Source organism: Amblyraja radiata, chromosome 1, assembly GCF_010909765.2.
Source record: "Amblyraja radiata isolate CabotCenter1 chromosome 1, sAmbRad1.1.pri, whole genome shotgun sequence".
NCBI classification, from domain to species: Eukaryota; Metazoa; Chordata; class Chondrichthyes; order Rajiformes; family Rajidae; genus Amblyraja; species Amblyraja radiata.
The window spans coordinates 35,554,422-35,698,600 of NC_045956.1; the positions used below are offsets into that span (position 1 = coordinate 35,554,422).

Sequence of the window (144,179 nt, forward strand, 5' to 3'; positions counted from 1 at the left end):
ATCTTGCTTCAGGTCGCACCGTGAGAACTGGCCATTAGACGGAGCTCTTGAGGCTAGTGGAATCAAGGGATATGTGGAGAAGGCGGGCACGGGTTATTGATTGGGGACAATCACAATGAATGGCGGTGCTGGCTCGATGGGCTGAATGGCCTCCTCCTGCACCTATTTTCTATGTTTCTATGAATGGAATGAATGGCCTTGATTGTCTACTGAGGGTAGACAATTCCAAAGGCTTGCCACCCCATTGAGTTAAAAAAAACCTCTAATTTCAGAACTAAGCAACCTAGCTCTTATTCGGAGACGATGACCCGTGTTCTGGGGGATTTGTGCTCATATGTGCCCTGTTGTGCACCAACTCTCATTCTTCTAAACTCTAAAGCTGGTGTCATAGTGTGCTCCATCTCTCATTATCCATGCCAGACCTGACACTCAGAGCCTGGTCTTGTGAATCGTTACACCACTGTCTACCAGAGTTGGTCGTTGGGCAATTTGTGTGTTTGACTTGCACCCTCAATTGCGCCTCCCACTGAGTTTCGTGAGCAAGTTGGTTTATTCAGGCCTTGTTACCATAGAAACTGAGTAGCACAGAATGAGAATGTCCCAAAATGTTCCAGTACTTTGTAGTAATTATGAACATTGCTTCAGCGGAGATTCTACAGTTTCGCAAAATATCAACACGATCAGTTAATCGGGGATTGTGATCATCAGTTATTGATAATGCGAACTAGCCTGACAGAGGTGCCTCATCCTCTGTAGATGAGGACTCCTGTGACTATCTGTGTATGCAGAAAGATTTATGGCTTATTCATAATCATAATCGTAATTTCAGTCACAGTGGGGCTTTCTCCACTCTTACCAGCTGCCACTTACAAGGTGGAGTACGTCAGCAACTTCAGGCAGGCAGCAGCTCTGAGGGGTGGGGGAGGAGGCCGAGCGACGGTAAGTGGCGGCAGCGGGGAGCGAGTGGTGACAAAGCCACCATCGGCTTCAAGAAAGGAGGGAGCTCCACGGTGACTGAGCGCGTCTGTCATTGATAGTGGCCCACAGTAAGCACTGTCCCCAGGGGCTACAACGTGAGCTGTAACAATAGCCGTGTCAGCAGACCGTGCGGTGGACAAAGGGCACGCTGGTGTACCTTGCGAGTCGAGGATGGGGTTGATGCTCGGGCTCTAAACAACCAGGCAGCCGGCAACTGGTCAACAAGTCTGTCCACTATATCCAAAATCAGTTATATAGGGGTCTGTTAAAACAAGGGTTTACTGTATATACTTGTTGAGGAAACCGTGGATAAGCTCTATACTTTGCACAAAACTGAGAGGTGTTCTCGGGGGAATATAAATTCATAGCAGGCTTCGAATAGATACACTGACTTTTGCCCTTATTGCCCCTATAGGGGCACTTTCAGAATTTCCCCCTTCAACCCTCCACTCCAAGAAGCATGTCATTGAGTTTACTTGCTCCTTGAAATGTGTGAGGAAATTAGAGGACATATTTGATCATGGAAGCAGCACAGATGAAAAATATCAGCCATGATCGAACTGAACAATCTGGCACACCCTCTGGTGATTTTATTCTTTATGTATCAGGCAAAATTCACTAAAGAATGAGAATTCAAAATATTTACTATATTATCCCTAAAATCCTAGCTTCCATGTTAGAATAAAACCTTGCAATAAAACCATTTAACTGGCTCTTCCACAATTATCAAATAGAATTTCAAACTGTGACCAATTTGCAAGGGTTTAACAACCTAGCATTCCATGAAATTGACATTTCCAACTTTAAAGAAATTAAAATTTTAAATTAAGATACAAGATGTCATACAATCTCCTGTCCCCCTACAAATAATGTTCAAGCATTCATAGGCAGGCAGGTAGACTTGGGGTCAATGTACTGATCATACTGAACCCATCCTTGCATGTCATCCCCGATCCCCGGCCTGTGGCTCTGAGATTCTAACTCCCATACTTTGGCATCTTTGTTCTAATTAACTCTAAGGCAGCCTAAGTAAGCACTTACTCTATTTCCTCCACTGGACTTTTCTAACCTGACCTTCAAGTTACCTTTACTAAGATGGCTAATTTCCCCATCATCCTTTCCCAGTAAGGCACTTAGGTTGTCCATAGCACAAACTTTACTCACTTTCTTATGAGTCCGGCATATTGCTTCCTCAGTCTCGCCAAGCCTACACAATATATGTGTGATCCTATTAATTTCTACAAATCTGGCCACTTTACTGATGAAAAATCTCAGTAATCATAAATTCTTGTTCTGATGTGATACCATCTGGAGCCAATTACCTGGCCTCACCCTATCGGAAGTATTCCCATTTTCCTGTTCAACCCTCTGCCATCTCCTCTGGAACTTAAAACTAATTTACTTTCTTCCTTTCCCAGTTCCCAATGAAGGGCCTTTGACCTGAGATGTTCACTGTTTCTCTTTCCACTGACCTGCTGAGTGTGTCCAACACTTTCTGTTTTTAGTATTATTCTCATAAAACTAATTTTGTCTTTGCAGTTACTGTAATGGCACTAACCCATCTAAAATGTGTCACATAGACATGTCTACAATAGACCATCATACATGCATTGTCCTTTTCCACAGTCTGGCTACATTGGATCATATTATGATGTTCTGTCATTAGAGCATATAACCTTGTACTGTAATGTATTATTTTGTATTAATTTAACTCTGACCTTTCCTCAGCAGAATCTTTGGTCAGTGCTTACTGAGCTGCACTGGTTATATTGTACCTTGATGTGACACAACCTGCTTGTCTTCCCTTGCCCAGGTGTTTCACGCCACTGCTCAATCATTGAGATCTATCCCGGCCTCATCACATGACTATACTGCAGTGCTCCGCGTCAGAGCAGCGCAGGTGAGCACCTCGAAGCCAAACTCTGATTTCAGTTCCCGCGCAATCCGATGTCATGACACATTCTTGCAGCTAGAGTCTCCTTGCTTTGGTTCTGTGACATTGTTGAGCCCGTGTCCGGAGTACTCTCTCTTAATTCTTCACAATAATGATCCCAGGAATGAGTAAGTTAACATATGATGAATGTTTGTCGGCACTGGGCCTGTATTCGCTGGAGTTTAGAAGAATGAAGGGGGGGACCTCATTGAAACCTACAGAATAGTGAAAGGCTTGGATAGAGTGGATGTGGAGAGGGTTACCGCTAGTGGGAGAGTATAGGACTAGAGGTCATAGCCTCAGAATTAAAGGACATTATTTTAGGAAGGAAATGAGGAGAAATTCATTTAGTCAGAGGGCGGTGAATCTGTGGAATTATTTGCCATAGAAGGCTGTGGAGGCAAAGTCAGTGGATATATTTAACCATATAACCATATAACAATTACAGCACGGAAACAGGCCATCTCGACCCTTCTAGTCCCATATACCTGCGCTCAGACCATAACCCTCCATTCCTTTCCCGTCCATATAACTATCCAATTTATTTTTCAATGATAAAAACAGAGATAGATAGATTTTTGATTAGTACGGGTGCCAGGGGTTTTGGGGAGAAGGCAGGTGAATGGGGTTAGGAGGAAGAGATAGGTCAGCCATGATTGAATGGCAGCGTAGACTTGATGGACCAAAAAGCCTAATACTACTCCTAACACTTATGATCTTATGAATTTAAGGAAAGATGTTAAGGCGTGGAAGCAATTCAGAGAGTTTTGTCTTGTGAGTACAGATTGGATAGAATGGTGTTGAATCTGCAGGTGTATAGAAGAGTGGTACACATGGCCAAAGCACAGAAGATCCTGAGGAGTTCGGATAGGATGGATGTATCAAAGAGGTTTCCTTTTTTGTGAAAATACAAAATCAGGAGTGTCTACTGTTCCTAATCAATGTAACACCACTTTCATTTGAAAAACTTTTGTTTTTTCCAGGGTTCAAAGATGCTGACTAGGAAGATAAAGCTTTGGGACATTAATGCTCACATCACGTGTCGACTTTGCAATGGATATTTGATTGATGCCACCACAGTCACAGAGTGCCTACATACCTGTATGTACCTGAATATCTGTTCAAGGTTTAACAAATTATCTAATAATGCTTACTTCAGGAATTGCAAGAAAAATAGTGAACCTTTCTCAGTACAATTCCTGATTCATTGTTAAACTTTTTGCCAATGTTTAAATTGGCATTAACTTGGTATTACCCGATCAGTAGAACAAGATGCTTCAGGCGTTTGAGTTTGCTTTCATTTCTGAGTGAAGCCAGCAGGTGGAGCTGTTGAGCTCCCTTTGTTCACCCCAGTTGTGGTGAACATGTAAGTAAGTAATTTAGTAAATCACAACCTCCTCTCTAACTGACCCCCCTCTGTGATCCCCCCTGCCCTCCAACACTCCTCCTCTCTCCGGAGACAGTTTCACAACCTCCTCTCTAACTGCCCTCCTCTCTCTGTGATCCCCTCTGCCCTCCAACACCACCCCCCATCAGTCTGAAGAAGGGTTTCGGCCCGAAATGTTGCCTATTTCCTTCGCTCCATAGATGCTGTTGCACCCGCTGAGTTTCTCCAGCATTTTTATGTCAGTAAGTAAGTTTATTGGCCAAGTATTCACATACAAGTGATTTGCCTTGGTGCTCCGCCCACAAGTAACAACATGACATACAGTGACAGTTACGAATGACTCAGAAAACATTAATAATAATAAAACATTAATGATAAAACACCATTGATCAAGTATGTGAACCACCAAAATACCAGATCAAAGGGAGGCTACAGATTTTTGGCTGTTGAGTAGAGCAACTACTCGTGGATAAAAACTATTTTTATATCTGGCTATGGCAGCTTTGACAATCCGGAGTCGCCATCCAGAGGGAAGTGATTCAAAGAGTTTGTGGCCAGGGTGAGAGGGGTCAGAGATGATCTTGCCCGCTCGCTTCCTGGCCCTTGCAGTGTACAGTACATCAATGGAGGGAAGGTTGTAGCCAATAACCTTCTCAGCTGATCGGACGATTCAATGCAGCCTCCAGGTGTCGTGCTTGGTGGCTGAGCCAAACCAGACCATGATGGAGAAGGTGAGAACAGACTCTACGATGGCCGTGTAGAATTGGACCGTCATTGCCTGTGGCAGATTGTGCTTCCTCAGCTGGCATAGGAAATACATCCTCTGTTGTGCCTTTTTGACTTGTGACTTGTGGAGTTGACACAAGGAACTGCAGATGCTGGTTAATACGCAAGAGTGCTGGAGTAACTCAGCAGGTCAGGCAGCTGGTGTCTGCTTTGGTTTTCTGCCCTTAGTTACATGACAGTGTGGAGAATGTAGATGCAAATTGCTGGAGTAACTCAGCAGGTGGGGCAGCGTCGCTGGAGAAAAAGGATGGGTGATTTTTCGGGTCGGGACCCTTCTTCAGACTCCAGTAACCAGGCTGTGTTGAGAATGTGATGCTTTTGTGTTTCAGTTGTCCTTGTTTTGGACGATTATGTCCTAGTATGTAAGCGGCTTGAAAGGGTTCAGAAATGATTTACCAGGATGTTGCCAGGACTAGAGGGTGTGAGCTAAAGAGAGACGTTGAGTAGGCTGGGTCTCTATTCCATGGAGCGTAGGAGGATGAGGGGAGATCTTATAGAGGTGTACAAAATCATGAGAGGAATAGATTGGGTAGATGCACAGAGTCTTTTACGCAGAGTAGGGGAATCGAGGACCAGAGGACGGGTTCAAGGTGAAGGGGAAAAGATTTAATAGGAATCCGAGGGGTAACTTTTTCACACTTAGGGTTGTGGGTGTATGGAACAAGCTGCCAGATGAGGTAGTTGAGGCTGGGACTATCCCATCGCTTAAGAAACTGTTGGACAGGTACATGGATAGAACAGGTTTGGAGGGCTATGGACCAAGAGAAGGCAAGTGGGACTAGGGTAGATGGGACGTTGTTGGCCGGTGTGGGCGAGTTGGGCCCTAGGGCCTGTTTCCATTACTCTATTGGTTATGGTATAAATTGAGTACAATGTCAGAGATTGTGAGGAGAATGCAGGAAGAGTGTCAGAGGTTGTTGGGGAGAAGGCAAGATAATTAGGTTAGGAGGGAGAGATGGATCAGATTGAATGGCGGAGTAGACTTGCTGGGCCGAATGGCCTGATTCTGCTCCTATCACAAATACTTATGATCTTATGATTTTGCAAAGCTGAAATTTTTGCTTTTGTTTAATTGACAAGAATCACTGCTTCTACATTGAATGCTCACTGCCATCTTATTTTTTTCCAAAATAGAATCTAGGAGAGATTCTATACATTAGACTGCCCAGCTGGGCATGATCCTTGTCAACACTAGTCTTGTAAACTAGTCTGTCAAGGGTTGTGACCCAAAGCGTGGTTTGGCAGACGGGCAAGTTGAGGCCGGGGTAAACAATAAAGCAGCCAAGTTCAATATGCAGGAGAGGCAGAGGCAGAGGCAGGTCAGGGAACGAGGAGTCTGATAGACGAAACTGCACTTATTATAATGCAAGAGGCCTGACAGGTACGGCAGATGAACTCAGTGAATGGGTGGGTACATGGGACCAGGGCGTTATAGTCGTAACAGAAACATGGTCAAGTGAGGGGCAGAACTGGTAGCTCAATGTTCCCGGGTATAGATGCTACAGACACAATAGAGGTGGAGGCAAGAGAGGAGGGGGAGTTGCGTTTTTGATTAGGGAGAACATCATGACACTACTTAGAGAGGATGTTCTTGAAGATCGTTCAGTTAAGTTGTACAGGCGGAACTTAGAAATAGGAAAGAGATGATCTTAATGGGATTATAGATCCCCCAGAATTCAACGGCACTTAAATGAACAAGTGTACACAAAATGCTGGAGTAACTCAGTGGGACAGACAGCATCTCTGGAGAGAAGGAATGGGTGACATTTCGGATCGAGACCCTTCTTCAGACTCATGTCAGGGTAGTGGACGGGACAGAGATAGAATGTAGTCGGATGACATCGCAGATAGTTATGTATAATAGGGATGATAATATGAGCTTATTTCAATTTCCCTCGTATGGGCTGGAACTGCACAGGGTACGTCCAGGTACGTTTATCCAACAATATGCACACGGTTCTATGAGAGAGGGAGCAACGCTGGATCTCCAGTAGGCATCGAGGCAGGACAAGGGGCTGAGTTTGCTGTAGGGGAGCACAGTGGGGCCAGTGACTATATTCTATCAGAATTATGGTCCACCAGTTAAATTGGGGCAAGGGAAGGTTTGAAGGGATTAGAGAGGAACTTGCAAAGGGTGGTTGGGAGAGGCTGTTTGCAGGTAAAGGGACGTTTGTCAAGTTGGAGGCTTTCAAACATGAGATTGGGGGAGTTCAGGGATAACATAATCCTGTTGGAGTGAAGGGCAAAGCTGGCAGGTTTAGGGAACCCTGGTTGACAAGGGCTATTGAGGTCCAGGTCAGCAAAGCAAAGGGGATGTATGTCACGTATAGGCAGCTGTCATCAAGTGAATCCCTTGAGAATAATGGAGGAGTACATTTATGAGGGAGATCAAGGGGGCAAAAAGAGGACGAGATGGGTAAATGAGAGTGCAACATCTACACTGGTCCCACTGGACTGCATTTGGTCCATTTCCCTCCAAATCCTTCCTATTTATGTACCTGTCCAAATATCTTTTAGACCCAAGAGATTCTACAAGTGTGTTAAGAACAAAAGGGTAACTAGAGGATGAATAGCCCCGGTTAAGGCTCAATGCCGTTGACTTTGTGTTGGTCCACAGGAAATGGGTGAGGTATTATGTGAATATTTCTTAACTGTATTTGCCGTGGAGAAGGTCATGGAAGCTAGGGAATTAAGGGAACTGAATAATTTACACATATATAACATGTCCATCTTACAGAGGAGGTGCTGGAGGTCTTGGAGCATCCCCACAAGGATCCGAGGATATTATGGGAACCTAGGAAGAATTTCTAGTGGTCCCGGCAAAGATATTGACATCATCTTTAGCCATGGGTAGTAAAATATCATTAGATAAGTGGCAAGATAGTAAAAGCTCGGTGTTAGGATTTAAAGATGGTAAAGGAAGGGAACCTTGGTTAACACAGGATATTGAGGCTTTGATATAAGAAGGAAGATATGTCAGATATATTAGAAACAAGACGATAGCTGGGGACAGAGTAGGTTTCCTCAGGGACCAAAAGGGAAATGTATGTGTGGAACGAGGGGGAGTGGGATGTGTTCACCAGTGAGGATGGAGAATGAGGGAGGTGTACGCTGATATTCTGGAACAGCGCTGTGTCAGGACGGAGGAAGTGGTGCAGATATTGCTCCACGGTAAGGCCGATAAATCCCCAGGGCCAGACGGGATCTATCCCAGGATACAATGGGAATAAAGGGAGGAGATCACTTTGGTTCTAACAGAGATTTTTATATTGTTGTTAGCAACGAGTGAGGTACCAGAAGTCTGGAGGATAACTAATGTCCACTTATTCAAAGAGAGAAGCAGGGATAAAACAGGAAACTAGAGCCTGGTGATGCTTACTTCGATGTTGTTGTCGAAGATTCTGAGGAACAGGACGTATTGTCACTTGGAAAGTGGGTAGCAAGAGCTATCGACGCTTTGTCCGCTGACCCATACATTTACTCCAGCTCTCTGCGGGCCACCACCCGTGACTGCCGACCCTCGCCTCTCCACCGCCCACCAGCGGGCCACAGTTGTCGCCTTACCTGAGTCCCAGGCTTAGCACCAGGCCCACAGACCCTGCAGACTTCCACACCACGTGGTCTGCCTCTACTGGGGCCTACTGCTCCCCCTTCACCTACAGGGAACCTCAGTAGTGATGGTTCTTCCATTCCCCCTCTTTTAACCAGGTGGCCCCTCCTACTCCACACCCATACAATAGTCCTCACGTCCCCCTCCTCTCTGAACACCCACCATCCCCCCACCAGCCCTCGCCTCGGTCTCCGTCTACTCCCCAGCCCCCCTCTGACACCAACCCCCCCCCTTGCCATGTCTTCACCATCCCCCCTGACCTCCCCCTTTCCGATATGGAATGGTCTGTCCACAACAGAGGCCTCACCTTCGTTCCCCTCCGCTCCCACTTCAATGAGTTCCGGGTCTGCCACGACGTCGAGCTTTTCTTCTGGTGCCTCCACCTCCATGCCTTTTTCTGTGGGAAGGAGTCCTAACCACCCAGTGATGACCCCTTCTCCCGTTTCCAGCGGTCCCCCTCCTCTTGGACTCCCCAGAATGGCCCTCTACCCTCTTTAGACCTTTTTATTTCCAACTGTTGGCGTGACATCAACCATCTCAACTTTTCCACTCCCCTTATCTACTCCAACCTCACCCCCTCTGAATGTACAGCCCTCTGCTCACTCAGCAGCAATCCTGACATTATAAACTAACCTGCTGACAAGGGAGGTGTCGTAGTAGTCTAGCTCGCTGACCTCTACCGGACTGAGGCCAGGCGACAACTCTCAGACACCCCCTCCTACTTATCCTTGGACCATGACCCCACAGATGAGCACCAGGCTTTAATATCACACACTATTTCAGATTTTATCACTTCCGGCTCTCTGCCCCCCACAGCCTCCAACCTTATCGTGTCCTAGCCCCGCCGCCTCGGTTTTACCTTCTCCCACAAATCCACAAACACAACTGCCCTGGCAGACCCATTGTTTCTGCCTGCTCCTGTCCCACTGAATTAATTTCTACATACCTCGATTTTCTCCTATCCTCCCCTGGTCCAATCCCTCCATAACTATGTCCAAGACACCTCACATACCCCTCATCACTTCAATGACTTCTGTTTTCCAGGCCCCCACTCCCTCATCTTTACCATGGATGTTCAGTCCCTCTACAGCTCCATCCCCCACCAGAAAAGTCTTAAAGACCTCCGTTTCTTCCTCGACAGCAGAACCACCCAATTTCCCCCTACCAACACTCTCCTCCGCCTAGCAGAGCTGGTCCTTACTCTTAACAACTTCTCCTGCAACTCCTCCCACTTCCTCCAAATCCAAGGCGTGGCTATGGGCACTCACATGGGCCCCAGCTATGCCTGGCTCTTTGTAGAGTACGTTGAACAATCACTGTTCCAGGCACACACTGGCCTTATCCCCGAACTCTACCCCCTCTACATTGACGACTGCATCGGTGCTACCTCCTGCACTCATGCAGAACTCACTGACTTCATTAAATTCACTACAAATTTCCATCCTGCACTCAAATTCACTTAGACCATCTCCGACATCTCTACCGTTTCTTGATCTCACCGTCTCCATCACAGAAGACAGACTATCGACTGACATCTATTATAAATCCACTGACTCTCACAGCTACCTAGACTGCACTTCTTTCCACCCTGCCTCCTGTAAAGACTCTATCCCCTACTCCCAATTCCTCCGTCTGCTTGGACCATCTCCGCCCAAGATCCATACGAGGATATCGGGCATTGGAGATGTCCTCATTCTTTAGGGAACGGGGGTTCCCCTGTTTCATCATAGATGAGGCCTTCACAAGGGTCTCCTTGGTACCGCGCAGCTCCACTCTTGCTCCCCTCCCACCAGTCGCAACAGAGACAGAGTCCCCCTAGTCCTCACCTTCCACCCCATCAGTCGTCGCATACAACACATAATCCTCCGACATTTTTGTCACCTCCAAAGGGATCCCACCACTAGCCACATCTTCTCATTTCTTTTCCTCCACAAAAGCTTCCACAAAGACCATCCCTCCACAACTCTCTAGTTAACTCATCCCTTCCCGCTCAAACCACCCCCTCCCCAGGTACTTGCCCCTGCAACCGCAGGAGATCCAACTTATCCCTATACCTCCCCCTCGACTCTGTCCAAGAACCCCGACAGTCCTTTCAGGTGAGGCAGAGGTTCACTTGCACCTCCAACCTCATCTACTGTTTCTGCTGTTCCAGGTTTGGACTCCTGTATATCGGCAAGATCAAGCGCAGGCTTGGCGATCGTTTCACTGAACACCTCCGCTAAGCCCGCCTGAACCTACCTGATCTCCCGGTTGCTGGACACTTCAACTCCCCCTCCCGTTCCCACACGGGCCTTTCTGTCCTGGACCTCCTCCATTGTCAGAGTGAGGCCCAGAGCAAATTGGAGGAACAGCACCTCATATTTCGCTTGGGTAGTTTACACCCCAGCAGTATGAACATTGACTTCTCTAACCTCAAGTAACCCTAGCTTTCCCTCTCTCTCCATCTCTCCCTCTCTCTCCATCTCTCCCCATTCCCAGTTCTCCCACCAGTCTTACTGTCTCCGACTACATTTTATCTCTGTTTGCTTTGTTGTTACCTTCTCCCAGCTAACAATGATCTATTCTACATTTTCCTTGATCGCCATTCTCTGCCCTGTTTTCACACCTTCATACTTCCTTATCTAGCTCCCTCCCTCCCCCCTGAAGTCAGTCTGAAGAATGGCCTCAACCCGAAATGTCACATTCCTTCTCCAGAGATGCTGAGTTACTCCAGCATTTTGTGTCTGTCACTTGGAAAGGGAGGGACTGAATAGGAGGAATCAGCGTTGTTTTATGTAGGGAGATCATGTCTTAAATCTGAAGCAGGTTCACTGATAGGCTGATTGTTGGCTAGGGATATCTCCGTGCGAATTGTGGAACTGGTTAACCAGGTTTCAGTGGAGGAAGGGGGGTGGGGTGAAGTGGGAGGGAAGGGGATAAGGGGGGGTGTTTGTAGAACTTACCTAAAATTAGAGAATTCAACATACATATTGTTTGATTGCAAGCTACCCAAGCAAAACATGAGGTGCTGTCTCTCCAGTTTGCATGTGGCATCACTCAGGCAATGGAGGAGGCCCAGGACAGAAAGGTCAGTGTGGGATTGGGAGGGTTCGTTTAAATGGATAGCAACCGGAGGATCCTGTAGGCCTTGGCGGACCGAGTATGTGTTGAGCGAAAAGGTCACCAAGTCTCGAAAATGACCATTGCCTGTGTCGCCATATTGTGCCTCGTAGTTTTCAACTCAGTTTCCAGACCTCCCAGTTAAAACCTAACATGGATTTCAGATACCAACAGTCAATTCAGTGCTTCTCGCAACAGTTCTCTTAATAAACCACCATCTGCAGTTCCTGTTTTCTACATTTGGACAGGTACTTGGATAGGAAAGGAATGGGGAGATTACAGGCCTAATGCAAGCAAATGTGATTTGCATAGATAGGCATCTTGGAGAGTCAGCATGGAGTGTTGAGCCGAGTCAGCATGGAGTGTTGTATCTGTGCCATACACCTCTATGAAACTGTGATCATTGTTGATGGCTGTTTCATCAATGGTGCACTTGGTCGAAGAGCCCATTTACAAATTGTACACTATGATTTTATTGATTGGCAGTATGACCCACTGCTATGACATAGTTTCTCATGTTCCTGGGAGCAATAAGGGATGGAAGCATGGAAGATAGGGAATCGTGCTGTGTTGTAAGCTGTGAGATCTGATTTCCTGAACTGCCTATGTTGTGAGACAGTTTTCACTATCAGTGAAGTCGGAATGCTTTGTAGTAAAATTACCAAGCGCTGACTGAAATCACAGCATTGGCTGCAGTTCAGATTTTATGTGGCCCCTTTGTTTTCGAGTGTAATTTTTGTTGATACTATATCGAATTAATTTCTTGCAGCATTCTGTCCTTTGTAGATATAATGGTTTATTTCAGCTTTCAACTGCACAGACTTTTGATTTTCCACAAAGAGACAGAGCACTGCTGATTACTTTGATTGTTTCCTGTTCGACTGTTTGAAATGCTGGCAAGCACATGACAGCAAATGGCTCCACCACGGGCGCTGGGTTTGGACAAAGGGTCTGCCCATTTATTGATATTAAACCCTGCCATTTTGTCCATTTGCTTGGCGCATGGCAAGAAGAGTGAAATATTTGTAACAACTTGAGGGCCATTGGTAATTGGAGGAAGAATAAACTATTGTATGGTGTTGTGGTTAAATGTATTCCTGCAGGTGGGCATTGTATCGTGACTGCCTTTCTGTTTTTGCTGTAATCGTGGCTGGATTTAGCTTACAGGGTGATCTGGGTAAAGGCTTGTAACTTAGTGAAGTAAGCAGCCCATAGACATATGCATTAAGATGTTGACAGGATGCAGGCTTGGACTGGTAACTGTGGCACCCAACTGTTATAGAGTTATGATCATCTGCATCTAGATAGGGTCAACAGTCGGAATCTTTTTTCCCAGGATGGGCATGTCACACAAGGGGACATAGCTATAAGTGGAGAGGGGGAATGTCTAATGGAGATATGTGGGGCAAGTTTTTTACACAGAGTGGTGGGACCTGGAACACAATGCTCGCTGTGGCAGTGGTGCAGCGGATAGAGTTGCTGCCTCACAGAGCCACAAACAGTATTGTATTGTATTGTATTTTAATGACCACACAGCCAGGCTGGTAGAATTTTGGGTTGTCAGCAGCGATACAATAATAAAGAACACACAAAATGTAACACAAACATCCACCACAGCATCCAACACAGACCAGAGTCCAGAGTCAGTCCAGGATCGGCTCTTCCTCACCGGAGACCGCAGCTTTAGATTTTTGTAGGCCGCAGGCCGGCGGTCGAGATTTAAAGTCTCTGCCGCAGCCAGAAGCACCGTAGACTGCAGGGCCGGCGGTCGAAGATCCCCTCCAGGGGTGATGGTAAGTCCATGCCGGCCCCGCGGTAGAAGTTGGCCGCGGGCCGGCAGTGATGGCTTCTTCTTCCCCCGGGTCCCCCACGAGGGATCCCGGGCTGTAGACGCCGCACGAGCTGGAGCTCTGCAGACCGCGGCTTCAGGCTGCGACTTCAGGCTGCCGGCAGCCCCGGGCCAGCGAAACGGAGCGCTCCCCTCCAGCGAGGGCTCACCCGCTCCACGCCGAGAGTCCACGCTGCGCCCGCCGCTGAAGCCCCGGGCGCGTCTCCGGGAAAGGCCGCGCCGATACTTGATGTTAGGCCACGGGGGAGGCGACCTGGAAAAAGTCGCCTCTCCATGGAGGAGGCGACCGAAGCGGTTTCCCCCTCACCCCCCCACACCAACCCCCACACAAAACACACAAAGATACATTAAATACACACTTTAAAACACTAAAAAATAAAAAAAAGTTGAAAAAACTGACGCACTGCTGACATGGCTGCTGCCAGAGCAGCGCCCTCTACATTTTTGTTCTGGGTTCGATCCTGACTATATTTGTACGGAGTATGTATGTTCCCCTTGAGACCGCGTGGGTTTTCTCAGGGTGCTCCGGTTTCTGACCAAACTCCAAAGTCTCCACTTTGAGTGTGAGAGGAGAGGAGGTGAACATTGAATTAAAGATGTTGTATTTGAATGCCCAAAGTATAAGAAACAAAGTGGATGAGCTTGTAACACAGTTAAAATAGAAGAAGATCACATGTGGTTAAAGTGCCCATTGTCAGATTTTAATAAAGGCCATTTTTACACATTTTGGTTTCACCATGTAGAAATTACAGCAGTGTTTACATAGTCCCCCCATTTCAGGGCACCATAATGTTTGGGACACAGCAATATCATGTAAATGAAAGTAGTCATGTTTAGTATTTTGTTGCATATCCTTTACATGCAATGACTGCTTGAAGTCTGCGATTCATGGACATCACCAGTTGCTGGGTGTCTTCTATGATGATGCTCTGCCAGGACTGTATTGCAGCTATCTTTAGCTTATGCTTGTTTTGGGGGCTAGTCCCCTTCAGTTTTCTCTTCAGCACAGTGCATTCAGAAAGTATTCACTTTTTTCACATTTTGTTATGTTACAGCCTTATTCTTAAATGGATTAAATTCATTTTTTTTTATCATCAATCTATACACAATACCCCATAATAACCCATACCCCATAATAAAAAAGCAAAAACAGGTATTTAGAAATTTTTGCGAAGTAATTAAAAAAAAAAAACTGAAATATCACATTTACATGTCAACAAAATAGAGAGAGTACAGAGGAGATTTACTAGAATGTTGCCTGGGTTTCAGCAACTAAGTTACAGAGAAAGGTTGAACAAGTTAGGGCTTTATTCTTTGGAGCGCAGAAGGTTAAGGGGGGACTTGATAGAGGTTTTTAAAATGATGAGAGGGATAGACAGAGTTGACGTGGAAAAGCTTTTCCCACTGAGAGTAGGGAAGATTCAAACAAGGGGACATGACTTGAGAATTAAGGGACTGATGTTTAGGGGTAACATGAGGGGGAACTTCTTTACTCAGAGAATGGTAGCTGTGTGGAATGAGCTTCCAGTGAAGGTGGTGGAGGCAGGTTCGTTTTTATCATTTAAAAATAAATTGGATAGTTATATGGATGGGAAAGGAATGGAGGGTTATGGTCTGAGCGCAGGTATATGGGACTAGGGGAGATTATGTGTTCGGCACGGACTAGAAGGGTCGAGATGGCCTGTTTCCGTGCTGTAATTGTTTTATGGTTATATGGTTATACATAAGTATTCAGACCCTTTACTCAGAACTTTGTTGAGGCACCCTTGGCAGCGATTACAGCCTCAAGTCTTCTTGGGTATGATGCTACAAGCTTGGCAAACTTGTATTTGGGTAATTTCTCCCATTTTTCTCTGCAGATCCTCTCAAGCTCTGTCAGGTTGGTGGGGAGCGTTGGTGCACAGCTATTTTCAGGTTCCTCCATAGATGTTCGATGGGATTCAAGTCCGGGCTCTGGCACGGCCACTCAAGGACATTCACAGACTTGTCACAAACCCACTCCTGCGTTGTCTTGGCTGTGTGCTTAGGGTCGTTGTCCTGTTGGAAGGTGAACCTCCGCCCCAGTCTGATGTCCAGAACGCTCTGGAGCAGGTTTTCATCAAGGATCTCTCTGTACTTTGTTCCGTTCATCTTTCCCTCGATCCTGACTAGTCTCCCAGTTCCTGCCGCTGAAAAATATCCCCACAGCATGATGCTGCCACCATCATGCTTCACCGTCGGTATGGTATTGGCCAGGTGATGAGCGGTGCCTGGTTTCCTCTTTGGCCTGGCATTCAGGCCAAAGAGTTCAATCTTGGTTTCATCGAACCAGAGAATCTTGTTTCTCATGCCTTTTGGCAAACTGGCAGGCTGTCATGTGCCTTTTACTGAGGAGTGGCTTCTGTCTGGCTACTCTACCATAAAGACCTGATTGGTGGAGTGCTGCAGATGTAGTTGTCCTTCTGGAAGGTTTCTCCCATCTCCACAGAGGAACTCTAGAGCTCTGTCAGAGTGACCATCAGGTTCTTGGTCACCTCCCTGACCAAGGCCCTTCTCCCCTGATTGCTCAGTTTGGCCGGGCGGCCAGCTCTATGAAGATTCCTGGTGGTTTCAAAGTTCTTCCATTTAAGAATGACGGAGGCTACTGTGCTCTTCGGGACCTGCAATGCTGCAGAAATTGTTTTATACCCTTCCCCAGATCTGTGTCTCGATACAATCCTGTCTCGGAGGTCTACGGACAATTCCTTCGTCTTCATGGCTTGGTTTTTGCTCTGAGGGTGATCAGACCTGGGTGTGTGTCTTATGGTTAGCCTCTAGATGGTCACGTGGCAGCCCAGACAGCATCTTTTCTCTTCAGCCACAGCCAGTAACTGCTCCATTCGGCAGCATTGGCAAGTTCTTTTATTGCCCTCCTTTGTGCCTGCCCTTTGACTCCTGCCTCCCTCAGGAGCCTTGCGATGGAACTGGCTACAAAGCCCCTGCACCCCACCTTCACTGGACACACCCTTACAATCCAACCTCTCTCCTCTGCCTCTGCTGCAAGGTTTGAATATCGAAGCTTTTTCCTTTCATAAGCCTCGTCCACAGCCTCCTCCCATGGGACCGTCAGCTCAATGATGAAAACACGCCGACAGGAGTTGGACCAGAGAACGATGTCCGGTCGCAGGTTGGTAACTGCGATTTCAACTGGGAACGAAAGCCTCTGGCCTAGGTCAACACGCATTTCCCAGTCCCTGGCTCCGTTCAGTGGGCATGAGTTGAGAGGCGAGGGGTTACATGTGCGCCCTGATTGGAGGAAAACGCAGCCCATTCTTCAAGCGTTCCCCTCCGACCACCCATCGTGATGCTCGAATAATGAGCTCCATTGCCATGGTGAAAACCAGAGGAGAAATGGTACAGCCTGCCATTATGCCTACTTCTAGGTGCTGCCAGGCGGTGGTGTTGTCCTGTGCTGTGACGCAGAACTGGAGGTCCTGGAAGTAAGCTTTTACCAGCTTTGTGATGACCTCTGGGACCTGGAAGAAGTTAAAAGCTGCCCAAAGAGTCTCATGGGGCACCGAACCAAAGGCATAAACACAGCTGTAATTTCTACATGGTGAAACCAAAATGTATAAAAATGGCCATTATTGAAATCTGACAATGTGCACTTTAACCACTTGTGATTTTCGATTACAAATTTCAAATTGTGGAATACAGAGGTAAATAAATAAATGATGGGTCTTTGTCCCAAACATTATGGAGGGCACTGTGAATAGTAGGACAGTCAAACTAGAGTCAGTGGATGTTGTTTACCTAGATTTTCAGAAAGCCTTTGATAAGGTGCCATACGTCAGGCTGCTTAGGAAAATGAGAGCCCTTGGTATCAAAGGGCAGATACTAGCATGGATAGCAGGTTGGTTGGATGGCAGAAGACAAATAATGGCAATAAAGGGGTTCACTTGCACCTCCTCCAACCTCATCTACAGTATCCGCAGTTCCAGGTGTCAATTTCTCTACATCGGCGAGACCAAACGCAGGCTCGGCGATCGCTTCGCTGAACACCTCTGCTCAATGCGTCTTAGAAACATAGAAACATAGAAATTAGGTGCAGGAGTAGGCCATTCGGCCCTTCGAGCCTGCACCGCCATTCAATATGATCATGGCTGATCATCCAACTCAGTATCCCGTACCTGCCTTCTCTCCATACCCTCTGATCCCCTTAGCCACAAGGGCCACATCTAACTCCCTCTTAAATATAGCCAATGAACTGGCCTCGACTACCCTCTGTGGCAGGGAGTTCCAGAGATTCACCACTCTCTGTGTGAAAAAAGTTCTTCTCATCTCGGTTTTAAAGGATTTCCCCCTTATCCTTAAGCTGTGACCCCTTGTCCTGGACTTCCCCAACATCGGGAGCAATCTTCCTGCATCTAGCCTGTCCAACCCGTTAAGAATTTTGTAAGTTTCTATAAGATCCCCTCTCAATCTCCTAAATTCTAGAGAGTATAAACCAAGTCTATCCAGTCTTTCTTTATAAGACAGTCCTGACATCCCAGGAATCAGTCTGGTGAACCTTCTCTGCACTCCTTAACCTACTTGGTCTCCCGGTGGCTCAGCACTTCAACTCCCCCTCCCTTTCCCAATCTGACCTTTTTGTCCTGGGCCTCCTCCATTGTCAGAGTGAGGGCCCAGCGCAAATTGGAGGAACAGCACCTCGTATTCTGCTTGGGCAGTTTTCACCCCATCGGTATGAACTCTAACTTCAAATAGCCCTTGCTTTCCCTCTCTCTCCATCCCCTCCTCCTTCCCAGTTCTCCTACCAGTCTTACTGTCTCCAACTACATTCTATCTTTGTCCCGCCCCCTCCCCTACATCAGTCTGAAGAAGGGTCTCAACCCGAAATTTCACCCATTCCTTCTTACCAGAGATGCTGCCTGACCCGCTGAGTTACTCCAGCATTTTGTGTCCACCTGTACTCCTAAATCCCTCTGCTCTACAACACTACCCAGAGGCCTACCATTTACTGTGTCGGATCTTGCCCTTGTTCGATGTCCCAAAGTGCAACACCTCACACTTCTCTGTATTAAATTCCATCAACCATTCCTCCGCCCACCTGACCAATCAATGCAGATCCTGCTGCAATCGTTCACAACGATCTTCACTATCTGCAAAACCACTCACTTTTGCATCATCAGCAAAGTTGCTAATCTTGCCCTGTATGTTCTCATCCAAATCATTGATGTAGATGACAAACAGTAATGGGCCCAACACCGAACCCTGATGCATTCCACGAGTCACAAGCCTCCAGTCCGTGAAGCAACCTTCCACCATTACCCATTCAGCTATCTCTCCTTGGATCCCATGCGATCTAACCTACCAGAGCAGTTGAGATATTGGACCGTGAGTCACATGCTGCAGACTGCTGGGCTTATGACCTAGGCCTAACGGAGCCTGCACCGCCAATGAGCACAGTTGAGCAGGTTCATGATGAGCAGTTTTGACAGCAATGTCTATCAATCTTCCATTACCCTGTTGATTTGACTGAAGACTGATGAAGTGGTAAATGACTAGCGAAACTGCTTGCTGATCATTGTCAATCGTATATATCAGAAAGACTGATCCAGAGTAGAACATGACGACAGATGGCACAATGGGCTAAGTGTTCGGCTGGCGACCGGAAGGTGGCCGGTTCGAATCCCGCTTGAAGTGCATACTGTCGTTGTGTCCTTGGGCAAGACACTTCACCCACCTTTGCCTGTGTGTGAATGTGTGTGTGTGATTGGTGGTGGTCGGAGGGGCCGTAGGCGCAGAATGGCAGCCACGCTTCCGTCAGTCTGCCCCAGGGCAGCTGTGGCTACAGAAGTAGCTTACCACCACCGAGTGTGACTGAGGAGTGAATAAATAATGCGATGTAAAGCGCCTTGAGTATTAGAAAGGCGCTATATAAATCCCATCCATCATTATTATTAACATAGTAGACCAAATATAGCCCATAGTCTGCATACATTAGGACTGATCCAACCTAGCCAAATCTCCATTCTCCTGCTTTTAATCATCTGCAAATTGTTGGTGCCTGAGCTCTCGGTGGCTTGGGTGCCGGTAACCTGATGGCTGCATCACCCATGGCTGTGGAAGGTGTATTCACCTCTGAGATGATCATTGGTCTTGTTCGGCGGAGAAGAGTGCTCACAATTGACTCCTTGGATGGATCATTCCTTTCACTCACCCCACTGCAGCTCCCAAAAGAGCTTTATCTCAAAATATATTGTAAGTATTGTTCAGAATTGAGAGTTAATATGGCATCTGTAGTGAAGCTTTCGAATCTCTTCCTTCTGACCTTGACTGGGGCTGAGGATTGGCTGCTTTGGTATTGGAATTGGTCGATTTGTACCAAGATACAGTGAAAACATTGTATGCTTACTAGCTAGACAAATCATACCATACACGAGTACAATCAAGACATACATGAGTACAACAGGTAGTGCGAAGAAACAAATAAGAGAAAAGGTCTCTGCTGATGCTGGCTGCGACTCATATACATCCCCTCGATGTGAACATCAGAACCCGCGATGGACTGGGCCGTGTTCACAGTCTTCTTTGCTCCTGGGTGTTCGAGTTGCAAACCAGCCTGTGTTGCAACAGGTCGATATGTTCTCTACTGTACACCTGTAGAAGATCAAGAGAGTCCTCTCTGACATACCGAATCCCCGCAATCTTTCAAGGAAGTCGAGGTGTTAATGGGCTTTCTTTAGGATTGCATCAATGTGCTGGGTCTAGGACAGATCCACAGAGATGTGCACACCCAGGAACGTGAAGTTGTTGACTCTCACCACCACTGATCCATCGATGAAGACAGGATTGTGGATCCTCGACCTTCCTATTCTAAAATGAACAATCAATTCCTTGGTTTTACTGATATTGAGAGCAAGGTTGTTGTTCTAGCACCATTCTACCAGACAATCGATCTCCCTCAGCATTACCCGTAACTTATACAATAACGGTGGGGTCTTGGCGAATTTAAAGATGGAGTTGGAACTGTGTCCGGTTACACAATCATGGATATAGAGTGAGTAGAGCAGGGAGATCACCGCAGCACCAATCCTTTAAACGGACGGGCAGCTTGTCAGTGACAGCTCTGATCTGTGCTGTTTCTTTATCCAAGTGGTTGAGGACTGCTACATATGATCCGTCGCTGTCATGCAGCTGGCAAATTGTCACCACAATGGGGCACCATTTTTTAATGTTAGAGCATTATAGCGTCAGTAATAGAACAGATCCTAGAACATTACAGCCCCGGAACAGGCCTTTTGGTTCACAATGTCTGTATTAAACATAATATCAAGACCAACTAGATCATAAGACATAGCAGCAGAATTGGACCATTCGGCCCAACAAGTCTGCACTGACATGCGATCATAGCTGATCTATCTTTCCCTCTCAACCCCATTCTCCTGCCTTCTCCCTGTAACCTTTGACACTCTTACTCAGCCATGATCACATTGAATGGCGGTGCTGGCTCGAAGGGCCGAATGGCCTACCCCTGCACCTATTGTCTAATCAAGACCATATCAATCTCGACTTTAAAAACATGCAATGACTTGACCTTCAAAGCCATCCGTGGCACCGAATTCCACACATTCACCACCCTCTGGCTAAATAAATTATTCTTTATGCCCATTATAAAGGTACGTCCTTTTATTCTGAGGCTGTACCCTCGTGTCCTAGACTCTCTCACTAGTGGAAACATCTTCTCCACATCCACTCCCTTTCATTGTTCGGTTTCAATGAGATCCTCCCCCCCTCATCCTTCTAAACTCCAGTGAGGACAAGCCCAGCACCGTCAGTCGCTCCTCATACATTAACCCAATCATCCACGGGATCATTCTCATTAACCTCCTCTGGACCCTCTCCAACACCAGGACATACTTAGATGTTTCTTTGCTTCTTTGCCCACTCTTGACTCTTTTTTATCTTTATATATCTGGAAAAACATTTGGTACCATTTTTTATATTATTTGCTAGCATACCTGTATATTTCATATTTTCTCCCCACATTGTTTTCTTATGGGCCTGTCCCACTCAGGCTATTTTTAGACCACAGCTGCGCATGTCATAGTCGTAGCAGGTTGCCGAAAAATCGGCGACTGGACCCCCCTTCGTCATAAAATTTGAAATAGAATCATTACTTTAACAACGACAAATAAACCGAAGTCAGCACTGGCGACAACCTATGTCACCTGGCGACAACCTACGTATCTGCTCCATAGATGCTGCTGCACCCGCTGAGTTTCTCCAGCATTTTTGTGTACCGACAACCTACGTTAACCTGGTGACAACTACGATAGCACCTACGTCAGGAGAAGTCAAGCTACGCTCATTGGCGTCAAACCCACTGTCGCCGACCATCTCCGAAAAGTTTTCAACATGTTGAAAATCCAGCGGCAACCAGAAAGACGCTATGACTCTTTGGGCGACTGAGGAGACTACTCACGACCATATAGGCGACACCCCGGCGACACCATGTGGCGACAGCCTAGTCACCTGTAGTCGCCTAAAAAATAGTCTAAGTGGGACAGGCCCTTTAGTTTAAAAGCTTCCCAATCCTCTAGCTTCCCACTCATCTTTGCCATATTATATGCCTTCTCATTTGCTTTTATGTTGTCTTTGACTTCCTTTGTCAGCCGCTGTCTCCTCATTCTCCTTTTAGTATGTTTTTTCCACTTTGGGATGAAAAGATCCTGCGTCATAGAACATAGCACTACAGGATCGGGCCCTTCGACCAACAATGTTTGTGCTGAACATAACACCAAGTCAAACTGATGTCATCTGCCTATACATGATCCTTATCCTCAATTCTGAGCACTGCCATATGCCTATCTAAACGCCTTGTAAATGCAACTATCGTATCTGCCCATATATGTGTGTATATCTCGCACTGATCGGTTTGGATTGTTTATTAGCAAACATCTCCCCGATTACTGATTGAGAAGAAAAAAGACACTTTTAAACGGGAACTCTGTCGCATTCGACTATGTGTGCCAAAGTAGAACCTGGAAGTGAATGTAGACAATGTGTTGATGTATTGTCGATCTGCATTCAGTTTGTAGGAGCTGCCTTGTGAAATACCTGGAGGAGAACAACACATGTCCAACCTGCAGGATCGTCATTCACCAGAGTCACCCACTGCAGTACATAGGGTGAGTATTACACACACGCACACACACACGTAACCTGCAGGGTTATCCACTGTAGTACATGGGGTGAATATTACACATGCACACATGTAACAGGGTTACCCACTGTGTAGGAAGGAACTGCAGATGCTGGTTTACCAAAGATAGGCACAAAAAGCTGGAGTAACTCAGCAGGTCAGACAGCATCTCTGGAGAAAGGGAATAGGTGGCGTTTTGGGTCGAGACCCTTCTTCAGACTGAGAGTCAGGGGAAAGGAGAGATATAAACGGCGATGCAGAGGGATATAGAAGAAATGAATGAAAGAAATGCAAAAAAGTCATCTTGTTGAGCCTCATTGCATGTACTCGTTCTCACATTGGCCACATTTAACAATGACCTTTTTCTTTTATCATCATTACTTTTTTGCAAAACTGAGCTTGAGGCTCGGTTAGAAACTGGCAAGTATGCTGTTGTGGGAATTACTGAGACATGGCTGCAAGAGGGCCAGGGTTGGGAACTGAATATTCAAGGGTATACCTCCTATCGAAAAGACAGACAGGTGGGCAGAGGGGGTGGGGTTGCCCTGTTGGTGAGGAATGAAATTCAGTCCTTTGCAAGGGGTGACATTGAAACAGGAGATGTGGAGTCAGTATGGATAGAACTAAGGAATTGTAAGGGTAAAAAGATCCTAATGGGACTAATCTACAGGCCCCCTAACAGTAGCCTGGACATAGGGCACAGGTTGAATCACAAGTTAAAATTGGCATGTACTAAAAGTAATGCTATGGTTGTTATGGGAGATTTCAACCTGCAGGTAGACTGGGAAAATCAGATTGGTACTGGACCCCAAGAAAGGGACTTTGTAGAGTGCCTTCGTGATGGATTCTTAGAACAGCTTATATTGGAGCCTACCAGGGAGAAGGCTATTCTGGATTTAATGGTATGTAATGAACCGGATTTGATAAAGGACCTCGAGGTTAATGAGCCATTAGGAGGCAGTGACCATTACATGGTCAGGTTTAATCTACAATTGGAGAGGGAGAAGAGTAGATCGGAGGTGTCAGTGTTGCAGTTGAATAAAGGGGACAATCGTGCCATGAAGTAGGAGCTGGCCAAAGTTGACTGGAAAGATACACTAGCGGGGATGACAGTAGAACAAAAATAGCAGGTGTTTCTAGGAATAATACAGAAGGTGCAGGATCAGTTCATTCCAAGGAGGAAGAAAGATTCAAAGGGGAGAAAGGGACGACCATGGCTGACAAGGGACGTCGGGGACAGTATAAAAATTAAAGCGAAGAAGTACAACGTAGCAAAGATGAGCGGGAAGCAAGAGGATTGGGTAATGTTTAAAGAACAACAGAAGATAACTAAAAGACAATACGGGGAGAAAAGATGAGGCACGAAGGTAAGCTAGCCAAGAATATAAAGCAGGATAGTAAAAGCTTCTTTAGGTATGTGAAGAGGAAAAAATTAGTTAAGACCAAAGTTGGACCCTTGAAGACCAAAAAAGGTGAATTTATTATGGGGAACAAGGAAATGGCAGATGAGTTGAACAGGTAATTTGGATCTGTCTTCACAAAGGAGGGCACAAACAATCTTCCTGATGTAGTAGTGACCAGAGGATCTGGGGTGACAGAGGAACTGAAGGAAATCCACATTAGGCAGGAAATGGTGTTGGATAGATGGATGGGCCTGAAGGCTGATAAATCCCCAGGGCCTGATGGTCTGCATCCCAGGGTATTTAAGGAAGTGGCTCTCGAAATCGTGGATGCATTGGTGATAATTTTCCAATGTTCTATAGAGTCAGGATCTGTTCCTGTGGATTGGAGGGTAGCTAATGTTATCCCACTTTTTAAGAAAGGCGGGAGAGAGAAAACAGGGAATTATAGACCAGTTAGCCTGACATCGGTGGTGGGGAAGATGCTGGAGTCAATTATAAAAGATGAGATAGCCGAACATTTGGATAGCAGTAACAGGATCGGTCCGAGTCAGCATGGATTTATGAAGGGGAAATCATGCTTGACTAATCTTCTGGATTTTTTTGAAGATGTAACTAGGAAAATGGACAAGGGAGAGCTAGTGGATGTAGTGTACCTGGACTTTCAGAGAGCATTTGATAAGGTCCCACATAAGAGATTAGTGGGTAATATTAGGGCACATGGTATTGGGGGTAGAGTGCTGACATGGATAGAGAAGTGGTTGGCAGACAGGATACAAAGTGTAGGGATTAACGGGTCCCTTTCAGAATGGCAGGCAGTGACTAGTGGGGTACCGCAAGGCTCAGTGCTGGGACCGCAGCTATTTACAATATACATCAATGATTTGGATGAAGGGATTCAAAGTAACATTAGCAAATTTGCAGATGACACAAAGCTGGGTGGCCGTGTGAACTGTGAGGAGGATGCTATGAGAATGCAGGGTGACTTGGACAGGTTGGGGGAGTGGGCAGATGCATGGCAGATGAAGTTTAATGCGGATAAATGTGAGGTTATCCATTTTGGTAGCAAAAACAGGAAGGCTGATTACTATCTAAATGGCGTCAAGTTGGGAAAAGGGGAAGTACAACGGGATCTGGGGGTTCTTGTACATCAGTCTATGAAAGTAAGCATGCGGGTACAGCAGGCAATGAAGAAAGCGAATGGCATGTTGGCCTTTAAGAGGGAGTTAGATGTGGCCCTTGTGGCTAAAGGGATCAGCGGGTATGGAGAGAAGGCAGGTACAGGATACTGAGTTGGATGATCAGCCATGATCATATTGAATGGCGGTGCTGGCTCGAAGGGCCGAATGGCCTACTCCTGCACCTATTGTCTATTGTCTATTGTCGACAGTAGGTTAGGATTATCAATCAGTTAAAGCAGTGTATAGAATTGCTGCTGTGAATCTCTGAATCTATATCATTAATACAAGCAGAAATATCTGCACTTAGCAAACCCACTCCCTCCTTCATGTTCCAGAACTCCGAAATGGACAGAGCTGCCACAGATTGAATGAATGTCGGTGCTTCCAAACAATTAGATTTATATAATAACCCTGTGTTAACTCACTCCCAAAACCAAGTCAGAAAGCATAGGTGAATGCTTTCAGCTTTTAAATACTTCTCATTTATTAATTACCCTTATTCTGACCCTCTGATGTCTACTTCTATGACTTTTGATTAATTTTGTATCATTGGCTCTTTTCTAATTGAATAATTGGGCTACGTTTTTAATTCCTGGGGATGTCCCTGGTTTAAGCGAACAAATCTTTTAAGATCTGGTTCAGTCCAAATGATGGTTTAATGAGTCGTTTCCCCTTGTGGAAAGCTGCTGTTTCATTGTCTAATTTCAGGAGCTGTGTGTGACCTGTGGCCAGCAGAGAGTGCTGCTTTGATCCCCTCGACATTCAGCATCATGAGCTAGGCTGGAGGTCAACGACAACGTTCATTCCACAATGTCACATCTATGAAGGGAGCTTTGGCCTCAAGGCTGATGTGGAAAGTGTGTCAAGCTGAGGTCCTGTGTGTTCAAGTGGACATTAATGCTCACACAGCATCATTCAAAGAAGGCCTGGGGAGTCCCCATTTAATCCACCACCTCCATCACTCACATCTAATCCAGGGCCAGTTACCACTGCTATTGATGGTTGGCTACACTGCAAACAGAATTTATGTACCTGCGAACAGGTACATGGATAGGAAAGGTTCAGAGGAATATGGGCCAAATGCAGCAGGTGGGACTGGTGGAGATGAGGCATCTTAGTCGGCATGGGCGAGTTGGGCTGAAGGGCCTGTTTCTGTTCTGTATGAATCTATAACTGCAAGTATTTTATTGGCCACGAGTCCTTTCTAAAAGTTTTGAAAAGCAAGATGTAAATGTATTCTTTGGTCTTTAATGATATAAATGGCAGTTAAGGTTTTGCACAGTGTGTCATATTGTGGTGCAGCCCAGTTGCAGTGACCTGCTCCTTACATCAGCGTACCAGGGGGGAAAGTTTCACTCAGCCACCTGCTCAACCCTGCCTAATTAATGTGAAGAGTCCAAAGTCTACAGGCCAAGCTAGGCGGAGATTCAACACTGGCGGCCCTCGGCAAAGGGATCCCAGGACTCCGCGATGTTAATGTCAGCGCCGCACGCGGCTAGAAGCTCCGCAACCACACCTCCACGATGTTGAAGCAGCAGGCCCAACACTCCGGAGCTTCAACATGGCGATCCCCAGTAAGGCATCGCCCGTTCCGCGATTGAAAATCAGTGCTGCGCAGCTGCTGAAGCTCTGGTCGGTCTACGTCAGAAAAGGCCATGCCAATCCAGATGGTAGGCCGCGAGGGAGGGGAGAGGAAGATGCGACTCGGAGAATAGACGCATCCTCGAGCAGGAAGTGACTGAGAAACAGTTTCCCCCTTTCCTGCTTGACAACATCTGCACCCTTTCCAGCTTTCTCTGCACCCTTTCCAGCTTGACAACATCTTTCTTATAACATTGGGACATGGCACGAGTATTGTGGAAGGAAGAAGCTGTTCCGAAGCAACTGCCCTCTGAGGCAGAGAATTCCACAAACTCACAACTCTCTGTGAGAAAAAGTGTTTCCTCGTCTCCGTTCTAAATGGCTTACCCCTTATTATTAAACTGTGGACCCTGGTTCTGGACTCCCCCAACATTGGGAACATGTTTCCTGCCTCTAGCATGTCCAAACGCTATACAATCTTATATGTTTCAATAAGATTGCCTCTCATCCTTCTAAACTCCAGAGTGTACAAGCCCAGCTGCTCCATTCTCTCAGCATATGACAGTCCCGCCATCCCGAGAATTAACCTTGTAAACCTATGCTGCACTCCCTCAATAGCAAGAATGTCCTTCCTCAAATTAGGGGACCAAAACTGCACACAATGCTCCAGGTGAACATCTTCTCCCAAGACCTCCCAACTTCTATGCTCAATACTCTGACTGATGAAGGCCAACGTACCAAAAGCCTTTTTGACCATCCTATCTACCTGTGACGCACCTTTCAAGGAACTATGTGCCTGCACTCCTAAATCCCTCTGCTCTACAACACTCCCCAGAGGCCTACCATTCACTGTGTAGGTCCTGCTCATGTTAGACTTCCATTAATGCAACAGGTCACATTTCTCTGTATTAAATTCCATCAACCATTCCTCAGCCCACCTGGCCAATCGATCAAGATCCTGTTGCAATTTTTCACAACCATCTTCACTATCTAAAATACCACCCACTTTTGTATCACCTGCAAACTTTCTAATCATGCCTTCTACATTCTCATCCAAATCATTGATGTAGATGACAAACAGTAATGGGCTCAGCACTGAACCCTGAGGCACACCACTAGTGCCAGGACTTCAGTCTGAGAAGCAACCTTCCACCATCACCCTCTGCTTCCTTCCATGGAGCCAATTTTCTAGCCATTCACTATCTCTCCTGGATCCCATGTACAAGAAACATAGAAAATAGGTGCAGGAGAAGGCCATTCGGCCCTTCGAGCCAATATTCATTGTGATCATGGCTGATCGTCCCCAATCAATAACCCGTGCCTGCCTTCTCCCCATATCCCTTGATTCCACCAGCCCCTAGAGCTCTATCTAACTGTCTCTTAAATCCATCCAGTGATTTGGCCTCCACTGCCCTCTGTGGCATGGAATTCCACAAATTCACAACTCTCTGGGTGAAAAAGTTTTTTCTCACCGCAGTCCTATATGGCCTCCCCTTTATTCTAAGACTGTGGCCCCTGGTTCTGGACTCGCCCAACACTGGGAACATTTTTCCTGCATCTAGCCTGTCCAGTCCTTTTATAAGTTTCTATAAGATCGTAAAGCTTCTATAAGATCCTATAAGATACTCAACGGATCAACTGCTCCCTACAGGAGGGTGTTCCGATCCTCACTCCTCTCTGGTTTCTTCCATGTTCTCTGTATGATCACCTTGCAACCACATGACATTGATTGTTGATAGTTTTCCCCTTCCACCTATGCAAACACGCTTGCTGCTCAAAAACCTTCCCTGAATTTGTTTCTCCATAAGGTTACCCTCTAGTATGAGGCCTGATGCGTGCATCTTTTCCTGGCAAGCACGTTCATCCTTTTAAATGCCTCACTGACCCTATCCACTGCTTCTATATCCTATGAATACTATGCATTGTGGAGCATCGAACATAGTTTGCATGGGCCAACCAATGTATGGTACATTTAGCGTATCTTCGCTACTTTTAATTCTACGCCTTCAAAAAAAGAAACCGGGAGTTTGGTTTGCATTTTGCCAAAACCTGTGGCACTGTATTTCGAATGCAAGCCAAACTTATCAATTTACTTCATTTCGACATATTTTCCAAGCAATACATATCCTCCTGTAAGCATTATTAATGCTTTCTTCTCGTTCATTGTGGAGGTCCTCCATAATAGGTGCCGCCACTCCCTGAATTCAACTAAGTTCCCAAATTCAGAAGCTGCACATCTGCTGCTGGTCAGAATCATCAATAACAATCAAAACGTATTTTTGCACATTATCAATGCACCTCGTTTTGATATTTTCTACCATTCTGAACTGCCATTCTTTAACCTCATACAATTTTCTATCCAGTCTCCCATAATATCACTTGCTCCAAAACTATGGAAGTTCTGGTCTTATTCATTAATTTTGTTATTATACCATTTCAAAAAACCTTTTAAAAATCGAGATATATTACACCATCACCAATGTCTACCTATCTATATGTTGCCTCTTCAAAGAATTCCACCCCCCCACCCCAAAATCCACCCTGCTTATTCATTATATCGTATGTTTTGTTACTTTCTCCTGTAATTGGAGGGACCGGTTACTCAGGTCTAAGCTGGAGTGGCAGTGGGGGTGAGAACCAGAGCAGAGGTCAGCAGATGGAAGGAATGATTGGAAGTTAGAGGTTAGGACAAGTTTGTCTGAAAGAATGGACAGACAGGAAGAGGTGAAGGAATATGGTGAACCTAATGGGCTGAAGTGTGTACATTTCACTGCAAAGAATATCATGGATGATTCAGATGAGTTTAGAGCCTGGATCAATGTTTGGAACTACGATACAGTGGCCATCATAGAGACCTGGTTGTGAGAGGGACAGGACTGGCAGCTCAACATTCCTGGGTTTCGATATTTCAGATGTTTAGTTTAGTGATATAGCACGGAAACAGGCCATTCAGCCCACCCAGTCCACACCAACCAGCGATCCCTGCACCTTAACACTATCCCACACACACTAGAGGCAATTTTTCATTTATACAATTATACCAAGCCAATTAATCTACAAATCTGTACATCTTTAGAGTGTGTGAGGAAACCGAAGATCACGGAGAAAACCCACGCAGATCAAGGGGAGAACGTACAAATTCCATACAGACAAGCACCTGTAGCCAGGATGGAACCGGGGTCTTTGGTACTGTAAGGCAGCAACTCTACCGCTGCGCCACCATGCTGCCCTAGAGAGAGATAGAGAGGGATGGAGAAGTTGCACTAGTGATCAGGGAGACTGTCACAGCGGCACTCCTGGAGGGTTCGTCCACTGAGGCGATGTAGGTAGAGCTCGAAAATAAAAAAGATGGCATCAATCACTCTGTTGTGATTGTACTATAGCAAACGGGAGATCAAGGAACAGATATGTAGGTGGATTATCGAAAGTTGTAAAAGCAACAGGGTTACCATTGTGGGTAACTTTAACTTCCCCAATGTCCATACAAATGAGGACAATATTGGTCACTTTGTGGACTGACAGAGCATTTATTTCCTGGAGGTGGATATTCAGACGCCACAGCTCAAAATAAATTAAAGTTTAAAAAAGATTGCAGATGCTGGAAACCTGAAATAAAAGCAGGGAATGCTGGGACCAGTGACCAAGTCAGCAGCTTCTGGGTGGAACGAAACAGCGGTAACATTTCAGGTCAAGCATCGGCTCTCTGTTAGCCGTTGTCTTTCCACAGATGCTGCCTGACATGCTGAGTGTTTTCAGCATTTTCTGTTTTTATTTTAGAAATTCTCCATGTTATTGTGCACTGCATGGATGCACTGTAACAGGGTGTTCCTGTACTGTTCTGTGAAGATATTGAGAACATTTGTGGTGACCATCCCCTGGAACGAGGCAGAGATGGCATGGAACAGGCCCTTCCACCCACCTCATCCAGCTTTCATTTTTTACACATATTCAACCCAAACCACCTTATTCTCCACACATTCCAATCAGCTCCCCTCCCCTCGCACCCATCCCAAATTCTAGTATTAATTTACAAACTAGTGGAACTTACACTAACCACCCTGTTAAACTACCGACTCACACCGGCCTGTTAACCTACTGACTTACACCATCCCATTAACCTACCGCCACCGAACTTCAGGATGTGCTTGGAAACCAGAGCACTCAGAAGAAACCTCCAAGGTCACAGTAGAATGTGCAAATCCACACAGGAATCACAGGATTGAAGCCGGTTCGCTGGAGCTGTGAGGCAGCAGCACCACTAGCTGCGCCACTGTGCCACACACCCAAGTTATTCAAAATGCCAGTACATAAAACTTTACATTCCATAACTACAGCAAGATTAAATGACTGAAAGTAGAGCTTCAGACTGCAATCACAGTAGCATATCACAGCAATATATGGATCATAGTCTCATTAATCATTGAATCTTTGGCACAAACTTAAACTGTTACTTTTGGTCATACAATCATCGGGTCATAGTCATACAGTCACAACAGGCCCTTCGGCCTAACTTGCCCACACCGACGAGCATGCCCCATCGACACTAGTCCCATCTGCCTACGTTTGGCCCATATCCCTCTAAACCTTTCCTATCCATGTATCTGTCTAAATGATTTTTTAAACATTTTGATAGTACCTGCCTCAACTACCTCTGACATATCACTCCACATACCTACCACACTTTGTGTAAAAATCAGTTTCCTATTAAATATTTCTCCCCTCACCTTGAATCTATGCCCTCTGGTTCCTAGTTGTACCCCACCGGTAAGAGACTGTTTACCCGATCCCCCTGATGATTTTATCCACCATAATAAGATCACCCCTGATCCTCCTGTGCTCCAAGGAACTAGCCTTGCTCAAAATCTTAGCCTGCCCAAAACTGGGTGGTTTTGCAGATAGTGAAGAGGGTTGTGAAAAATTGCAGTAGAATCTTGATCAATTGGCCAAGTGGGCTGAGGAATGGTTGATGGAATTTAATACAGAGAAATGTGAGGTGCTAGTGTATGGTGTGATCACTGGTCGATATGGACTCGGTGGGCCGAAGGGCCTGTTTCCACGCTGTATCTCTAAAGTCTAAAGTTTCCAATCTTCATCTCTGACACTTCCTTCACATGCCAAGAGTGAAGAGTGTTTGATTGTCAAAAGTACCGGAACAATGAAATTCATACCTGCAGCATTTTAACGGGCACATAAAAACAATAACACACAGATAAATATATAGTAATCAGTAATACAATAAATGGATAAACGTAATCAACACATTGTGAGCTGTTTCTGTGCTGTAATACTAAATCACCTATATCAATGATTTGGATGAGAACATACAGGACAAGATTAGCAAGTTTGCTTGTGATACAAAAGTGGGCGGTTTTACAGATAGTGAAGATGGTTGTGAACATTTGCAAAAGGATCTTGATCGATTGGCCAGGTGGGCTGAGGAATGGTTGATGGGATTTAATACAGAGAAATGTGAGGTGTTGCATTTTGGGAAGTCTAACATGGGCAGGACCTACACAATGAATTCTAGGCCTCTGGGGAGAATGATCCTGGAGTGCAGGTGGATAAGGTGGTCAAAAACGCTTTTGCCACATTGACCTTCATCAGCCAGAGTATTGGTATAGAAGTTGGTGAGGCCATACTTAGAGTATTGTGTTCAGTTCTGGGCACCGTGTTATAGAAAAGATGCAAGGGGTACAGAGACGATTTTCGAGGATGTTGCCAGGACTAGAGGGTCTGAGCTACAGGGAAAGGTTGAATAGGCTGGGTCTCTATTCCTTGGAGCACAGGAGGGTGAGGGGTGATCTTATAGAGGTGTATAAGATCATGAGAGGAATAGATTGGGTATTTGCACAGTCTTGCCCAGAATAGGTGAATCGAGAACCAGAGGATATAGGTTCAAGGTTTCAGCACCTAAGTTACAGAGAAAGGTTGAACAAAGTTAGGTCTTTATTCTTTGGAGCGCAGAAGGTTAAGGGGGGACTTGATAGAGGTCTTTAGAATTATGAGAGGGATAGACAGAGTTGACGTGGATAAGCTTTTTCCATTGAGAGTAGGGAAGATTCAAACAAGAGGACATGATTTGAGAATTAAGGGACAAAAGTTTAGGGGTAACATGAGGAGGAACTTCTTTACTTAAAGAGTGGTAGCTGTGTGGAATGAGCTTCCAGTGGAAGTGGTGGAGGCAGGTTCGATTTTATCATTTAAAAATAAATTGGATAGGTATATGGATGGGAAAGGAATGGAGGGTTATGGTCTGAGTGCAGGTAGATGGGACTAGGTGAGAGTAAGTGTTCGGCACGGACTAGAAGGGCCAAGATGGCCTGTTTCCGTGCTGTAATTGTTATATGGTTATAAGGTTATAAAGATTGAATAGGAATCTGAGGGGTAAGTTTTTCACACAAAGGGTGGTGGGTGTATGGAACAAGCTGCCAGAGGAGGTAGTTGAGGCTGGGACTATCCCAATATTTAAGAAGTGGTTAGACAGGTACATGGATAGGACAGGTTTGGAGGGATATGGACTAAATGCTGGCAGGTGGGACTAGTGTAGCTGGGACATGTTGGCCAGTGTGGGCACATGTTTCCATGCTGTATCACTCTATGACTCCATGCCTATAGACCTAACCTCTCCCTATAGCTGATGTTCTTGTGTCCTGGCAACATCTTAAATCTTCAACTCGTAGATCTTCTCGGCACTCTCTCCAGTTTAATGATAGCCTTCCTATAGCAGAATGACCAAAACTGAACACAGCCTTACCAACATCTTGTACAACTATAACATAATGTTGCAACTTCAATACTTAATACCCTGACTGATGAAGGCCAATATACCAAATGCCTTGACCACCCTATCTACCTGTGACATCACTGTCATTGAACCATTTACCTGCACTCCAAGATCCCTTTGCTATGCAACACTCCCCAAGGCCCTGCCATTCAATGTGAAGGTTCTACCTCATACTTATCTGCATTAAACTCCATTAACTCAGCCTACTTGCCCAACTGATCCTGTTGTAATTTTTGATAACCATCTTCACTGAGTACGATATCACCTTTTGTTCTTTCATTCTTATTTACTACAATTAACTACAACGTGGACTGCGGATGCCCGTCTTGCTCTTTATCTGTAGCTGTACAGTTTTGTCACCTTTAATATTTTAGTCACCATTGTATCTGTTTCCATCACAGCATAAAAACAGTCCTCTAGATATCCCCCCTGGGTCTACCACCAATGTTCTCAAGTCTACATAGAGCAGCTTGTACTGGAACCTACCAGAGAGAAGGCAATTCTGGATTTAGTGTTGTCTAATGAACCAAGGGAACTCAAAGTAAATGAACCGCTAGGAGGTAGTGATCATAATATGATAAGTTTTAATCTGCAATTTGAGAGGGAGAAGATTAAATCAGTATTGTAAGTGTTGCAGTTGAACAAGGGAGACTGAAGGCATGAGAGAGGAGCTGGCCAAGGTCGATTGGAAAAGGATCCTAGCAGGACTGACGGTGGAACAGCAATGGCAGGAATTTCTGGGCATAATCCAGAAGATGCAGGATCATTTATCCCATAGAGGAAGAAAGATTCTAAGGGAGTAAGAGGCAACCGTGGCTGTCAAGAGTAGTTAGGGATGGAATAAAACTAAAAGAAAATGTGTATAACATAGCAAAGAATAGTGGGAAGCCAGAGGATTTGGAAACTTTCAAACAGAAGGTAACAAAAAGGGCAATACGGGGTGAAAAGATGAAGTACTAGGGTAAGCTGGCCAAGAATATAAAGGCGGATAGTAAAAGCTTCTTTAGATATGTTAAGAGAAAAAGATTAGTAAAGACAAATGTGGGTCCCTTGAAAGCAGAAACAGGTGCAATTATTATGGGGAACAAGGAAATGGCAGAAGAGTTGAACAGGTACTTTGGTTCTGTCTTCACTAAGGAAAACACAAACAATCTCCCAGATGTAGTACAGAGGTCCCGCCATCTGGGAATTAACCTCGTGAACCTACACTGCACTCCCTCAATAGCAAGAATGTCCTTCCTCAAATTAGGAGACTAAAACTGCACACAGTACTCCAGGTGTGGTCTCACCAAGGCCGTGTGCCCTCTTTGCTCCTATACTCAACTCCTCTCGTTATGAAGACCAACATGCCATTAGCTTTCTTCACTGCCTGTTGTACCTGTATGCTTACTTTCAGTGACTGATGAACAAGAACATCCAGGTCTCGTTGTACTTCCCTTTTTCCTAACCTGACACCATTCAGATAATAATCTGCCTTCAAAGTGGATAACCTCACATTTATCCACATTATACTGCATCTGCCATGCATCTGCCCACTCACGCAACCTACCCAAGTCACCCTGCATTCTCATAGCATCCTCTTCACAGTTCACACTGCCACCGAGCTTTGTGTCATCTGCAAATTTGCTAATGTTACTTTTAATCCTTCATCTAAATCATTAATGTATATTGTAAATAGCTGCGGTCGCAGCACCGAGCCTTGCAGCACCCCACGAGTCACTGCCTGCCATTCTGAAAGGGACCTGTTAATCCCTACTCTTTGTTTCCTGTCTGCCAACCAATTTTCTATCCATGTCAATACCCTACCCCCAATATCATGTGCTCTAATTTTGCCCACTAAACTCCTGTGTAGTCCAGGTACACTACATCCACTGGCTCTCCATTGTCAATTTTACTTGTTACATCCTCAAAATATTCCGGAAGATTTGTCAGGCATGATTTCCCCTTCGTAAATCCATGCTGACTCGGACCGATCCTGTTACTGCTATCCAAATGTGCCGCTATTACATCTTTAATAATCAACTCCAGCAGCTTCCCCACCACCGATGCTAACTGATCTATAATTCCCTGCTTTCTCTCTCCCTTCTTTCTTGATGTTTCAAGTTGGGGCCCTTTTTCAGACTGATTATAGGGAGAGGGAAGAAAGCTGGAAGAGAGAAAGGGTAGGATTAAGCCAGGCAGGTAATAGGTTGGTACAGGTGAGAGTGGGAGCATTTGATAGGCAGATGGTTAGACAAAGGGACAAAGGCCAGAGAAGGTGTGAGCAAAAGGATTGGTGTTGCGCATTGTGAAGCTTAGAATAGAATAGAATATGTTTATTGTCATTGCACAACTGAGCAACTAAATTCCATTTGCTTCTCCTCCGTTAAAAGAAATACAACACAACAACCAATACACATATGTATAGTTAATAGTAAAATAATAGATACATTTTAAAAAAAGTTTAAAAGAATTTAGCGGTATTCCTCGAAGTTACTTCTTGCTTCCCAGTGTTCACTATTGGAGTTAAGCTCTTTTACTGCACATGGGTAGAAACTATTTTTTAGTCTACAGAGACCTGAGTCGCCTCCCCGAGGGTAGCAGAGTAAAAAGGTGGTTGGCAGGGTGGGATGTGTCCTTCTTGATATTTATGGCCCTGCGCAAGCATCGGGCCTTGTATAAGTCATCCAAGGAGGGCAGGTTAGCGTTTGTAATGCGCTGCGCAGTTTTTATAATTCCCTGCAGCGCCCTCCTCTCAGCCACAGTACAGCTGGCAAACCACACCAGGATTCCGTAGGTGAGGATACTTTCCATGGCGCATCGATAGAAGGACAACAGCAGCGGCTGTGAGACGTTAGCTCTCCCTAGAGACCTCAGGAAATACAGCCGCTGATGAGACTTCTTCAAGAGAGTGACGGTGTTCATTTGCCATTTGAGGTCTTGGGAGATGTTTATTCCCAGGAACCTAAAGTCGTTGACTCTATCCACCATGTCTCCTTTGATGTATAAGGGAGCAGGTTCCTCTCTCCTCTTCCTCCTGAAGTCAACGACAAGTTCTTTTGTCTTTGATGGGTTTAGTACCAGGTTGTTTTTGGTACACCAGACGGTCAGTTTTTGGACTTCATCCCTGTAGGCAGACTCGTCGTTGTTGTTTATCAGTCCCACCACAGTCGTGTCGTCCGCAAACGTGATGATCCTGTTTGTACTGTGTGTTGGTATACAGTCGTAAGTGTATATTGTATACAATATTGGACTCAGCACACATCCTTGTGGCGCACCTGTGCTAAGCTTGAGGAAGGAATATAGATGGAGGGGGAAGGAATAGGTGCCAGTCCAGGTGGGGCATAGGGTATGGGAGGAGCTTTGTGAGGAAAGAAAGGAGAGTGGGATTTGTAGTTGTCTAAAATTGGATAATTCAGTTTTCATACAATTGGGTTGTAAGCTACCCATGCGGGTATGAGGTGCTGTTCCTCCAGTTGGTGTATGGTCTCACTACTCTGGCAATGGAGGAGGCACAGCAAAGAATGGTCAGTGTTGGAATGGGAAGGGGAGATAAAAAGGTTAGCAACCGGGGGATCCAGCAGGCCTTGTTAGAGTGAGTGCGTTTTCAGTGAAATAGTCGGCGAGTCCATGCATGGTCTCGCCCATGTAAAGGAGGCCTCATCCGGAAAACCGAATGCAGTAGACGAGGTTAGAGGAGGTGTACGTGAACCTCTGTCTCACCTGGAAGGACTGCTGGGGTCCCAGGGAGGAGGTAAGCGGTTGCAGGGCAAAGTACCTGTGATGGAGATGGTTTGGGTGGGAAGGGATAAGTGAACCAAGGAGTTGCAGAGGGAACCGTCTCTGCGGAAGGTGGAAAGAGGTGGAGATGGGAATATGTGACTGGTTGATCACGTTAGAGGTGATGGAAATGCCAGAGGGTGATGTGGAGGCTGGTTAGGTGAAAGGTGAGGACCAGGGGAATTCTATCTGAAGAAGGGTCTCAACCAGATACGTCATCTATTCCTTTTCTCCAGAGATGCTGTCTGATCCGCTGAGTTACTCCAGCATTATGTGTCTATCCAGAACTCTTAACTTTGTTCTTTCTGTGGGCAGGGGAAACAAGAGCAGAACTACGGGGCAGAGAGGAGGTGCAGGTGAGGGATCTATCTATGACAGCAGAGGGGGGGAGAAACCGTGTTTACTAAAGCAAGAGGACATCTTGGATGTCCTTGAATGGAAATGTTATCTTGGCAGCTGATGCGGAAGAAATGGAGAAATTGGGAGGAGGGGATAGTACCTCCCCTTGCAAGTGTCTTTGCAAGAGATGGCATGAAATGAGGTGTAGTTCAGATAACTGCGGGAGTCTGTAGGTTTGTAGCAGGGTTACAGTAAGGTGCTGAGTTACTCCAGTACTTTGTGCCTTTTTTTGTAAACCGATATCTGCAGTTCCTTGATTTTTTACATTCCCCCCTTAACTTTCTCTGTCTAGGACATCAATGAATTGTTGTAATTGTCAACCTCTAACATCACCTTGTTACTTGGAGTGCAGTTTGGAAATGTTAGCACTTTATGTGAAGACAATAATTATATGATACTCTTTCATGGATTTCATAGACACGACCGTACAATGCAAGATATTGTCTACAAACTGGTGCCTGGGCTCCAAGAAGGTAAGTGATGACTTTTGAATTCTCTCACAGATGAGGTTTTACCTATTTTGCAAGGAAAAAAGGACATAAATGGTGGAGGGTGGGAGGGGGTGGGGGGGGGACGAGGGAGTCAGGACGGGAGGGAGAGTTAGGTGGGGGATTGTGGTTGGGAGGTCAGGGTGGGGGGTTGTGGTGGGGTGGTTGGGGGGTCAGGGTGGGGGGGTTGGTTAGGTGGAGGTTGGAGGGTCAGGGTGGGGGGGTTGGTTGGGTGGAGGTTGGGAGGTCAGGGTGGGGGGTTGTGGTGGGGTGGTTGGGGGGTCAGGGTGGGGGGTTGGTTGGGTGGAGGTTGGGGGGTCAGGGTGGGGGGGTTGGTTGGGTGGAGGTTGGGGGGTCAGGGTAGCGGGGCTGTGGTGGGGTGGTTGGGGAGTCAGGGTGAGGGGGGTGGGCAGTGGGTAGGGTGGTGATGGGGTCGGAGTGGGCAGGGGTCAGGACGCTCGGGGCGGGCAGGGGTTGGATGGGTGGTCGGCTGATGATAGGGGTCGGGGTGGGGAGTCAAGGGGGGTCATGGTGGAAGGAAGGTGGTTGGTCGGACGGTGCGGACAGGGGTCAGGGGGTGTTGGGGTGGGAAAGGGGGTCGCGGTGGGGGCTTGGGGCAGTGGTTGGGGTCGGGGGGCAGGTCGGGCAATGGTGGGGGCAGGAAAGAGGGTCGAGGTCGGTGATTAGGGGGGTCAGGGCGGGCAGGGTCAGGGAGAATGGGAAGTGTGGGGCGGGGAGGGGCAGAAGGCGCGGTTAGGATTGATTCTCAGAATCATGTGCTCACCTTTGTTCCTCCTTGTCTCTCTCCCACTTCTCTAACCCCCCCAGTTCCACACCACTCCTTCTAGTTCTCTTCACTCCTCATTTTACACATCTCTCCCAACATCTGTCCCCAGCAACAACCCCTACCTGCACCCTCTCCAGATGTGGAAGCAGGTGCATCCTCCCTGTGCTTGGTGCATTGAGGAGGCAGAATGGAGAGGCGAAGGTTCGGGTCGGGACCTTTCTTCAGACTGATGGAGTAGGGGGGAGAAAGCTGGAAGAGAGGTGGGATAGGATAAAACCTGGCAAGTGATAGGTACATACAGGTGAGGGGCTGATTGGTAGATGGGTGGAGTAAGTAACAAAGGCTGGAGGTGAAAAGGAGACAAATAGGTGTGAGATACGGAGGAGTGAAATGTAAAGCCGGAGGGAGGGATAGGGGCAGTAATGGACAGGGGGGAGGGGACAGATAGGGGATGAAAGGGAAACCATGGACTTGCGAATAGGTCTTACACCTGTTCTCAATCTCTGTCTCCAAACCAGGACAGACTATCGACTGACGACCATTGCAAACCTACTTACTCACACGACTACACCTCCTCCCACTCTGCCTCCTGCAACCTTTACTTTCAATTGTGTGAACTGTAGGGAGAGGTTGAGTAGGCTGGATCTCTATTCCATGGAGCGTAGGAGGATGAGGGGAGATCTTATAGAGGTATACAAAATCATGAGAGGAATAGATCGGGTAGATGCACAGAGTCTCTTGCCCAGAGTACAGGAATCGAGGGCCAGAGGACATAGGTTCAAGGTGAAGGGGAAAATATTTAATAGGAATCCGAGGGGTAACTTTCCACACAATGTGGTGGGTGTATGGAACAAGCTGCCAGAGGAGGTAGTTGAGGCTGGGACTATCCCATCGTTTAAGAAACAGTTAGACAGGTACATGGATAGGACAGGTTCGGAGGTATATGGACCAAGCGCTGGCAAGTGGGACTAGTGTAGCTGGGACATTGTTGGCTGGTGCGGGCGAGTTGGGCCGAAGGGCCTGTTTCCACACTGTATCATTCTATGACTCTAATTTCTCCATCTCCGCAGCATCTGCTCCCAAGATGAGGCTTCCCAATCCAGGACACCAGGGGTGTCCTCTTTCTTTAGTAATGATGGATTCTCTCCTGCTGTTGTATATGATCCCTCTCCTGTGTCTCCTCTGTGTTTTGCAATTCTGCTCTCACTGCTCTCCCTGGACAGGCAAGGATAGAATTCCCCTGGTCCTTACGTTACGCCCACCGGCCTCCACATCCAACACATCATTCTTCGATATTTCCACCTTTGACGTGTTGGATCTCCTGGTTGCTAACCATTCCCATTCCCACACTGACTTTTCTGTCTAAGGCCTACACCATGGTCAGAGTGAGGCCACATGCAAACATATTCCACTTGGTTAGCTTAAGACCTAATGGAACGAACATTGAATCCCCCAATTTATAGTAATACCCCCTTCCCTTTCTTGTGCTTCTCCCACCTCAGTGCGCATACATTTCTCTTACCACCCCTCCCAGCCACCCTGCCTACTCCTTTCCCCTCCACCATATGCCTATCTCAAATCTTCAGCTCCCTGATTTCCCTTTTATCCTCCCTAGTTTCACTCTCCCGGTCCCGTACTACCCATACCCCTCCCTCCAGCTTTACATTTAATTTCTCCTTGCCTTATCTGAAGTGTCCTGACCCAAAATGTCTCCATGCCTACCACAGATGCTGCCTGACCTGTTGAGTTCCTCCAGCACTTTGTGTTTTGCTCATAGCTCCACCGATCAAGTTCAGTCCTGACCCGTGGTGCTGTCTGTGTGGAGTTTACATGTTCACCCTTGTGACCTCAGAGTGCTCCAGATTCCACCACATCCCAGAAAATATATGGGTCAGCTGCTTAATTGGACACTAAATTGTCACTAGAGTGCAGATGAGTCATGGAATCTGAAGGCAGCTTTGTAGGAATGTGGGGTTATGGGCCTGTCCCACTTAGTCGACTTTTTAGGCAACTACAGGCGACTAGTTTGTCGCCACATGTTCGCCAGTGGTCACCGGCAGTAGTCTCCTCAGTCACACAAAAAGTTGTAGCGTCTTTCTGGTCGCCGCTAAATTTTCAACATGTTGAAACATTTTCGGCGACAGTGGATTTGACCTCTCGTGAAGTAGGTGCTGTCGTAGGTTGTCGCCAGGTTGACTCCACTAGCCCCTAGAGCTCTATCTGCAAAGAGTAGGAGTAAACGGGTCCTTTTCACAATGGCAGTGACTAGTGGGGTACCGCAAGGCTCAGTGCTGGGACCCCAGCTATTTACAATATATATTAATGATCTGGATGAGGGAATTGAAGGCAATATCTCCAAGTTTGTGGATGACACTAAGCTGGGGGGCAGTGTTAGCTGTGAGGAGGATGCTAGGAGACTGCAAGGTGACTTGGATAGGCTGGGTGAGTGGGCAAATGTTTGGCAGATGCAGTATAATGTGGATAAATGTGAGGTTATCCATTTTGGTGGCAAAAACGGGAAAGCAGACTATTATCTAAATGGTGGCTGATTAGGAAAAGGGGAGATGCAGCGAGACCTGGGTGTCATGGTACACCAGTCATTGAAAGTAGGCATGTAGGTGCAGCAGGCAGTGAAGAAAGCGAATGGTATGTTAGCTTTCATAGCAAAAGGATTTGAGTATAGGAGCAGGGAGGTTCTACTGCAGTTGTACAGGGTCTTGGTGAGACCACACCTGGAGTATTGTGTACAGTTTTGGTCTCCAAATCTGAGGAAGGACATTATTGCCATAGAGGGAGTGCAGAGAAGGTTCACCAGACTGATTCCTGGGATGTCAGGACTGTCTTATGAAGAAAGACTGGATAGACTTGGTTTATACTCTCTAGAATTTAGGAGATTGAGAGGGGATCTTATAGAAACTTACAAAATTCTTAAGGGGTTGGACAGCCTAGATGCAGGAAGATTGTTCCCGATGTTGGGGAAGTCCAGGACAAGGGGTCACAGCTTAAGGATAAGGGGGAAATCCTTTAAAACCGAGATGAGAAAAACTTTTTTCACACAGAGAGTGGTGAATCTCTGGAACTCTCTGCCACAGAGGGTAGTTGAGGCCAGTTCATTGGCTATATTTAAGAGGGAGTTAGATGTGGCCCTTGTGGCTAAGGGGATCAGAGGTTATGGAGAGAAGGCAGGTACGGGATACTGAGTTGGATGATCAGCCATGATCATATTGAATGGCGGTGCAGGCTCGAAGGGCCGAATGGCCTACTCCTGCACCTAATTTCTATGTTTCTATGTTTCTATCTAACTCTCTCTTAACTCCATCCAGTGACAGGGAATTCCATAAATTCACAACTCTCTGGGTGAAAACGTTTTTTCTCACCTCAGTCTTAAATGACCTCCCCTTTATTTCCTAATGCAACCTATAAGCAACTGCACCTGGACACAATTGCCACAATTTAACTCACTCCCTTTTGTACATATTTACAGATTTCATGATTTGCTTCCAGCTGCTTTCTGTGGTCAAGAATTCCTCAGCTTCTCCACTCTGGTGAAGAAATTCCTCTTCAGCTCAGACCTATGTGACCGACTGCTTTAGATGGTCACCTACCTCCTGGAACTCAGAGCAGTACAGCACAGGAACAGGCCCTTCTGCCCACAATGTCTGTGCCCAACATGATGCTAAGACCTACTCAGAGGGCTGTTCTGCTTGAATCAGAGTAGGTAGAACAGTACAGCACGGCACGGGAACAGACCCTTCAGCCCACAAAGACTGCACTGAACATGATGCCATCATCACTTCTGCCTGCACGTGATCCATATCCCTCCATCCCCTGCATTTCCATGTACCTAACTTAAAGGCTCTTTAACACCACTATTGTATCTGCCTCCACCACCACCCCCAGCTGTGCAATCCAGGCACTCACCACCCTCTGTATAAAAAAACTTGCTCTACATATCTTTAAATTTTGCTCCTCTCACCTTGAGCTATGCCCTCCAGTACTTGATTTTTCCATCTGACTATCTGCCTGATATTATCCTTCCCCACTGTCTCAGAGCCATGCTCAGTGCCACAGACTTGACTGCGACTGCTGCTCACCCCTGGCAACTCACCCTCCCCACAACAGTGTACAGAAGGGTATACCCGTTTAAGGGGATTAACCACAGGGGTCACTGTGGCTCTCTGCCTTCTCCCATTTCTTGTGGTTCGGGTGTCAAGGGTTATGATTATGGGGAGAAGGCAGGAAAATGGGATTAGGAGGCAGAGATCAGCCATGATTGAATGGCAGAGGAGACTCAATGGGCCGAATGGTCTAATTCTACTCCTTTAACTTGTGAACTTGTCACCCACTTGCTCTCTTCCTGACCTTGGGCTTGACCTCCTCACTTTTACTCCCATCTATGAAGCGCATTCATCCAGATGTTTGATCCCAAGGTCATCTAACTGCAGCTCTAGTTTCCTAATGCAACCTATACCCCAAATATTGCAGGAGGAACATTGGACCATTCTACATGCCACCACTACTGCACTACAACCACGAGGAAAAAAACCCACAACAATCACACACAAGAAACACAAGAATATACTTTTACCTTCTCACAGAAGCCTCTTGCGTCAAAAAGCCACTCTCCCAACACATCTACACCCAACGGGCCACTCTGCTGCACCTTGCCTTCCTTGCTGCTCAATTAGCCAAATTTGTTGACTCAACCAATCCAACTGCTGCCTTTTGTAATACCCTGATCCGACACTGCAATAGACTGAGACATAGACAGGGTAAACAGTCAGAGCCTTTTCCCCAGGATGGAAATATCAAATCCCAGAGGGCATAGCTTTCTGAGGGGGCAAAGTTTAAAGGAGATGTGCGGGGTAAGTTTATTTTACAGCGTGTGGTGAACATGCTGCCAGGGGTGGTGGAGGCACATACAATGGGGGTGTTTAAGAGGCTTTTAGATAGGGACATGGGTATGCAGGGAATAGAGGGATGTGGATTATGAGTTTTTCTTGGCATCGCGTTTGGCACAGACATTGTGGTGCCAAGGGCCTGTTCCGTTGCTGTACTGTTCTATGTTTGAAGCCAGCATTTGTCATTAAATTAAACCATGAACATAAACCTGAAGTGTTCCATGGCACTTGGTGATATGAAAAAACACAAGGGCATGGGTGGAAGGTAAGAGGAAGGAATTTTAGAGGGGATTTGTGGCGAAAGTTTTTTTTACAGGGAGAGTGGTTGATATCTGAAGCATGCTGCTGAGGGGCACACGGTCATGTAAGGAAAGTTCAGATAAATGGGATTAGTGCAGCTGGGTAAAACAATCAGCATGTGGTGGGCCAAAGAGCCCATTTCTGAGCTGTACAGTCGATGACTTACAATTTGCATTCGGCTGGCTTGTCTTCAGCTCCTAGTTTCCCCTAGGAGGTAACACTGTAAAGCAGTACTGCATTGCAGTCAGCCATGAGAACTTGGAATGAAATAACAATGGGATCATCTGAGGAACTATTTGTTTTGACAGATGTAGAGTATGTTCCTTCCGGCAAATTGGAGTTCTTTTCCAGAAATGTGGCTTGTGTAATTCCTGATCTAGTTTTCACGAGACATTTTTCCTTTCCTTTTCCAGGTGCATCACTATATAGATATAAAACCTTGTGTTTTTATTCATCATACATTCAGGAATCCAACTTTTTGTATTAAACTGAAAACACTAGAGATAAGGAAAAAAACTATAAGAATACATATTTCACTACAATGCAAATCTTGTGCTTACTGGGGTCGTTTCAAAGTTATTTTGAGAAAGAAAAATAAATCATGTGATTGAGTCACCACTCCCATTTCACCTCCAATTCATCCCTACCTACTTGGTAACCATGCCCTAGTTATCATTCATTACTTAGGGAATTGAGAATTAAACTCTCAGAAATGAATTGCAGTGGTGAATTTGCAGTTGTCCGTGTGAAACGCTGACTACGTCTTCTCAATGTGATGTACTTATGACAGTCGGGAATACATAGAACAGTATAGGACGGCAACAGGCTTTCCACCCACAATGTCTGTACAAAATTATACTCATCCCTCCTGCCTGTATGTGCACCATATCCCTCCATTCCCTGCAGATGCATGTGCTAATCTAAAGACTCCTAAATGCCACGATTGTATCTGCCTCCACCACCTCCCCGAGCACTGCCTTCCAGGCACTCATCACTCTCTGTGTAGACAAATGTGCCCCACACATCCTCTTTAAACTTCCCCCCTCTGACATAGTCAAACAGCGTGGAAACAGGCCCTTCGGCCCAACTTGCCCATGCTCCATCTACACTAGTCCACCTGCCTGCGTTTGGTCCATATCCTCCTAAACATAGAAACATAGAAAATAGGTGCAGGAGGAGGCCATTCAGCCCTTCGAGCCAGCACCGCCATTCATTGTGATCATGGCTGATCATCTCCTATCAATAACCCGTGCCTGCCTTCTCCCCATATCCCTTGACTCCACTAGCTCCTAGAGCTCTATTTAACTCTCTCTTAAATCCATCCAGTGACTTGGCCTCCACTGCCCCCATGGCAGGGAATTCCATAAATTCACAACTCTCTGGGTGAAAAATGTTTTTCTCTCCTCAGTCTTAAATGATCTCCCCTTTATTCTAAGACTGTGGCCCCTGGTTCTGGACTCACTGTCCAGTCCTTTTATAATTTTATGTTTCTATAAGATCCCCCTCATCCTTCTAAACTCCAGTGAATACAAGCTTAGTCATTTCAATCTTTCCTCATATGACAGTCCCGCCATCCCAGGGATCAATCTCGTGAACCTACGTTGCACTGCTTCAATCACAAAGATGTCCTTCCTCAAATTAGGAGACCAAAACTGTACACAATATTCCAGATGTGGTCTCACCAGAGCCCTATACAACATAGCCCTATACATCATTCTGGTAAACCTATCCTTTCAATGTACCTGTCCAAATGTTTTTAACCTGCCTCACCTACCTCCTCTTACAATAATACAATTCAATTTATTGTCATTTGGACCCCTTGAGGTCCAAACGAAATGTCGTTTCTGCAGCCATACATTACAAAACAAAAAGACCCGAGACACAACATAGTTTACACAAACATCCATCACATCGTTGTGATGGAAGGCAAAAAAAAACTTATCTGGACTTCTAAACATAGAAACATAGAAAATAGGTGCCTTTCATTGTTCCATATACCTACCACTCTTCGTGTAAAAACAAAGTTGCCCCTCAGGTTCCCATTAAATCTTTCTCCCCTCACCTTAAACCTATGTCCTCTGGTTCTTTAGACTGTGTCCATTTACCCTATATATTCCTCTCGTGATCTCATCCTCCTGTGCTTCATGGAATAAAGTCCTAGCCTGCACAACCTCTCTCTATAGCTCTGGCAACATCTTCGTAAATCTCTGCACCCTTTGCATCTTAACAACGTCTTTCCTGAACAAAATTGAACACAATACTCTAAATGTGGTCTCACCAATGTCTTGTACCTAAATGCCTTGACCTTAAAGTATGTCCTCTAATGTTGGATATTTCCAACCTAGGGAAAATGCTCGGACTTTCTACCTATCTATGCCTCTCATCATTTTATTTCCTTCTATCAGGTCTCCCCTCAGCCTCTGACATTCTAGAGAAAATAACCCAAGCCTGTCCAAACTCTCTCTATAGCTAATACCCTCCAATCCAAGAATCAATCTGGTAAACCTCCTCTGCACCCTCTCCAAAGCCTCCACATCCTTCCTGTAATGGGGTGATCAGAACAGCACGCAATAGTCCAAATGCGGCCCGACCAAAGTCCTATAAACCTGCAATGTGACTTGTACTCTTACACTCAAGGGTTAAGGATCCTGCCATTAACTGTACACCTTATGTAGAAACAAGAAACTGCAAATGATAATCCACACTAAAGGACACAGAGCACACAATGTACTGGACTAATTCAGCGGGTCAGGCAACCCCTCTGAAGAACATGGATAGGTGACATTTCAGGTTGGGACCCTTATTCAGACTGCTTGTAGGGATGGGGAGGGGAAGCTGGGAGAGAGGAGAGAGGCAGGACAAAGCCCGGACACGTGAGAAGGGGGGGATTTGATAAGCAGATGATTAGAACAACAGCCAGAGTTAAAAGCAGGTGTGAGTGCAGAAAAGAACTGAATGCTGAAATTTCAAGGATGTAATTTTCTTGAATCTCCCACTCCTGTGGTGTGTGTCCTACATGCAGAAGAACCGTACCTGCAGTCAGTCACAGGCAGGGATCAGTCTTTCACCTGATGAAACTGACATCCAACTGATGGCAGTGTGATGAAGTTGTCTCCACCTCAAACATCACCTCTTCCTCTCTTCCTTTTCTCCAGAGATGCTGCCTGACCCGCTGAGTTCCTCCAACCATTTGTGCCTATCTTCAGTCTTTCACCTGCTACCAGACCACTGATGTTTTGGAAGTCTTTTGTATGATCAGCTGCAATTTTTTTAATCACTCCAAATTGTTTTTGTGTCATGGAATAGGTTCTGTGGACATTATAAACTCGGGAATTATATGTTTCATTAGTCCAGTTCCAGGAATCCGGACATCTTAGAGATAAAGCAAAATGTTGATCTTGTAATATTGTGTAACCACAATTGGTTAAATCGAGACCATTTGTTATTTACAGCGGAGTTAAAGAAACAAAAAGACTTTTATCAGAAACTTGGCCTTGAAATGCCCGGAGAGGTGAAAGGTGAGACGTGCACAGCTAAACAACTGTTCGATTCACTCCATGATGGTTAGTCCCTTTCCTTTTTTGGACTCATGGAAGTTCTTGCTCAAACATACTATCTTGCTTTTAAACTTAATTTAGCCTGTGCTGATTGTGTGTCAGGGCAGCATGTTGTTCTGGACTGAACTTTAATGCATGCCTGTTAGGTATGGAGGACTAATGAGACTGTGAGAGAACCTTCTCGCCAGAGGTAATAGATGGCCAAATGTCTCGATCGGATGAGTTCAATAAGTGTTGGAATTATTGTGGAGCCTCAAAAAATATTTTGAGTCAGCTCAATAGTTAAACTTTTTGTCTTGTAAACTGCAATGGGAGATTCTGAGGGTAAGTCGTGGAGTTAGTTTCTGATAGGCCAGCTTTCAAATCGCTAGTTTATATTTTTAAATAAAACTAGCATTTTCTGTTTTACATCAATAGTTTTTGATGTAAAACAGAAAATGCTGGAACATTCTGTTCCATTTCAGTTTCCCACGGCTAGAGAATGGCCTCCCTCTAATTACTGTCAGAATTCAAGCCTGAAGTGATGGACTGGGCATCTTTATATGTGGGCTGAAAGTTGTGTGAACGAGTTTACGCTATTTAGCCACTGGTTTATAGCCCAAACTGCCCAGGTTTAATACAAATTGGTCAATAGATAATAGACAATAGGTGCAGGAGTAGGCCATTCGGCCCTTCGAGCCAGCACCGCCATTCATTGTGATCATGGCTGATCATCCCTTATCAATAACCAGTGCCTGCCTTCTCACAATATCCCTTCACTCCTCTGTCTTTAAGAGCTCTATCTAACTTTCTCTTGAAAGCCTCCAGAGAATTGGCCTCCACTGCCTTCTGAGGCAGAGAATTCCACAGATTCACAACTCTCTGTGTGAAAAAGCTTTTCCTCATCTCCGTTCTAAATGGTTCACCCCTTATTCTTAAACTGTGGCCCCTGGTTCTGGACTCTCCCAACATCGGAAACATGTTTCCTGCCTCTAGGGTGTCCAAACCCATATAATCCTATATGTTACAATAAGATCCTCTCTCATCCTTCTAAATTCCAGAGTAAACAAGCCCAGCTGCTCCATTCTGTCAACATATGACAGTCCGCCATACTGGGAATTAACCTGGTGAACCTACGCTGCACTCCCTCAATAGCAAGATGTCCTTCCTCAAATTTGGGACATCTTGTCCTTCCTCAAATAACCTCACATTTATCCACATGAAACTGCATCTGCCATGCATCTGCCCACTCACCCAACCTGTTCAAGTCACCCTGCATCCTCATGGCATCCTCCTCACAGTTCACACTGCCACCTGCACTTTGCCACTTTGTCACACTGCCACATTGTGTCATCTGCAAATTTGCTAATGTTACTTTTAATCCCTTCATCTAAATCATTAATATATATTGTAAATAGCCCCACTCAGAGTATGTTGCCAGTCTGAAGAAGGGTCTCGACCCAAAACATCACCCATTCCTTCTCTCCAGAGATGCTGCCTGTCCCGCTGAGTTTGTGTGTCTATCTTTGGACAAAGCATGATCAGTGTGTGACACAGGTAATCTATCAAAGTGCTGGTGGAACTCAGTGGCTCAGGCAGCATCTGTGAAGGGAAATGGGCAGAAGATGTTTGAAGTCAGGACCCTTTTTCAGACAGATTCAAGCCGAGGTGAGATTGCTGGTAGAACGAGGTGAGGGGAAGGAGTGGAGCTAGTGCTAGGTGCATCCAGGTGAGGAGAAATTGATTGCCATGTGGGTTAAGAAGGGTGGAGATGATAATCTGGCCTGGTAGGGATAAGGGGAGATGTGAAATCTGATAAGGAAGGTGGGAAGTGCAATGTCGAGTCAGGGGGAGGGGTGGAAGGGAACAGGAGGGGGCATGTGGATCACGGAGGGATGGGAGTTAAGCGCATGGAGCAGGTGAAGGATGGGAATGACGGGGTGGCGGGTTGGAAAGAAAGGTTGTGTGGAGGGGGAAGGGAGGAAGCTGGGTAGATGAGGGGGAATCCCTGCAATTGGAGAATTCAGTGTTCACACTGTTGGTTTGTAAGCTAGCCAAGAGGAATATGAGGTGCTGTTCCTCCATGTGGCCTCAGATAGGATGGGAAAGTGAAGGGGAGTTTAAATGACTGGCGAGGCAAACAATTGGACTGCAGACACCCGACAACCAAAATTCATTTTGTGAACACAAACTTTTTAAAAAGGGCTGCAGCCACTTTGCAGCCGCATCGAGGGGACTCACCGTGGAGTAGACGTGCATTCAGTGTTATTCGCAACTCAGAGAGCAGTGAGCCTCTCGCTTCCTGGTCTGGCAGAGACTGAGTGAGGTACGTCACTTCCTGGTTTTATAGTCCCTCGCCCTGCCGCCAGTGGGGGCAGCAGAGAGAATGGGGAATTTTGTAAAAACATTAATATCTCTCTCATTTTTCATCGACGGAAAAAATCCTCCGCACTCATACGGCGGAGGGGGGCTCTGAGCGAGGTGGCCAAAAATGACGGCCGTAGGTGGCGGCGTACTCTCGGAAATCGCAGCACAGTCGGCCAAAAGCGGTCAAGATCAGAGATTTAGTAATATAGATAATGCAATATCAGCCGTGCAATTACCTTCTCTGAATGAAAAATGTATTTTAGTAAGAGCGAGCTTTCAAGCAGTAACGATTCCAATTCCCTTCGCAACAAAATTATAATTTGCTTCAAAAGAAGTGATTTTAAATGTTGGATGTAAATTTATTGAACATGCTAATATGTAGAACATAATACAGTAGAGCACAGGAGCAGGTCCTTTGGCCCACAATGTTTGTGCTGTACATGATCCCAAGTTCAACTAATCTCCTCTGTCTGCATGGGATCCATATCTCTCCATTCCCTGCATATCCATGCATCTAAAAGCCTCCTAATGGCCACTAAAATTGTATTAAATGTTGCAACATCAGCTTCAGTGGAACAAGTAAGGTGATTTATTCAGTCTCCAGTCCTCTGACTACATAAGATCATGAGTAGAGCTGGAGGTGCCCTTGTTCCCACTCTGCCATTGATCAAGATCCTGACATCTTATTCAATGCCACGATCCTGTACTCTACCCCTTGATTACCTGAATGAACAAAAATCTATCAAGCTCTTTCTTGAATGAACTCTATACCTGAACCTCTGCAGCAGAGCTTTCCAGAAGTTTCCCACCAACTGCATGGCATGATGGTCGGCACAAATATTGTGGGTCGAAGAGCCCGCTCCTGTTATATTCTATGTATATGTTTAAGAAATGTTTCCTCATCTAGAGCAAGCCAGCCCATGTTCTGAGATTGTCACCAATGGTTCTTACTGACTCATTCTCCCTGTGACCATCCTGCCAGCTTTTGTAGCAGATTTGCTTTGTGATAAAATCTCTCACTCCTCTGAATTCCAGAGAATAATCCCAGCCTACTCACAATGTAAACCCACAATCCAGTTTAGCGAATCTTCACCACATGCCCTCTATGACAAGTATAGAGTCGTCCTTTTATTCTGAGGCTGTGCCCTCTGGCCCTAGACTCTCCCACTAGTGGAAACATCCTCTCCACATCCACCCTATCCAGGCCTTTCACTATTTTCAATGAGATTCTCCCCTCATCTTTCTAAACTCCGGCACACCATCAAACACTCATCATATGTTAACCCACTCAGTACTGGGATAATTCTTGTAAACCTCCTTTGGACACTCTCCGACACCAGCACATCCCTCCTCAGATATGGGACCCAAAACTGCTCTCAATATTACAAATGTGGTCTGACCAGTGGATTATATCCCTGTTTTACTTTCTAGTCCTTCAGAAAAATGCTAACATTGTATTTGCTTGCTTACTGCCCACTCATCCAGCAAATGAACCCTTTGGGAATCCTGCACCAATACTCCAAATCCCTTTATGGGATCTCTCCATCATGGGAATTAGATCAAAACTGTGAACTTCCATTGTGCCAATAATTAGTCGCAATTGCCGTGAGCATCTTAATTTTGCCGTTTGAACATTAGTCCATTGTTTGACATAAATGTATGTATCTCAATTGCTGAAGCAGCTTCCCAGTTACGATAATGTATAGATAAAGTCACTGTCCTAACTCTATCAACCAGGGAAGAGGATGGAAGAGTCCGAAGTAGGCAACTTGCAGTGTCTGAACATTAACGGCATTGACATTTAACTACCCAATCTGAGCTTGTTTGTGGGTGCTGAGTGCATGTGTGATCCAGTTGATGAAGCTCAAGTTGACTGTTTAATTTTGGTAATTGTGACATTGCCAGAGGGTAGCAGAAACTGTCGGGAATCTCTCCGCACTCGTGCTTTGTGGTGTGTTGAATCGGCACGGTTGACCGTGTACACTTTACTTTTGTAAGGTGAAACAAAGCCGGAAGATGATTCAAATAAACAGAAGATGGAGGACAAACCAGAGGAAGAACACGACTACCACAGAAACGATGAACAGGTAGTTTTAATCAGTTTTTATCAGCCATCTTGAAAATATGCAGGGCTTTGATGTATATTGTCGAATTTGTGGTCGTTGACCATGCAGTTTAGAAGAGCAATGGCATGAACTTTCATCCCTCCTACAGTCCCTCATAATAAACCAGGCACGTAGCAACGTGAGAAAGAGGACTAGAATACAGCCACATAGATCCGCATGGCGGCTGCGCCCCTCGATGTGATCATCGCTGCTCTGATCTCGGCCTCACCCCCACTGCTCTATCGGTCAAAGTCAGCATGGATTTATGATGGGGAAATCATGCTTGACTAATCTTCTGGAATTTTTTGAGGATGTAACAAGTGGAATGGATAAGGAAGAGCCAGTGGATGTGGTGTATCTGGACTGTCAAAAAGCCTTTGACAAGGTTCCACACAAGAGATTAGTGTGCAAAATTAGAGCATGGTATTGGGGATAGATATTGACATGGATTGAGAACTGGTTGGCAGACAGCAGGCAAAGAGTAGGAATTAACGGGTCCTTTTCAGAATGGCAGGCAGTGACCAGTGGGGTGCCGCAAGGCTCAGTGCTGGGACCCCTGTTATTTACAATATATATTAATGATTTAGACGAGGGAATTAAATGTAACATCTCCAAATTTGCGGATGACAAAGCTGGGTGGCAGTGTGAGCTGCGATGAGGATGTTATGAGGCTGCAGGGTGATTTGGACAGGTTGGGTGAGTGGGCAGATGCATGGCAGATGCAGTATAATGTGGATAAATGTGAGGTTATCCACTTTGGTGGCAAGAACAGGAAGGCAGATTATTATCTGAATGGTGTCAGATTAGGAGAAGGGGAGGTGTAACGAGACCTGGGTGTCCTTGTTCATCAGTCACTGAAAGTAAGCATGCAGGTACAGCAGGCAGTGAAGAAAGCTAATGGCATGTTGGCCTTCATTGCGCGAGGATTTTAATTTAGGAGCTAGGAGGGCCCTGGTGAGACCGCACCTGGATTATTGTGTGCGGTTTTGGTCTCCTAATTTGTGGAAGGACATTATTGCTATTGAGGGAGTGCAGCGTAGGTTCACCACATTAATTCCCGGGATGGCAGGATTGACATATGCTGAAAGAATGGGTCGACTGGGCTTGTATTCACTGGAATTTAGAAGGATGAGAGGGTATCTTATAGGATTCTTAAAGGATTGGATAGGCTAGATTCAGGAAAAATGTTCCTGATGGGGGGAGTCCTAAACCAGGGGTCACGGTTCAGGAACAAGGGGTAAGCCATTTAGGACTGAGATGAGGAAAAACGTTCTCACCCAGAGAGTGGTAAATCTGTGGAATTTGCTGCCACAGAAGGCAGTGGAGGCTAATTCACTGGATGTTTTCAAGAGAGAGTTAGATATAGCTCTTTGGGCTAAAGGAATCAAGGGATATGGGGGAAAAGCAGGAATGGGGTACTGATTTTGAATGATCAGCCATGATCATATTGAATGGTGGTGCTGGCTCGAAGGGCCAAATGGCCTCCTCCTGCACCTATGTTTCTATGTTTCTCTCGGCGAGACAACTTTTCCTCTCTGCTAACAATAGAATTATACCAAAGACACAAAGTGCTGGAGTAACTCAGTGGGTCAGACGGCTTCTCTGGAGAAAAAGAACGGGTGACATTTTGGGTCGGGACCCTTCTTCAGAATAAAATTATACCCAAGATAGACACAAAAAGCTGGAGTAAGTGAGTGGGACAGGCAGCTTCTCTGGAGAGAAGTTATGGATGACGTTTCGGGTCAAGACCCTTCCTATTATACCCATTGGTTATCGATTCCCCACCCTGCACGGTGCTCGCAGCAGCTCCCCTCACCACCCCTCACTATGTTCCTATTAGGCCATCTATCTAATACACGCCCAACATCTTCATCCTTTCCTCCTGAGACAACTGTCTCACAAACAAGAGTCATGGTCATGAGTGTTTAATGTCATATGCAATGAAATTCTTGCTGCAGCTTTACAGGAACATTAACTCAACAATACAACATATAAAAACCCGTGGACCATTTCCGACATCTCCTTACCGTTTCTAGATCTCACCATCTCCATCGCTGGTAACAGACTACTGACCGACATCTACTACAAGCCCACTGACTCCCATGACTATCTGGACTACACTTCTTCCCACCCTGCTTCCTGTCCATCCCCTACTCCCAATTCCTCCATCTACGCCACATCTGCACCCAGGATGAGGTGTTCCACACCAGGGCTTCAGAGATGTCCTCATACTTTAGGGAACAGGGGTTCCCCTCTTCTATTATAGATGAGGCTCTCGCCAGGGTCTCCTCTATATCCCGCAGTTCTGCTCTCACTCCCCATTCCCCTACTCGTAACAAGGACAGAGTCCCCCTTGTCCTCACTTTCCACACCACCAGCCGTCGCATACAACATATAATCCTCCGACATTTTCGCAGTCTTTCCAGGTGCGGCAGAGGTTCAGCTGCACCTCCTCCAATCTCATCTATTGCATCCGCTGTTCCAGGTGTCAACTTCTCTACATCGGTGACACCAAGTGCAGGCTTGGCGATCGCTTCGCCCAACACCTCTGCTCAGTTCGTAATAACCAACCTGATCTCCCTGTTGCTGAGCACTTCAACTCCCCCTCCCATTCCGAATCCGACCTTTCCGTCCTGGGCCTCCGCCATTGCCAGAGTGAGGCCCAGCGCAAATTGGAGGAACAGCACCTCATAGTTCGCTCGGGTAGTTTACACCCCAGCGGTATGAACATTGATTTCTCCAATTTCAGGTAGTCCTTGCTTTCCCCCTCCTTCCGCTCCCCCTCCACAGCCTACTGTCTCCGCCTCTTCCTTTCTTTTTCCCTCCCCCCGACATCAGTCTGAAGAAGGGTCTCGACCCGAAACATCGCCTATTCCTTCTATCCATAGATGCTGCCTCACCCGCTGAGTTTCTCCAGCATTTTTGTCTGCCTTCGATTTTTCCAGAATCTGCAGTTCTTTCTTAAAAAAGTATCAGTTACACTGGATAAGCAGACTATGATAATGCAACCGAAGTACGTTGTGTAAATCTTAAACTAAGTCCACTGTATTTCAGTGCTGAGGCAGGGCTGTGGTTTAGGTAATGTAAGACGGGCCAAGGGTCTGATGGTTGTTGGGTAGAAGCTGTTCCTGAACCTGCTGGTCACGGTTTCAAGGCATCTGTTACCTTCCTCCCAATGGTAGTAGCAAGATGAGAGGGTGGCCAGGGGTCAATAGTTCAATGGTATTTTATTGTCCCGTGTACCGAGCTACAGTGAAATTCATTTTTGCATACAGTTCAGTACAAGTATCACTATACATAAGCACATCTTAAACTCAGTACATGTGTTTAGAAATAGTACACTGAGTCAGTATACATAGTTACCAGGTTGGGCGCCATTTTCAAGTCCCAGTTGTCAGAGCGGAGTTTCTTAACCTGACTGTGAAGGCCCGTTGTCCTAGCAGCATTGCAGGGTCGGCCTGGTCAAGCATAGCTGTTGGTGTCCTCCACTGTTGCTCCACTGCTCCTTGCAGCTGCAGGTTGAGTCCTGTCCATGCGGTTGGCTTCTAGTAGTGGCTCCCGGTCCAACCGAGCCCCAGGCTGTTGCAGGGTCTCCAGCGGCCCACTCCCCCGTCGAGGCACTGCACTCCCTCCCGCAGCTGGCCTGCCCACCGGCCCTCTGTTCCAACTCTGACTCCCTCCTCTCTGGTCCACGGGTGAGCAGGGGCCGAGCATAGCGACTTCCCGGTTCCACGGTGGGCGAGCCAGGCCAGCTGTCGGGCATGGGCCTGGCCACAGCTCGTCTGTGTGTTGTGGGTGTTCCTTGTGGGTCTGTGATGATATTAGCTGCCTTTTTGTGGTGCTACTTCCTATAGTTTAGTTTAATGTCACCTGTTCCGAGGTACAGTGAAAAGCTTTTGTTGCATGCTATCTAGTCAACGGAAAGACTACATATGATTACAATCAAGCCGTCCACAGTGTACAGATACAGGCTAAAGGGAATAACGTTTAGTTATGGATCCCTTCAACGGTGGGGAGGTCAGCCACTGAGATGAACACACAAGATCTAGCACTCTCTGTTGACTCTCTGTTCCTGGCTATGCAAGTTACTGAACCATGCGGTGGTGCAACCAGTCAGTACACTCTACCACACAGGTGTGGACCTTTGATAGTCAAATGTATCAAATCACCTCAAACATCTGAGGAATCAATCTCATGAACCTCTGTGAGCTGCTTCCACTGCAAGTTTGGCCTTCCTGGAATCTGGAGACTACGTGGTCACGCTGATGTCCTGAAAGATTATGGAGTCACAGAGTTGTACCGCACAGCAACAGGCCCTTCAGCCCAACTCGGCCATGCCTAAACTGGTCCTATTCGCCTGTGTTTGACTCATACCTCTCAAATCTTTCTTGTCCATGAATCTGTCCAAGTGTCTTTTAAATGTTGTTATAGTATGTGCCTCATCTTAGACTACCGTGCTGTTAAAGGTCTTGCCACCAACTGCATATATACCCCCTTGCACTTGTACCCACACTTGCAAATGCAACGCCTCATATTTACCCACATTAAACTCCATCTGACATTGTTTGCCCTTATTGGTACATGATCTATATCCCACTGTATCCTTTCACAGTCTTCCTCACCCTCTGCAACCTCACAAATGTTTGTGTCACCTGCAAACATACTAACTAACCCACCTGCTGTTTTGTCCATGTCATTTATATACAGTACATATATCACAGAGAACCGAACCTTAATGTTTGTGTGTTAGTGATCTTATCAACCTGAGAGTGCTGGCTGATGACCACAATAATCTTGGAGAAATTCCTGCTGAACTGCGAATGCCTTGTGTTTGTGAAGATGACTAATAAATTTGCTTTGCTATGATTCTTCAATTAGCTGAGGTATTTATTTTGACATACATCCAATTGTTGACTGAAAGATGTGCATCTAATTGCTAATTATGCAGTCTTGGGATGATACCTATTTAAGCATCACGATCACTCAATGTAATCAAAGCTGCATTGCAGCAGGAGAGAATCTCCACTAGCATCATTTAGAAAATGATTTCCCAGCCCTCGGTTTCAAATATCATCAACGTTGTGTTCTGCTTTTGTAATTTTTAATTGTGTTGCCATCATTTTTATCCATTGAGTGGCTTTCAATACGTTCCCTTTGTAAGTTAATGCTCGGTAACAGATGCACTCATTCCGTAAATTGGAGATTAGATGAGGCACGACTACATGCTAATGTTGTCTCTAAAGTACTGCCCTAAAGATGAATCTCAGTACCAAGAGCAGACAAATACATCAGCCTCTTGCTGTTGTAATTCCTACTTACTATTTTTGGGTTGAGAGTAATTTCTCCTGGGGAACTGGATTAATCCTGTCCAGTCTTGATATTGTAAAGACCTTGTCGTCACTCCGCTTCCCATCATCAGATCTGCAGTCCTCTCTGCTGCACTGCTGCCTTTGCAAGTATGATTAACGTTTGAAGGCGCTGGGGCTTGTATTCTCTGGAGTTTAGAAGGATGAGGGGTGAATCCTCATTGAAACTTACTGACTAGTGAAAGGTCTGGATAAAGTGAATGAGGAGAGGATGTTTCCACAAGTGGGAGAATCTAGGACCAGAGGGCACAGCCTCAGAATAAAAGAACGTACCTTTAGAAAGGAGATAAGGAGGAATTTCTTTAGTCAGAGGGTGGTGAATCTGAAGAATTCATTGCCACAGGAGGTTGTGGAGGCCAAGTCATTGGGTATTGACAGGAACTTAAGCAGAGATTGACAGGTACTTAAAGATGTCAAAAGTTATGGGGAGAAGGCAGGAGAATGGGGTTGAGAGGGAAAGATAGATCAGCCACGATCGAATGGCGGAGTAGATCGATGGACCTAATTCTGCTCCTATGAACTTATGGAAATGGTCTTCATTGTTCTATTTTGGTCCACCTGAAGTACTTCTGAGCTTCAGTGACATGTCTAACACCATCTCCTAAAGATTGTATCTCATTTTGGTAGCTTCCCTTTGCATCTTGCTCCTGATATTGTCTACATGTCTACATATTGTCTACAACTACATTTCTTCCTTTCACCTATATCCCTTCCTCTGGATTCACATTGCACTTCCCTTGTCGCCATATTTTAAACCCTTTTGTCTCCTTTTCATCTCAGCATGTGTGTGCTCATCTGCCAACCAACCCTCCTCACCTGTATTTACCTGTCGTTTACAAGCTTTATTGTGGCCCTCCTCCCTTCCAGCTCCTCCCTCCCCCCCGCCCCCCCTCCCCCACTACAATCAGTTTGAAGCAGGGTCCTGATCCAAAACATTGCCTATCCATATTCCCCAGAAATGCTGCCTGACCCACTCATCCCTGGGATCATTCTCATAAACCTCCTGTGGACTCTCTGTTGTAGGCCGAAGTGACAGAGGGTGATGCATGGGTGATGTGGCCGGTGGGTGAAAGGTGGGGGATCTGGGGATTGACCGGTTCTGTCTGGGGAAAGGTGGAATGAGAATAGAGGCGCGAGAAACCGAGGGAGGCGAGAGAAGGCTCCGTCAAGGTGCAGAAGTGTGAACACGCACAGCTCCAGATTCAGGGGAAGTTTCTTCCCAGCTTTTATCAGCCAACTGAACCGTCCTCTCATATAACCATATAATATAACCATATAACAATTACAGCACGGAAACAGGCCATCTCGACCCTTCTAGTCCGTGCCGAACACATAATCTCCCCTAGTCCCATATACCTGCGCTCAGACCATAACCCTCCATTCCTTTCCCATCCATATAACTATCCAATTTATTTTTAAATGATAAAAACGAACCTGCCTCCACCACCTTCACTGGAAGCTCATTCCACACAGCTACCACTCTCTGAGTAAAGAAGTTCCCCCTCATGTTACCCCTAAACTTCAGTCCCTTAATTCTCAAGTCATGTCCCCTTGTTTGAATCTTCCCTACTCTCAGTGGGAAAAGCTTTTCTACGTCAACTCTGTCTATCCCTCTCATCATTTAAAAAACCTCTATCAAGTCCCCCCTTAACCTTCTGCGCTCCAAAGAATAAAGCCCTAACTTGTTCAACCTTTCTCTGTAACTTAGTTGCTGAAACCCAGGCAACATTCTAGTAAATCTCCTCTGTACTCTCTCTATTTTGTTGACATCCTTCCTATAATTAGGCGACCAAAATTGTACACCATACTCCAGAATTGGCCTCACCAATGCCTTGTACAATTTTAACATTACATCCCAACTTCTATACTCAATGCTCTGATTTATAAAGGCCAGCACACCAAAAGCTTTCTTTACCACCCTATCTACATGAGATTCCACTTTCAGGGAACTGTGCACAGTTATTCCCAGATCCCTCTGTTCACCTACATTCTTCAATTCCCTACCATTTACCATGTACGTCCTATTTTGATTTGTCCTGCCAAGATGTAGCACCTCACACTTATCAGCATTAAACTCCATCTGCCATCTTTCAGCCCACTCTTCCAACTGGCATAAATCTCTCTGTAGACTTTGAAACTCTACTTCATTACCCGCAACCCCACCTATCTTAGTATCATCTGCATACTTACTAATCCAATTTACCACACCATCGTCCAGATCATTGATGTACATGACAAACAACAGTGGACCCAACACAGATCCCTGTGGCACCCCACTCGTCACTGGCCTCCAACCTGACAAACAACCATCCACCATTACTCTCTGGCATCTCCCATTCAGCCACTGTTGAATCCATCTTGCTACTCCACCATTAATACCCAACCATTGAACCTTCTTAACCAACCTTCCATGAGGAACCTTGTCAAAGGCCTTACTGAAGTCCATATACACAACATCCACTGCTTTACCCTCATCAATTTCCCGAGTAACATCTTCAAAAAATTCAAGAAGATTAGTTAAACATGACCTTCCAGGCACAAATCCATGTTGACTGTTCCTAATCAGACCCTGTTTATCCAGATGCTTATATATATTATCTCTGTATTCTTTCCATTAATTTGCCCACCACTGACGTCAAATTAACAGGTCTATAATTGCTAGGTTTACTCTTAGACCCCTTTTTAAACAATGGAACAACATGCGCAGTACGCCAATCCTCCGGCACTATTCCCGTTTCTAATGACATTTGAAATATTTCTGCCATAGCCCCTGCCATAGCCCCTGCTATTTCTACACTAACTTCCCCCAATGTCCTAGGGAATATCCTGTCCGGACCTGTCATCAGCTCAAGTGCAGTCCTGACTTCTCATCTACCTCATTGGAGACCTTTGAATTATCTTTAATCGGACTTTATCTGACTTAAATGTTATAGCTTGGCACTAAATGTTGTACCCATTATCTGTGCACTGTGGACGGCTTGATTGTAATCATAGAAACATAGAAAATAGGTGCAGGAGTAGGCCATTCGGCCCTTCGAGCCTGCACCGCCATTCAATATGATCATGGCTGATCATCCAACTCAGTATCCTGTACCTGCTTTCTCTCCATACCCCCTGATCCCTTTAGCCACAAGGGCCACATCTAACTCCCTCTTAAATATAGCCAATGAACTGGCCTCAACTACATTCTGTGGCAGAGAATTCCAGAGATTCACCATTGTGTAAAAAATGTTTTTCTCATCTCAGTCCTAAAAGATTTCCCCTTTATCCTTAAACTGTGGCCCCTTGTTCAGGACTTCCCCAACATCGGGAACAATCTTCCTGCATCTAGCCTGTCCAACCCCTTAAGAATTTTGTAAGTTTCTATAAGATCCCCCCTCAATCTTCTAAATTCTAGTGAGTACAAGCCGAGTCTATCCAGTCTTTCTTCATATGAAAGTCCTGACATCCCAGGAATCAGTCTGGTGAACCTTCTCTGCACTCCCTCTATGGCAAGAATGTCCTTCCTCAGATTAGGAGACCAAAACTGTACGCAATACTCCAGGTGTGGTCTCACCAAGACCCTGTGCAACTGCAGTAGAACCTCCCTGCTCCTATACCCAACAGTATGTTGCTATGAATGCTAACATACCATTTGCTTTCTTCACTGCCTGCTGCACCTGCATGCCTACTTTCAATGACTGGTGTACCATGACACCCAGGTCTCGTTGCATCTCCCCTTTTCCTAATTGGCCACCATTCAGGTAATAGTCTACTTTCCTGTTTTTGCCACCAAAGTGGATAACCTCACATTTATCCACATTATAAGATGGGTTATCAGACATTCGAATGCCCTGCTAGTTAGCCTGATGAACAGGAGATAAGTGTTGAGACAGCCAAGAGTGAAGTGTTGAACCTCGCACATAACACAGGCTTGTACAGGAATGCCATCCCATGTATAAATCAACGTGTTTGCCCATCCCAAACTTTTAATTCTTATAAACACTCCACCGCATTTATGTTGTGCTCCACCTTGTAGTTAGTATTAGTCTTTGAGTGATTTTTAAAAAGTTTACTTTAGAGATACAGCGCGGAAACAGGCCCTTTGGCCCACTGAGTCCTAGCCGACCATCGATCCCCGCACATTAACACTATCCTTCACACACCAGGGACAATTTGGTACATTTATATTTGAATGTGGGCGGAAACTGAAGATCTCAGAGACAACCCACGCGGGTCACGGGGAGTACGCACAAACTCCTTACAGACCGCACCCGTAGTCAGGATCGAACCCGGGTTTCCGGCGCTGTAAAGCAGCAACTCTACCGCTGTGCCACCGTGCCGCCCTTATGTAGTCTTTTCATGTAGTCTTTTCTTTGGCTGGAAAGCAAGCAACTAAAGCTTTTCACTGTACCCCATAACATGTAACAATATAAACTAAACTAAACCACAAAAACAGACGCCATGTACAGAGTACGTTTTATTTTGTATCGAAGGGAAGCAGTGCACCAGTGGGCAGTGCTGTTAAAATGACCACTGTTCCCTCTGTGCCCTCCCTCAAGGTAAGCATCTGTCTGGAGTGCAACAGCAGTAAGTTACGAGGCTTGAAGAGGAAGTGGATCCGCTGTTCCGCTCAGGCCACCGTTCTGCACCTGAAGAAATTTATTGCCAAAAAACTCAACTTAACATCATTTAATGAGGTAATTTTTGAAAATAAATAATTTATTGTAAACTCTATTTGAAATAAAATGAAATGTTATTGCTATTTTAAATAAATGTTTTGGACCATTGTGTATTTAAATTGCAAGAGCTGGTGAGTTGCATTGTATTCACGATGATGTTCCAGCACAGGTCACACATTTTGTGCCCTTCCCTCCACTGTAATGTTTGAGTCCGCAATGCTAGAGAGACCGCCCCACTGTCAGAGCAGCTTAGCTTATTAACTTTAGTCAGCCTTAATCCCAACTAATGCCCAGGCCAGCAGGGAGACTGTTACTGAACAGCAAGAAACCCTGTTCTTTTCTTTTACTAGCATTTTGTTTATCTTCCTGAATAGCATAGCCACTGATATAATCAGCTAAATTCCATCCACCCTTTTAGTTAGCATTTATCCTTGCCTCTTTTATTAAAATTTCAAAATGTCCAGTACTTGTGTTTGTCCAAGTTATATTTGCAATCTATGCTGTTTCCATAAACCTACTCGGCACCAGAATATATTTGTTTCTGTTCTCACCCTCCCTCTTTCCATTCCTTTCCATTTGCTGCCTTCTTTCTTGTTACCATGTGTTTCATCTTATATTCTTCCTCTCCACTTCCCCCCTCTCACAGAGTATTATATTCAGTTTTAGTCACCCTGGTATAGGAAGGATACTATTAGGCTGGAAAGGGTGCAGAGAAGATGTTGCCAGGACTCAAGGGCCTGAGCTATGGGGAGAGATTGAGCAGGCTAGGACTTTATTCCTGGAGCACAGGAGGATGAAGGGTATCTTATAGAGGTCAAGAGTCAAGAGTATTTTATTGTCATATGTCCCACATAGAACAATGAAATTCTTACTTGCTGCAGCACAACAGAATATGTAAACATAATAAATAATATAACAAAAACTCAGAAAAAAAGAACAAAAAATAACAGTGCAATAATAATAATAACAGTCTATTGTAGTTCAGAGCTTATTCGTTGTTGTGTTTAATAGCCTGATGGCTGCAGGGAAGAAGCTGTTCCTGAACCTGAACGCTACAGTTCTCAGGCTCCTGTACCTTCTTCCCGATGGCAGTGGTGAGATGAGTGGGTCTTTGATGGTGTTGACGACCTTTTTGAGGCAGCGACTACGATAGATCCCTTCGATGGTGGGGAGGTCAGAGCCGGTGATGGCCTGGGCAGTATTAAAACATTTTTGCAGTCTTTTCTGCTCCTGGAAGTTCAAGTTGCCGAACCAGGCCACGATGCAACCAGTCCGTATGCTCTCTACTGTGCAATTTAGGCAGGTACAAAATCAGCATTGAAAAGACACTTGGATTGGTACATGGATAGGAAAGGTTTAGAGAGATATTGACCAAACGTGGGCAAATGGGGCATCTTGGTCAGGGGCTGAAGGGGCTGTTTCCGTGTCGTGTGACTCAATGCTGGAGCAACTCAGCAGGCTGAGCGGCCTCTGTGGGGTAAAGACCTGGTGATGTTTTGGATCGAGTCCTGCACTGGGACTAGGTCCCGACCTGAAACGTCAGCGTCCTCTCCCCCACAATGCTGCCTACCTACATGCTGCATTCCGACAGCACTTGTTTTTTTTGCCCCAGATTCCAGCATCTGCAGTCTCTTCTGTCTCTAAGTAATCAAGGCAATGTGACAATGTGATAAGCATGAACAATATTCAAAGTACTGTAAAGGGTATTTTCCCACATAGAACATTGGAATTATTCTGAATGGGATTTTATCAGTCCCACGTCTAGTGAGCGTCTGTTAAGACCAGAGACCAGTCATTTACCGCAGTCTGAAGAAGGGTCTCGATCTGAAACGTCCCCCATTCCTTCTCTCCAGAGATGCTGCTTGTTCCAGCATTGTGTGTCCACCAGTAATTTATCTCAGTTGTGTTATCTTCCGCCTACCAATTCTCTCATTGATTTCTGACTCTGTTACGCCATCAATTCTTATTCCCAGAATCATCCAAGGATGATGACTCATAGCAATCATACTCTGTATAGATTGTATTCACTTTCTTGTGTAAGAAACCACTTTGTGGACTAGTAATTATACATTTCAAATCCTGCGACGGTATTAACAATGGTCATAAAGTTAGGCAGTGAAGAAACAGGCCCTTCAGCTCATCGCGTCCATGCCTATATGCTAATTCCATTTGCCTGTGTTTGTCCCACCCATTTATTTTTGTATCAAACATAATTTATTTACTTACGATCACGATACAAAAACCAAACCATGGTAACACACCCACCACCATAATACAAAATCACCAAATTATTAAAATTTTCAAACAACTCTGTAATGCCCCTGTCCCATTTAGGAAACCTGAACGGAAACCTCTGGAGACTTTGCGCCCCACCCAAGGTTTCCGTGCGGTTCCCGGAAGTTTTTGTCAGTCTCCCTACCTGCTTCCACTACCTGCAACCTCCGGCAACCACCTGCAACCTCCGGGAACCGCACGGGACAGGACAGGACAATCCTTACAAATATACTAAATAACTACTACAACTATGTCTCTCTCTAACACCACCCGGGCGCGAACATAACCCCGTTAAAGGGCAAGCATCTGGCTCGGGCAAAGCCCTCTTCAGCCTGGCGCCGTGACTCCCACGCCGTGATGGCCAGCTCCCACTCCCCTTTTCTTTCCTATCCAAGTACCTGTCCGTTTAATACCTTTTAATGGTATTAAGGGATATGGGGAAAGGCAGGAATATGGTTTAATGGTATTATTGTCACATGCACCTAGTACAGTGAAATTCCTTCTTTTGCATACAGTTCATAAAAATCTTACTAAACCTAGGCATAATCATACTTATGACAAGACTGTAATAATAATAGACTACACTGAGAGTACACAAGAGTCGCCACGTTTTTGGTCTCATGTTAACGTGGCTGTAAGTGTTTCTTGTCCTGGTGGCGACACTGGGTCAGAGTTACAGGGGTCACCCTGTCCTGCCCTGCCCTTGCTGTCCAAGTCCTCTACCGCTGCTTCATGCCGCTGCAGGTCGCATCTGATCCGCATGCTCAGCCTCGTGGAGCGGCACTTGTTCCACTCCAGCCCCAGGCTGCTGCAGGGCCTCCAGCGGCCCACTCCACCGACACCTTGACATATCATCCCATCGCCTCCCGTGTGGAATGAAGGAAGCATTGCACCAGCACAGATCTCTGGTTACATTGATTACTAGGAATCAAAGCATTGCCATGTTTAGGGTGAGTGGTTGTAGTTGTTGGAGGAGGTGAATTATCTCTGGCCTGAGAGGCACTGTGAGCACTGCAGCGGTTCACAGGCTGTGGGCAGCTTTACTTCAAGAAATACACAGTAAACACCAGCCAAAATGTAAAATGTTTCCTTCCCGAATCTTCTACCACAGACAAGTACTGGAAGTGCAAATCTTCCGTCTGCTGCCACTGCGGCCCACATTAGTGCACTTCTCTTAAGCCACTTCACCTCAGCACACCTCTGGGGTTCCTCACACCGGGCAGGGTGTCACTGACACAGAGAAGTCTTCCGTGGCGTCATGTGTCGCCTCACGTGTTCTGTGTAACCTGATGTCTCGCATCTCATCACGTGTCACGTGATGTTCAGGGTCACATGATATCACACGTCACGGGTAGCTTCACGTCACATATATAAGTGTTGCGTCTTATCATGTGTCATGTCAAGTGGCACGTGTTTAGTGTCACGTGTTGCGTCACATGTCATCACATAACGTGTAGCTTCACATCATGTGTCTTGCGTCATGTCATGTGTTGCTTTTTGGATGTCTCGAGCTGGCGTGACCCTTGCTTTCCTGATTCTCCACAGCTGGATATTCTATGCAATGAAGAAATACTTGGAAAGGATCACACTTTGAAGTTTGTTGTTGTCACTCGATGGAGATTTAAGGTAAACAGTTACTGCGTTATCTTTGTATAACAGTCAATCAACTCTGTATTGTAAATTGCAGAAAGTTTCCAGTCAGTGGTGCACGATTCCTTGTGACTCATGGGTGTGATACACTGACTAGAACTGTTCTCCCATTGTTGTAGAATCCCCTACCCTGGGGAAGCTCCCACGCCTTGTCCCTTCAACTGAGCATTGCACGCCACGCTGCTCCGACATTATTAGATTAACCACTCTTAGATCAACCACTCTTGGCTCAAGGAGTGTCAATTGAGGAGGCATTGAGAAGAGAAGCAAAATGGACTGCAGTTGCCTTGTTGGTGGGGGTGCGAGGTTAGTCAGGACGGAAATCAGACCTTGATGGTGTCTTCCAACCACGATGGAACTTCAGGGGCACAGTTCAGTGGAGTGGGGTCACCATGGAGCAGGTTATGGACAGAGCTCAGTGGAGTGGGGTCACCATGGAGCAGGTACGTGACACTGCTTGCCTCACACTTGAAGGATGTCCACACCGCTCTTTTCTTAGTGCCTAAAGAAAGGCAGCAGGAAGTAAAATGGGAGAACAGAAAACCCAAACAACCATTGTGGTCTCTCCTTAAAGTCACATGATGCTTGAAAGGTACTCCTTGCAAGCCTACTTCCCAAGATATGAAAGTGTTTAAACTGCTCCATGGGTAAAAGACATGTGCAATACTGTGTATTCTCCAAATTGTAATTGAGACAGTCACTGAAACTAATCGTTTTTAATCATTTGAAATGAGGGAAGCAAAGAGGAGTGCAGAAATAAAGAGGATTAGCAGGTAAAATTCCATTTGCCAATCCTTGACATACCTTCCCAACTGATCTCAATTGTGTTGTAAACATAGATGCAGCACAGGCTTCTTCTCACCCTGTGGATGATATTGCTCTCTCCTTTCTTCCTACCAATGTGAGGTCAGCATTTCGGGCAGCACCTATACAGTGAATGGTAGAGTGGCTCTGGGGACTGTTGTAGAGCAGAGGGATCTAGCAGTACATAGTTCCTTGAAAGTGGCGTCACATAGGGTGGCACATTGCCCTTCATCAGTCACAGTTTTAAATATAAAAGTTGGGAGGTCATATTGCAGTTATATAAGACGTCGGTGAGGCCGCATTTAGAGTATTGTGTTCAGTTCTAGCACCATGTTACGGGAAAGATGTTGTTAAGTTGGAAAGAAGATTTACGGGGAAGTTGCCAGGACTAGAGGGTCTACAACTGCAGTAGAACCTCCCTGCTCCTATACTCAAATCCTTTTGCTATGAATGCTAACATACCATTCGCTTTATTCACTGCCTGCTGCACCTGCATGTCTACTTTCAATGACTAGTGTACCATGACACCCAGGTCTCGTTGCATCTCCCCTTTTCCTAATCGGCCACCATTCAGATAATAGTCTACCTTCCTGTTTTTGCTACCTAACATTTATCCACATTATACTGCATCTGCCATGCATTTGCCCACTCACCCAACCTATCCAAGTCACCTTGCAGCCTCCTAGCATCCTCCTCACAGCTAACACTGCCCCCAGCTTCGTGTCATCCGCAAACCTGGAGATGTTGCATTCAATTCCCTCGTCCAAATCATTAATATATATTGTAAATAGCTGGGGTTCCAGCACCGAATATTGCGGTACCCCACTAGTCACTGCCTGCCATTCTGAAAAGGACCCGTTTACTCCTACTCTTTGCTTCCTGTCTGCCAGCCAGTTCTCCATCCACATCAATACTGAACCCCCAATACCGTGTGCTTTAAGTTTGCAAACTAATCTCTTATGTGAGACCTTGTCGAAAGCCTTCTGAAAGTCCAGATATAACACTTCCACTGGTTCTCCCTTATCCACTCTACTAGTTACATCCTCGTAAAATTCTATAAGATTCGTCAGACATGATTTACCTTTCATAAATCCATGCTGACTTTGTCCAATGATTTCACCACTTTCCAAATGTGCTGCTATTCCATCTTTAATAACTGACTCTAGCATTTTCCCCACTACCGATGTTAGACTAACTGATCTGTAATTCCCCGTTTTCTCTCTCCCTCCCTTTTTAATAAGTGGGGTTACATTGGCTACCCTCCAATCCTCAGGAACTACTCCAGAATCTAAAGAGTTTTGAAAAATTATCACTAATGCATCCACTATTTCTGGGGCTACTTCCTTAAGTACTCTGGGATGCAGCCTATCTGGCCCTGGGGATTTATCGGCCTTTAATCCATTCAATTTACCTAACACCACTTCCCGGCTAACCTGGATTTCACTCAGTTCCTCCATCCCATTTGACCCCCGGTCGCCTGCTATTTCCGGCAGATTATTTATGTCTTCCTTAGTGAAGACAGAACCAAAGTAGTTATTCAATTGGTCTGCCATGTACTTGTTCCCCATGATCAATTCACCTGTTTCTGACTGCAAGGGACCTACATTTGTTTTAACTAATCTTTTTATCTTCACATATTTATAAAAACATTTGCAGTCAGTTTTTATGTTCCCTGCCAGTTTTCTTTCATAATCTATTTTCCCTTTCCTAATTAAGCCCTTTGTCTGGACTGAATTTCTCCCAGTCCTCTGGTAGGCTGCTTTTTCTGGCTAATTTGTATGCTTCATCTTTTGTTTTGATACTATCCCTGATTTCCCTTGTTATCCACGGATGCACTACCTTCCCTGATTTATTATTTTGCCAAACTGGGATGAACAATTTTTGTAGTTAATTCATGCAATCTTTAAATGCCTTCCATTGCCTATCCACCGTCAACCCTTTAAGAATCAATTGCCAGTCTATCTTGGCCAATTTGCGTCTCATACCCTCAAAGTTACCTTTCTTTAAGTTCAGAACCCTTGTTTCTGAATTAATTATGTTACTCTCCATCCTAATGAAGAACTCAACCATATTATGGTCACTCTTGCCCAAGGGGCCACGCACAACAAGACTGTTAACTAACCCTTCCTCATTACTCAATACCCAGTCTAGAATAGCCTGCTCTCTCGTTGGTTCCTCTACATGTTGGCTTAGAAAACTATCCCGCATACATTCCAAGAAATCCTCTTCCTCAGCACCCCTGCCAATTTGATTCACCAAATCTATATGTAGATTGAAGTCACCCATAATAACTGTTTTACATTTGTTGCACTCATTTCTAATTTCCTGTTTGATGCCATCCCCAACTCCACTACTACTGTTAGGTGGCCTGTACACAACTTCCACTAACGTTTTCTGCCCCTTAGTGTTTCGCAGCTCTACCCATATCGATTCCACATCCTCCAAGCTAATGTCCTTCCATTCTATTGCGTTAATCTCCTCTCTAACCAGCAACGCTACCCCCACCTCCTTTTCCTTTCTGTCTATGCCTGCTGAATATTGAATATCCCTGGATGTTCAGCTCCCAGCCTTGGTCACCCTGGAGCCATGTCTCCGTGATCCCAACTATATCATATTCATTAATAACTATCTGCACATTCAACTCATCCACCTTATTACGAATGCTCCTTGCATTGAGACATAAAGCCTTCAGGCTTGTTTTTACAACACTTACCCCTCATATAATTATGTTGAAAAGTGGCCCTTTTTGATTTTTGCCCTGGATTTGTCTGCCTGCCACTTTTACTTTTCACCTTGCTACCTATTTCTTCTCCCCTTATTTTACACCCCTCCGTCTCTCTGCTCACACATTTAAGAAACCCACCACTTATTCTCTGTTTATTATATTTTTCTTCTTTCTCCCCTACATGTTGGGTCTGAGTGCTTCCCTTCTCTGCCTCCTGCCTCACACACTGTCTACTAGCTTTCTCTATTTGAGTCCTTCCCCCCAACCGTTCTAGTTTAAAGTCTTCCCAGTAGCCTTTGCAAATCTTCCCGCCAGGATGAAATCTCCCTGCCAGGATTCCCCAAACGGGGAATTACAGACCAGTTAGTCTAACATCGGTAGTGGGGAAACTGCTAGAGTCAGTTATTAAAGATGGGATAGAAGCACATTTGGAAAGTGGTGAAATCATTGGACAAAGTCAGCATGGATATACGAAAGGTAAATCATGTCTGACGAATCTCATGGAATTTTTCGAGGATGTTAACTAGTAGAGTGGATAAGGGAGAATCAGTGGATGTGTTATATCTGGACTTTCAGAAGGCTTTCGACAAGGTCCCACATAAGAGATTAGTATACAAACTTAAAGCACACGGTATTGGGGGTTCAGTATTGATGTGGATAGAGAACTGGCTGGCAAACAGGAAGCAAAGAGTAGGAGTAAACAGGTCCTTTTCAGAATGGCAGGCAGTGACTAGTGGGGTACCGCAAGGCTCAGTGCTGGGATCCCAGCTATTTACAATATACATTAATGATTTGGATGAGGGAATTGAATGCAACATCTCCAAGTTTGCAGATGACACGAAGCTGGGGGGCAGTGTTAGCTGTGAGGAGGATGCTAGGAGGCTGCAAGGTGACTTGGAAAGGCTGGGTGAGTGGGCAAATGCATGGCAGATGCAGTATAATGTGGATAAATGTGAGGTTATCAACTTTGGTGGCAAAAACAGGAAAGTAGACTATTATCTAAATGGTGGCCGATTAGGAAAAGGGGAGATGCAACGAGACCTGGGTGGCATGGTACACCAGTCATTGAAAGTAGGCATGCAGGTGCAGCAGGCAGTGAATAAAGCGAATGGTATGTTGGCATTCATAGCAAGAGGATTTGAGTATAGGAGCAGGGAGGTTCTACTGCAGTTGTACAGGGTCTTCGTGAGACCACACCTGGAGTATTGCGTGCAGTTTTGGTCTCCAAATCTGAGGAAAGACATTCTTGCCATAGAGGGAGTACAGAGAAGGTTCACCAGACTGATTCCTGGGATGTTAGGACTTTCATATGAAGAAAGACTGGATAGACTCGGCTTGTACTCGCTAGAATTTAGAAGATTGAGGGGGGATCTTATAGAAACTTACAAAATTCTTAAGGGGTTGGACAAGATTGTTCCCGATGTTGGGCAAGTCCAGGACACAAGGGGTCACAGTTTAAGGATAAAGGGGAAATCCTTCAGGACCGAGATGAGAAAAACGTTTTTCACACAGAGAGTGGTGAATCTCTAGAACTCTCTGCCACAGAAGGTAGTTGAGGCCAGTTCATTAGCTATATTTAAGAGGGAATTAGTCCTTGTGGCTAAAGGGATCAGGAGGTTTGGAGAGATACTGAGTTGGATGATCAGCCATGATCATATTGAATGGCGGTGCGGGCTCGAAGGGCCGAATGGCCTACTCCTGCACCTATTTTCTATGATATTGGTCCCCCTCGGGTTCAAGTGCAACCCGTCCTTTTTGTACAGGTCACACATTTCCCAAAAGAGGTCCCAATGATCCCGAAATTTGAATCCCTGCCCTCTGCACCAGTCCTTCAGCCACGTATTTATCCTCCACCTCGCTCCATTCCTACTCTCACTGTCGTGTGGCACAGGCAGTAATCCTGAGATTGTTACCTTTGCGGTCCTTCCCTTAACTCTCCTCCTAACTCCCTAAATTCTCCTTTCAGGACCTCTTCTCTTTTTCTACCTATGTCATTGGTACCTATATGTACCACAACCTCAGGCTCCTCTCCCTCCCATTTCAGGATATCTTGGACACGTTCAGACACGTCCCAGACCCTGGCACCAGGGAGGCAAACTACTATCCGGGTCTCCTGACTGCGTCCACAGAATCGCCTATCTGACCCCCTAACTATAGAGTCCCCTATTACTAATGCCCTCCTCTTATTTTCCCTACCCTTCTGAGCAACAGGGCCGATCTCTGTGCCGGAGGCCCGGCCGCTGTCGCTACCCCCAGGTAGGCTGTCTCCCCCAACCGTACTCAAACAGGAGTACTTATTGCCAAGGTGTACAGCCACCGGGGTACTCTCTAGTCCCTGCCTCCGCCCCTTGCCCCTCCTAACCGTGACCCACTTGTCTGCCTCCCGTGGTCTTGGAGTGACCACCTCTCTGTAACACCTCTCTATGACCTCCTCGCTCTCCCTGACCAGACGGAGGTCATCAAGCTGCTACTCCAGGTTAATAATACGGTCCCTTAGGAGCCCCATCTCGACGCACCTGGCACAGATGTGGACGTCTGGAAGGCTATCAGATTCCATGACCTTCCACATCTGACATCCAGAACAGTAAACTGCCCTGGCCCTCATACTCCCCCCTTAGCCAGGATACAATACAAAGCAAAGATACTGAAACAAAGTGCTGGAAGAAATCAGCAGGGATCTAACTCCCAATCAGCTGCTTACTCTAGTCCACTTCCACCAATCAGCGACTTCCTCAAGCCCACTTGTTTTGAAATGCGAATGTAACGTTACAGATTTGGCTTCCTCCTCCCGCACCAACGGTTCCTTGGCCTCAGTAAAAACAAAGCCCCGCGCTCGGTATTTCAACCTACCGCCCGGACGTTGCTCCTCCCTCACCAACGGTTCCTGGGCCTCTGACAACTGCACTAGTCCCACCTGCCCGCATTTGGTCCATATCCCTGAAAACCTGTCCTATCCATGACTATTGCAATGTATAAAACAATTAGACAGGTATATTGATAGGGCAAGTTTAGAGGGATGTGGACCAAACGCGGACAGGTGAGACTTGTGTAGGTGGGACATGTTGGTTGGTATGGGCACATTGGGCCGAAGGGCCTGTTTCTACACTGTCACTCTATGACCGCCAAGTACATTTTGTAGTTCTTTCTTTTAATCTTCCTCTACCATGTTTTTGCACGTGCCACCAACCTGTGCCCCCTCAAAGTGTATTGGAAGATGGAGGAAGAGGTAAGGCCCATGGAAGGGAGGGGTTGGAGGAGAAGATGCAAGACTTCGAGGAAAGGGGGAGACTTGCAGGAGGGAGTTAGATGTGGAAGTTCGAGCATTAAATAGAGGTGGGGAACTGTAGAGTGAACCTGAAGGAGGCTAAAGTTCAAAAGATGACACGGCGTGTGCTCCAAAGGTGTTGAAAGGAGCATTAGATTGGCGGTTTGGTTACGCTCAGAGAAGGGCTTTAAAGGTATCACACGGTTTGACACAATTCATAAAGTCTCATTGTATGCGGATGACCTGCTCCTGTACATCTCGAATCCAGTCAGCTCTCTCCCTGTGATTATGAATATTTTAGAACGGTTTGGGGTGTACTCTGGTTATAAACTTAACTACCAAAAAAGTGAACTATTACCGATTAACTCATTGGCTAAGCAGCTCCCTCGCTCTTTAACCTCATTCAAATGGGCGGAGGACGGATTTCGCTACCTCGGCGTTTTTATCACAATACCTATATTTGATATGTTCCGCACAAACTTCCTGCCTCTGGTTGAGAAAGCTGAAAGAGACTTTGACCGCTGGTCAGTCTTACCGTTATCCCTCGCGGCCCGGATAAATCTGGTCAAGATGGTCGTCCTACCCAAATTCCTGTACCTTTTCCAGCATGTTCCTATATTTATCACTAAATCTTTTTTTGATAAATTAGAAAGGAGAATATCTAAATTTTTATGGGGTAGCAAACCGGCCAGAATTCGAAAGACGCTACTACAGTCTCCTAAGAGTGACGGCGGTTTGGCACTTCCTGACTTTAGGCGATACTACTGGGCTGCTAACTTGCAAAAAATCCTGTACTGGATGAATAATGATTGCGACCACCTACCGACCTGGGTACACATGAAAAGGCGAGTTCACATCTCCCGTTGCGGTCTGTCCTATGCTCTCAACTCCCCCTTTCTATAACCTGCGGGTGCAGGCCCAATTGCGTCCCTCTCGCTCAAGATATGGAGTCAATTTAGGAAAAACTTTGGTTTACAAGGCCCTTCCACCTTGACCCCACTGCTTAAAAATCACATCTTTAAACCTTCAAGTACAGACTCCGCATTCAAAACCTGGCATAGTAATGGCATCAGTAGTATCAAAAACCTATACAAGGATGGTATTTTTTCGTCTTTTGCGGAGCTTTCGTACAACTATAGCCTCCCAAACTCCCACCTTTTTCTTTTTTTCCAGATTAGGAATTTTGTGAAGAAGATATTCCCCCATTTCCCAAATCGTCCCCCTGAAACCCTGACCGATTCCATCCTAGCTCTAGATCCCAACCGGAAGAAATGCATCTCTTTTTTGTACAACTTGTTAGGGTCAGTTATATTGAAACCTTATACCTCATTAAAAGCTGCGTGGGAGGGCGAGCTGAATATGAAACTAACAGACCAGCAATGGGACTCTGCCTTGGATTTGATCCATTCTTCCTCCATATGTGCCCGTCATGGCCTAATCCAATGCAAAGTCCTTCAAAAAGTCCACTACACAAACGCAAGATTATCTAGAATATACCCCGCTGTTAAAGACACCTGCAACAGATGCAATCAATCCCCTGCCAACCAGTCATATGTTTTGGTCTTGCCCTAAGCTAGCAACCTTTTGGAGGAGTGCTTTCGACGTGCTAAGCAGAGCCTATGGCCAGACTATTCCTCCAAACCCACTGTCAGCTATTTTTGGTATTCCCCCCAACACCAACCTCTCTGTTGCGTTGAAGCGGGTCCTGGCTTTTACAACCCTGTTAGCCCGGAGACTGATTTTGCTTAACTGGAGACTTACCTGTCCCCCGACACACGCCCGCTGGATCAAGGAGGTGCTCTACAACTTAAAGCTTGAAAAACTTAGGTTCTCTCTCAAAGGCTCTACCAAGACATTCCTAGATACATGGAACCCTTTCCTGGAACTTGTTAACTCTCTTAACTTGTTTCCGGACTCGGAAGAGGACTGAGTGTCCTCTATCACAGCTCTGTCTTATTGCAGCTGCTATCCCCTCAACCCCTCCGCCCCCCCCTCCCTCCCCACAATTTTTTTATTTATTTTTTATTTTTATTTATTTTGTATTTAAATTTTTTTCTTTTTCCTTTTTTTTTTTTTTTTTTTTTTAAATTTATATAAATTTTTTTTTTTAAATCGTATTTGTGTGGATGTGTACGTATGTGAGTGTTGTTTGTTCCCGGGTGGCGAGGGTGGGTAAGGGTAAGGGCTTTGAGGGTCGTTTACATACTGTTGTACAATTATGTCCTGATTATCACTGTCTGTTATTGTATGTATGCAAATTGCTGTTAAATTCAAAATTCAAATAAAAAGATTTAAACTAAGATTGTGATTCCACTGGAACCGGGGTGATTTGAATGCTCGCTACCTCATATTCTGTTTGACATATCAGCTTTATTATCCTTGAGTACATTAGCTTGTTCATTTCCTTTGGCCAATGGCACTGACAATTTGGAATTATTTGAAGAAAACTTTTGGATTGAGTAAAATCGTGTGATGTACACTACATAGTATAACACGGCAGCGCAGCAGTAGAGTTGCTGCCTTGCAGTGCCAGAGACCCGGGTTCAATCCTGACCACGGGTGCTTGTCTGTATGGAGTTTGTTCTTTCTCCCTGTGACCCCGTGGGTTTTCTCCGGTTTTCTCCCACGCTCCAAAGACATACAGGTTTGTAGGTTAATTGGCTTGGTGTAATTGTAAATTGTCTCTAGTGTGTGTGTAGGATAGTGTTAATGTGCGGGGATCATTGGTCGGCATGGACTCAGTGGGCCGAAGGGCCTGTTTCTGTGCTGTATCTAAACTAAACTAAATTTATATAACTTTCTCTCTTTGAAGAAATCGCCACTCCTGCTACACTACAGGCCTAAAATGGACCTGCTATGACATGAAGTTTTATTGCCAGCAGAACTTCATAAGGTGCAACTGTTGCAGAGACTATCACCCAGCACTCAAACAATGCATCAGTGGATCTAGCATGTGGCAGCCACACACCAGCAAACGCACATACCAGATCAGAGGTACTGTTCAACTGGGACTGACTCAACAAAAGCCTGCTTCCGTGCTCTCTCCTACATTGTGTGGAATCGCTCATGTTTAAGTGGGTTTACAGTCATAATATTATTATGAAAGGATCAAATGAAATTGCACCAAGACACTTTTTATACCTGGTTTCTAAAGAAAAATGCAGTGTCATGAATTTGATGTGTTAGGCGGCTTTGTTGTTGTGGGCACAAGATATCTTTTATAGTTTACATTTTGCTTTAGCAGCTCCGTGAACCTGCGTGTGATTTGGAAATGTTTAATTATGCCGTTTATTAATCTGCGGGTTGCTTTGGCTTTCTTATTTAAAGGACCTTTGGAATCATTTTTATAGTTCCAGATCAAAGATTATGAATTGAAGTTGGTAGATTTTTAAAAATATCTTATCAGATGAAATTCCTCTGTTTGCTGTTTGAACAGATATTTACCCACAAATTTTTGACTTTATAAAATATATACTCCAGGTTTTTCAGCTTCTCGTCATATTCTAATCTGATCTGTTAACACTTCTTTCAAAAATAAACCCTTTTGGATCCGCTGTAGCACATTCCAACGTTGAAGCTCTCAGCAACCAAGTTTTAAAGACACCCACAAAAAGCGGGAGTAACTCAGTAACTAGTACTCAGTACGCAGCTGGTTTAACTGGAGTAACAGCAGCTGAGTTACTCCAGCTTTTTGTGTCTGTCTTTGGTTTAAACCAGCATCCAGCAGTTACTCCACACACAACTGAGTTCCAAAGTTGTACAATACACTACTCACATTCTGTTTCCTGCCCTTGAAGCCACAGAATTGCAACATTGAGTCTGAGCACTGTCGAGAAACATACTCCAGCATCTTGTGGATCAAAGGTAGACACAAAATGCTGGAGTAACTCAGCCGGTCAGGCAGCATCTCTCGAGAGAAGGAATGGGGGAAGTTTTGGGTCGAGACCCTTCTTCAGACTCATTATGGGTGACGTTTCGGGTCGAGACCCTTCTTCAGACTGTGGAACAAGCCAGTAGTTTATAGTCTGATATGTCGTCCCAATCCGACAGATCCCATCGGCAATTTGCTTTTGCATATCCCCTGAGCTGAACAAATATCAAGTGGTCCATTTAAATTGTTCAACCAAGATCCTAGTAAGTGGAATTTCTCAGTTCATGTCTTTGGTGAGATAGTTATGATTATCATTGCTTTTATTGTCTGTTTACAGTAACCATCTATCTTCCATTGGAATGTCTACAACTCTCCAACTTACCCAGGAGAGGTGCTATATGTCTGTTACATCACAGAAACATCAACGTTATTTTGTAAGAATGGATGTTCACCTGTGTTAAAGATGGGGCTGGTAATCTCCAGTACTTTCATCACTATTCCTTACCCTAATGATATTAAAAATCTTGGATTGAGAGAGGGGATATATGAAGGCAGAAATGGGGATCGATATTCATCCATATTGTTCATGGTACGTTCTGAAGGACTATATATATATGGATATATATATATATAGCAGATTATGTGTTTTAGTTCTTGGTATTTGGTGGTATTTTTGCACTGTGTACCAGGTTTCTAAGATAAACAATCTCTTTTTTCAAAGATGGTACAGCATTAGAGTTGTGTATTAATATACCAGGACAGAATTACGCCTCGACAGTGTTCTTGTAAATAATCAAATGTGTATAACTGACTTCAAAGATTTTGATAGGGAATGTCTGACCATTGCAACTGCCTGTAAAGTGACTCATAAAATACTATTTTTGGCAGGGATCAATAACATTTTTAATCTAGGCAGCAAGAAAGTTAACAAAATTACAGTCTCTATGATTTTTATGACAGATTAAATGAAATATCATTTCAAAGCTGTGTCCAACTTAACTTCTGACGAGTTTTGATTGATATAAATGAAAAAGCAATAAGCAAAGTCCATTTCCTCCACAGATGCTACATGACGGGCTGAGTTACTCCAGCACTTTGTGTTTTGCTCAACATCCTAGTGCAACTTTAACCTTCAGCTGTAGAAACAAGGAACTACAGATGCTGTTTTACAAATAATGCCACAAAGCGCCGGAGTAACTTAGCAGGTCAAGCAACATCTCTGGAGAACAGGCATAGGTGACGTTTCGGTCGGGACCCTTCTTCAAACTGATTGTGGTAGGAGAGGGAAAGATTCATGTGCACCTCATCTCCGGCATCTCCCACTGTGGTTTCCTGTACATCAGCGAGACCATGCCTAGACTTGGTGACCATTTAGCTGCATTATTGCGCTTGGTCCACCAAGGCCTGCTGGATATCCCGGTTGCTAACCATTTTAACTCCCCTTCCTATTCCCACACTGACCTTGCTGTCCTGGGCCTCCTCCATGGCCAGAGTGAGGCCACACGCAAACTGGAGGAACAACACCTCATATTCTGCTTGGGTAGCTCACAACCCAATAGTATGAACATTGAATTCTCCAATTTTAGGTAACTACATAACGCTCCCCCTCTCCCTTCTTCCCCCACCACTTTCCTTTCCCTTCCCCTCTCCTCCCTGTGCCCCACCTGGACTCACATCTATTTTTCCTCTCCCCATCCCCTTTAATCTACTTTCCTTCCTCTAGCTTCACATTTCACAAGCTTCAAGCCTCTTGTCTCACATCTGTCTTTTCATCTCTAGCCCCGTCCAAACATCTGCCTATAAATTCTTCGTCCCCTCATGTGTATCCACCTCTTGCCTATTAGGCTGTGTCCTGTCCCATCCCTCTCTCAGCTTTCTTACATCCCTCCCCCACAACCAGTCTGAAGAAGGGTCCCTCGACAAAACATCACCTCTCCATGTTCTCCAGAGATCCGCTGAGTTACTCCAGCAAGCACTTTGTATTTCAACCGATATCTTGGGAAATTTGACAGACACTGCATTCAGAAACTGAAAAGGGTTTAGTAGAACAAATAGATCATTCATTGGAGAAACAGCTTTGATGGAATTGCCTCATCTAAATATAGTTCAGTGTTGCTCCAAGTTCATCGCTGGGCCCTGGTGCTAATGGAATGTAGTCTGGAGCTAATTAAAACTACGTCTATCCTGTACTTTGTGTAAAATATATGCAACTTCTAGTTTTATGAATTTATTTGAAGTGTCTCATGAGCCACAAAACAAGAGTTTTTACTGTAAATCGATGAGTGGCAGTTCGATGGTTTTACTCCCATGGCCGTTCTCTCTTGTCTTTGTCTTTCTGTCTATTCAGATGTCTCTTTTGCTGCTTTCCATCGTGTGCGAGGCTGGTTAACTGCAACTGAGTATAAGCTAGACTAAAGATAGACACAAAAAGCCAGAGTAACTCAGCAGTGCAGGCAGCATCTCTGCAGAGAAGAAATGGGTGACGTTTCGGGTCGAGAGATTCCTTCTCTCCAGAGATGCTGCCTGTCCCACTGAGTTACTCCGGCTTTTTGTGTCCATCTTTAGATAACCAGTCCCGACCCGAAACGTCGCCCATTCCTTCTCTCCAGAGATGCTGCCTCACCAGCTGAGTTACTTCAGCATTTTGTGTCTACCTTCGATTTAAACCAGCATCTGCAGTTCTTTCGTACACCTCTGCAGTTCCTTCCTACACATATAAGCTAGACTGGCAAATCCTCTCCCTGTTATAATTGTATTCAGGCAATGATAAATCTTAATTATACAGGTAATGCCAGTGTTGTGCCAACTACTTACCGATCTGCCACTGTGAGGACACTGAATCAGCCACGTAATCAGACTAGGGCGAACTAGGGTGAGATTTTGTGAAGCTCATGGTTGGTAGATGGCCTGCAAACTGAAGGCCATGTACGGTGCTGATCCATAACTTACTAGAGGTATTAACGTCAGTTTATAACCCAGAGTGACAGAGTTTAAACGAGGAAGAATATCTGCATTGCCAGTCCAATACCATAAACACTATACCATCTTCCCTGAAAGAGAGAAATCTTTTTTCCACATCCAGATATACAAGAGCTAATTGTAGCGTGGCTTGCGGAGGCTCTCTTGCTGTTTTGTGTTTTACATTATCTGTGTTGACATTTGGAGGAATGGCTTCTGGCCAAATGGTGCTTTGTGCTGAGACAGCAGGCCAGCGTTTGAAAGCTGCGGTTAGTTGCTGAGCATCAGAATGTATACAACTTGCACTTTGTCCATTGGGTGCTGAAAGGTAAAATACTACAGGCAAGAACGATTCAGAGAGAGCATTTCAGTACATTGAGTTTGTATCATTATTTATCCACTACTGTGACTTAAGCTCTTTTTTAAACAACAAATCCCAATCACAAGATAATAAAAAACTGCAGGTGGACATATTGTTTAATGAACTCTAGCATTAATTTAACTGGTATCCTTGAACAATTCAGACAAAAGATATGAGTGCCTTTAACTAGATCCAGTCCATCTTTAGTCATGCAGTTATTGATACTTTCACATAGTCTTCCAGTCAGTGGTTACTGCTGACTACACTACACTGGCAGCACAGGCTTTGTGTGGGGACACTTCGCTCACTACCATTTTTAATGGGAGGATTTTCCTGAAAACGTCAGAATTTGACTTTTGTGAATGTATCATTTCAAACTGTTTTAAGTAAGAAAGCCAAAGTTAGATGAAGTTGATAAAGCTAAAGAAGTCTGAATCCAGCATCAGCAGTTTGTTTTTCATTGCTGGGGAAATGTTTGGTGTAACAGTCCAAAACTACAAACCTTAAAACTGTGAAGGTAGGTATTGACTTTGAGTTGTGTTTTGTTAATGTTAATGGATGAGGGAACAATTTAGATATGTCTGGTTTGTTTGGAATGAAGGTACTTTAATGTTTTCATCTCATCTGTGGTTGAAATGAAAGTACTATGTGATGTTAGACAAAGGTAGTCTGAACTGTTTGCTCATCCTGATTATATGTTTAACTTTGCATTGTTTTTGATACAGAAAGCATAATGTCTCTGTTTGTGTGGGTTTCAGCTTCTGTGTGGTACCAGAATGGTTATTATGTACACAGCCTTTTACACAAATCCAAATCAGTGCTTGTTTATTGAACAATGGAGCCTTTCAAAGACAATATTGTAAGTGGGCCTTTTTATAAAAAAATGTTGGCTGGGGCTGAGAATTATTATATACTGTCTAACTTTATTTTCTATTAAGCTTTGCAGCCTGCTTCATTGTCGTAGTAACATCAGTGCAAATTAAGTTACAATAAGCTTTGCTGTAAATTGGCTACTAATTTAATCTGAACTGCTAGTTACATGTCCCGGCATGCTGGTACAGTGAGGTATATCTGTCAGATCGGGCAGCAGGGCAGGGTGCATATGGAATCGTTGATTTGTTATTGTTATGTGAAGGTTAGTCATTCACTCCTGCTTAGCAGTGTCCAGATTTCATACCTCGTTTAACTTGATTCTTTCAAACCATTTTCTGGGTCAGGCAGCATTTGTGAAGGGAATGGACAGATGTCGTTTCGGCTCTGGACCCTCAGATTGGTGAACAGATAGTGTTTCGGAGGTCCCTTTTGTCAGGCTAATCAGTTTGAAGAATGATCCCGAGCTGAAACATCGTCTGTTCATTCCCTCCACAGATACAGCAGTTTGTGTTTTACTTCAGATTCCATCATCTGCAGTGTTTTGTGTCTCCTCCTGTTTTACTGTTACACTGGTATGGAATGTACTCTCGGGATCACGGGGCATAGAAACATATAGTTGAGCTGTAAATCTGCTCAATAAGAATCTCCTGCTGTTCAGTGGATGGAATTCAATCATGGACAATGTGTGTCCAAACAATACAACCTTTGTTTACAGTACTTCAGAGTTTTAGTTCACAAAAATCCGCCTGTCTCTTCTGAAATTAACAATCTCACATCAATTATTATTGTCAATGTTCAGCTCCAAACATTTACCGTCTCTTAAATCTAAGCGTGTCTCCTGCTTGAACCCTGTTTTCAGTCATACTCACAATCAGCAGAAATAGCTTATTTCCCCTACGACAACCATGCATCTCATTATCTTCAATCATCAAATCATCCTGCAATTTTCTAAATTCCAGATAATTTGTCCTAAATGTGATTGATTTTAATTTTAATGTAATTTTTGGCATCTAGCTGTCGTTCTGGCAAATCTACAGTTCTCCTTCTTCCTTGACATTTGCTCTCCACAGCTGCCTACAACACGGCTGCTCATGTCTGGCCAGCATTGCTTTATAACCATATAACCATATAACAATTATAGCACGGAAACAGGCCATCTCGGCCCTTCGAGTCCGTGCCGAACACTTACTATCACCTAGTCCCATCTACCTGCACTCAGACCATAACCCTCCATTCCTTTCCCGTCCATATACCTGTCCAATTTATTTTTAAATGATAAAAACGAACCTGCCTTCATCACTTCCTCTGGAAGCTCATTCCACAACTTCTGTCCCTTAATTCTCAAATCATGTCCTCTTGTTTGAATCTTCCCTACTCTCAATGGAAAAAGCTTATCCACGTCAACTCTGTCTATCCCTCTCATAATTTTAAAGACCTCTATCAAGTCCCCCCTTAACCTTCTGCGCTCTAAAGAATAAAGACCTATCTTGTTCAACCTTTCTCTGTAACTTAGGTGCTGAAACCCAGGCAACATTCTAGTAAATCTACTCTCTAGTAAAATCTAGTAAATTCTGGTAAATGTACTCTCTCTATTTTGTTGACATTTGTCTTCCTGTACTTTGTCTTCCTGTACTTTGTTCCTCTGGATAGGAACACCTTCCATAAGCCGTTTGATGATTCATTGTACTCCCCGTGACGTTTGACCATGTGACTTTATAAATCCACTGTTTCTGGCCTTGTACTAATTAGACATTGCTCTGCTTGATCCTTCATTGGTCCAGAGAGCTTGACCCGCAGAGTCTCCCCTTCATCTGTAATCATCTGGTGGTAACTTTATGCTTATATTGACACTGTTTACAGCACCTGAGATTATCTGCCATTCTGACCCTCCATCTAAGCTATTAATAATGCAGTGAAAGGTTATTTTTACAGGGCACTGCTGGTTCAAGCTGGCAGACGTAGAAAGGAACTGCAGATGCTGGTCTAAAGTTAAGACCAGCTTTTTGTGTCTATCTTCGGCCTGAACACTTGCCTGGTATCCCTCCTGTGCAGCGCCTTCCAGTTTCCCCACCAGATCAATATTTTGCCTTTGATTCCAGAAGCTTCACGTTTAGCTGTGTGAGACTCATTAGCAAATTAGACGACGATTTGATAACATCAGTAGATATTTACCATTCATTATCAATCAGCAATAAATTGGATGGTGCCTTGTGTGACCATCCTTTACAGAACCACACTCTTACTCTCAGATGGATCTCGCTTATTGCCTCTAGACCGCAATCACCTCCTGGTGTGAACCTAACTCTTGTACGATCCACACTTTCTTAAATAGTAAAGTAACCTCCACAATTCTCCATCTTAAAGGATCGATTCCTAAATCAAATGTACATTTTTGATGGCTCTGGAAGGTTCTGACTCGGGTTGTTTAAAACCCAATGTTAGCACCATTTGTACTGGGCATTGGTCACTTTTCTATGCCATTATTTTCATTATTACTTTTGTGAGATTGTCCCTTATTCAGTGTTCTTTCTTCTTTACTGTATATACTGATGCAAAGTGAATATTCAACCTCTGCCATTTGCTTGTTTCTACACATTATTCTCTTCAGATAAGTAATTGGCTCGAGCCGTCATCCACAGGACCAGAGGCCCCAGTGTGGTTTTAAACAAGGGTGGCACCTTTCCTCATACACCAGCCCTGAATCTCAAGATTGTTGTAAGATTGCACAATCCCCTCCCTTGGACACTCGGGTCAACCCCAGCACCAGGGGACTTCCCAACCTGCTCTTCCCACTCTATCACAACCTGAGACCACCACAATCTTTCATCTTTGTCCACAGTCCCGCATCTTCTTTCTTGGTTACGACCAAAGGAACGTCCTCGTTTGATGCAACAGCTATGCCCTCTGCCGACAAATATTTATACAGTCACTGGCATTTTGCTGTGCCTGAGGCATGTTTCTGCATTCCCTTTCTGCCAGTCTCCAATGCTCTCACTCCCTCCACCTCTCCCGTGCTCTGTCCTTTCCCATGCTCTCCCCCCTCTCTTCACCTCTCTCCCTCCCCCTCTCTAGTTTCTCTTTGCACCCGAGGATCTTTGCTGGGAGCCCCTGATAATTCATCTCCCTTGATGAGAGGGTTTGTGTTGGCCATTGATGGCTGAATGTTCCCATTATGTAGGTTGCACCCGAGTCCTCCCCCCCAACCTTCCTGAGTGACCTCCCATCTCCGGAGTGACCACCCCCCCCTTAATGACGCCCCCCCCGAATGACCCCCTCCTCTCTAAGTGACTCTCCCTGTGCCCCCACACTCCTTGTGACCCCACTTTCCCTGTGACTCCACTCTCCCTGTGCCCACTCTCCCTGTGCCCCCACTCTCCCTGTGACCCCACTCTCCTTGTGACCCCACTCTCCCTGTGACCCCACTCTCCTTGTGACCCCACTATCCCTGTGACCTCACTCTCCCTGTGACCCCACTCTCCCTGTGACCCCACTCTCCTTGTGACCCCACTCTCCCTGTGACCCCACTCTCCTTGTGACCCCACTTTCCCTGTGACCCCACTATCCCTGTGACCTCACTCTCCCTGTGACCCCACTATCCCTGTGACCCCACTCTCCCTGTGACCCCACTCTCCCTGTGACCCCACTCTCCCTGTGACCCCACTCTCCCTGTGACCCCACTCTCCCTATGACCCCACTCTCCCTGTGACCCCACTCTCCCTGTGTCCACTCTCCCTATGACCCCACTCTCCCTGTGACCCCACTCTCCCTGTGTCCACTCTCCCTGTGACCCCACTTTCCCTGTGACCCCACTCTCCCTGTGACCCCACTCTCCCTGTGACCCCACTCTCCCTGTGACCCCATTCTCCCTATGACCCCACTCTCCCTGTGACCCCACTCTCCCTGTGCCCACTCTCCCTGTGATCCCACTCTCCCTGTGCCCACTCTCCCTGTGACCCCACTCTCCCTGTGACCCCACTCCCTGTGACCCCACTCTCCCTGTGCCCACTCTCCCTGTGACCCCACTCTCCCTGTGACCCCACTCTCCCTGTGCCCACTCTCCCTGTGACCCCACTCTCCCTGTGCCCACTCTCCCTGTGACCCCACTCTCCCTGTGACCCCACTCTCCCTGTGACCCCGCTCTCCCCGTGACCCCACTCTCCCTGTGTCCCCACTCTCCCTGTGACCCCACTCTCCCTGTGTCCACTCTCCCTGTGACCCCACTCTCCCTGTGACCCCACTCTCCCTGTGACCCCACTCTCCCTGTGACTCCACTCTCCCTGTGACCCCACTCTCCCTGTGACCCCACTCTCCCTGTGACTCCACTCTCCCCGTGACCCCACTCTCCCTGTGCCCACTCTCCCTGTGCCCACTCTCCCTGTGACCCCACTCTCCCTGTGACCATACTCTCCCTATGACCCCCACTCCTCCCAGACTGACCCCCCCTCCCTCGCTGAGTGGCCCACCCCATTCCAGACCGACCCATCCCCCACATGGCCTTCCTTGCCTGTTACTGCAACACACTGATAAGCAGCTTGGTGTGGAACACAAAGCGTGGTTTGGTTTCTGCATCCCACCTAGAATCTGTCAGTTGTTACTCTGACAAACAAAACCATTTGGCCCATCGACCAATGCCAGTCATGTCAGTCTCGCTCCTTCACCCATTCCCTGCAACAATGTAACTCATTCTCTCAAGTGCTGATGCTGTTTAGCAATCATTCTCCATACTTCATAGTCATACAGCAAAGGAATAGACCCTTCGGGCCATCCCGTCCATGTCTTCCTGAGCCAATCCCATTTGCCAATGTTTGGCCATACCCTTTGAAACTTTTCCTATCCATGTCCACATCCCATACCTGTCCAAGAGTCTCTTGGATGTCATCATTGTTTGGCAGCTCATTCCATATGCCCACCGTCGTCGTGGCTATCCCTCGAGGTCGAGGTTGATGGTCTACGTTCTGTTGTTTTTATGGACTCTCAGGTGGCTTATGAGTCCAACCCTGGCTTTGAAAGTTCTTCGACATTCAGGACAGGTCATTCCAGATGGCAGATTGGACTTTTCTTATCTCACCGTTTTCTTCTCTTTTCTTCTAATTCTGCGCATCTCTTGGCTTCGAAGGTCGCTGTTCATTCTTGGATGATGGTTCGCCAGAGTTTCCTGTCCTTGGTTTCCCAATTGTCGATGTCGATTGCACATTTCTTCATGCTGGCTTTTAAGGCGTCTTTGAATCTCTTCTTTTGTCCGCATCTTTTCCGTTTGCCTTCTTTAAGCTGGGAGTAGAAGGTTTGCTTTGGTAGACGCTCGTCTTTCATCCGAACAACATAACCCACCCATCTTAGTTGGTTCTTGATGACGAAGGCTTCGATGCTAGATATTTTTGCTTCATTCAGCACGCTGACGTTGGTTCTTCTATCTTCACAACTGATATTTAAGCTGCTTTGAAGACATCGATGATGGAACTTTTCAAGTGTTTTCAGATGGCGTCGGTATGCTGTCCAGGTTTCTGATGCATACAGGAGCGTTGGAATCACCACTGCCTTGTACACTAACATTTTGGTGTCTGTTCGATGCCACGATTTTGAAATACTCTCGTTCAAGGACGTCCAAAAGCTGTTCCAGAACTTTGTGTGTAAAACTGCCTCTCAGATCTTCTTTAGACCTTCCCCTCCCACTTACACCTACGCCCACTACTTTTACATTTCTCTCTCACAGGGAAACCAGTGACAGCCTATCCAGACGCCACAGTGGTGCAGCGGTAGAGCTGCTGCCTTTCAGCGCCAGAAACCCAGGTTCAATCCTGACTACGGGTGCCGTCTGTGTGGGGTTTGCACGTTCTCCACGTGACCACGTGGGTTTTCTTCGGGTCCTCCAATTTCTTCTCACATCCCAAAGACGTGCAGGTTTGTAGTTTAATTGGCTTCTGTAAATTGCCCTTAATGTATCGGATGCAAAATTGGGATAACATTGAACAAGTGTACGGGGTGATCGCTGGTCATCGCGGACTCGGTGGGCTGATGGGTCTGTTTCCACGCTGTATCTCTAAAAACTTTTTAAAAAGACTGGTATTTTGTATCTGTCAGAAAATCCCTGCAGCTGACATTTACTACATTCCTCTGATTATCCTTCTCTATTAATTCATCAACAATTCTGTCAGTTAAGAACAATTTGTCTTCTTTAACAAATCTCTGCTGTCTGACCTTTATCATTTCTATGGGATTTAATATGCATGGGTGCCCACGATGAACATGGTGGGCCGAATGTCCAGTTTCTGTGCTATACGACTCTGTGACACACAGTTCTCCAAATACCCATTGGTTTTAAATTCTCTATCTCCCCCTTTCCTCCCCCACCTCCCACCCCCCTCCCATCTGAACTCCCTCCTCTGACCTCTTCTTATCCTCTTTCTTATCTCACACTTTTCGTCTTTTCAACTCTGGCCTTTGTCCAACCATTTGCCTGTCAAACCGCTCTTGAGTTACTCCAGCACTTTGTTTTTTTTGTAAACCAGCATCTGCAGTTCCTTGTGTCCATCAATTTTTTTTTAAATCCTTGAAACATTCTGCACTCCCAGAGTTGAAGTAACAGCCCACCAGGCTGCCCAGGATCCCCCTTGACCGTTGAGTAACTCCCACATGTCACACCCCACTGGCAGGCACCTCCTTTGAATCTAAACGACTTGCTTGCTGCGTAGTTTTGCCAAGCTCACCCTTTACCTTTAATTGTTCCAACCCCTCCCTTGTAAGTAATTCAGGGAACAGATTCACCAGGTGCTGAACATTGCTGGGGAAACCCCAGAAGTACATACGAGTATAGAGTTTACAGTAATTAAAGGCCACGCTTCAGAAGTGAACATAGTACACTATCCTGTGGCACATTGCAGCAGTGGCTGGGAATTAATATGTTTACTTCAGTTTATCTACCGTTTGCAACTGTTGATCGTGGCAAAAGTTGGAAAATACATGGATCTGATTTGTTAAAATGTATAGTTTATAAAATGGAACATTTCAGGTATCTGGCATTATAGAGCAATACCGCATAGAAACAGGCCGTTCGGCCCAACTCACCCATGCTAACCAACATGTCCAATCTACACTTGTCCCACCTGCCCACGTTTACCCCATATCCCTCTAAACCTATCCTAACCATGTACCTGTCTAAATGTATTTTAAATGTTGTTATCGTACCTGTCTCAACTACCTCCTCGGGCAGCTCGTTCCATTCAGCCTCTGTGTGAAAAAGTTGCTCCTCAGGTTCCTATTAAATCTTTCCCCTCTCACCTTAAACCTATGCCCTCTGGTTCTTTTTCCCCTACTCTGGGTAAAAGTCAACGTTGATGTTTCTGAGCTCACCTCTTGTGTCTGATTGTGTGTGTGGAGCGTTAATGTGAAGTTCAACAAGGGCTTTACTGCCTTCAAGTCAGCTTTAATCAAAATGATTACACAAACCCCAAAACAGCCGCCTTCCACACTCGTTACCCACTCCCAGGCCAACCAGAAAGAGTACACAAAACCTGTGGCAAATATCGTAGATGAGGCAGCATCTGGGAAGACAGAGACAGTGAACGTATTTTCTCCTGTTTACAATAAAAGCAGAAAGTGCTGGAAACACTCAGCAGGTTGGGCAGCGTCCATGGAGAGGAAATAAGTTTCATCAGGGGCAAGACAGTGGGGAATGGAGGGGTGGGCAAGTTTCATTTGTCTCCTCACATTTCCACCACTGATTGTTGACATGAGAAGTTGCTCCGTCTCTCTCCCACCCCTACGGACGCTGCTTGAACAGCTGAGATTTTCCAGCGAGCTGGGTTAATGTGGATTTCAACCAGCTGCGGCTTTATTGTGAGAACTGCAAATATTTTCCATTGACCAGGTGGTGATAGAGGCAGGCATTCTCATGCTTTGGTCTGTGCAGCGGCTGGTGTGTGGGTCACAGCAAGCCCCTTGAGGCAAAGACCAGCGTAGGGTGAGGAAATTGTTGACAGCACTGCTGTGGTTAGGGGACAGTCTCACCCTGCACATTACTCTCATCACTACCTGCTTCATGTTAACCCACGGCTCTGACTGACCCTCAGCTGTTTGCTCCACAGCCTTTCATTCACATGTGCCAAGATAAGTCGGTTTGACAACAGCTTTGCTTAAAACCTTGTCGTTCACCGCAGGGTGTTTGGTGCTAACTAACTGTGGCTTTGTGTGTTTTATTTATTTGTATTTTAGTGTTGTGTTGTAATGCCACAAGTATTCTATTTTCCTGATGAAATTGGGAACCAAATTAGCCGACCACACTTGGACAGAACACAGGAGAGCTCATGTTCCCCGTCAGTCCCAACCACACCTGTAACCAGCACTGGCAACGTTCCTCTGGCCACAGACCTCTCTAATGGCAGAGCTCCAGGGTCCACGTGGAGATGCTATACAGGTGCCATGCACACACTGTGCCTCTCAGAACCATGTCTCCCTCGCATATTCACCCAGCCTTGCTGGGGAGTTATTTCAGTTAAAGAACAGGTATGACTTGTAGGGTCTTTATGTCAGTGGGCAGATGGCACCGTGGAAGATGTGAGGACCATGCCTCAGTATTGGAGCAGCATAGTGTAGAGATCCCGGCTGTGAGAGGTTCCCTCTCATTACCTTATCTTCAGTCTGCTCAACTTCCCATCAACCTGCCTCTGAACTCTGGCTCTGCTGCCTTGGTCTGCATCTATTACAAAAACCTCAACTAACACCAAAACAGTCATATTTAAGGAGTATTTAATTCATAAAGTTTGTTTACTTGTGCAGGAGGAAACAAATTATAGTTTGTTGAGGACTGAATTGAAAAGTCCCAGTATTCAAAGGCAGTTTAGATCCCCACAATCTCGCATCTTGGATGTTACATAGATGGGACAATATGCAGACTGCTGATCGAGAGAGTGATCTGCACAGACCAATGATGGGTAGACTGTGCAGAGAGAGAGGGAGGGAGGGAGAACAGCAGTCTGACGACACAGCCAGCAGCTGGGTTAGTGCGGGGTTAGAATGTGTGTGTGTCTAATATGACACAGGTGGTGAGTTGCTCATGCAGTGATAGTGCTGCGTGGGTCCTCCTGTGTCCCTTAAATACCTCCTTAAATGTGATGCAGCTTGTGCATGAGGAAGGAGCAGCCGCAGACAGCACTGTGCTTGAGCTGCTGCTCGGAGGATAACAGGGCTCACTACTCAACACACAAGGTGAGACTAGATGGCCTGGTTCCTCACCATTTTCTGTTGTTATTCCAATTAATAAATAGCTAACATGCAGGGGTGCATTAACATAGCTTCCATGCTCTAGGTTTGTGACCTACTGTAAATGGGGAAGGTCACCTGGACTGAACTCTGGTCAAAGGTAAAGACAACCACTCAGGTTTCCACCACAACTTGTGGACAAACTGCTCGCTTCATTCCCACAAACAGCACCATGCGGTTTATAATAAACTGTTGTGATGAGCTTCAACTTTCTACTATTCCGCTACTTAAACTGTCTTCTGTAACGAGAATGTTTTGTATCGCTTCGTGTAAATTAAACCACTTTTTAGCCCTATAATGTGCAGAATTCTTTTGTTCTGTCAATTAAATAAATTATTATATTTGTGAGCGTGTTTCACTTGTTAACGTCTTTATTGTGGTCAGTGATTGTATTTGTGCTACAATGGAACTATTCTCACTGTTCGGAAAAAAAGGTAAAAAAACAACTTCAGCATGTAGGGATCCTTTTTAACTAAATCCCTTTCCTTACTTTACCAAAAACCAAGACTACACTCCAGCAGTCAACAGTTTTTATCTTCCAGTCCCACTTCAGCCCCCTGTGCAAGGCTCCTAATGTTTTGATTTTGGTAAAAGCAGTATATTATTAAATCAATCGTACGCTCTTTATGTTTGGAAGGACGAGAGGTGATCTCATGGTACCTCAGGAGGCCTGGTGAAGTATTTATGGAGTGTGTTTCCCCCAGCAAGGGTGTCTGTAGCAGGGACACTACCAGCCAGTCAGACACAGATGGGGATGTCTTCACTCACTCTCTGCTTAACCTTTGCATTCTCCAGCCGAGGGTTATGGACATTCAACTGCTGAGTATATTTACAGAGCGGCCCATAGCGGACTTTCATTAACAAGGGAAGTTTAGTTTTGTTTAGAGATTCATACCTGCAGCATTTTAACGGGCACATAAAAACAATAACACACAGATAAATATATAATAATCAGTAATACAATAAATGGATAAACGTAATCAACACATTGTGGGCTGTTTCTGTGCTGTAATACTAAATCACCTATATCAATGATTTGGATGAGAACATACAGGGCAAGATTAGCAAGTTTGCTAATGATACAAAAGTGGGCGGTTTTACAGATAGTGAAGATGGTTGTGAACATTTGCAAAAGGATCTTGATCAATTGGCCAGGTAGGCTGAGGAATGGTTGATGGAATTTAATACAGAGAAATGTGAGGTGTTGCATTTTGGGAAGTCTAACATGGGCAGGACCTACACAATGAATGCTAGGCCTCTGGGGAGTGTTGTAGAGCAGAGGGATCTAGGAGCACAGGAACATAGGTGGGATCGCAGGTGAGGTGGTCAAAAAAGCTTTTGGCACATTGACCTTCATCAGCCAGAGTATTGAGTATAAAAGTTGGAGGCCAAGTTGCAGTTATATAAGATGTTGGTGAGGTCCCATTTAGAATATTGTGTTCAGTTCTGGGCACCGTGTTATAGGAAAGATGTCAAGCTGGAAAGGGTACAGGGAAGATCTACAAGCGCCTTGAGTATTAGAAAGGCGCTATATAAATCCCATCCATTATTATTATTATTACAAGGATGTTGCCAGGACTAGAGAGAGTGAGCTATAGGGAGAGGTTGAGTAGGCTGGGTGTTCTTAGCCGGGAAGTGGTGTTGGGTAAATTAAATGGATTAAAGGCCGATAAATCCCCAGGGCCAGATAGGCTGCATCCCAGAGTACTTAAGGAAGTAGCTCCAGAAATAGTGGATGCATTAGTAATAATTTTTCAAAACTCTTTAGATTCTGGAGTAGTTCCTGAGGATTGGCGGGTAGCAAACGTAACCCCTCTTTTTAAGAAGGGAGGGAGAGAGAAAACGGGGAATTACAGACCAGTTAGTCTAACATCGGTAGTGGGGAAACTGCTAGAGTCAGTTATTAAAGATGGGATAGCAGCACATTTGGAAAGTGGTGAAATCATTGGACAAAGTCAGCATGGATTTACAAAAGGTAAATCATGTCTGACGAATCTTATAGAATTTTTCGAGGATGTAACTAGTAGCGTGGATAGGGGAGAACCAGTGGATGTGGTGTATCTGGACTTCCAGAAGGCTTTCGACAAGGTCCCACATAAGAGATTAGTTTACAAACTTAAAGCACACGGCATTGGGGGTTCAGTATTGATGTGGATAGAGAACTGGCTGGCAAACAGGAAGCAAAGAGTAGGAGTAAACGGGTCCTTTTCACAATGGCAGGCAGTGACTAGTGGGGTACCGCAAGGCTCAGTGCTGGGACCCCAGCTATTTACAATATATATTAATGATCTGGATGAGGGAATTGAAGGCAATATCTCCAGGTTTGCGGATGACACTAAGCTGGGGGGCAGTGTTAGCTGTGAGGAGGATGCTAGGAGACTGCAAGGTGACTTGGATAGGCTGGGTGAGTGGGCAAATGTTTGGCAGATGCAGTATAATGTGGATAAATGTGAGGTTATCCATTTTGGTGGCAAAAACAGGAAAGCAGACTATTATCTAAATGGTGGCCGACTAGGAAAAGGGGAGATGCAGCGAGACCTGGGTGTCATGGTACACCAGTCATTGAAAGTGGGCATGCAGGTGCAGCAGGCAGTGAAGAAAGCGAATGGTATGTTAGCTTTCATAGCAAAAGGATTTGAGTATAGGAGCAGGGAGGTTCTACTGCAGTTGTACAGGGTCTTGGTGAGACCACACCTGGAGTATTGCGTACAGTTTTGGTCTCCAAATCTGAGGAAGGACATTATTGCCATAGAGGGAGTGCAGAGAAGGTTCACCAGACTGATTCCTGGGATGTCAGGACTGTCTTATGAAGAAAGACTGGATAGACTTGGTTTATACTCTCTAGAATTTAGGAGATTGAGAGGGGATCTTATAGAAACTTACAAAATTCTTAAGGGGTTGGACAGGCTAGATGCAGGAAGATTGCTCCCGATGTTGGGGAAGTCCAGGACAAGGGGTCACAGCTTAAGGATAAGGGGGAAATCTTTTAAAACCGAGATGAGAATAACTTTTTTCACACAGAGAGTGGTGAATCTCTGGAACTCCCTGCCACAGAGGGTAGTCGAGGCCAGTTCATTGGCTATATTTAAGAGGGAGTTAGATGTGGCTAAGGGGATCAGAGGGTATGGAGAGAAGGCAGGTATGGGATACTGAGTTGGATGATCAGCCATGATCATATTGAATGGCGGTGCAGGCTCGAAGGGCCGAATGGCCTACTCCTGCACCTAATTTCTATGTTTCTATGTTTCTTCCTTGGAGCGCAGGGGTGTTCTTATAGAGGTGCACAAAGATTTAATAGGAATCTGAAGGGTAACTTTTTTACACAGAGGGTGGTGGGTGTATGGAATAAGCTGCCAGAGGAGGTAGTTGAGGCTGGGACTATCCCGCCGTTTAAGAAACTGTTTGACAGGTACATGGATAGGACAGGTTTGGAGGGATATGAACCAAACGTGTAGCTGGGATATTGTGAGGGCGAGTTGGGCCAGAGGGCTGTTTCCACACTATATCACTCGATGACTCTGAGAATAGTGTAAACCCAAAGTCCGTAGTTTATTTTATTTTTAGTTTACAGATACAGAGCGGAAACAGGCTCGTTGGCCCACCGGGTCCCTGCTGGCCTAACTAACCCAACACTACACACATTAGGGACAATTTACACGTCTTTGGAGTGTGGGAGGAAACAGAAGATCTCAGAGAAAACCCACGCGGTCACGGGGAGAACGTACAAACTCCGTACAGACAGGATGTAGTCGGGGTGGAAGCCGGGCCTCTGGTGCTGCAAGCGCTGTAAATGAACAACTCCACCGCTCCGCCATAGACGCAAGCAAAGACATGGTCCAAGGGAGATCACAGTTGCTGAGGTTAGTGTTTGTGCAGTGTTTGTTCAACCTGGCCCTCGGTTCCCAACGTCCTGTTGTGGGACTTCCCTGATTCACAGCTCACCCTGTCAGTAACCCCTCCCTTCACTAACTTCACTGGAATGATTTCCCAGGACTAATATAGAACATCCTGATAGAGCACTGGCCCAGAGTGCCGGTCAAAATGCCCTGTGTTGCCTTTGACGGGCATTATGAGCTGTGTCCCTGTGGCTCTGACCTCTGTAGACACATTGCTTCAGCTTTACCCAAATAAACCAGATGCTGGATACAGCAGGTCAGGCAGCACCTGTAGAACAAGAAGCAGAGTTCACATCTCAGGTTGAGGTCTGTTCTCTCATTCTGCTGATGCACAGAGTTTAATCTAAAAGGTTGGGGCGGCATGGTGGCCCAGCCGGAGAGTTGCTGCCTCACAGCACCAGCGACCTGTGTTCCATCCTGACTACGGGTGCTGTCTGTGTGGAGTTTGTACGTTCTCCCTGTGAGCGCGTGAGTTTTCTCCCAAGCTGCAAAGACGTACAGGTTTGTAGGTTAATTGCCGTGTAAAATTGTCCCTTGTGAGTAAGATAGAGCTAGTACATGTGGTGATCGCTGGTCAGTGCAGTGGGCTAGCACTATCTAAATCTGCACGTTCAATCTCTAAAGTTAATCACCTTCCCCCTCGTTTGCTGAGTGTTTCTAACATTTTTCCAACAAGTTTCCAACATCTACAGTTCGATTTTCACAACAGCTCAACTGAATGAATTCCAATCTGCAAGCAGTTTAATGAAATGAAGTGGGCTGTGAATGTGTGCCCCAGGTGTGTGTGGAGATTTCACCACTGTGGCCCCGCCTGCCTGCACTGTCCGTCTGGCCATGACCTCTGTATACATGTTGCTCATCACTGCTGATCACCCAGCCCTCTGCTCAGTAACGTGCAACCAATATCGGTGCTCCAGGTTATCATCCATGAAGTGACAAGTACAAACACAGAAGGACAAAGTAACAGGAACATTTAGGCCGTGGGCTAAGCATCGAAAATGCATCTAGAATTTAACTTTCGTGACCCATGTCTGGTATCTACCTGAAATTTGGCACAGATTTAGATAAAATATCATTAAGAAGGAATTCGTAACTCGTCAGTGCCAAAAGTTGCACACTTATTAATATTGAAGTGATTTTATTTTCTCTCTGGGCGAATCACAACCTGATCATTTGAGTGCATTCCGTCTGGTTTGTTGTTATTGTGCAGTCTGGGACAGGATATTTCTACCGGTCTCACCCACTAACAGGGAGGTTGCACGGCAGTCGAAGTCACGACCCGTGATCCGTACTGCTGCCACGCAACGCCATCTGGAGTACAAGCGGTGAGCGTCAGGTAAGCACTTACTGCGGCTCCCAATACAGTCTTCTCACCGCAGCCGGGGGGGGGGGGGGGGGGGATTGGGGTGCCGGTGCAGCGCAGTCAGTGACTGGGTGGGTGAAAGGACTGGACTGTCCGCAACTGCTGCAGCTGACAGGGATGTTGCTGAATTTTCGTCCCCGTGTGTCCGCTGCCCGGAGCCACGACCCCGCTCCACCCGGCCCGTGTGTGGGCGCTGCCGACACACAGCCCATCACAGTACGGCCGCACGGGGGAGATGGGGCGGAGGGCGGCCGTGACCAGACAGCCGGGGGGGGGGAGAGTGGGGGCTGCCCGGAGGGATGCGCTCCTTCGGCCGCTTACACATTAGTGCTCGGGTTCAGAGAAAAGATACTAGAGCATTTGGTTCAGAGCGCTCAGTCACCCTCCACAATTGTTTACAGCCCAAAAAATGACAATTTCGGCTGTTTTTAACAGGTAAGAAAGTACGCTTCGTGTGTTAACAGTGTATGCTGGAGGCTGCCATGTCCTCCAGGAGGATTGAGCTGCTCCGTGCATCAAGACCTTTGACCCGATTACCTCTCTGTGACTGTGTCTCTGTGTCTGTGACTCTGTGAATGTGTGTTTATGTCTCTGTGACTGTGTCTCTGTGTTTCTGTGACTGTGTCTGTGACTCTGTCTCTGTGTCTGCGTCTCTGTGACTATACCTCTTTACTCTGTGACTCTGTGTCTGTGACTGTCTCTGTGACTTTGTCTCTGTGACTGTCTGTGACTGTGTCTCTGTCTCTGTGACTCTGTCTGTGACTATCTCTGTGACTGTGTCTGTGACTGTCTCTGTGACTTTGTCTCTGTGTCTCTGTGATTGTGTGTCTCTGTGACTGTCTGTCTGTGACTGTGTCTGTGACTCTGTCTCGGAGTCTCTGTGACTGTGTCTGCGTCTGTGTCTCTGACTGTGTCTCTGTGTCTGACTGTGTGTCTGTGTCTCTGTCTCGGTGTCTCTGTGACTGTGTCTCGGTGTCTCTGTGACTATGTCTGTGACTATCTCTGTGACTGTGTCTCTGTGTCTGTGACTGTGTCTCTGTGATTGTGTGTCTCTGTGACTCTGCGTGTCTGTGACTCTGTGTCTCTCTCTGTCTCGGTGTCTCTGTGACTGTGTCTGTGACTCTGTGTCTGCGACTCTGTGTCTGCGTCTGTGTCTCTGTGACTGTGTCTCTGTGTCTGTGACTGCGTCTCTGTGTGACTCTGTCTGTGTCTCGGTGTCTCTGTGACTGTGTCTCGGTGTCTGTGACTATGCCTCTTTACTCTGTCTCTGTGACTGTGTGTCTGTGACTGTGTCTGCGTCTGTGTCTCTGTGACTCTGTGTCTGCGTCTGTAACTCTGTGTCTGCGTCTGTGTCTCTGACTTTGCCTCTTTACTTAGAGTACCATCACCCGGCGAGAACATCGGGCGCCGTGGCGGCGACTGTGGAGGCCTCAATAGGCCCGACTTTGGGTGGACAAGAGGATGGGGACTGGACTTTGTGTTGAACTTCTTTTTGAATACTATGTTGTATTTTTATTAGTGCGCTGCAAGGACATCTGAATTTCCCCTGAATAAGGGGATTAATAAAGTTTAATCTAATCTACTTGTGTCTGTGTCTCTGTGACTGTGCGTCTGTGACTGTGTCACTGTGTCTGTGACTTTGTCTCTGTGTCTCTGTGATTGTGTGTCTCTGTGACTTTGTTTCTGTGACTGTCTCTGTGACTTTGTCTCTGTGTCTGTGTCACTGTGACTCTGTGTCTCTGTGACTATAACTGTGTCTCTGTGACTGTGTCTCTGTGACTGTGTCTCTGTGACTATAACTGTGTCTCTGTGTCTGTGTCTCTGTGACTGTGTCTCTGTGTCTGTGACTGTCTCTGTGACTCCGTATCTCTGTGACTGTCTCTGTGACTGTGTCTCTGTAACTGTGTCTCTGTGACTATAACTGTGTCTCTGTGACTGTGTCTCTGTAACTGTGTCTCTGTGACTCTGTGTCTCTGTGACTGTGACTGTGTTGCTGTGTCTCTGTGTCTCTGTGACTGTCTCTGATTGTCTCTGTCGCTGTGTCTCTGTAACTGTGACTCTGTGTCTGTCTCTGTGTCTCTGACTGTCTCTGACTGTCTCTGTGAATCTGTGTCTCTGTAACTCTGTGTCTCTGTGACTGTGACTCTGTGTCTCTGTCTCTGTGTCTCTGACTGTCTCTGACTGTCTCTGTGACTCTGTGTCTCTGTAACTCTGTGTCTCTGTGTCGCTGTGTCTCTGTAACTGTGTCTCTGTGGCTGTCTGACAGTCTCTGTGACTGTCGCTGTGTCTCTGTGACTCTGTGTCTCTGTGACTCTGTAACTCTGTGTCTCTGTGGCTGTGTCTCTGTGACTGTGTCTCTGTCTCTGTGACTGTCTCTGTGACTGTGTCTGTGACTGTGTCTGCGTGTCTGTGCCTCTGTGACTATGCCTCTTTACTCTGTGTCTCTGTGACTCTGTGAATGTGTGTCTATGTCTCTGTGACTGTGTCTCTGTGACTGTGTTTCTGTGACTGTGTCTGTGACTATGTTTCTGTGACTATGTCTGTGACTCTGTGTCTGCGTCTCTGTGTATCTGTGACTATGCCTCTTTACTCTGTGACTCTGTATCTGTGACTGTGTCTCTGTGACTTTGTCTCTGTGTCTCTGTGACTGTGACTGTCTCTGTCTTGGTGTCTCTGTGACTGTGTCTCTGTGACTCTGTCTGTGACTGTGTCTCTGTCTCTGTGACTATCTCTGTGACTGTGTCTCTGTGTCTGTGATTGTGTGTCTCTGTGACTCTGTCTGTCTGAGACTGTGTCTCTGTGTCTCTGTGTCTGTGACTCTGTGTCTCTGTGTCTGTGACTCTGTCTCTGTCTCGGTGTCTCTGTGACTGTGTCTGTGACTGTGTCTGTGTCTCTGTGACTGTGTCTCTGTGTCTGTGACTGTGTCTCTGTGTCTGTGACTGTGTCTCTGTGTCTGTGTCTCGGTGTCTCTGTGACTGTGTCTCGGTGTCTCTGTGACTGTCTGTGACTGTATCTCTGTGACTGTGTCTCTGTGTCTGTGACTGTGTCTCTATGTCTGTGACTTTGTCTCTGTGTCTCTGTGATTGTGTGTCTCTGTGACTCTGTCTGTGACTGTGTCTGTGCTGTGACTCTGTGTCTCTGTGTCTGTGACTCTGTGTCTCTGTGACTCTGTCTCTGTCTCTCTGTGACTGTCTCTGTGTCTGTGACTGTGTCTGCGTCTGTGTCTCTGTGACTGTGTCTCTGTGTCTGTGACTGTGTCTCTGTCTCGGTGTCTCTGTGACTGTGTCTGTGACTATGCCTCTTTACTCTGTCTCTGTGACTGTGTGTCTGTGACTGTGTCTGTGTCTGTGTCTCTGTCTCGGTGTCTCTGTGACTGTGTCTTTGCGTCTGTGACTCTGTGTCTGCGTCTGTGTCTCTGTGACTATGCCTCTTTACTTGTGTCTGTGTCTGTGTATGTGACTGTGTCTCTGTGTCTGTGAATTTGTCTCTGTGTCTGTGATTGTGTGTCTCTGTGACTGTCTGTGACTTTGTCTCTGTGACTGTGTCTCTGTGACTCTGTCTCTGTGACTGTCTCTGTGTCGCTGTGACTCTGTGTCTCTGTGACTATAACTGTGTCTCTGTGTCTCTGTGACTCTGTCTCTGTGACTGTGTCTCTGTGTCGCTCTGACTGTCTCTGTGACTATAACTGTGTCTCTGTGACTGTGTCGCTGTGTCAGTGACTGTCTCTGTGACTCCGTATCTCTGTGTCTCTGTAACTCTGTGTCTCTGTGACTCTGTGTCTCTGTGACTGTGACTCTGTGTCTCTGTGACTGTGATTCTGTGTCTCTGTGACTGTCGCTGTGTCTCTGTGTCTTTGTGACTGTGTCTCTGTGACTGTGACTCTGTGTCTCTGTCTCTGACTGTCTCTGTGACTCTGTGTCTGTGACTGTGAATGTGTGTCTATGTCTCTGTGACTGTGTCTCTGTGACTATGTTTCTGTGACTCTGTGTCTGTGACTGTCTCTGTATCTGCGTCTCTGTGTCTCTGTGACTATGCCTCTTTACTCTGTGTCTCTGTGAATGTGTCTCTGTGACTCTGTCTGTGACTGTGTCTCTGTCTCTGACTGTCTGTGACTGTATCTCTGTGACTGTGTCTCTGTGTCTGTGACTGTGTCTCTGTGACTTTGTCTCTGTGTCTCTGTGATTGTGTGTCTCTGTGACTCTGTCTGTGACTGTGACTGTGTCTGTGACTGTGTCTCTGTGTCTGTGACTGTCTCTGTGTCTCTGTGATTGTGTGTCTCTGTGACTCTGTCTCTGCGTCTCTGTGACTGTGTCTCTGTGTGTCTGTGACTTTGTCTCTGTGTCTCTGTGATTGTGTGTCTCTGTGACTCTGTCTCTGCGTCTCTGTGACTGTGTCTCTGTCGCTGTGACTCTGACTTTGTGTCTCTGTGACTGTGTCTCTGTGACTGTGTCTCTGTGTCGCTGTGACTCTGACTCTGTGTCCCTGTGACTGTGTCTCTGTGACTGTGTCTGTAACTCTGTGTCTCTGTGACTGTGTCTCTGTGACTGTGTCTCTGTGACTCTGTGTCTCTGTGACTGTGTCTCTGTGACTGTGTCACTGTGACTGTGTCTCTGTGACTCTGTGTCTCTGTAACTCTGTGTCTCTGTGACTCTGTGTCTCTGTGACTCTGTGTCTCTGTAACTCTGTGTCTCTGACTGTGTCTCTGTGACTGTGACTCTGTGTCTCTGTGACTGGGTCTCATAGAAACATAGAAAATAGGTGCAGACCCCAATCAATAATCCGTGCCTGCCTTCTCCCCATATCCCTTGATTCCACCTGTAAGCCAACTTTCAGTGACTGGTGTACAAGGACGCCCAAGTCTCGCTGCACCTCCCCCTAACCCATTGAGATAATAATCTGCCCCCTTGTTTTTGCCGCCAAAGTGGATAACCTCACATTTATCTATATTATACTGCCACGTTCTGCCCACTCACTCAACCTGTCCAGGTCACCCTGCAACCTCCTAACATCCTCTTCACAGTTCACACTGCCACCCAGCTTTGTGTCATCCGCAAACTTGCTAGTGTTGCTCCTAATTCCCTCTTCCAAATCAATAATATATATGGTAAACAGTTGCAGCCCCAACACCGAGCCTTGCGGGACTCCACTCGCCACTGCCTGCCATTCTGAAAAGGACCCGTTCACTCCTACTCTTTGCTTCCTGTCTGCCAACCAATTTTCTATCCATGTCAACACCCTACCCCAAATACCATGTGCTCTAATTTTAGTCACCAGTCTCCCATGTGTCAAAGGCTTATCAAAGGCTTTCTGAAAGTCTAGATAATCTGCCCCCTTATTCGGTAGGCGACGCGACTCTCGTCTGCAGCGGCCTCTGCAGTCCGTCTGCGTTTTTATTATTTTATGTCTATGTTTTAATGTAGTTTTTGTTATTTTTGTTGGGGTATGTGTGTGGGGGGGTGGGGGGGGTTGGGGGTAACTTTTAAATCTCTCCCTGCACGGGAGACCCGACCTTTTCTTTGTCGGGTCTCCGTTGTCGTTGGGGCTGCAACGAGGAGCGGCCTCCAACAGGAAGACCGGGGGCTGTGGTGCCGACTACTCACCGTCGCGGAGCTGGCCGAGTCCAGAGCGGGTGGAGCTGTGGTGGACGCTGCTGCGACCCGACCCCCGGAGATTCGGTGGCTGCAACTGCGGGTTTGGCGGACGGTAACACCGGGAGCCCGCGGGTCCCTGGAGGGAGACCGCTTTTCGGGGCTTCCGCAGCGGCGACTTCTCCCGCCCGAGTTGCGGGGTTGAAGAGCTCCTGGAGCGGGGCCTTACAGCACCGCCCCGCGCGGCTTGGAATGGCCGCGGGAGTTTGCGAGCGCACGCCGGGGGCTCTAACACCAAGACCCGGTGTGCGACCTTGCATCACCCGGCGTGGCTTTAATGGCCACGGGACAATTCGCCATCGCCCGCCGGGGGCTTTGACTTTGACTCTGACATCGGGCGGGAGAGTGCAGTGGAGAGAAAAGTTTTTTTGGCCTTCCATCACAGCAATGTGATGGATGTTTATGTAAAATATGTTGTGTCTTGGGTCTATTTGTTTGTAATGTATGGCTGCAGAAACGGCATTTCGTTTGGACCTCAAGGGGTCCAAATGACAATAAATTGAATTGTATTGTATTGTATTGTATTGTAAGGCTCCCCTTCATCCATTTTACTTGTCACATCCTCAAAAAATTCCAGAAGATTAGTCAAGCATGATTTTCCTTTCATAAATCCATGTTGACTTGGACTAATTATTTTACTGCTATCCAAATGCCCCATTATTACCTCTTTCATATTTGACTCCAGCATCTTTCCCACCACTGAAGTCAGGCTAACTGGTCTGTAATTCCACATTTTCTCTCTTGCTTCTTTCTTGAAAAGTGGGATAACATTAGCTATCCTCCAATCCACAGGAACTGATCCTGAATCTATTGAACATTGGAAAATGATCACCAATGCGTCGACTATTTCTAGAGCCACCTCCCTGAGGACCCTGGGATGCAGACCATCAGGCCCAGGAGATTTATCATCCTTCAGTCCCATTAGCCTACCCAATATTTGACTTTGTGACTGTGTCTCTGTGACTCTGTGTCTCTGTGACTCTGTGTCTGTGACTGTCTCTGTGTCCCTGTAACTCTGTGACTCTGTGTCTGTGACTGTGTCTCTGTGACTGTGTCTGTGTCTTTGTAACTGTGCCTCTGTGACTGTGACTGTCTCTGTGTCTGTGTCTCTGTGTCTGTGTCTCTGTCTCTGTGACTCTGTGTCTCTGTGACTCTGTGTCTCTGTGTCTCTGTAACCCTGTGTCTCTGTGCCTCTTTACTCTGTGTCTCTGTGAGCAAACTGGACACAATACTCCAAGTGCAGCCTTACTAACGTTTCGTAGCATAACACCCCAACTTCTATACTCAATACCCTGACTGATAAAGGCCAGTGTACTGAAAGCCTTCTTGACCACTACACTACCTGCGATGCCACTTTCATGGAACAGTGTACTGTACTGTACCTCCACCCCTAGATCCCTCTGCTCTGCAACACTCCCTAGGGGCCTGCCATTCACTGAAGGTCCTGGCCTGGTTTGACTTACAAGAATGCATCACCTCACGCGTACTTTAATTAAACTCCATCAGAGGTTGCAGAGTTTCTGAACCGAATCCTTGAAAAGACCAGCTTGTGAACTCAAGGTTCACAGATTAAAACTCAGTCACATCTGTGGACAACAACCCCTTATATGGACCAAGGTAAGGGGGCAGTGCTCATCGACCCCCTCCTGACCAAGACCAAAAATAAACTCATTCGGTGATGAGTTTCAAGTCATTGAGAAAGAGAGTCAGAGAAGATGGTAAAAAGTGTGTGGTTAAAATGACCTTGTTCAGTGGTGTCATGTACGACTCAGCTCCGCTTTTCTGAACATGTTGTAGCGGCAGATTTTCATATCTTTCAGGTAATTAGCACCCTAGCCACTAAATGGATGAGAATGGTTGAAGGGGGTGTCTTCGAAACGCATGCGAGCTCACTCACCGAGACCTTCAGAGCTTCTTCACAGATATGGCTTAAAAACACAGACTTTAGGTGAACAAATGCTTTATTGTTGATAGAAAACAGTAAGATACATCCAAATTTCTTCCGACTCGTTGCTGCGATCTTCATCGAACTCCAGCTTATTACTTTAAACATTAGAAAACTCCTCGTGTCTCCGTAACGCTGGCATGATCTCCTTTAGATCTCACATGAACCCCGCATGGTCGAAGGGTTAATCTTCCCCATCGTCTCTCCAAACTAATCTAAAAAACGTCTGCGCAAGCATCTAAGCTCCAAACACGCCCAAAAACACGTCATAAATCCCACCCATAATATAACGGGCAGTCTAAAATTTAAAGGCACATGCCATCATCAATGACATGCAAAACAGGCCAAATGGCCACTACTCATGTAACTGCGAACAAAATCAAAATGTGAATAAATAAGGAAGCCTTGAAACCTATCAGGGGACTCTGTGCCTTATCAAATAATGCGTTCTCTCACCATACCTCATAGGTATGTTGCAAAACCTACCTTAAGCGTCGCTGCAGATCTGTCCAAGCCCTTGTGCGTGATTTTGGCGCCGTTGAGAGGGGGGCGGGTTTAAAACGCGATTTTCCCTAGGCTATTCAAATCGAGCTTGTTCAGCCTACTTAGTTGCTGACGAAAAATCGCTGGGAGATTCTTTCGCTGGAGCTATTTTTAAATTTAAATGGTTAATTTAATTGTAGGTTAAAAATTATCCTCTAAACCCGCGACTGCCGACAACGGGACGGATCTCATACAGGGGACAACGGAAGGTAGGTTGTTTATTTTTACATTAAAAAGGGCTTCTTAAGATCCCTTTATACAAAGTTTTATGAAAACTTTATACAAAGAAATGAAAATCTACTTCTAACGCCGACAACGGGACGGATCTCACGTACGGGACAAAACATAAGGTAAGTCGTTTATTTTACATATAAACTTGCTACTTAGGATTACTTTAATCAAAATGTTATCGGCGAAAATGTGATTAAGGCCCCATACAACCCGGCAGTGTTTTTCCTGTCGATATGGGGTTTAAATTCACAACAAACCGCAACGTTCCAATCGATCGCGTTCCACAAAATCTCACTCGCAAGATGATTTAAATGGCCATTAATTTACGGGAATTAAACACTAAATTCCTTCCAATTGGCCTATAAATTCATGACAATGAGATTTAAAAATCATGTTATATTGTGAATTCTTGTGTGAATGTTATTTGGACACTTAGGCTATTTAAAAATGTTAACCTTTTCTTAAGAAATGGATAGATGTTTAGATCTAGTAATTGAAGTTTGGAATTAGCTACAATTGGGTAACTAACTAATTATATGCTTTAATTTCAGGTCATCCAAGTAAGATTGTTTCATATTTGTTTCAGAATGCTTCAATCTATAATAACTGAAAATTTCTTTCAGTTCTCTTAATGTTTAAGAAAGTTATGGCCATTTCACTGTCCTCGATCACAGCTTTTGTGTTAAGTCAATGGAAAATCAATAGGGAACAAGATGCTAATTTCCAAGTATGAAAATGGCCATAACTTTTTTAATACTGAAGATATGAAAGTGAATTAGGTGTCAAATTAAACTTATTTTTGTGCTTTATCTGATGGGATAAATTGCAGACTTGATTTTTTAAAATCTCAACATTTTGTAACATCAGCCCACCTCAGCCCACTTCTTCAGCTGATCAAGATCCCATTGTAATTCTTGGTAAACACCTTCACTATCTATGAGACCACCTAATTTAGTGTCATTTGCAAATTTACTGGCCACTGTGATACAAGGAACTTCAATAGACAATAGGTGCAGGAGTAGGACATTCGGCCCTTCGAGTCAGTGTGGTCATGGCTGATCATCCCCAATCAGTACCCCGTTCCTGCCTTCTCCCCATATCCTCTGACTCCACTGGATAAGAGCCCTATCTAGCTCTCTCTTGAAAGCATCCAGAAAACCTGCCTCCACCGCCCTCTGAGGCAGAGAATTCCACAGACTCACCACTGTGAGAAAAAGTGTTTCCTCGTCTCCGTTCTAAATGGCTTACCCCTTATTCTTAAACTGTGGCCCCTAGTTCTGGACTCCTCCAACATCGGGAACATGTTTCCTGCTCTAGCATGTCCAAACCCTTAACAATCTTATATGTTTCAATGAGAAACCCTCTCATCCTTCTAAACACCAGAGTGTACAAGCCCAGCTGCTCCATTCTCTCAGCATATGACAGTCCCGCCATCCCGGGAATTAACTTCATAAACACTCCCTCAATAGCAAGAATGTCCTTCCTCAAATTAGGGGACCAAAACTGCACACAATACTCCAGGTGTGGTCTCACTAGGGCTCTGTACAACAGCAGAATTACCTCTTTGCTCCTATATTCGATTCCTCTTGTTATAAAGACCAACATGCCATTTGCTTTCTTCACTGCCTGCTGTACCTGCATGCTTACTTTCATAGACTGATGTACAAGGACCCCCAGATCCCGTTGTACTTCCCCTTTTCCCAACTTGATGCCATTTAGATAGTGATCTGCCTTCCTGTTTTTGCTACCAAGGTGGATAACCTCACATTTATCCACATTAAACTTCATCTGCCATGCATCTGCCCACTCCCCCAACCTGTCCAAGTCACCCTGCATTCTCATAGCATCCTCCTCACAGTTCACACTGCCACCCAGCTTTGTGTCATCTGCAAATTTGCTAATGTTACTTTGAATCCCTTCATCCAAATCATTGATGTATATTGTAAATAGCTGCGACCCTAGCACCGAGCCTTGCGGTACCCCACTAGTCACTGCCTGCCATTCTGAAAGGGACCCGTTAATCCCTAATCTTTGTTTCCTGTCTGCCAACCACTTATCTATCCATGTCAAATGCTGATTTACAAAAAGAGACACAAAGTGCTGGAGTAACTCAGCTTCTCTGGAGAACATGGAACATGTTGAGTCTGAAGAAGATTCCCGACTGGAAACGTTACCTATCCATGTTCTCCAGAGATGCTGCGTGACCCGCTGAGTTACTCCAGCACTCTGTGTCCATGTTCTCCAGAGATGCTGCCTGACCCGCTGAGTTATTCCAGCACTCTAGAACAAACTGACCTGGCCTTGTACTCTTCTCAGTTCCTTCCTGTGAATTGAGGAATAGGGAGAGAGTGGGACCTTTCAATCTCCAGTTCATTTTGAGAAATAAATCACAGCGGATGCGAGAGAAATGTGAATGAAATCATTTTATTTTCACTGTGGCTGAACATTTTGGTAAGGTCTTTAGGAAGAGCATGCAGTGACACCACAGATGCTAATTGGACACAATGTCCAGTAACAAGTCTCACCTTTGTTGATAGTGGAGGGTCTACATGCACCTAGAGTGAAGCAGGACAGAATCCTTCACGTTACAAAACTCACCAAGTTACAAACACACACGCACACACACAAAAAGCTCTGAAACGCTAGAAGGTTTTCCTACGTTACAACGGGACCAACAAAATGGTTCAAAGGTTCTATGGCAAAGGGCATGTAAAGCAGTGGGAAATTGAACGGGAATTTTAATTCCGGCTACACCAAAGGGTCGAGCTGGAGTATAACCTGAACTCTCAACTGTACATTTTACATGTTTCTGTGTAGACAAGATGAAAACCACAACACGGAACTTTAACATCACTGGCAGACAAGAAGAACTTGGACAAATTGACACATGCTATATTGTTAATAGATATATTGCAGTCTCATAGAGAGAGGCCTGGCAGTCTTTAATTGCATTTAAACTCTTTACTGTTTGATGTTTGTGACACTTCAGGCAGTTTATTGTCTTTTTCTATTAGCTTATAACCTGTTTGAAGAAAATTACTGCAGAGGTAAATCACCGGGCTACAGACAATAAAGTCATTGGATCCATCCAGTTATTTATTCCACCTGGGACCAGATGTGATCTGCAGATTAATGCTGAGCTGTGGACCAGTATCTGCTGGGTGTGGGTGGGTGGGTGTGGAGTGTGTGGGTGCAGGTGTGTGTGTGTAGGTGCAGGTGTGTGTGTGTGTGTTTGTCTGGGTGCAGGTGTGTGTGGGTGCAGGTGTGTGTGTGTGCGTGTGGGTGCAGGTGGGTGTGTGTGCGTGTGCAGGTGTGTGCGTGTGTGCAGGTGGGTGTGTGTGCGTGCGTGCGTGTGTGGGTGTGTGCGTGTGTGGGTGTGGGTAACCCCTGCGTGCCGGTGCGACATTTTGTTGCCCACTGCAACATTATTGCTTTCGTTTCTGCCTCAGTCACACAATATTCACTTAGCAAATGCCTGTCCTTTGGGACTGTGGGAAACATGGTCGCTGTTTATTGAAACAGCATCATTTCTGTCTTTTTGGACAAGATATTTCAGACTGCCAAGCCTACATTATGGCTTTGTCTGTTGAAACGTGGAGTTTATCAATCACTGTCGGATGAAAGGTGCTTCTCATGTCGCTCATTATGGGCTGTAGCTCCCACCCTCTGGAAAGGCCATGGTGAACATGCCCCATATAGACAGTGAACCATGACTGAACCAACCCCTGGGAGAAGCTGCATCCTCACCACCATCAGCTTAGTAACACCACCAGCCAGCAGGGACATCCTCTGCTTCAGTCCAAATAAGTCACAACCTCAAGAATCACATCCAACTCTTAGATTTCAATGAATCATTTCCATTGAAAAGAGAGAGGAAAATAAAATGTGGGAGGAGATGGGGAGGGGGAGGAGGAGAAGGGTTTGGGGAGGGGGGAGTTGAGGAGGAGAGGGGGGAGGGGGTGGAGAGGAGGAGGGAGAGGGGGGAGAGAGGATGAGGGAGAGGGGGGAGAGAGGATGAGAGGGGGAGGGGCAGAGGGTGAAGACCCACACCACGGATGGATCAGTGGGATCGGAGGGTGAGGGTGGGATGGAGGGGAAGGGTGGGAAGGTCAGGGGGCGGGTGAGTGAGAGTGCAGAGGGTGGGGGTGGAAGGAGGTGAGGGTGGGGAGGGGGGAAAGGTGGGTACGCATGCCGCTGGGGGGGTCATGGTGTGAACGGGGGGAGGGGGAGGGGAAGGTGGTCCCAATGTGCTGGCGAGGGTCTCCTGGCCGGCATGGACCCAGTGCTGGGTGACTAGGTGTCGCTGGTGGGAACATTGCAGCCGCGACTGTGAGCGGGGATACACGATACCCCCAGGAGACGGCTTTGGCGAGTGAGAAGCTGCTTTGCATTGCCGGGATTGAGTCTCCACTCTACCTGCAGGTTCACAGTGATGATTGCATGGGAGGCCCATGTCCAGCAATATGATCTACTCTTCATCTCGATTCTAAATGGCTTACGTTTGTATATAGTCGCTATTTACAATTCTGACCACTTTTAATACATGTTATGGCAACACCAGGTACCTCTCCTGTGGCAAATAAAACCAACAACACCGCACACAGAACTGACCGGAAAACACAACCCTCACCAGCAGTGTGTGACTGTGTCTGTCTCACACAGTGTGTGTCTGTGTGTGTGTCTCTGTCTCATACTGTGTGTGTGTGTGTGTGTGTGTCTGTCTCTGTCTCACACAGTGTGTGTGTGTCTCACAGTGTGTGTGTGTCTCTGTCTCATACTGTGTGTGTGTGTCTGTCTCTGTCTCACACAGTGTGTGTGTGTGTCTGTCTCACACAGTGTGTGTCTGTCTCAGTGTGTGTGTGTCTGTCGCACACTGTGTCTGTCGCACACTGTGTGTGTCTCTGTCTCACACAGTGTGCGTGTGTGTGTGTCTGTCTCACACAGTGTGCGTGTGTGTGTCTGTCTCACACTGTGTGTGTCTGCGTGTGTCACACTGATTGTGTGTGTTCCTTGCTCCGGCTGTGACAGTGAATTACACTCTCACTCACCCGCCCCCTGACTTTGTGAAGGAGCAGAGGCCTGGGCAGTGACAGCCATTCCCCATTGCTGTCTCCCACCAGAGACCCAACAATAGTGAGCACACTTGACTGGGGTCACTGACAGCACATTCACCAGCTGTTTGTGTGTGTGTGCACCGGTCCCTGTCTGTACAGTCTTCAATTTACATAATATCATAACAGAAATAACTTTTAAATATGATTCCAAAACTGCAGATTCTGCAAACTTGCAGAGCTGAGGATTTCAATGCCTGTATCACACTGTCTGTGTGTACCGGTGTGCCTGTATCACACTGTCTGTGTGTACCGGTGTGCCTGTATCACACAGTCTGTGTGTATCGGTGTGCCTGTATCACACTGTCAGTCTGTGTGTATCGGTGTGCCTGTATCACACTGTCTGTGTGTACCGGTGTGCCTGTATCACACTGTCTGTGTGTACCGGTGTGCCTGTATCACACTGTCCGTGTGTACCGGTGTGCCTGTATCACACTGTCCGTGTGTACCGGTGTGCCTGTATCACACAGTCTGTGTGTACCGGTGTGCCTGTATCACACAGTCCGTGTGTACCGGTGTGCCTGTATCACACTGTCTGTGTGTACCGGTGTGCCTGTATCACACTGTCCGTGTGTACCGGTGTGCCTGTATCACACAGTCCGTGTGTACCGGTGTGCCTGTATCACACTGTCTGTGTGTACCGGTGTGCCTGTATCACACTGTCAGTCCGTGTGTAACCGGTGTGCCTGTATCACACTGTCCGTGTGTACCGGTGTGCCTGTATCACACTGTCAGTCCGTGTGTAACCGGTGTGCCTGTATTACACTGTCAGTCTGTGTGTACCGGTGTGCCTGTATCACAGGGGAGGGTTGACTGGCCATGTTGGCAAGGACCAGGACTGTCAACTGAGGGTGTTTTCCACAACAATGAACAGAAAGTGTCCGCTCCCCAGAGCCCTCGAGGTTGGGCCAGGCGAGGAGGGAGAAAACAATGTGTTTCTTCATTTCTCTATTTAGTTACTAGATTTGAATTGACTATAAACATGGCTTATCAGGTTAGTTAATGTGCTGAGTGCTACACAGACGTGGGTGTTCAGTGCTATGACGCTTCCATGCCACTACACAGATGCCATGGAGCTTGAATGGTGGAAGTGACCATTAGATAATGAGGATGGCTTACACGTAGCAACAAAGTGACCAGAGTGACCGTCCCTGCGTCCGCTGGGCCGGCGGGGGCTCTACTTCTTGAACATGTCCTGCAGGGGGGCGGGGAGGTACTTTAGCACAGTGTCCAGGATGCTTTCCTCCTCCTCCTCCTCATCCCCACAGCCCGTGGGCACGGCCTTCTTGGGCCGGGTCAAGCTACCCTCTGCCTGTGCCTCCATCGCCGCCATGGCCTCCGCCTCCTTCTCCTCCTTCTTCTTTATTCCATACTGTGGACACAGAGGGAAGATTCAGCATCAGACAGAAACACAGCTGCAGCATGCACACCATCGCGGGAAACGCTGCCATCAAACTTCATAAGCCCATCAATGATAGGAGCACAATTAGGCCATTCGGCCCATCTAGTCTACGCCATCAATCATGGCTGATATATCTCTCCCTCCTAACCCCATTCTCCTGCCTTCTCCCCATAACCGCTGACACCTGTACTAATCAAGAATCTATCTATCTCTGCCTTAAATATATCCATTGACTTGACCTCCACAGCCTCTCAGTGGCAAAGAATTCCACAGATTTGCCATCCTCTAAAGAAATTCCGCCTCATCTCCTTACTAAAGAAATGTCCTCTAATTCTGAGGCTCTAGTCCTATACTCTCCCACGAGTGGAAACATCCTCTCCACATCCACTCTATCCAGGCATTTCACTGTATGTTTCAATGAGGTCCCCCTCATCCTTCTAAATTCAAGTGAGTAGTAGCTGGGCAGACTCAGCCAGCACAGAAGCAGGCCCAGTCCCGGTCGACAGCTGGGCAGAGTGCAGGGAATCTCGACACAGGCAACTGCAATTCTGGAGTAACTGGACACAGAGTGCTGGAGTAACACAGCGGGTCAGGCAGCATCTCTGGAGAGCGTGGATAGGTGATGTTTCAGGTCGGTACCCTTGTTCAAAACTCATCTCGAAATACCCTGATTCCATCCTATCCCCCCGTCCAGTCCCTTCCAACCTACACCCCAGACACCTCACACACCCTTCAACTCTTGAGTTGAACGGTCACGGCTTGAATATCACCTTTCCATGTTCTCCAGAGATGCTGCCTGACCCGCTGAGTTACTCCAGCACTCTGTGTCCATGTTCTCCAGAGATGCTGCCTGACCCGCTGAGTTACTCCACCTCTTTACTCAGAGAGTGGTAGCTGTGTGGAATGAGCTTCCAGTGAAGGTGGTGGAGGCAGGTTCGTTTTTATCATTTAAAAATAAATTGGATAGTTATATGGATGGGAAAGGAATGGAGGGTTATGGTCTGAGCGCAGGTATATGGGACTAGGGGAGATTATGTGTTCGGCACGGACTAGAGGGGTCGAGATGGCCTGTTTCCGTGCTGTAATTGTTATATGGTTTATATGTGTCCATGTTCTCCAAAGATGCTGGCTGACCCGCTGAGTTACTCCAGCACTCTGTGTCTTTTTTAAGGGTGCAGAGAAGATTTACGAGGACGTTGCCAGGACTATCTGCCTCCACCACCATCCCAGGCACCTCGTTCCAGGCACACACCACCCTCGGTGTGAAAAGGTTACCCCTCAGATTCCACTTAAATCTTTCCCTCCTCACCTTAAACCTATGTCCTTTGGTCCTCGATTACTCTACTCAGGGCAAATGACTGTGCATCGACCCGATCTATTCCTTTCATGATTTTGTACACCTCTGTAAGATCTCTCCTCATCCTCCTGAGCTCCATGGAATAGAGTCCCAGCCTACTCAACCTCTCCCTATAGCTCACACCCTCTAGTCCTGGCAACATCCTTCTAAATCTTCTCTGAACCCTTTCAAGCTTGACAAGATCTTTCCTATAACATGGTTCCCGGAACTGAACACAATATTCTAAATGCGGTCTCACCAATGTCTTATACAACTGCAACATGACCTCCCAACTTCTATACTTTAACATTTGGAGAAGGGGTTTTGCCTGAGCTACACGGGAGGTAAGCTGTAGGTGTTGTACCTTGTCACGTATTCCTTGCCGCATCACCTCACGCTCCGCTTCCATCTTGGCGTATTTCCCTGCACGCTCTTCTTCTTCTTGCCGCAGAGCTTCTAATCTTTCCTCTTCTTTCTTCTCTGCATCAGGGTCCTTCTCTTCGTCGCCTCCCAACATCTTCCCCATGTCCTTGGTAGCTCCTACAATGACAAGAAAGATGGAGTTATCACCAGGTGCTGGCTCCTCCCAGGAAATCTAACCCAAACATTTGCAGATGAAGATTGCTTTGTGTGAACGTAGAATCATTTAAAAGCAAATCATATTTTCCCGACCAGAAACATCAGCTATCCATGTTCTCCAGAGATGCTGCCCGAGCCGCTGAGTTACTCCAGCATTGTGTGACTTGTTGTCTTGCTGTTACACCTTTACTCGGGGCAGCTGTACCCCCTCATTTCTAAGCAGTTGTGGTGTGTGGACATCTCCCTTGGCCACGGTTCACCGTGACTGCATAAATGATAGGAGCAGAATTAGGCCATTCGGCCCATCGAGTCTCATTCAACATTCAATCATGGCTGATCTATCTCTCCCTCCTAACCCCATTCTCCTGCCTTCTCCCCATAACCCCTGACACCCGTACTAATCAATCTGTTTATCTCTGCTTTAAAAATATCCACTGACTTGGCCAAAAGAATTCCGCAGATTCACCATCCTCTGATTAAAGAAATTCCTCCTCATCTCATTTGTAAAGGAACGTCCTTCAATTCTGAAGCTGTGCCACGAGTGTAAATATCCTCTCCGCACCCACTATATCCAGGCCAGGCCCCAGTTATAACTCCCAGGTTGAACTTGAACTGCAAGCTGCTGACTCTATAGTCCATAATTCATCACCCAGGAAGCAGCTCGGACAACATTCTCGTGAATGTTCATTGGAATTATTGTGTACTCACTCAATTGAAAGTATTGATCTGGGCAATTGAGAGTATTGATCAGTCCATAATTTGTCAGTTTTGGAGCAAGCTGAAATAAAATTCACGTGTATATATATATCAGAATTATTGGCTGCTCACAAAAGTATTGATCTAGATGCGTTGTTTAAGGCAAGCACATCACTGAGGCAGTGTGGACAGATGCAAACCACAGGGGTCACTGCCTTAGGACTTCCCAGAGCACAGAGGCACAAGGCAGCTAGTGAAGGGGACAGCACCACCATGCCAATACTGCCCTGCATTGTGCAACAATGCAGTCAGCGCTGCAGTTAGGGGCTACAATGGGCCAGTGGTGCATCGATAAACGAGGGAGTGGATAAAAGAGAGGGTGAACCACTGACTGTGCAACCTTTCCTCACACGTGGTACAGTCAAGACAAACTAGCAAGAAGGAAGCATTCTCATGGTGAACGTGAAGCTCAGAGATGCAAGCTGGCCACTGCAGACTGGGAACTGTACAGAATGAGCCTCAATGCATAGGCAGTGTAAAGTATTTAAAGCTCTAGGGGCTAGTAGAGTCAAGGGATATTGATAGGGGACGATCAGCCATGATCACAATGAATGGCGGTGCTGGCTCGAAGGGCCGAATGGTCTCCTCCTGCACCTATTTTCTATGTTTCTATATTTAAAGAATGCAGACATGCATGAATTACTACAAATATTCTTTCCTGAAAATCAAATTTTTACAGCTGCTGGAAATCCAGAAAATGCAGAAACACTCAGCAGGTCAGGCAGCATCTGTGGCAAGAGAAACGAGTTGACACATCAGGCCAAAGACTCTTGTTCACAAGTGCCTTACAGCGCCAGAGACCCGGGTTCAATCCCGACTACGGTGCTGTCTGTACGGAGTTTGTTCGTTCTCCCCGTGACCACATGGGTTTTCTCTGGGTGCTTCGATCACCTCCCACACTCCAAAGACATACAGGTTTGTAGGTTAATCGGCTTGGTATCAATGTAACATTGTCCCTAGTGTGTGTAGGATGGCGTTAGTGTGTGGGGCTGGCTGCTCGATGCGGAATCGGTGAGCGGAAGGGCCTGTTTCCGTGCTGTATCTCTAAACTAGACAAAACTGGGCTGCAATATCAGTGGTGTGAACAACAAGGTAAAGCCACATTGGTCAGATAATGGTCAAGGAGACAAGGAATGACTCTCTACCCACATAAGGGAAAAGATCAGTGGGATAGGGGAGTGTAAACCTGAATGATTCATTGTCATATCTACTGACAACAAAGCAATCAAATTGGTATGTGCTGCAGGCCCATGAATGCAATAACACACCCATCTTCTACCTATCTTCTATCTATACTATTACTAAAACTCTTCCGGTTTGTGTTGTTTTTAAATATGCACAAAAACGCTACCCTATATCACTAGGATTTTTCGCCACCTTACTGACCGTTCTCCTCTGCTCCAAGCGCACCAGGTTTTGTTCCGATCGGTGAAATATTACAAAAGTTATTGGTCTGTTATTCGCCGGGACGTCGACGCCCCATCCGGCACCCACTGTCAATTACCAGCGCCGAGAATAAAGCTGAAAGAGCGGAGTGAACAGAGTGCGAGCGGGGGCTGTGTTCTGTGTTCTGCGAGCGGGGGCGGGGACCACCCCGAGCCGGAAGCCGTTGTGTGCAGCCGCGTCCTGGAGCCAGTGAATGCGGTCAGAGCCGGGATCCACTGAGCCCAAGCAACACCCTCCCCCCCACCCCACACCACCCACCCACCACCCCCTCCCCCTCCACACCACCCTTCCCCCCCCACCCCACACCACCCACCCACCACACACCCCTCCCACATTAACACCCCTCCCCTACCCCCACAATCCCCCACACCCTCCCGCTCCTACACCCCCCTTCCCCACACTCCCCTCTACCACACACGCCCCTCCCCCCTACCCACACACAACTCCCCTACCCCCACCATCTTGCACCCTACTGCCACGATCCCCCCCCTACCCCCACCACCCCTTCGATGATGGGGAGGTCAGTACGTGTGATGGATCTTCGATGGTGGGGAGGTCAGTACGTGTGATGGACCTTCGATGATGGGGAGGTCAGTACGTGTGATGGACCTTCGATGTTGGGGAGGTCAGTACGTGTGATGGACCGGGCAGTGCCCACCACTCTCTGTAGTCTTCATCGTTCCTGGGCAATGGAGTTTCTGAACCAGGTCGTGATGTTAAGAGAATTTGTGTAGACCAGAAGAGGCCATCGCTGCTGAAGGTTGATTGGAGATATTATCACCACCGCAACCCCAAGGTGGCCTGTGTTGACGTTGGAAATACACAAGGTGTGAAAGCCAAGAGTCATTGGAAGGAAAATGCTGCACTGACAATCAAAACGTTCACCCTGCTGCTTACAGTGTGGGCACAGACTGGTACTGTGGTAAAGAGACCTGTGGAAGCGGCTGTGTGTGGTGGATGGCTAGGGAGAGCAGTTCCCATGGTGATGGCCCAATGCGATGTGGGCAGATGGTGAACAATGGCAGCTTCTGAATGACGGCCTTGGCACATCTAAGGCCTACAGAAACCAAGTTTCACATGAACATCCTCCAACCAATGCCCACTCTGCAAGCCAAGAACTCCGGCGGTGTACTCCGGGAACAAGGGCCAGGTGGATGTCCAGCCGCGGGGCTGCGCTCAGCTGCACAGCGGGCTCCCTCTGTGTAAGAGTTTACCCGGGCATGGGGTTACGTGGGGCAGTGTAGGTCAATGGGCACGGGCCCATGCAGGGGTCTTCTAGAGCCGTGGTGGGCATCACGTAGATCAGGATGGGCACTGCCCATCTGCAGCCCATGGCAGGCTGCAGCCTGACACTTAGCTGGTTTGCTTGACGCATTTGCTGCCCACTCTGCCAGCCAGCACCCATGAATCATGGACTCCTACAGCACAGAAATAGGCCGTTCAGTCCAACTCATCCATGCGGACCAACATGCCCGTGTTTGGCCCATATCCCCTAAAACTTTCCTATCCGAGCAGGTTGCCAGGAATCGTGGGCCTGACCTATCGGGGGAGATTGGGCAAGTTAGGACTCTATTCCTTGGAACGCAGGAGGATGAGGGGTGACAATTAACAAACGTTCAATCTTGAACCTGATAGACGTGTGCAAACTCACGAGGGGAATAGATATGGGCTTTTACCCAGTGTACGGTAATCAAGAATCAGAGGATATTGGTTGAAAGTGAGACAATAGACAATAGGTGCAGGAGGAGGCCATTCGGCCCTTCATGCCAGCACCGCCATTCAATGTGATCATGGCTGATCATCCCCAATTCCTGCCTTCTCCCCATATCCCCTGACTCCACTATTTTTAAGAGCTCTATCTAGCTCTCTCTTGAAAGCATCCAGAGAGCCAGCCTCCACCAGATAATTCCAGAAGGCAGATAATTCCACACTCACCACTCACACACTCGTGGCACAGCTTCAGAATTAAAGGACATAGAAATATAGAAAATAGGTGCAGGAGTAGGCCATTCGGCCCTTCGAGCCTGCACCGCCATTCAATATGATCATGGCTGATCATCCAACTCAGTATCCTGTACCTGCCTTCTTCCATACCCCCTGATCCCTTTAGCCACAAGGGCCACATCTAACTCCCTCTTAAATATAGCCAATGAACTGGCCTCAACTACCTTCTGTGGCAGAGAATTCCAGAGATTCACCACTCTCTGTGTGAAAAATGTTTTTCTCATCTCGGTCCTAAAAGATTTCCCCCTTATCCTTAAACTGTGACCCCTTGTTCTGGACTTCCCCAACATCGGGAACTATCTTCCTGCATCTAGCCTGTCCAACCCCTTAAGAATTTTGTAAGTTTCTATAAGATCCCCCCTCAATCTTCTAAATTCTAGTGAGTACAAGCCGAGTCTATCCAGTCGTTCTTCATATGAAAGTCCTGACATCCCAGGAATCAGTCTGATGAACCTTCTCTGTATTCCCTCTACAAACCTAAAGCACACGGCATTTGGGGTTCAGTATTGATGTGGATAGAGAACTGGCTGGCAAACAGGAAGCAAAGAGTAGGAGTAAACGGGTCCTTTTCACAATGGCGGGCAGTGACTAGTGGGGGAATTGAAGGCAATATCTCCAAGTTTGCGGATGACACTAAGCTGGGGGGCAGTGTTAGTTGTGAGGAGGATGCTAGGAGACTGCAAGGTGACTTGGATAGGCTGGGTGAGTGGGCAAATGTTTGGCAGATGCAGTATAATGTGGATAAATGTGAGGTTATCCATTTTGGTGGCAAAAACAGGAAAGCAGACTGTTATCTAAATCGTGGCCGATTAGGAAAAGGGGAGATGCAGCGAGACCTGGGTGTCATGGTACACCAGTCATTGAAAGTAGGCATGCAGGTGCAGCAGGCAGTGAAGAAAGCGAATGGTATGTTAGCTTTCATAGCAAAAGGATTTGAGTATAGGAGCAGGGAGGTTCTACTGCAGTTGTACAGGGTCTTGGTGAGACCACACCTGTACTGCGTACAGTTTTGGTCTCCAAATGGGAGGAAGGACATTATTGCCATAGAGGGAGTGCAGAGAAGGTTCACCAGACTGATTCCTGGGATGTCAGGACTGTCTTATGAAGAAAGACTGGATAGACTTGGTTTATACTCTCTAGAATTTAGGAGATTGAGAGGGGATCTTATAGAAACTTACAAATTTCTTAAGGGGTTGGACAGGCTAGATGCAGGAAGATTGTTGGGGAAGTCCAGGACAAGTGGTCACAGCTTAAGGATAAGGGGGAAATCCTTTAAAACCGAGATGAGAAAAACGTTTTTCACACAGAGAGTGGTGAATCTCTGGAACTCTCTGCCACAGAGGGTAGTTGAGGCCAGTTCATTGGCTATATTTAAGAGGGAGTTAGATGTGGCCCTTGTGGCTAAGGGGATCAGAGGGTATGGAGAGAAGGCAGGAACGGGATACTGAGTTGGATGATCAGCCATGATCATATTGAATGGCGGTGCAGGCTCGAAGGGCCGAATGGCCTACTCCTGCACCTAATTTCTATGTTTCTATGGCAAGAATGTCTTTCCTCAGATTAGGAGACCAAAACTGTACGCAATACTCCAGGTGTGGCCTCACCAGCACAGCCCCACCTGTACAACTGCAGTAGAACCTCCCTGCTCCTATACTCAAATCCTTTTGCTATGAATGCTAACATTCCCTCTAATCCTTCTAAACTCCATAGTGTACAAGCCCAGCTGCTCCATTCTCTCAGCATATGACATTCCCGCCATCCCGGGAATTAACCTTGTAAACCTACGCTGCACTCAAATTAGGGGACCAAAACTGCACACAATACTCCAGGTGTGGTCTCACTAGGGCTCAGGTGTGGTGAGGAGAGGGGAAAGATTTAATAGGGAAATGAGGGGCAAGTTTTTCAACAGAGGGTGGTGGGTGTGTGGAAAGCGCTGCCAGAGGAGGTAGTTGAGGAGGTAGAATAACAACATTTAAAAGACAATCAGACAGGTACATGGACAGTCTGAAGAAGGGTTTCGGCCCGAAACGTCGCCTATTTCCTTCGCTCCATAGATGCTGCTGGACCCGCTGAGTTTCCCCAGCAATTTTGTGTACCTTCAGGTACATGGACAGGACAGGTTTGGAGAGATACAGGCCAAACGCAGACAGGTGGGACTAGTGTAGCTGGGGCATGTTGGTTAGCATGGACGTGTTGGGTTGAATGGCCTGTTTCTAGCTGATGCTGGCTGGCAGAGTGGGTGACCCTGGGTTCTGGGCAGCTTAGATGGGCATGATGGTTGGCGTGGATGAGTTGGACTGAAGGGCCTGTTTCCGTGCCAGATGGCTCTATGGCTCTACCTATGTACCTGTAACTGAGGAGGATGTTCTGCACAGGCCCAGGCTTGCCGCACTACCCAGCTCAGTGCAGGGCAGTGCTATTGAGAATACGGAGGTGGGTTTAGTGAGTGGGGCAGTCACGCTGTTGCAAACGCCAGCTTCTGCTGCATCACTGCTACCATCAGTATTCCCACCACATCTCATGCACAAAGTGCAAACACTGCACATCTCCGCAGCCACTCTAGATAGGCAGCAATTATGCTGACAACACCAAACGCGATTGCACTAACCCACAGATTTAGCAGCACAGCAGTAACCAGCTATTTCACACTGGCTGAGCCATAAGTTAAACATGACTGGTGATGAGTGTGTGCGAATTAGATGCCGGATGGAACTAAAACCGCTTCATCAGTTAGCAAAGAGCAAAACAAATTGACAAGGTTATTTTTGTTGCGTTTGATATTTCTGCAGAGGGGAAGTCACAGAATCATACAGCACAGAAACAGGCCCTTCGGCCGTACCCGCCATGCTGACCAAGATGCCCCATCTAAACTAATCCAACTTGCCCACGTTTAACCCACAAAGCTAATCCTCTAAACCTTGTCTATCCATCTACCTGTTCAAATGTCTTTTAAATATTGTTATAGTCCCTGCCTCAACAACTGTACCTCCTCTGGCAGCTTGTTCCATACACCCATCACCCTCTGTGTGAAAAAGTCACCTCTCAGATTCCTATTACATCTTCTCTTACCGTAAACCTATGTCCCCTGCTTCCTGATTCCCCTACTCTGGGTAAAGGACTGTGCATAAGAAGGGGGTGGAGCAGAGCATGGCGAGTGATAGTTGGGGTGGAGTAAGTGGCAAAGGCTGGAGGTGAAACAGAGACCAAAGACAGGGAGAGGATGAGTAGTGGGATGTAAAGCCGGAGGGTGGGATGTGGGTGGAAGGGGACAGGGTAGAGGGGAGAGAGGGGTTATTAAAGGGAAATGGAAGATGAGTGTACATAGGAGGGGAAGGAGCAGGGTGACAGTGCGACAGAGGGGTGGTGGAGTGGGAGAAATATGTGGGATTGCCCAGTCCATCATGTGGACTGACCTCCCCACCATCGAAGGCCCATCACAGTACAGAAAGAGATAGACACAAAAAGCTGGAGTAACTCAGTGGGACAGGCAGCATCTCTGGAGAGAAGGAAAGGGTGACGTTTCGGATCAAGACCCTTCTTCAGACTGACTTCCCCACCTTCGAAGGAATCTGCAGGAGACAGCCAGATCCTGAAAGACCCACACCACCCTGGCCACACTCTCATCTTGCTACTACCATCGGGAAGGTGTGACAGGATCCTGAAAATCATGACCTCCCTCACAATATTGCAGCAACGAACTACAGTTCCAGCTTTCTCCCTACTACTCCAGTCCATCTGAAGAAGAGTCCCGACCCAAAACGTTGCTAGTCCATTCCCTCCACAGGTGCTGCCTATCCCGCAGAGTTCCTCCAGCACTTGAGGCAGTCAATGGAAGTGTGTTGAGAGCAGTCAGTATTACGGTGGAAGTGGTGCTGGAGGTCCTGACTCATATGTAGAAACACAAATGTGTTCAGTTTTGAGTGCCATGTTACAGGAAAGATATTGTCAAGCTGGAAAGGGAGCAGGGAAGATTTACGAGGATGTTGCCAGGACTAGAGGGTCTGAGCTACAGGGAGAGGTTGAGCAGGCTGAGACTCTATTGCTTGGAGCGCAGGAGGCTGAGTGGTGAACTTATAGAGGTGTACAAAATCATGAGAGGAATAGATCGGGTAGACGCACAAAGTCTTTTGCCCAGAGTAGGGGAATCGAGAACCAGAGGACATAGGTTTGTGAAGGAGGAAAGATGTAATAGGAATCCAAGGGGTAACTTTTTCACACAAAGGGTGGTGGGTGTATGGAACGAGCTGACGGAGGAGGTAGTTGAGGCTGGGACTATCCCAAGGTTTAAGAAACATTTAGACAGGTACATGGATAGGACAGGTTTGGAGGGATATGGGCCAAATGCAGGCAGGTGGGACTAGTGTAGATGGGGTATTTTGGCCAGTGTGGGCAAGTTGCACTGAAGGGCCTGTTTCCACACTCTATGACATATTGTGTTTTGTTCTAGCTTCTAGCATCTGCAGTTCCTTGTGTCTTCAGTAGTAATATATCTGATGGTGAATGGTGTTGGGACAGGAAGAAACGTAAATCACAGGCACTTTCAATTATAGAGTCATACAGTGATCCTTTGTGTAAACAGGCCCTTCAGCCCAAAGCGCCCACACTGATCAACATGCCCCATTTGGGGGGGGGTCACAGCTTAAGGATAAGGGGGAAATCCTTTAAAACCGAGATGAGAAGAACTTTTTTCACACAGAGAGTGGTGAATCTCTGGAACTCCCTGCCACAGAGGGTAGTCGAGGCCAGTTCATTGGCTATATTTAAGAGGGAGTTAGATGTGGCCCTTGTGGCTAAGGGGATCAGAGGGTATGGAGAGAAGGCAGGTACGGGATACTGAGTTGGATGATCAGCCATGATCATATTGAATGGCGGTGCAGGCTCGAAGGGCCGAATGGCCTACTCCTGCACCTAATTTCTATGTTTCTATGTTTCTATTTACACTAGTCCCAATGGATTGTAATCATGTATTGTCTTTCCACTGACTGGTTTACATGCAACAAAAGCTTTTCACTGTACACGTGACAATAAACTAAACTGAACTGAACTGAAATAAGCTAAACAGAGGATACAGGCTTAAGGTAAGAAGGGAGGGATTTAAGAGAGCAACTCTTTCATTTAAAGGTTAGTCCTGAACTGCCAGAGGAAGCTGTAACTACCCTCTGAATGAATGAACAGATAGCCAGTGAGCTCTCTCTGAATGAATAGAAAGCCAGTGAGCTGCCTCTTAAATCTCTCCAATGCCCTCTACTTTTACAATCCTCTACCCTGGAAAAAAAAGGGTGTGTTCACATTATCCATGACCAATGTGATCTTTTATACTTAAATCTGGTCACCCCTCAGCCTCCTGCACTCCAAATAAGGGAGGACGTTTCAGTAAATGGTAGCACAGTGATGAATGTTGATGATCAGGGGGTCCTTGGGTCCGTGGTTCCCTGACAGTCAGAGCAGGTAGATAGGGTGGGTGGAGAAAGCAAGTGTCATGATTGCCTTCACGGGTCGGGCCTCGGCATATAAACGTTGGGCCATTATGTTGCAGGTTCGGCCTGGTTCAGCTGCCCTTGAGTATTGCGTGCGGTTCTGGTCACTGGGTCTGCTCCAGAGGAAAGATGTGGTCGTGTCAGAGTGTGCCCATATTGGACAGGCTGGGCTCGTTTCCTCCAGAGTAGAGGAAGCTGATAAGGCACAGAAATCGCTATCAAAACATGGGGGGGGGACACAATTTCTTGGCGGCCGCACCCGTGCATGCGCGCACACACACACACGCACACACACGAGGCTTTGGCCGTGGGCCATGTGGACGGTAACATCGGGAGCTGACCTGGTTGGTGACCGACTCTGAATTCCAGCAACCCCATCCGCCCCGAATCGTGGGGCTCGAATCGGCCAGTTCGCTGGGCCTTTGATTGCCAGGCAGGGGATTCAACATCGGGAGCCTCGATCGCTTTGATGCAGCAGTTTGATTTTAAGCCGCGCCGGTCGCTGAAAGGCCCTTAGAAAGTGTCTGATAAAGTCTGGATTCCAAAACATTGGGGGATGGTCCCTCACCTCTCAAAGCATGGGGGTATGTGTGTCCCCCCCGTCCCTCCCTCAGGATTTCCGCCCATGGAATGCAGGTTTATAAGCTTAAGCGAGACATACATAGGTAGGTCATCAAAATCTTTTTACGACAGTTGGTCTCAAAAACAAGAAGGCAAAGGTTTAAGGTGAGAGGCAGGAGTTTGAAAAGGGATCTTAGGGGTTGGTTTTCACACAGAAAGTGTTGATACTCAGCTGTCAGAGGTGGTGGTGGAATCTGGTACAATCCCTACGTTAAAGAGACGCTTACAATTGGCAAGTCACAGATAGAGACAGTGCTGATGTGGGTAAATATGATGGCAAGAAGGTCAGCATGGATACGATAGCTAAAGGGCCTGTTTCTGTGCTGGCTGATTCTATCATTCTTGATTGACTCATCCAGCTGGGAGATAGTCCTGAATGATCATGATAAAATTCACACATATATTCCACTAATATTGTGCCTTCGTTTTGGAGTTTGAAGGATATATTTTGAGCATAATGAGATAATCTGAAGTTTTCTTGACAGGGAAAAAGCAGATGGTTTAAGTTGAAGTGTGATTAGCATGGACTGTTCTCCTGTGTTATATCACAACCTGCTTTAGGAATAGAAGGCAGCTTAACAATTGTCAGCACTCTTGCCTGAGGTGCCTCTATCAATTAAAAATGAAACCCAGGCCTGTGCAGCAAGATGGAAGAAATCAGTGTTATTGGAAAATGATAAGGGCTCTAGTTTCCTTAAGGTTTTGTTCCAGCCATTTCCAGGAAGAGACACAATATCTGAAGGGGCTGCTCCTCAAGTTCTGATTGCATTTTAGTCCCACGATCCTGGTGTTTGGACACGGCAGGGAGTGGGGAGGGTCGATCGGGAGGATGTGATCTCCCTGTCGGTCTGCTCCTGGGCCTGGCCAAGAAGACCATTGGCGGGTCCAGACAGCGGGTAGTCGATGGTTACATCAGAATCGGCTGCCTGCCTCTCTTCCGGGGCTACTTCCGTGCCCGCGTGTTCCTGGAGAGGGAATATATGGTGTTCACGGGGACTGTGAAGGCCTTCAGAAGGCTGGTCGCTGCGGGAGGTCGAGTGCATTGTAGATAAAGATTGCACCATTGTACTATAATGATTGCCTGAAGCACTGTGACATTTGAATGGCTTTGTATCTTCTGATACACTGTAATATGCAATTATTTAATTAAATCCTTGGAAGGGGATAAATTAAAAATAAAAAGTTATTGATCTGCATGTGTGGGCCTTAATGCTGGCAAACTACCTGCTCAGTGACTGCACCAGAAAATAGTAAATTATACATAATCCAGGAACAGTTTGTGAAAGTGATTAGACCTGCAATTTGTGTCTTCATTGTGAAGTGCAGGTTGTAGCCTAAAGCACTCGATGGTGCCTCTCCACACAGCGGAGGGAGCCTGTTCCACCATCACCTTGTGCTGAGAAGCAGAGTGAATCTGTGTCAGCTCAAACAGTGAGAAGCCTCCACTCACAATGCCCCGTGCCCACAGCCACAGTTACACCAGCCCCCACTCACAATAGACAATAGGTGCAGAAGTAGGCCATTCGGCCCTTTGAGCTAGCACCGCCATTCAACGTGATCATAGCTGATCATCCCCAATCAGTGCCCCGTTCCTGCCTTCTCCCCATATCCCCTGACTCCACTATCTTTAAGAGCCCTATCTAGCTCTTTCTTGAAAGTTTCCAGAGAACCGGCCTCCACCGCCCTCTGAGGCAGAGAATTCCACGGACTCACAACTCTCTGTGTGATAAAGTGTTTCTTCATCTCCGTTCTAAATTGCTTACCCCTTATTCTTAAACTGTGGCCCCTGGTTCTGGACTCCCCCCAACATCGGGAACATGTTTCCTGCCTCTAGCGTGTCCAAACCCTTAACAATCTTATATGTTTCAACAAGATATCCTCTCATCCTTCTAAACTCCAGAGTGTACAAGCAATGAAATGCCCTGTACCCACAGCTACATCCCTCTACACCAGCCCAGATGCACAATGTGGGCCGTAAGGCCTGTTCTGGTACTGTTTTGTTCTATGAATCTCTTCTGCACTCAGTGCTCCAGGTGTGGTCTCATCAACAACTTGTAAAGCTGGAGCAATTAACATCGACACTTTTTCCGGCTCTTTAGCATCAAATGTACGAACAAATGTGGATGAAACTCTCCTGAACAATATGGTGCTAACAGCAACCTTGTCCTCACTTTCACTCCTCTCCAGTTTGTTCTCTGGGGAATTCAGTCACACGAGCTTCACGAGCTGTACATTGTGCACTGGCATTTTGTGCCTGATTTGCAAACTGCATATTCTGAATATACCCAGCGGCAGAATTCTCCCAATGCAGGCTGGCCTGTCAGCATGGGCACCGAGTGCCAGATGCTTCATGTTGTGGAGAGAAGGCCAGGCAAAGCAGGCTTGCTGTTGTTGCCAGCTTGTTACATGACTGTATCTGGACTTCATTCTTCAGTCATTAACTCATCCATCACATCAAACCTATGGGTCGACAAGGGAGAGCGACCTAAAGTCTCTGACATGAAACATAAGGAAGCATGTGTGTACAACATGTCTCTTCTTTGTTCTCACAGATTCCTCTGCCTCCACCTCACATGTAAATTACATTTAGACAGGTACATGGACATGACAGCTTTAGAGTGATATGGGCCAAACGTGGACAGGTGGGACTAGTGTATCTAGTGAGACTACACATTGCCTGTAGGTGTGGACACACTGCCTGTAGGTGTGAGTTGCATTGGTAGAGAGGCAGTGTGATTATGATGGGTGAATCTTCTCCTTCTGGGCTGACTATCCTGCAGGTAATCCCAGGCTGATGATGAATGAACTGCACGGGCCTTGGTGTGGTATCGATGGTCCAGGCACTGCACTGGTTCCACTTACACCCCAATACCCTTGCCTTCTGGCTGCACTTCACACCCACCATCCTCATCTTTGGACACCCTGTGCGTAGGGGGGAGGGTAGGGCTGAAGATGTCCTGGTTGGGTTGTTCCTGGGCCTGGCCAAGCTGGACATCACGGTCACGGAGCCAGGCGGAAGAGGGCTCTGCCCGAGCCGACTGCCCGCCACTTTTCCAGGGTTACGTCCGCGCCCGGGTGGGGTTAGAGAGGGACTATGCACTGTCCATGGGCACCCTGGGGAATTTCTGGGACCGCTGGGCTCCGCGGGGGGTGGAATACATCCTTGACAAGGAGTGTAACATAGCTGTTTAATACTCAGTATAATTGATATATAAAAATATTTGTTTTACTTTGAACTATGGTGGTGGGTTTGTATTGTGCATAGTATTCTTGTATTAATTGATTACATTTATTTTTGGTTAAAAAAAATTCCCAGCATCTGTAAAAATCCCACTCTGTAATGAGTGGTAGAGCCAGCAGCTTCAGCGGCCCCACATTACAGGAGCTGTGTGAATTGATTAGCTTCAACTGCCTTGGTTATTATTCAGAGCTGACCCAGCGTTCTCCTCGCAAATACAATCAGCAGAATCCTTGGTCTGGGGCTGCCGACTGAGATCAGTGCCTCTGTGATTTATGGTGAGAGGCGGTGAGTGAGATCACTTCGCCGGCGTTTAATCATCTCCTTCATCGATACCTTCCTATGTTTTCTCCTGATGAATAGTTTAGTTTAGTTTAGAGATGCAGCGCGGAAACAGGCCCTTCGGCCCACCGAGTCTGCGCCGACCAGCGATCCCCGAACATTAGCACTATCCTCCACACAATTTACAATTTACAGAAAGCAATTAACCTACAAACCCGCACGTCTATGGAATGCGGGAGGAAACCGGAACACCCGGAGAAAACCTGGGGAGAACGTACAAACTCCATATAGACAGTGCCTGTGTGGAGTTTTGGAACCCGGGTCTCTGGCACTGTGAGGCAGCAACTATACCGCTGCGCCACCTAGTCTGATGCAAGGACCGTTCTTGGAATTACACTCACCGTGGCAACCCCTGGCAACTCCCTCAGTCAGCATTACAACATGTTGAGTCTGAAGAAGATCCCCGACCGGAAACGTCACCTATCTATGTTCTCCGGAGATGCTGCTTGACCCGCTGAGTTACTCCAGCACTCTGTGTCCATGTTCTCCACAGATGCTGCCTGACCCGCTGAGTTACTGCAGCTTTTTGTCTCTGAGCTGGGCGTTTGTGAGCCCGCTGTGACATTCCCTCAACCCACATGTGCAATGGCACACTCATGCCCCTGGCACTCGGCCGTGACCTTGGGGATGGCACAGCTGGCTTTATACTTTAGAGATACAGCACGGAAGCAGGCCTTTTGGCCCACCGAGTCCGTACCCACCAGTGATCCTGTTCATGCCCTGTGGTAGACAAAAATCTTGGAGAAACTCAGCGGGTGAGGCAGCATCTATGGAGCGAAGGAATGGGTGACCATATAATATAACCATATAACAATTACAGCACGGAAACAGGCCATCTCGACCCTTCTAGTCCGTGCCAAACACGTATTCTCCCCTAGTCCCATATACCTGCGTTCAGACCATAACCCTCCATTCCTTTCCCGTCCATATAACTATCCAATTTATTTTTAAATGATAAAAACGAACCTGCCTCCACCACCTTCACTGGAAGCTCATTCCACACAGCCACCACTCTCTGAGTAAAGAAGTTCCCCCTCATGTTACCCCTAAACTTCTGTCCCTTAATTCTCAAGTCATGTCCCCTTGTTTGAAACTTCCCTACTCTCAGTGGGAAAAGCTTATCCACGTCAACTCTGTCTATCCCTCTCATCATTTTAAAGACCTCTATCAAGTCCCCCCTTAACCTTCTGCGCTCCAAAGAATAAAGCCCTAACTTGTTCAACCTTTCTCTGTAACTTAGTTGCTGAAACCCAGGCAACATTCTAGTAAATCTCCTCTGTACTCTCTCTATTTTGTTGACATCCTTCCTATAATTAGGCGACCAAAATTGTACACCATACTCCAGAATTGGGTGACGTTTCGGGTCGAGTCCTTTCTTCAGACTGATGTGGGGGGCGGGATGAAGAAAGGAAGAGGCAAAGACAGTGGGTGGTGGGGGAGCTGGGAAGGGGAGGGGAAGGATGGAGAAAGCAAGGACTACCTGAAATTGGAGAAGTCAATGTTCATACCGCTGGGGTGTAAACTACCCAAGTGAAATATGAGGTGCTGCTCCTCCAATTTGCGGTGGGCCTCACTCTGGCAATGGCGGAGGCCCAGGACAGAATGGTTGGATTCGGAATGGGAGGGGGAGTTGAAGTGCTGTGCTACCGGGAGATCAGGTAGGTTAATGCGAACTGAGCGGAGGTGTTGGGCGAAGCGATCGCCAAGCCTGCGCTTGGTCTCACCGATGTAGAGCAATTGACACCTGGAGTAACGGATGCATTAGATGAGGTTGGAGGAAGTGCAGGTGAGCCTCTGCCTCACCTGGAACGACTGCTTAGGTCCTTGGATGGAGTCAAGGGGGGAGGTAAAGCGACAAGTGTAGCATTTCCTGTGGTTAGACAATAGACAATAGGTGCAGGAGTAGGCCATTCAGCCCTTCGAGTCAGCAAGGGTTGCAAGGGAAAGTACCAGGGGAGGGGTTGGTTTGCGTGGGAAGGGACGAATTGACCAAGGGGTTACAGTGGGAGCGGTGTCTGTAGAAAGCCGACAGGGGAGGAGATGGTAAGATTTAGCAGGTGGTGGGATCACGTTGGAGGTGGCGAAAATGTTGGAGGGCTATTTGTTGTATGTGACGGCTGGAAGGGTGGAAGGTGAGGACAAGGACTCTGCCCTTGTTACGAGTCGGGGGATGGGGAGTGAAAGCAGAGTTACAGGGTATAGAAGAGACCCCGGTGAGAGCCTCATCTATAGTCGAAGAGGGTTCGCTAAAGAATGAAGACATCTCCAATCCCCTGGTGTGGAACACCTTGTCCGGGGAGCAGATGTGGCGTAGACGGAGGAATTGGGAGTAGGGGATGGAGTCCTTACAGGAAGCAGGGTGGGAAGAAGTGTAGTCCAGATAGCCATGGGAGTCAGTGGGTTTATAGTGGATGTCAGTCAGTAGTCTATCACCTGCGATGGAAATAGTGAGGTCAAGAAATGGTAGGGAAATGTCGGAAATGGTCCAGGTGATTTTGAGTGCTGGATGGAAGTTAGTGGTGAAATGGATGAAATCAGTCAGTTCTGCATGGGTGCGGGAGGTAGCACCAATGCAGTTGTCAATGTAGCGGAGGTATAGACCACCCCCCTCGCCTGGCACTTTCCCTTGCAACCGCAGGAAATGCTACACTTGTTGCTTTACCTCCCCCCTTGACTCTATTCAAGTCTTTCCAGTCATGCAGTCTTTGCAGGTGTGGCAGAGGTTCACCTGCACCTCCTCCAACCTCAACTATTGCATCCGATGCTCTAAGTGTCAGCTGCTCTACATCGGTGAGACCAAGCATAGGCTTGGCAATCGCTTCGCCCAACACCTCATTAAGCAATCTGATCTCCTGGTGGCTCAGCACTTCAACTCCCCTTCCCATTCCAAATCCAACCTTTCTGTCCTGGGCCTCCCCCATGGCCAGAGTGAGTCCCACCGCTAATTGGAGGAGCAGCACCTCATATTTTGCTTGGGTAGTTTACACCCCAGCGGTATGAACATTGACCTCCAATTTCAGGTAGTCCTTGCTTTCTACCTCCTTCCCCTCCCATTCCCAGCTCTCCCACAGCCTACTGTCTCCGCCTCTTCCTTTCTTCTTCCCCCCCCCCCCCTCCCACATCAGTCTGAAGAAGGGTCTCGCCCCGAAACGTCGCCTATTTCCTTCGATCCATAGATTCTGCCTCACCCGCTGAGTTTCTCCAGCATTTTTGTCTACCTTTGATTTTTCTAGCATCTGCAGTTCCTTCTTAAACTGTTCATGCCATGTGTTCTCATGTGCACTCTGTGAGTGCTGCACTATCTGTAAGATGCACTGCCGGGCTGCAGCCTGGTCATGAGGAAGGGGACACAACAAACCCTTTCACAACCTCATTCCTACAAACTGTCCGCCCAGAATTAGCAAATGTACAACTCGTTGCTTTATCTGAACCTGCTGCTGATCTGTTCCCAACTCCCCCAGCACCCTGTCCACCACTGCCTGAGTCCATTGTCACGCTGTCCTCCATTGCCAGTGTCCAGTGTCACGCTGTCCTCCATTGCCAGTGTCCAGTGTCACCCTGTCCCCACATGCCAGTGTCCAGTGTCACCCTGTCCCCACATGCCAGTGTCCAGTGTCACCCTGTCCCCACATGCCAGTGTCTAGTGTCACGCTGTCCTCCATTGCCAGTGTCCAATGTCACCCTGTCCCCACATGCCAGTGTCCAATGTCACCCTGTCCCCACATGCCAGTGTCCAGTGTCACCCTGTCCCCACTGCATGTGTCCAGTCACCCTTTCTCCCACTGCCAGTGTCCAGTGTCACCCTGTCCTCCACTGCCAGTGTCCAGTGTCACCCTGTCCCCACATGCCAGTGTCCAGTGTCACGCTGTCCTCCATTGCCAGTGTCCAGTGTCACCCTGTCCCCACATGCCAGTGTCCAGTGTCACCCTGTCCCCACATGCCAGTGTCCAGTGTCACCCTGTCCCCACATGCCAGTGTCTAGTGTCACGCTGTCCTCCATTGCCAGTGTCCAATGTCACCCTGTCCCCACATGCCAGTGTCCAATGTCACCCTGTCCCCACATGCCAGTGTCCAGTGTCACCCTGTCCCCACTGCATGTGTCCAGTCACCCTTTCTCCCACTGCCAGTGTCCAGTGTCACCCTGTCCTCCACTGCCAGTGTCCAGTGTCACCCTGTCCCCACATGCCAGTGTCCAGTGTCACCCTGTCCCCACATGCCAGTGTCCAGTGTCACCCTGTCCCCACATGCCAGTGTCCAGTGTCACCCTGTCCCCACATGCCAGTGTCCAATGTCACCCTGTCCCCACATGCCAGTGTCCAGTGTCACCCTGTCCCCACATGCCAGTGTCCAGTGTCACCCTGTCCCCACTGCATGTGTCCAGTCACCCTTTCTCCCACTGCCAGTGTCCAGTGTCACCCTGTCCTCCACTGCCAGTGTCCAGTGTCACCCTGTCCCCACATGCCAGTGTCCAGTGTCACCCTGTCCCCACATGCCAGTGTCCAATGTCACCCTGTCCCCACTGCCTGTGTCCAGTGTCACCCTGTCCCCCACTGCCTGTGTCCAGTGTCACCTTGTCCCCCACTGCCTGTGTCCAGTGTCACCCTGTCCCCACTGCCTGTGTCCAGTGTCACCCTGTCCCCCACTGCCTGTGTCCAGTGTCACCCTGTCCCCCACTGCCTGTGTCCAGTGTCACCCTGTCCCCACTGCCTGTGTCCAGTGTCACCCTGTCCCCACTGCCTGTGTCCAGTGTCACCTTGTCCCCCACTGCCTGTGTCCAGTGTCACCCTGTCCCCCACTGCCTGTGTCCAGTGTCACCCTGTCCCCCACTGCCTGTGTCCAGTGTCACCCTGTCTCCACTGCATGTGTCCCCGCTGTCACCGGTCCCACCGTGTGTGTCTCTGGTGCCTGTCCCCGCTGTCACCGTACCTGCCCGGTGCTCACTCACCTCCCAGAGCCTGCTTCATAACAAAGTCCATGGTTTATTCTGGTGATTATTTCTGCCTTCGATTGAGGTTGTCTCATGAATGTTACACAGAAATGGTTCTTCAAAGGGAGCAACCTGCAGAAAGGCACAACAAAAAGATTCACATCAGCTAGTGGCAATCATATTGAATCACAATACGATCCCGTCTCATCCTTCTAAATTCAAGTGAATACAAGCCCAGTGGTTCCATTCTTTCAGCATATGACAGTCCCGCCATCCCGCAAATGAACCTCGTGAACCTATGCTGCACTCCTTCAATAGCAAGAATGTCCTTCCTCAAATTAGGAGACCAAAACTGCACACAATACTCCAGGTGTGGTCTCACTAGGGTCCTGTACAACTGTAGAAGGACCTCTTTGTTCCTATACTCAAATCCTCTCGTTGTGAAGGCCAACATGCCATTAGCTTTCGTCACTTGCCTGCTGTACCCGCATGCTTACTTTCAGTGACTGATGTACAAGGACACCCAGATCTCATTGTACTTCCCCTTTTCCTAATCTGACTCCATTAGATAATAATCTGCCTTCCTGTTTTTGCCACCAAAGTGGTTACCTCACATTTATCCACATTAAACTGCATCTACCATGCATCTGCCCACTCACCCAACCTTTCCAAGTCACCCTACATCCTCATAGCATCATCCTCATAGTTCACACTGCCACCCAGCTTTGTGTCATCAGCAAATTTGCAGGAGAATGGGGTTAGGAAGGAGAGATAGATCAGCCACGATTAAATGGTGGAGTGGACAATCGGCTGAATGGCCTAATTCTGCTTCTATCACTTATGACCGTATGACCTAACCATTGTCCTCTCTGCTTGTTCCCCAGCCAGGCAGAGGAGGTTCTGGCACTGGATAGCACCATGGGCCTTAGGTCAGTCGTAGCCAGGGAACGGTTCAGTGGTCTCACACCTTGACCTCCAGTGCAAAACTTATTTCTACTCACAAGCCTTTCTTGAGGTCCTCTGAGGGAACGCTGTATGTATGTATCTCTGTTTGTATTGTTGATTCATGTACCACTGTTTGTAGAATGTTGGTACCTGCACCAATCTAAAGCACTTTGGTCAACGAGAGTTGTTAAATTGATTTGACTTGACTTGACTTGACAGCTAACAATAGCCTGTTTCCTTTATCATCGTAACTTTTTTTGCATATCTTTCATTCATTTGTACTATATCTCTCCACATCACCGTCTATATATCTTGGTTCCCTTTCCCTTTTTCACCCAGAGAGTTTTGAATTTGTGGAATTCTCTGCGTCAGAAGGCAGTGGAGGCCAATTCACTGGATGCATTTAAAAGAGAGTTAGATAGAGCTCTTGGGGCTAGCCGAATCAAGGGGTAAGGGGAATAGGCAGGAACGGGGTACTGATTGTGGATGATCAGCCATGATCACAATGAATGGCGGTGCTGGCTCGAAGGGCCAAATGGCCTCCTCCTGCAACTATTTTCTATGTTTCTATGTTTCTCTCCCTCCCCATGTCCCTCCCCATGTCTTCAGAATGAATCATGATCATCCCCAATCTCTCCTCATAGACATCCCCCTCATTCCCAAACTAGTTCCACACACACAAGAACAGGCCAGTAGCCCACCGAGTCCACGCAGACAGGCGATCGCCCATTCACGCTAGTTGTATGTTATCCCACTTTCTCATCCACTTCCTACACACGGGGCAATTTACAGAGGGGCGATTAACCTACAAACATGAATATATTTGGAGTGTGGGAGGAAACCGGAGCACCCAGAGAAAACCCACGTGGTTGCAGGAAGAACGTCGAAACTCCCCTCCCTGGGGAAGGGCTTGGCACAGGAAAAAGGAGGAAGGGCCAGGGCGGGAGAGAGGGGGGAAGGGGCAGGGGGAGGGGGGGAAGGGCCAGGGCGAGGGAGAAGGGGGGAGGAGCAGGGAGAAGGTGGAAGGGTCAGCATAGGGAGAGGGGGGGAAGGGTGATAGAGAGGGGAGAAGGGCCATGGAGAGGGGGGAAGGGCCAGGGAAAGTAAGAGGGGGAAGGGACAGGGAGAGGGGGGAAGGGCCAGCACAGGTTGAGGGGGAAGGGCCATGGAGAGGAGGGAAGAGCCAGCACAGGGAGAGGGGGGGAAGGGGCAGGCAGAGAGTGGAAGGGCCAGCACAGGGAGAGGGGGAGGGGGGAAGGGCCAGGGAGAGGAGGAGGGGGGAAGGGACAGGGAGAGGGGGGAAGGGCCAGCACAGTGAGAGGGGGGAAGGGCCAGCACAGGGGGAGGGAGGGGGAAGGGGGGAAGGGCCAGCAGAGAGAGGGGAGGAATGGCCAGGCGTATGGATTGACGAGAATGTTGCCTGGTTAGGGGAGCTCAGTATTGGGGTGAGATTGGGCTGGGCTTGTGTTCGGGGGGGGGGGGGGGGGGACGTGGCAACTGAGAGACTGAGTGACTCCAGAGATGCTGCTACAGGCTGAGAGCTGGTGGGAGGGTTGTTAGTTGGAGGGTGGCCTCGATGGAGGTATGTGAATGAGAGAAATCGTCAGAGAGATAGAGAGAGCAAGCACAGCTGGAACAGTCGAGTGACCGGAGAGGGCAGAAAGCTGTCTGACTGATATCTCTTGCTTCATTATCCAGTGCATTTAGTCATGTTCACTGGCTTGTGGGCAGGCTTAGAGCTGTGAGCTGTGAGCTGCTGCTTCACATGTCGCCACTTTGCCAAATGGACTTTAACTAACCTTCAGGCGTGGCCTTAAATCCACAGTACCCGGCCCTATCTGTACATAACATTCTCACAGATGCCTCTGATGCTGGCACTTTCATTCAGCTGCCTGATAGTTGCGTTAATACTTTCACTTAATACCTGAGGCTTGAATCTCAGCCACTGGGAGACAGGGTTGAAGTGCAGTCTTTAATTACGGCGGTGAGAGTGGATTATACTCTCTTCAGGAACCATCCTACCACAACTGATTGGGGATGATCAGCCATGATCACATTGAATGGCGGTGCTGGCTCGAAGGGCCGAATGGCCTCGTCCTGCACCTATTGTCTACTGTCTATTGTCTATAACTACTATCTACCTCTTCAGTGACCCTCGGACTATCCTTGATTGGACTTTGCTGGCTTTACCTTGCACTAAACGCTATTCCCATATCATTTATCTATATGCTGTAAATGGCCCGATGGTAATCATGTATTGTCTTTCACGCTACAAAAGCTTTTCGATACGATGCAATACGATACCATGGAACTTTATTTATCCCAGGAGGGAAATTAATCTGCCAACAGCCATAAAACACACGATACTTGAAACATTAAATTAAAATGACGAGTGGAAAGTCCAGGATTGGGGATGTGCAAAGAGGGGGTGGGGGGGGGGGGGGGGGGGGGGGGGGGGGGGGGGGGGGGGGGGGGGGGGGGGGGGGGGGGGGGGGGGGGGGGGGGGGGAGTCAGTCTCAGTCTACTATACAACAGAAGGGGGTGAAGTTGTACAGTTTGAAAGCCACAGAGAAGAAGGATCACCAGTGTGAGCTGTATTGTCCAGGATGCTCTGCATTTTGAGGAGTATCCTCCCCTCCAAGGCTACCTTCCATAAATCCACCTCACAGATTCCTGGTGAGTTTGTTGATCCTATTGGCATCCACAGCCTTTGCCCTGCTGCCTCAGCACACGGCAGCGAAGACGATGGCACTGGCTACCACCGATTGGTAAAGATCTGCAGTATCTCACTGCAGGCGTTGAAGGAATGGAGCCTTTCCAGAAAGTACAGGCATCTCTGTCCCTTCATGTACAGGGCCTCAGCGTTCCTGGACCAGTCCAGTTTACTGTCCAGGTACACTCCAGGGTATTTGTACTTCCTGGTAAACTGCACATCCACACCATTGATGGAGACAGGGGACAGAGTTGTTCCTCTCCTCCTAAAGTCCACCACCAACTCCTTAGTCTTGTCGGTGTTGAGCTGCAGGTGATTCAGCCCACACCACTCAACAAAGTAGTTGACTACACCTCTGTATTCAGCTTCCCTCCCCTCACTGATGCAGCCCACAATTGCAGAGTCATCTGAAAACTTCTGCAGGTGGCTGAGGGCGTAGATGGTGAACAGGAAGGGAGAGAGGGGGGGGGGGGGGGGGGCGCCTGTGTTGCTGTCCACCATGTCTGAGACACAGTTCTGTAGACTGACATATTGTGGTCGTCCAGTCAGGTAGTTGGTGATCCAAGACACCAATGGAGCATCCACCCGCATCTTCATCAGTTTGCTCCCAAACAGTGCAGGCCGGATGGTGTTAAAAGCACTGGAGAAGTCAAAACACATAACTGTTACAATGTTTCCCGGCTCACCCAGGTGAGCATAGGAATGTTGGAACAGGTGGATGATCCTTAACCCCTAAGCAAACTGCAGGGGGTTGCAGGTGAGTGAGCGACAGCCTCTCCAGGGACTTCATGATGTGTAAAGTCAGCGCTACCGGTCTGTAGTTATTGGAGGAGTCACTGTACCTTGGTACAGGTGACAATAAATTAAACTGAACTGAACTGAACTGATTGACTCCATCTACACTTCACGCTGCCACGGCAAGGCCAGCAGCAAAATCAAGGACCAGTCTCACCCCGGTCACTCCCTCTTCTCCCCTCCCCCAGCAGGCAAGAGGTACAGAAGTCTGAAAACGCACACCTCCAGATTCACGGACAGTTTCTTCCCAACTCTTATCAGGCAACTGAATCATCCTATCACCAACTAGAGAGCGGCCCTGATCTCCCATCTACTTCATTGGAGACACTTGGACTATCTTTAATCGGATTTTACTCGACTTTATCTTGCTCTAAACGTTATCCCCTTTATTCTGCATCTGTACACTGTGGAGGGCTCGATTTATAATCATGTATTGTCTTTCCGCTGACTGGATAGCATGCAACAAAAAAGCTTTTCTCTGTACCTCGGTACATGTGACAATAAACTAAACTTGAATGCAGAGATACAATGAATGATTGGTGACAGAGCAATGTGAGATTCTCACTGACGTCTTGCCCTGACTTGCCAGCTCAGGGGAAGGTGACAATGAGGCATCATGAACCAATCGCTTCTTTCGCACCAGAGGTGTTGCCATGTACTTTCACAAGTAACTCCACCTCATTTAGCTCTTCCGTTATGCATTTTAATATTCTTCTCCACTATTTGTATTGTGCACCACAATTTTGCAGCATTCTGATGTTGGGCACTTGCCATTGTATTTATTGATGCTTCCCTGTTGTATATAACAATAAACTCATCTGAATCTGAACCTAGTTTTTCCACTTCCCTTTTCCTTATCAATGGCCTTCCCACATTGAAATCTAACATTTGGCTGCTCGGTTTGGCAACATTAAACCGTTTCCTCAAATCTTATAATCTTAACAGGTAGCCTATGAACCTGCTCACAGACTGGCCAGGTAGTCTTTGGTCCTGATCTAGGACTGGCCAGGTAGTCTATGGTCCTGATCCAGGACTGGATGAACTAACTCAGCTGCCTGACACTGTGCCAGATTGTTCTGCATTGCAAGTCTAGCACAGACATTTGGTAAGCTTGTCAAAGACTGACAATGAAGGAGATATATTTTCTGTATATTTTATTCACTCTGTAAATTTAATAAGAGACTGTGATGCATGTGACAACATGGGTTTTCAATGTCAATCCTAAATAAATCTCTGCTCAGAGAGAGCCCAGGGGAGATAGAAATTCTGCTGACAACGTTAGCTGAAGTTTCCGCTCTCTGTGTTAATCTGGCAAAGTGCAACATCGGGATGCCTCGCTGCATCCCTCCGTAGCCCAAGAGGTCTCTGGTGGAGGTGTGTGGCAGGGGATAGAAAGGCTGCTCTTCCACCCTGACCTGGATGATTTATCAGGATGTATCACTAGCAATGTTACAACATTTTGAGATTTAAAAAATCAAGTCTGCAATTTATCCCATCAGATAAAGCATAAAAAGAAGTTTAATTTGACACCTAATTATGGCTATTTTCATACTTGGAAATTAGCATCGTGTTCCCTATTGCTTTTCGATTGACTTAACACAAAAGCTGTGATCGAGGACAGTCAAAAGCTCATAACATTCTTAAAAATCAAGAGAACTGAATGAAATTTTCAGTTATTATAGATTGAAGCATTCTGAAACAAATATAAAACATCTTACTTGGATGACCTGAAATTAAAGCATATAATTAGTTAACCTAATTGTAGTAAATTACAAAATTGACCGTTGTGAGGGAAATAGTAATACACCCAGACTGCCTTGAAAATTCAAAAATGTGAAATTCTCAAGATCAGAACTTTAATATTATTGTATTATATGCTGTAAGTCCGTAACAGATAGGTAAATAAATTACAATTTCTAGCAATAGACCAAGTCTTTATGGAGAAGATCAGTTGCTAGCTGGTACATTGGCATATCATAATCAGTAGCATCATCATACTCCTCAGATTGTAACCAATAAGCAACTCTGTACACCTTGTTTTTCCTCAACATTTCAATTTTGGACTTGTAAACTACAAGTTTTTGCTCTTCAAACCACGCATGATATGCCTTTCTGCCCACTACTTTCCCATTAAGAATGTCCTGTAGATTCCATTTCTTAAGAAAATGATTTTTTTTTAAAATAGCCTAAGTATCCAAATAACAAACTAATTCCATTCACTCAACAATTCACAATATAACATGATTTTTTAATCTCACTGTCATGAATTTACATGCCAGATGGAAGGAATTTAATGTTTAATTCCCATAAATTAATCGAGAAACATCCACTCAATATAATTAAAATTATTTTTTTTTTGCACAATACATGGGACTAAAACTGATATTTAGTATACAAATATTGACTAAGGATAGACAATAGCACAAAATATAGATGATTTAGATGCTCTTATGAATAGAATAGAATAGAATAGAATTTATTTGCCACACAACCAGGGTCGGTGGTATTTGAGTTGTCAGCAGCGGTACAATAATAAAGAACACACAACCACAATAAAAATGTAACACAAACATCCACCACAGCATTCATCACTGTGGTGGAAGGCACAGAACTTGGCCAGTTCTCCTCCATTTTCCCCCGTGGTCGGGACCTCCACCCTCCGCAGCCGTTGCTGCGGGCGTCCAGATGGTAAGGGACAAAGTCAAAGTCAAGGTAAGTCCAGGATCGGCTCTTCCCCACCGGAGGCCACGGCTTCAGGTTGGTGTAGGCCGCAGGCCGGCGGTCGAAGATTTAAGGTTCCCGCCGCGCCGCAGCCAGAAGCACCGCAGACCGCAGGGCCGATGGTCGAAGCTCCCCTCCAGGGGTGATGGTAAGTCCATGCCGCACCCGCGGTAGAAGTTGGCCGCGGGCCGGCCATGATGGCTTCTTCTTCCCCCGGGTCCCCCACGAGGGCTGCGAACGCCGCGCCATCTGGAGCTCTGCAGCCATCTGGAGCTCTGCCGGCTTCAGGATGCCGGCTGCCGCGGGTCAGCGAAACGGAGCGCTCCACTCCAGCGAGCCCCAGCGAGGGCTCGCCCGCTCCACGCCGAGAGTCCACGCTGCGCCCGCCACTGAAGCCCCGGGCGCGTCTCCGGAAAAGGCCGCGCCGATCCTCGTTGTTAGGCCACGGGGGAGGCGACCTGGAAAAAGTCGCCTCTCCGTGGAGGAGACGACCGAAGCGGTTTCCCCCTTACCCCCGCACGCCACCCCCCACACAAGACACACAAAGGAACATTAAAACAAACTTTAAAACATACTTTAAAACATACTAAAAATTGAAAAGACTAACGCGCTGCTGACAGGCGCAGCCACTGCAGCGCCCCCTACGACTTCCGTTTATTGTCCAAAAAAAGAGCATTTAAATCATCTTGCAAGTGGGTTTTTCTGGAACGTGATCGATTGGAACGTTGCATTTTGCGGTGAATTTGAACCCCATATCAGCAGGAAAAACACTGCCTGTTCGTATGGGGCCCAAATCAAATTTTCGCATTAAAATTTGATTAAAGCCATCCCAAGAAACAAGATTATATGTAAAATAAACGACTTACATTTTGTTTTGTCCCGTTCTTGCGATCCATCACGTTGTAGACGTTGAGGGCGTTAGAAGTCGTTTTTTATTTTAATGTAATTATTAAATTGTCTCACGATTAATTTTTTTTTAAATCGGGAACGGGAGTCGGATCGATTTTTCTTCAGCAGCTAGCTGCCCGAGGAAGTCCGCCTCCGATAAGCAATAGAAAACGGCGTTTTAATCCCGCCCCCCCCCCCTAAAAGGCACCAAAGTCGCGCACACGGCCAGTGGCAGAACTGCAGCGCCACTGAACGTAAGTTTTGTAACTTCGCTAGTATCACACCTTGGTTTGGGAACAGTCCATTTAAGACCGCAAGAAATTGCTGCAAACTGTGGACGCAGCCCAGACCATCACACAAACCAACCTCCCTTCCATTGACTCCATTTATACCTCACGCTGCCTCGGAAAGGCCAACAGCATAATCTCACCATGGCTACTCCCTCTTCTCCCCTCTCCCATCAGGCAAGAGGTACAGAAGTGTGAAAACACACACCTCTAGATTCAGGGACAGTTTCTTCCCAGCTGTTATCAGGCAACTGAATCATCCTACCACACCCAGAGAGCAGTGCTGAACTACTGTCTACCTCATTGGTGACCCTCAAACTATCTTTGATCGGACTTTACTGGCTTTACCTTGCACTAAACGTTATTCCTTTATCATGTGTCTACTGTATACACTGTGAATGGATTGATTGTAATCACGTGTTGTCTTTCTGCTGACTGGATAGCATGCAACTAAAGCTTTTCACTGTACCTCAGTACACGTGACAATAAACTGAACTGAACTAAAACTGAAACCTGTAACGTGGCTCCATTTGCCCAGTCTGCCCAGCAACACTGCCTCATTGATTTATGGTCAACATCTATGATGACCGTCTGTCTGCACTGGACCTGTACTGACTGGAGATTAGAAGGTATAGGGGGGACTTCATTGAAACTTACCGAACAGTGAAAGGCTTGGATAGAATAGATGTGGAGAGGATGTTTCCACTAGTGGGAGAGTCTAGGACCAGAGGTCACAGCCTCAGAATTAAAGGACGTACATTTAGAAAGGAGATGAGGAATTTCTTTAGCCAGAGGGTGGTGAATCTGTGGAATTCATTGCCACAGACGGCTGTGGAGGCCGTCAATATATATATTTTAAGGTGGATATTGACAGGTTCTTGATGAGTGCGGGTATCAGGGATTTTGTACCTTTGCTCCTCTGATTTTTTATTTCCCAATCTGCCAGTTTGATTCATGGCTCAGCCAGCGGGCAGTGTTTTCTGTGTGATTTCCTCCATACCTCCTTCTCCTGTGTGTCTGCCCTCATTCACCCCAGCCCATCACTGTTCTTTTCGCCCACTGTGCCTGCCTCCCGCTCCTGTTCCTTCTCACGACCTCATTCCTTCTTCGTTGATGATATCGTGAACAAGCAAAGTCAGCTCCTTGGCAAGCTAGCCCACCCACCTGTGGTCAAAGAAAGAAACCCGGCTAACACTCCTTGGCCAGTCCCCAGGCTAACACTGGGCATACTACACACAATATAGATATGTTACAAAACTTACCTTCAGCAGCGCTGCAGTTCTGTCACTGGCCGTGTGCGGGACTTTAGCGCCTTTGAGGGGGGGGGGGGGGGCTGGATTAAAATGCCGTTTTCTCCTGCCTGTCCGAGATATATTTTCTCGGGCTACTACCTGATGCTGAAAAATCGTTCCGACTGCCGTTCTCGGAAGTTTAAAAAAAAACACTTGACAATTTAATCTCTGGAATGAAATGAAAATCTACTTCTAACGCCGACAACGGGACAGATCTCACGTACGGGACAAAACATAAGGTAAGTCGTTTATTTTACATATAAACTTGCTTCTTAGGATTACTTTAATCAAAATGTTATCGGCGAAAATGTGATTAAGGCCCCATACAACCCGGCAGTGTTTTTCCTGTCGATATGGGGTTTAAATTCACCACAAACCGCAACGTTCCAATCGATCGCGTTCCACAAAATCTCACTCGCAAGATGATTTAAATGGCCATTAATTTACGGGAATTAAACACTAAATTCCTTCCAATTGGCCTATAAATTCATGACAATGAAATTTAAAAATCATGTTATATTGTGAATTCTTGTGTGAATGTTATTTGGACACTTAGGCTATTTAAAAATGTTAACCTTTTCTTAAGAAATGGATAGATGTTTAGATCTAGTAATTGAATTTTGTAATTAGCTACAATTAGGTAACTAACTAATTATATGCTTTAATTTCAGGTCATCCAAGTAAGATTGTTCCATATTTGTTTCAGAATGCTTCAATCTATAATAGCTGAAAATTTCATTCAGTTCTCTTAATTTTTAAGAAAGTTATAGGCTTTTGACTGCCCTCGATCACAGCTTTTGTGTTAAGTCAATGGGAAAGCAATTGGCTAATTTCCGAGTATGAAAATGGCCATAAACTTTTTAATACTGAAGATATAAAAGTGATTTAGGTGTCAAATTAAACTTATTTTTATGCTTTATCTGGTGGGATAAATTGCAGACTTGAATTTTAAAATCTCAAAATTTGTAACATTGCTACACAATAGTCACAATAAGTTGTGAACATGGTGGTGCAGCGGTAGAGTTGCTGCCTCACAGCGCCAGAGACCCGGGTTTGATCCTGACTGCAGGTGCTATCTGAACGGAGTTTAGACGTTCTCCCTGTGACCGTGGGTTTTCTCCGAGATCTTCGGTTTCCTCCCACATTTCAAAGACAGGTTAATTGACTCGCTATAAAAATGTAAAATTGTCCCTAGTGTGTGTGGGATAGTGTTAATGTGCGGGGATGGCTGGTGGTTGCAGGCTCGCTGAAGGGCCTGTTTCCGCGCTGTATCTCTAAACTAAACTAAATGATAGAAATGGCTGGAGTTGTGTCGTAATGTATCAAGAACAGCTCGTGATCAGAATTCCTCATGGTTTTCTGGGGAAATTGGGCAGAAGGCAGAATATGAAGTGCAGTCTGTACAATGGTGGGAGAATGCTTGACAGGAAAATAAATCAGAATAAGTGGAAATGTTTCAAGGACAGCTGGAGGTAAAGCCGATGAGAGAACGGAGACTGAGAAGGAATGATTTAGCCACAGAGATCGGGTGGCATTGATTGTGGCATGTGAAAGGATTTTCTCGCGACAGGAATGTAATGCTGCACCACAAGATCAAAGTCCCTTCATCAACCTATCCACCACAACATCTTTACATTGGGCTGCATCAGATATCTTCCAAGTCAAGTCAAGCCAAGTTTATTCGTCACATACACATACGAGATGTGCAGTGAAATGAAAAGTGGCAATGCTCGCGGACTTTGTGCAAAAAGACAAACAAACAAACAACCAAACAAACTACAAACAGAATGGAACAGAATCCCATATTATTTTACATATTAAATATCGTGGGCTAAAGGAAAAAGGGAAAAAAACAGCACTTTTAAAAAAAGCAGTAGAATGGTACAGTGAACGTTAGTCCCTGGTGAGATAGGAGTTTACAGTCCATATGGCCTCTGGGAAGAAACCCCTTCTCAACCTCTCCGTTCCCACAGCATGGCAACGGAGGCGTTTGCTTGACCGTAGCAGCTGGAACAGTCCGTTGCAGGGGTGGAAGGGGTCTCCCATGATTTTATTGGCTCTGGAGTTGCACCTCCTGATGTATAGTTCCTGCAGGGGGGCGAGTGAAGTTCCCATAGTGCGTTCGGCCGAACGCGTTACTCTCTGCAGAGCCTTCTTGTCCTGGGCAGAGCAGTTCCCAAACCAGATGGTAATATTACCGGACAAGATGCTTTCCACAGCCGCTGAGTAGAAGCACCGGAGGATCCTCGGAGACACTCTGAATTTCCTCAATTGCCTGAGGTGGTAAAGGCGCTGCCTTGCCTTACTCACGAGTGCTGCGGCGTGTGATGTCCATGTCGTATCCTCAGAGATGTGGACTCCCATATATTTATAACAGCTCACCCTATCCACAGGATCCCCATTTATCCTAAATGGTGTGTACGTCCTCGGATGATGTGCCCTCCTAAAGTCCATGATCAGCTCCTTAGTTTTTTGATGTCTCCTGGTTTACTAGGCACTGCTGACTGCAGTGAGGGTGAATGCAGAGTCCTTGCCCCAGAGTGGGGGAATCAAAAACTAGAGGGCACAGGTTTAGGCAGAGAGGGGAAAGTTTTAATAAGAACCTGAGCAGCAACTGGTGGGTGTATGGAACAGGCTGCCAGAGGAGGTAGCTGCGGCAGGTATTATAACAACATTTAAAAGACACTTGGTCAGGTACGTGGATAGGAAAGGTTACAGGGATACGGGTCAAACGTGGGCAGGTGGGACGAGCTTAGATGGGGCATCTTGGTTGGCATGGATGAGCTGGGTTGAAGAGTCTGTTTACGTGTTGTGTGACTCTCTGACTCTGAGTCTATGCTGTGTCACCTAAACCGAACCCGAAACTCTAAACCTGAATCCAGACTTGGGAGGGCACCACCGATCTGAGGAAAGTCTACTTTGTACAGGAGCCAGAGTTGGTTCTGGAAAGAGCTGTTTAGTTTAGTTTAGAGATATAGCACAAAAACAGGCCCTTTGGCCCATCGAGTCCACACCGGCCAGCAACCCCCGCACACTAACGCTATCCTACACACACTAGGGCCAATTTTACATTTATACCAAGCCAATTAACCTACAAACCTGTACGTCTCTGAGGTGTGGGAGGAAACTGAAGATCTTGGAGAAAACCCACGCAGATCACGGGGAGAACGTACAAACTCCACACAGACAGCAGTCGGGATCAAACCCGGGTCTC

General features: G+C 46.6%; 2 protein-coding genes across 2 annotated transcripts in view; one reads left to right on the forward strand and one right to left on the reverse strand.

Moving 5' to 3' along the window:
• Window positions 1-2,663: 2,663 nt before the first annotated feature.
• Window positions 2,664-78,484, forward strand: pcgf3 (polycomb group ring finger 3). Its single transcript, XM_033020466.1, has 9 exons — window positions 2,664-2,878; window positions 3,895-4,012; window positions 22,698-22,794; window positions 38,330-38,385; window positions 47,841-47,951; window positions 52,290-52,378; window positions 62,304-62,441; window positions 66,243-66,323; window positions 75,954-78,484. The coding sequence occupies exons 2-9, from the start codon at window positions 3,904-3,906 to the stop codon at window positions 75,999-76,001; spliced, it is 729 nt and encodes a 242-aa protein (XP_032876357.1). The 5' UTR covers window positions 2,664-2,878; window positions 3,895-3,903; the 3' UTR covers window positions 76,002-78,484.
• Window positions 78,485-109,002: 30,518 nt separating this feature from the next.
• Window positions 109,003-144,179, reverse strand: part of cplx1 (complexin 1) — an 89,996-nt gene continuing 54,819 nt past the window's right edge. Inside the window, exons 2-4 of the mRNA XM_033020475.1 lie at window positions 131,343-131,456; window positions 112,299-112,474; window positions 109,003-110,568 (exon numbers count right to left, since the gene is read on the reverse strand). Of these exons, the coding sequence (XP_032876366.1) occupies window positions 110,374-110,568; window positions 112,299-112,474; window positions 131,343-131,373 (402 nt within the window). The 5' untranslated portion in view covers window positions 131,374-131,456 and the 3' untranslated portion in view covers window positions 109,003-110,373. The remainder of the gene's footprint in view (window positions 110,569-112,298; window positions 112,475-131,342; window positions 131,457-144,179) is intronic.

What these genes read in the sequence shown, in the direction of transcription:
- pcgf3 (XM_033020466.1), top strand. Translation starts at nt 3,904, where the DNA reads ATGCTGACTAGGAAGATAAAGCTTTGGGACATTAATGCTCACATCACG. An exon ending in CACCCACTGCAGTACATAGG is followed by an intron (nt 22,795 to 38,329) that starts GTGAGTATTACA and finishes TGGATTTCATAG; the next exon opens with ACACGACCGTACAATGCAAG. An exon ending in ACCACAGAAACGATGAACAG is followed by an intron (nt 52,379 to 62,303) that starts GTAGTTTTAATC and finishes CCCTCCCTCAAG; the next exon opens with GTAAGCATCTGTCTGGAGTG.